This window comes from Vidua macroura, chromosome 1 (genome assembly GCF_024509145.1).
Source record: "Vidua macroura isolate BioBank_ID:100142 chromosome 1, ASM2450914v1, whole genome shotgun sequence".
Classification (NCBI taxonomy): Eukaryota; Metazoa; Chordata; class Aves; order Passeriformes; family Viduidae; genus Vidua; species Vidua macroura.
The window spans coordinates 92,865,929-92,984,530 of record NC_071571.1 but is presented as its reverse complement, the minus strand read 5'-3'; the positions used below and the strand labels follow the sequence as shown (position 1 = coordinate 92,984,530).

At 39.2% G+C, this 118,602-nt stretch overlaps 3 protein-coding genes across 3 annotated transcripts; 2 read left to right on the top strand and 1 right to left on the bottom strand.

The window, feature by feature from the left end:
- The first annotated feature begins 34,086 nt into the window (after window positions 1-34,086).
- Window positions 34,087-54,211, top strand: SLC39A6 (solute carrier family 39 member 6). The gene is made up of 10 exons (XM_054002139.1): window positions 34,087-34,199; window positions 35,477-36,252; window positions 37,416-37,596; window positions 37,867-38,036; window positions 39,309-39,518; window positions 41,139-41,208; window positions 42,467-42,844; window positions 48,034-48,114; window positions 50,563-50,753; window positions 50,860-54,211. The coding sequence occupies exons 2-10, from the start codon at window positions 35,506-35,508 to the stop codon at window positions 51,010-51,012; spliced, it is 2,181 nt and encodes a 726-aa protein (XP_053858114.1). The 5' UTR covers window positions 34,087-34,199; window positions 35,477-35,505; the 3' UTR covers window positions 51,013-54,211.
- Window positions 54,212-54,386: 175 nt separating this feature from the next.
- On the top strand, window positions 54,387-58,282 carry ABITRAM (actin binding transcription modulator). Its single transcript, XM_054002229.1, has 6 exons — window positions 54,387-54,492; window positions 54,568-54,619; window positions 56,891-57,020; window positions 57,717-57,793; window positions 57,865-57,934; window positions 58,003-58,282. Exons 1-6 carry the CDS (start codon window positions 54,429-54,431, stop codon window positions 58,129-58,131), a joined length of 522 nt encoding a protein of 173 aa, XP_053858204.1. The 5' UTR covers window positions 54,387-54,428; the 3' UTR covers window positions 58,132-58,282.
- A 447-nt stretch (window positions 58,283-58,729) lies between these two features.
- On the bottom strand, window positions 58,730-116,051 carry CTNNAL1 (catenin alpha like 1). The gene is made up of 19 exons (XM_054002008.1): window positions 115,903-116,051; window positions 94,639-94,828; window positions 88,424-88,611; window positions 83,510-83,629; window positions 81,240-81,329; window positions 80,761-80,931; window positions 79,517-79,717; window positions 77,605-77,691; window positions 74,427-74,585; window positions 72,873-72,965; window positions 72,409-72,559; window positions 66,340-66,377; window positions 63,085-63,135; window positions 62,830-62,984; window positions 61,991-62,039; window positions 61,140-61,196; window positions 60,902-61,021; window positions 59,658-59,741; window positions 58,730-59,554 (listed from the first exon to the last, which is right to left on the bottom strand). The coding sequence occupies exons 1-19, from the start codon at window positions 116,026-116,028 to the stop codon at window positions 59,393-59,395; spliced, it is 2,292 nt and encodes a 763-aa protein (XP_053857983.1). The 5' UTR covers window positions 116,029-116,051; the 3' UTR covers window positions 58,730-59,392.
- Between the last annotated feature and the right edge of the window lie 2,551 nt (window positions 116,052-118,602).

Below are 118,602 nucleotides of genomic sequence, written 5' to 3'. Positions count from 1 at the left end.
TAAATCATATGCTATCATGAAACTTAATGCCTTCTGAGTTCATGGGAGTTTGATGTTGCCTTGAGACTATGACTGGAAATATAGACATGCCCTATAATCCAACCTTTGCTATCTGCAGAGCATGTTATGTATTTTAAGGTGAAATAAAGAATACATTAAGTTTACCAACAGAGGCTCTGTTGGAAGATTTATAATATGCACTGTGAAAAATCTTCAGAAACCTAAGGGGAAAAGCTTGCAGAAGCCTTTGGTAGGATCACTCAGTTTCCAGCAGAACTGAACCTTAGGTAGGCTATTTCCATTCTTCTATGACAGAAAGGCTCAGTGGTGGCTGACAAGCTTTGTGACTTTGTGAAAAATTCAAGAGCAATCCCTCTGCCAGGACTCTGTGGACATGATGGCAGATGGACAGAGCTGGAACAGAGGTTGCTCAGTAAATCCTCAGCAGCACGGGGAAGGGGGCCAGCAAACAGCAGACCCCTTTAGGATCCAGCTGTGGAGCAAGCCCACCACAACTCCTCAGCAAATCCTCTGGTTGCCCTCCATTTGTGACTTCTCTGTTAATTTCTGCATCTCACCATCCCCAAGTAAGCAGTATATAGCCTAGAACTGCTGCCTTTATTCCGAGGTCTCATAAGGTTCAGATTCAGATTTTAATTACCACACATGGAAAATGTGCTTGCATTTGTTTGCTTATTTTATACTTGACAGTGTTTCATCTCTGCTGGAAGCCTAACTTTTCTATCAGTAGGATAGTTCTGAATCCTCAATGCTGAGTCAGAAATATTGCACTTCTTATATATGAGTCATCATCAATTTTATCAGTTTAGATCAAAAGAAAGCAAACCCATCCAAATTTTGTGGCTTCTATGATGCAAAAAATTATAATAAATCTGGAGTCAGTTTATGCACATACTTTAAGAAAGTTGTGGAGTTTTTTGAAGGTTCTAGGTCATATGAGATTCAACTTTCTTTAGCTGTTTCCATCTTCATATTTTAGAAACTTGTATTTGTGAATAATTTACTTAAATTAACTCTACTCCAGCTGAAATCAGCACAGCCTTTTATCCACTTTTATATGAAATGTCAATTATCTCTGCTTTCAATGGAGGAAACTGTTATAAAACCTTCTGTGGACTGACACAACTTTGTAAGATCATGAAGAATCTCTTCCTTGTCTTATCTGAAACGGTCATTTATTCTGAAAATGTAGATGTGTATCATACTTTTTGTGAACTGACACATAACAACACAAATGTATTTTATATTCAGGGAGACAATTATATTCTCCTAACCACGTGCAAACTGTATATATTTTGCTTACAGACTAAGGCAGCATTCATCTTAAGAAATGAGAATGTAATACAAAATCAATAAAATGTATGTAATGATTATTGATATCTGAGGTTAAATTTTGACTGCAAGAAATTACTTCACAATAACAGTGACGTTTTCACATACTTTTTAAAGACAATAGGGCAAGCAGGCTAGAACTAGTAAATAAAATAATAAAAAATCCACTCATATTTCTATTCTGGATCAGTATCAATACCCGGTGCCAGAAAATCCCATTACATTTAATTATTCTTTAATGGATTTCATTGCAGAGAGAAATTTTATACACATTTCCAGGTTTGGGGTGTTTTTCTTTCTAATTGTCATGACATTCAGAATTTAAATACAGGAAATTTTATTGCATAGATGTACAAGTTGTTACTGACTGCCATTTCAGCTGCCTAAGTAAAGACTAGCTTCTCAGGGCTCAGCTGGCAATTAGTACCAGAATTACACTTAAGTGTACAGCTATGCTGGCAATTTACCTCAACTCTGCAAACCATTTCACATGCTGCTAAGGCATTTCTTTTCCATGTCATTCCTTAGGCATAATCCATATAATTCTTCTGATTGTTTTATTATCTGCAAATTGTTCTAGTTTCTCCTCTCCACCCCAGTCCTGGTAATGGGCAGCAGAGAAGAAGTGGAGCGCTAAGATCAAGTGATCTCGGATATAACCAGTTTACCAGTCATGTGGTGTGTGATAATTTGGCTTGACAGTAAAGAAAGCTGTGTGGACATATGAAGAAAATCTATCCTGGTAACTGCCCAGAGGCACATTCCTACCCTAGAGTAGATGTGATATGCTTTTACAAAGAGACAAACCATCTCTGGTTTGCCATGAGGAAATAATGTGGACCAGGGTCACTGTTATGGAGCAGCTGATGCATGATAATTTCTTATCATTCAGCAAGGTATTCCTGAATCTGTAATCTTCTCTCTCAAGTATGGCAGCTGCCAATTCCCAGAAACATCAGCAAAACTCCCTGCAGCAACTGTCTCAATTCTTATACCTGCACTCCTGCATGGAGTAATGGGGCAGGAAGCTTGAAATAAAGAGAGCAGGCTTGCTGGCACATGGGAGGAAAGTGGGGAGGGTAAAGAAAGTAGAGTTTTGAATGTGTAAAATGGAAGAGGAGGCTATGAAGCTAAGAATATGTGGTAAAGAATAATAAAAGACCCTTGAGGCATGGAAATCATGAAGTGGTAGCATGCAGTTGGAAAACAGGGTTTGGTGGATGCACTGCAGAGTGGTATGGGCTGATGTGGCTTCTGATAGCCAGAGAGCTTGGAAAGGGATACAATAGCTTTGGAGTTGGGATCAGAGCAGATGGTAACAGCAGGGTGTTGTCAGGCATATATGTAGGGGACTAATCAGCTGGAAATAAAAGTAACTCAGAATTCCACACATTCTCTATATACATTTTAGAAAACAGATCTTACATCTGTGGACAAAACTGAAGCAATGCAGACCCATCCTGGTATCTAGAACACTGCCTGGGGAGTCAGGTCTTCCACACACTCTCCCATGCAGTGCAGCTGTGCAACCTTGCTACAAACTCCTCTAGGATGGGACCTTCTTGCTCCCTTTTGTTTCTCACTGGTTAAATTGCACTGAACAATTGCACACGTCCTGGCCAAGGAGAACATTCTAGATATAGGAAAGACAAGTTCCCCACTGTCAGCCAGAGCAGGACACTGGGTTCTGGTCTTCTACCTCTCTTCTGTGGACCATTACATTTTTGGTGTTCCTCCAGATTTTGAATAAGAGAATGGACAACACCCTCTGTTTACAGCCCTCTAAACTAAAAGGTTGTTCTGCACTTTCTTTTTTTGTTGTAGAAAGGGCTTACTCTCTTCACATTAGGCTTAACATATTTGGGGTCAATGAAACCCTAAATCCCTGCAGTCCAGGGCTGGGTAGCTAAAAGCCAAGGCTGGCTTAAGAGACTTCTGTGTTTCCTTCCGTCTAGAAGTGACTCCTGGTCTGGCTCATAGATACCCTAATCACTTCAAGGAGAGAAAATACAGCAGGTGGAAGTGAGGACCTTATATATTATTCTAGGTGCAAGTCAGGTATGTTAGCAAGCAAAGTCTAGTGGGTGGGTCCCTTGAACAGACAGGCCACGTTGAGCCATCATTATGTTGGGTAGCAAGTCCTGAGTCTTCCAGATAAGACTGGCTCTTCTACAGCCCACGTGCCTTTCTGCCTCCCTAAGTGCTGCTGTATGAAAAGTAGCACCAAATAGTTCTGTACTATTTTATTGTATACTGTTCTGTAGAGAACAATAGTAGGACTTTGAAGAAGGGGAACTTTCACAACAAAGATGACATTATTAACATTTTAAAAGAAAAAGATTATACACTTGAGAGAACTAAGTCACCAGTTATACCAGCTTTATTAAAACTCACAGCATGCTGAACTCCCAGATTAAGAAATTAGATCCCTGCTAGTGTTTACACACATTACAATATTTTTAATGAAAATAAGGAATATTTTGTTTCTACATGATTAGAGAGAAAACAGGACAGGATAGTGTGACGAAACTGATGAAACAATTATTACAACACTTCAAGGGACAAATGTAGCCACGCTTTCAACTGCTTCCTTCTTTTAATGATGGCAAATGGGAAATTCTAAAGGTCCCTAAGGAAACAGAATACTTTTTTTTTTTTTAACCTTAACGCATATGCAAATCTACAGTTTGGTGCAGCAGTGTGGATTTCAGTCTGAGGTCTAACACCAAGAGTCTCATTTAAGACAATATTGAATCTAATCTCTCAAAAGGTGCCAGTTAAACGTCACACATATTTGCACATGCTTTCAAGGCTTTCTTACTCACAGCCCTTTGTAAGCACGTTTTTGTCTTTAAGAGTACAGCCAGACCTCATGCATTTCCTGCCCAAGAATAGCCTATATGAACATTTTAAATTGCTGCTACTTGCTTTTCATTCCATGTGACAGTAAATGTAATAACCTTTTCTGGGGACAATGGGAAGGTGCATGTCTTTGCAGTGGTGAGAACTTTCTGACAGTGTTGCTGAGCTCTCATTTTCAACTACTTTTACACAATTCTCATTTTTAAGACTTATGTGCATAATGACATAGCAGTAGAATAAATCTAATGTAGGCAAGCAAGAAAGCTTTCTCTGTGCTCTTAATCATTATACAGTCTCTGCTACATTGACAACTGCAGCATAAAGTTCATTTCTTGAAGGTTATGAACAACTAACCTATTCATACAGATTTTTCTTTGATAAATCTGGTATTTTTTGGGATACATGTTTTAAAACAGGGCCAAGGACCATTCTTTGGCTGCATGAGGACAGATGACACTACGTGCTTCATCTCCCGATGTCTCTTTCTTCTTCCCCTAAACAGAGTGGCTTTGTCTGAACTGCCATTGAAGGATTTGGCACTGCCATTGAAGGATTTGGCACACAATCCTGCATTCCATTTTGAGCCCCTCACTACACCAAGGACTCTGAGGTGTTGTAGCATGTCCAGAGAAGGGCACTGGAGCTGGGGAAGGGTCTGGAGCACAAGACTGATAAGCAGTGGCTGAGGGAGTGTTTAGCTTGGAGAAGAGGAGGCTCAAGGGTGACCTTACGAGTCTCTACAACCACCTGAAAGGAGGCTGTTGGCAGATGGGAGTCAGCCTCTTCTCCAAAGAAACAGCAACAGGACAAGAAGAAATGGCCTCAAGCTGTACCAGGGAAGGTTCTGATTGGATACTAGGAAAAATTTCTTCACTGAAAGGGTGGTCAAGCACTGGAACAGGCTGCCCAGGGAAGTGATGGAGTCACCATCCCTAGAAGTGTTCTAAAGACATGTGGATGTGGCACTTAGGGGCATGGTTTAGTGGTGGACTTGGCAGTGCTAGGTTAACAGTTGGATTCAATCTTACAGGTCCTTTTCAACCTAAATGATTTTGCTATTCTATGGTTATTTCCAATGCTTCATGTTGAATACTTAGCATTTACTTATGCAATGCTATTTCCTTTAATTTTTGATTGACTTTCTCTTGCTTTGAAAGAACTTGAATCAAGTTAGTATTAAATTTCAGTGCTTGTTTCAGTTCATTAGTCATCCCAAAAGGGAGTTGCCTTTCTAGTACTGGTCTCATGATGGTGCTGCAAGGTATTGTTGTTTAGAGTTAAAAACTTCTCACTTCATGTGCATTCCATTCACACTCTAAAAAGGCCAGTAACAAGAATTCAAGCTTGAATTTAGCTATCACACTACACATGTCATCCAATGCCTTAGCCTGGGCTCCAGTGTGTTTTTCAGGAGTTGGGTATTAGTCAAGTAGGAGCTCAAATGATGGCTTCATCTTTGTTTTATGTATGTCCTCTCAAAGATATGTGGAAACACTGAAGAAGAATCCATTCAAACATGTTCAGGGATTGTGACAGTTGCTTTAGTGGTACTTCAGTAGCAGACAAAACCTAGTTGCTTTTTTACTCTTTCGTAACATGGGATTGTGGCAGGGGCTGGGTGTATCCAGATATGTTTCCACAGCACAGGAAATATTGTTGTCATTGAGCTGCTGCAACCACCTCTAAGAGGTCTTTGCAAACAAGCAAAACAAGCATTAATTAGATAAGCCATTAGAGGCTGGAGGGGCATAAGTCATTCCCTCATTTCTATCCTGACTGATCCTAAGCATACTGATGTCATTGAAGGTCTTTTTATTGATATTCAATGAACTTTGGATTAGATCCTGGCTGTAGTTCAGTTATGGCAGACAGTAATGGCATTATGCTTTTGTGATGATGTCATATTATTATGCAATATTGTAAACATAATGTAACAGCAGTGAACACTGTTTGCACTTTCAACCTAAGTAAGAACATATATAGAACAAAAACTGCATCTGGGCCACCCTGCTTTCTCTCACAGCCATAATATTCCCATGCCAGAACAGTAAAACTTTGCAATTCCCTTTAAATACCTGCTGGACCTTTTGACTCCATTACATTTATCAGTAGCAAAGTGTTCATGTTGTCTGCAGTATAGCCTTTGACAATTTAAAATATTGTGCTTTCACATTTTGTATTCTGCTTTTTTACTTTCTCAATGTTCACTAAGTCTTACTTTACAGTATTTAATATATAGAACTTGTCCAATATTCCTCTTTTAAAATTCTTATTATGTACAGATTTCTTGCCTCTCCCACATTGTCTTAATTTTCATCACTTCTGTCAAGCTGGTTAAAAAAAAAAATATGAACCAAGGATTGAGACTGCAGATATGGTGCAGCAATATAACAAGTCACACTTTACATATATTTTCTTAGGTAGATTCAACCCTTCTGCTTATCGTGTAATGCTAAAGGGATTTTGATCTGCTTAACCACTGTGAGGCATGACAATATGTATTGTAGTTCATGGTTATGGCCCAGCTTTCTGCCCCTTATTTAGTAAGGCAGATCATACATTACTGTTGAAAAGGTTGGTATACTATGTCATGTGCCCTAAAACCTTCGTACTCACTCAGACTCACCAACCCCATTGAAGAATGTGCAGGAGATGCTTTTCTTCCACTACCTCAACTACAAAGTCCTAAAATTCTCTTTTCTATGCTGCTGCTCTCAGCAGAACAGAAAAAATAGAGTAGATTGCCCCTTCCTGTTGCCACTGCAGCTGCTTTTAGAGGGAGAAGGCTGTGTAGAGCAGTGCAGGAAAAAGTGGGTAGGAAAGAAGACAGAGAATGCCGTACTGTGAAGGATGTAGGATGAAGTTAATTTGTATCTTAAGCCTCTAACATTATCTTATCTTCTTAGAAAACAATGCAGTCGACTCCACAGGGAGTTCACTACTGCACTGAACTTCACAACTCACTGCTCAGCCCAGTAGTGTGTGGCATACTTGAAGGAAAAGAGGACTACAATTGGCAGATGTAGAAGACAATCCTTCCAGCATCTCAAATGCATCTACACTTTACCTTTCAGGTAAAGGAAACTATAAGGAATCGCTGCCGATGCAACGCGATCATCTCTTGACTGTGGAGGATGCTAGAACAAATTCAAATTAGGAACTGTTCATTTTGCTCACCTTTTCAGCAGTGCATAGGAAAAGAAAGATGTTAAATCTTTAGGCTTTCAGTCAGTGAAGGCACAGTTCAGGGACTGGTCACAAGTTACAGGTTTATGCTCGCTGTTCCTTGATGATACTCAGGCACTGTGTCTGCTGCAGGCAAAGAAAATTGTATTTCTAAAAGCTACCACTGTTAATCTCTCCTCAGAAAAGTTCATTAAAATAACCCTCATTAATCTTTTAATTAACTCCTTTAGCATTTTTCAAAGAGAACATGTATCTTCTGTGGGAATTTATCTCTAGTACATGGTCAGGGTCAGTTGTATAATTCAGTTTTCTTTTGCTTTAAAAAATTATGCTTCTCTTTAGCTTTCTTACTATCTTCGTTATCATATATGCTGACTTGATTTTTTTATGTATAGTTTTAAAGAAAAGAAGTAACAGGTATATAATTCAGATATTTCATTCTACATTGGATTTATTTGTCTTTTGTTTCTCCCTGTAATTTTAATAAGTTTGGGGGTGAAAAATATACTTATCAAATTTCATTAGAAGTATGATATTGTGAAAAGTGTTAGTAGACTTACCTCTGTCAAATGATATAATACAAGTTATTTTTCAGATTATTTCTCAGTTCACAGTGTTTTTACAGAGCTGTGTTCAAAAGACACAATTAGATAAATACATTTCTTCTGGTGAGCTACAAAAACTTGAGATTATTCAACTTTTGCTCAAATTAAATGTAAAATCCTTTTCAGTGACTATTAAGGAATTAGATGGCACTTTCTTCTTACTATCACAGCATCTGCCATTCCTTTCTTCACATAACTGATAGAATTTATGGGGTAAAATCAGCTGTTCTTCAGCAACACTATTTTTCCTGCTTAGAAGAGGAGAATATGGGTATCTTGTAACTGTTACAAATTTTTTTTTCTAGTAATAATGAAGCCAACTGGTACTTAAGTAAAACACATACCCATTACATCAGCAGCCCATTGGCAGATGCTAACAGGCATCTGCACATTAACTTGCAGAGGGATAACTATGTTCAACCAGTATTAATGGATAAGGAGTAATTAACATGAAGGTCAATATAGCATGTGTAATTTTTAGCAATGCCCACTTTTAGCATGTAAGGGAAAAAAGTGGTAAAAAAAAACCCTGGAGCACTGGATAGCTGCCCCAAGAAAGCCATTAAGAAAAAATAAGTAACTCCAGAAGGGAAAACAAAAAGACTGAACCTTAGAAGAGCTCATGGAAAGAAATCAAACTGCTTCACTCAGAGGTAGAAACACCTTGCTTTGCAGTATAGCTCTTCCATGAAGACAGAAATTATAGAGATCTTTTGCATATGATCCCTGGTCAAGAGTCCTAGTGTGGGAAACATTCTGCTTGTCCATGGCCATGGTCAATCTGTTTTAAACTGACAGGTTTATTAGCCTCATAACTAGAGAAACTCATAACAATTAGCCTCATCTCATAACTAGAGAAGACAAGAATGCTCATGTAAAGAGATACTGGATATTTCTGCTTTGGATTGATGAGATTTTTCAAGAAAAATCTACTATAAAAATACTATACGCTCACCTGAAAAGTCACTTGCCAAATCTCAGAATCATAATGGGCTCATTCACTTGGATATTGTGGATTATTTAACTGCTGGTTTGTTCTACGTGGGGTGTATATATATATACATACATATATATATATATATACACATATATATATATATATATATATATATATACAGAGATATGGATATAGACATAGATACAGATATAGATACAAATACATATATAAATATATGTATGTGTGCTATTCATATGGGCAGCACTACAGGTGTAATTAAAGATGTTTCCTACAGAGCAAAAGAGGGAACAAAGATCCATTTGATATATCCTTTGAAATGGAAGGGAGAGGAGATTCTGCCACTGATTACTCCAAATGGTCAGGTTAACGGGCTTACTTATGAGGCAACTTCCCAAACTTCTTATTAATGATGTGTGTGCTAGGAGGGCTTTTTTTTATGAATACTAGGACTAAAATTTTTTCAACTGCCCAGTGTTTAAGCACATATCACAACTGTCATGTGACTTACTAGGAATAGCTGTTGTTACTATACTAATGTGACTGCTTTTCTCAACAAAGCTTGTGAAGCCATGGTTGCATTTGTGACATTGTGACAAGAAGCAAAGAAAGATTTTATTTCACACTAATTCAATTCTACTTAGATATTTACAATACCTGGTCAAGTGAGTGTTCTAGCTAAGATGACAGACATTAAAAAAACCAAAACAAAGTACAAAGGAATAACCATTTGGAAATCCAGTCTTTATTTTTATTTAATAACTTTCTTAGCCCAGGTAAGTATTTGAAGCTCTCAAGGATATAATTTTAGATGGTATCTGGACAACAACTTGAAAACCATAATTTGGTTTTCATTTCATTTGGTCACACACTTTATATGTGAAAGAATAACCATTTTGATTGTTATTAAATGGGAATAGTTTAAAAATTATTGATTAATTTTCAAGTATTTCACAAGACGCCTTACTTTCCTCGGTGTAGATTTATAAATCCTGAGTTTATGACTGAGTCCAATCTACTTGATGAGTTTATATGATCCATTATTACTTATTCAAGTCCTAAAAAATGAAGTGCTCTAGAACAGTGTTCTACATTACAATTTAGAAAATACAAACAACCATATCTCTGAACTTTATTGTTACTGGGCAGAATCTGCTATCAGGATGCTACAATGCATTTATAAATAATGCATGAAATTGCCTCATTTGAACTATTTCCAGACCTTTATGCTGTCAGAGTCCAGCAGTCTCTCACTGAGTTCTTTTGGATATTCCACACAAGGAAGGTTTAATGCTTTAACACAGAGTTTGCTTATTTGATGTATTTGGCATTAAATGCCACTTGGATTTAGAAGCAGGAGGCAACAACATGCAAAATACCCAACTCAAGCATCCTATAGAATTTGCAATACATGGTTAAAACCCCAGACAAAGAGCACACCCATTGCTGGTCCCTGTGAGCTCACTGTCATGAAGCAGAGCTACTCCTTTGAAGAGTTCAGTGGCCTTTGCTGTGAGGTCTCCTGACTTTCCCTTCTAGGTCATGGTAAAGCAGGACTCAGGAAGCTGCAGACTGTTCCTGCCCTGCTGGGCCAAACAGGTACATGGAGGCTTAAAGGCATGAGTTTAGTGTTTTTCTGATTCTTTGACATTTGACTTTACAATCCAATTGTCCTCTTACACCACTATCTCAGTACAATTTTAAATTTACATTGCAGTAATACCCAGAGGAACCAAGTACCTTTGTAACCTCATTGTATTAGGCACTGTCTGAAATCTTATGAATATACATTTCAGGTCTGTAATCTTAGGGAAGAAGTGACTAGGATATAGATTATGTGTAGACCATATTATGCTAAATGTATGCATTTGCTTCCTAGGCACTTTCTTATTTTCCATTTTGCAGAACATTATTCCTCAGCACTGAATTTCAATCCAGTATATGTGCATAAGTTCCATTTTTTGAGTTTCATGGGCTATCAAGATGCATTATTTCTGGAAAATTACCCATGTTTTTCAAAGGAAAAGTTAAAAACTAAGAGTCCTTTCTCATTTTTTTAAGGACCTGGCATTTTAAAGCAATTTATAGTGCAAATTGTATTTTCCAGAAAGATACATTCCTCAATAAACTTCTTGATCTGGGTCAATTCTCCTCATACTCTAATGGGTGGTCAGGACTCTACAATATCAAGAACAAATTTGTAGATCAAAGTCCAGTGGCTCTAACCAGTAGTCAGTCTGCTTCAGCATCACCCAACAGCCTGTTAAGCCAAGTGATGCCTCTGCCTGTGATCTCCAAAGCAGCCTATATTCCTCAACCTATCTTTAATCTAGACTAACTCCCACTTAAACCAACAGAGACTAAACATAACAAGCAAAGGTCCCCCTGCTGCATTTGTCCAAGGGAATAGAAGTTGAATGTCAGAGACATTCAAGCTCCTCTGTCATGCATAGTCTTCTCTAGGGCACCTTTTCACTTGTGCAGCTTCAATGATTGTTTTCAGCATCCTATTTTCTGGTTTGTGATACATCACCCTCATCCACAGGTTTCCTCTCTTGGCCCCCATTTCAATTACTTTCTCACAATTTTTCTTCTCTAACAATAGTTTTGTCTTCTCCCATGTTCCACATCTTTATCCAACAAACCCTTAAATTCAGCACAAAAAAAAAAGCTGAACTCAGCACTCCTTTCCCACTTCCTATTCTCTGTATCTAATGAGAGGGTCACATTTTTGCTTTAGAAATCATATGGGTGAAACTCAGTTGGGCCTAAAACCAACAAATAGAGAAGTTATTGAGTTGCATAGAATTATCAGCTCCAAATAAGACACACCACCAAAGACACATATTATGAAAACATAGTAGGGATAGATTGAGGGCAAAGAGTTAGGAGTTAAACTTTTCTGCCCATTTCACTAAAGCACAGAGCCCAGGGAGAGCTGAGAAGGGAAAGCTGGGAAGCTGTCCCATAGCTATAGCTCTCCTGGGCTGCCTCCAAGACACAGAGAATGTGACCAGCCCTGGTTTACAAACTCCTGGCCTCTAAAAGGTGAAAGGTGACTTCATGATGCCTGCCAGCCCACTGCTGGTCATTTAATCTAACCTCCTGAGCTGAGTCAACTATGCCATATGAAGTATGGGTGGTGGAGATGCACTTTGTATCCCCCCTCTTTGCCCATCTGGAAAGACCCTCTGGTCATTTCTCCAGGCCTCAGAAACTCCCCCTGCACCACCAATCTTTTCCACATGATCTTGAGTGTGTCCCTGCAGTGTTGGAGACCAGCCCCATGAGTAGTCTTGGAGGCCTCCCTGCCCCGGCCGAGTTCCTAAAGGGAATCTGAACGCCAGCTTCCACTCCCTCCTGTTTGGTCTCACCAGCAAACTAGCGGATCAAGCACTCCACTGCCTCCTCCAGATGTTCAATGGCATGAACCCCCCTGGCCATGACTGACCCCTGGGGTACTGCCTGTCCAAGGGCACTATAACCCCTTCCCCACTCTCTTTGGAGATCCATCAGCTGGCCCCATCAGTGTCTTGCAGCAAGGAACACAAGGGTGTCACAAATGGCTGAGGAGAGGGAAGAAGCAATTTTCTCTGCCCTGCTGGCTCCTACCTTGTTCACAGCTGGCTGCTGCCTTTGCCACAAGGCACCTGGATCTGCTGCCTGAGCCTAGGGGCATTCAGGTGTAAAGCTGGTCCTGCACTATGGGCACCAGCCTTCCCTTCTGTGTGACACATCTTGTGTTGACAGCTAGATAGAAGTGCTAAAGGCTCTCAAAATGGAAAGAATCCTGGTAAACATAAGTAATGTAAAATGTAGGGTGAAACCCACACAAGATAAATAAATAAATAAATAAATAAGACATAAATTATTTTAGCTATGAGGCTTTAGGAGAGCACACATCCCACACTCATTAGCCTGAGGGTGCACCTATACCCTGCTAGCCTGAATGAGAAATCCATCACACCAGACTGCATCTACAGAGGTGCTAATTCATGTCTGGATGCCTGGGAAATTTCACTCTTTCTTTCCATGCAAGCACATTAGTCCTAGCTGTTGTTTCCTCTGCCTCCCTGGTACTGGTGGAGTTTACCAATTCAGGGTCTGAACTCAGATATGGGTAAAAAACTGAAGAAACAAAAACAACCAGGCTGACTCAGAAAGGAGAACCTGAACTCTTACCCATCAGGTCAGAAATTGCATGTAACACCTATATAATCTGCCTCACTGAAATGTCTCCAAATCTTATATATTTACATGAAAAAATTGGCTTGGATAAATAGAAATTTCTAATGAAAATAGCTTACGATTGTAAATACAACCCAGCCTTTCTTCACTGATTCCTGATGAGCTTGCAATGTTTTCATCTTAATGTTCCATTAAATTAATGGGTTAGTCCCCACCCCAGCTCCGTTACAGATTAAAGAGCAGTCAGCAGACGGCCACACTCCTACGGCACTAAGCAGGTCACAAAGCCAAAAACAAAGTTGTATGAGATCCAAAAGCAAGGCAGTAACTGTTCCATGAATCCATTAAAGGCATAATACTATTTACCATGAAGATGGCTCCCATAGTCAGGGGCAGCACAGAACTCCAAGTGACCAAACCAGCCCTACCTCTGGCTTATATCATTGCAGAGGCTGCTGCAGATATTGCCACTGAGTTGATCCCCGTAAACGTGTACAGAACAACTCCCCAAAGGAGCTTTTTCAGGGTGTCCTGTAGGAGATGATGTGTCTCTCAACCTGAACCTACTCGTCAGGGGCAAGTTCAAGGGCTCTTTGTATACTGCCTGAATTCACAGTACGGAGCTGTGGTGTAAACAGTAAGCAGCATGCAACACCTGCCTGAAAGAGTTCACATTCTAGCCTTCAAAAATTTAAATAGTGTCCCAAAATTTAAAGCAATTTTGAATAAGATAGGCTTCTGTAAAAAAAAAAAAAAAAATGTAGGACATCACTCCTTTTCAATAACAGACACAAACATATCCCCTACTTGTACTTAAAGTGGTTTCCATGATTTGGTTCAGCAGCTCTTACCCTCATCACAGCATGAGAAGTAGATTGTGCCTACAGCTCTCCTCTGTGTCCTGAAAGAATCATGTTTGAAATGCTTAGTGTAAGGAAATTGAAGTGCAAGTATTTTCTTCTTATTAACATTATTTAAAAGAGTAATTGGTAATGTTAGTGATGGCTTTCCCCTTTAATTAGCAATGTATAATGCAACTTTAACTACAATTTAATTACATTATGAAAGCGGAAGGTATTTTCTGAAAGCTCTTGAACTTTTTTTCTCTTGCTCCTAGGGAATTAATCTCATTAGTATTAATAGTTTATCTGCTTAAAATCCTCATATATTATGAGGACTGAGCTAAAAGTTTAACTATTCTTAAAAATTGTAACGCTTGTAAATTAGACATGTTCTACTAAATCTTAGAGACATTAAAATGGAAAAAGATCTATGGAATTTCAATGTGATTTTGGCTCTGTGGGAGAAACTGGACTTTTATTTATCTTAAGAAATATTGCAGTAATGTTGATGATCAATTTTATCAAACTGAAAATAGCTAGTATACAACTCTCAGGGAAGATTTTGACATTGACAGAGAACACCTCTTTCCTGCTCAGAAAAGAAGGTGTGAAAGCATTCTTATTTACACTTCTCAAGAAAATGAGCTGTTTCTTCTCCCCTTGCCTGCAACAGGAACGTTTCTTCACCTTAGCTCCTTGGTGTTCAGATTTAGGTTGTTACATGTCACATTCTCGAGTAGGGAGGTGTCAAAGAAATGGCTTTTGATCCTTGTCATGAATGATGCAGTTCACCTCTCAATGCAGCTGTTTCACACTATCTGTCATCTTAGGCAGATGCATTTATTTGGTTATACATAGGTCATGGTTCCAGCTAATCTGTGGGCTGGAGATCCACATGTACAGAAAAAAGATAAAGGAAGTCCAACCAAAAATAATGAATTTCTGATGCAGCTATCTCACTTTCAAAAACAGCACAAAAGGTAAGAAATGCGATCCTAAAACTCATTCTGAGCTAACCTGCAGTGGAAACTCAGACATCTGCAGCAGGCTATAACCAGGTCACTAGCAAACCCATTACATCCCCTCAGAGGAGGAATCTTTGAATAAACACCAGAGGCAAAAGATCAGCAACATATTATACAAAGTGGGAAATGAAACTCTAGTGAAAATTTCAGTTTCCTTTAAATGTACAAGATGCAACCAGATGTTTTGAGCATGAGTATATTTTCATTCTGAGTCCAAAGTTTGGGCACAAACATTGAGTTGTAGAAGCAGAGGAACAAACAAATACTGCAACTTTCTCAGACAAAAACTGTAGGGTTATCCCACCTTGGATTCCCTAGCTCAGATTAGTTAATGTTAAGGGGAAACAGGCTAACTGGTGGAAGACACTCTGGGTTTAACTGAGAATGAGAAGCTCCTGACATTTTTTTGAGGAGATTGATTCAAATGAGTGGTTTCCTACCAGAAACCTTTTCTCCTTCTCAAAAGCAAGTTCTATGAAAAAAGCTGAAAGGGCCTCATTCTTTCTTTGTGCATGCAAAGGGAAAAGTACTATTAGAGAGACATTTATCCAAAACAAACTTTCCCTCAATTTCTCTAGATACACTTGAAGAACTATTGCAAAAAATATGAATTTGTATTTAGTGGAATTGTAGACTTTGACGGAAGTTCAAAAAAGGGGAGAGATGTTTTTTCATGCAGGCATGATTCCCTTCAAATTTCTGATCCCACTTCAGAGGAGTTTCTGTCATAAACAATGTTGGAAGCTGCAGCAAGAAATCTGAGTAAACTCTGGTGACACCTTTCCTATTGAACACCTCTGTAAAACTGACTATGAATTAGGTGGGAAATAGCCTACACAGAAGAGAGCAGAGGTCTCCAAAATAAGCATGTAGTGAGCTATGACTTTTGATGTCCTGGTGGATCCTCAGTCAGCTTGTAAGGCAGAAGTTCTTATAAACCTTACCTAAAATAGTGGCAATCACTTTTCCCACATTTCTGGGTGCAGGAATCATCTTTGTTATTTTTAAGCAGAATACTTTAACTTACTGACCCTGGTGAATGTGTAAGTGGGACACTCAGGCAGACTGGCGTAACAGGGAGATTTAAAGCACCGTCAGACAAGCAGCTCTTGTGGAGTAATCAGTTTGGTACCTGCTTTTTGTGAGTACTTCTGAATCATGCCAGTTTATGGATGCCTAGCGAAGGCCCTCAGAAGAACTGACCTTTCTCCCAATAATTTCTTTGAGACCTCAGGGGAGAGCCCTGAAGGTAATTTGCAATTTTCCTGCTGCCAAGAATGTCTTTAGAAATGGTGCAGTACACATCCAGGGAGCCTCAAGGCTATAATGATTTAGAATAACTCAAGGTTTGTGATGCATTTTTGTTTAAAATTTCTTAAGCCAAGACTTTGTCAGCTTTGAATGTTTGTAATTTACAATCTACATCACTATCCAACGAGTAAAAGGATGAAAAATGAAATGTACATGGGATTTATGAACTCTCAGGTAGTACAATAGTTTTCATCAATAAAAAGTGGAAAACCCTTTACTGGATGCATTTTTCATACTGAAGGAAAAAAAAAATCTAAGGATTAAATTTCATGACATACAGAGTTGATATTTTCAATTTTTCTGTGATTTCATTAATACACATTCTCTGTATTACCTTATATATTCTACATTATTTTTCTGTACTTATCATTCCGCCTGTGTCTATACTAATTAAGGCTGTAACTATCCATAAGAGTCTCTAAATAATTAGGGTGTATAGTTAAAGCTTCAGTGAATCCAATGCTACTGAAACCTAGAGCAACCGATCTGCAATTTTATTGCAGCAAAAACTATACAGAATGTATACAAATGAGGTACCTTACCAGATTACCTTCTTATAAGTCATGGGAGCACTAAAATAAAACTTCTCTGTAAACCTAACACTGCTGATTTATACACAGATGTGATGAAAAGATAAAATAAGCCAACTAAAGTATCACCTGAGTATATTTAATACTTACAGATGATACTGCAATCATAAATGAGTAAACATTTTTTTTTTTTTTGTGGTGGCAAAGAATGAAGAACATTCTAGGATAATAAATGCAATATAAGACTATTTTCCTTTTTTAATGTATCAAATATATATTACCTGAGATTCAAAGCATAAGGCATATAAACCCCTATGACATAAAAACAAAAGCAGATACAGCACTGAAAACAATCAAGAGGATTTTATTTTTAACACCAACAGAAAAATTAATCAAATTTCTATTCATTTGTGAACAGCTCATACTCTCAGGCAATCTTCTGGCTTCTATGAACAACATTGTTGAATAAAATTCAGCCAAAAAGGTGCCTGGACAAACCATCAGTGGAAATGGTTAATTCAAGCTAAAAATATAGAGAATGGTTCATATGCGCTCCTGAGCTACAAGAAAGAATTCCTAAATTAATACCAGTTCTTTTTTGACTTTTGTGAATACAACTTCCTGGGGTTTTTATTGCAATGGACCATTTATCACTTGTTTTCCCTGCACTGCTCCAAAACTCTTACTTCTAATTTACTAATAAGGTTACTTGAAGATATCTCTTATTGTCTTTAATCTTTGTGAAATCCCTTCAACAAATTGTCACCCTTCCAGACAAGGGACTCGTAATCATTGTACCTTATTGAAATGAGATAAAACCAAGGCAGATAATATTGATTTTACAGATATTTGAATATAGAGGGAAGAACAGAATCATATTCACAAGATTACTAATGCTTTGTATTTGTATTTAGAAGCCTTATTTTCTGTGAAAGCAGGAAGTCAGAAACTGGAGTCAGATATGTAAACATATTCATAGGCACTGAGAACTATAAAGAATGTGGGTTGTAAGATCTGAGTCACCTCCTCAGACTTTATTCCGCTTGTACAGATTTTGACCACGTAACACCGGAATTAATTATTCTAATTTCTTTTTAATTGCTTCATGTACAATTGCTGTATGATTCTGTCCTGTCTCCACTGTCACTTTACAAACACCTGGTACTTAACATTTCCTCCTTCACAATCCGGATTTAGTCAAAGCAACGTTTTTCTGAATACTTACTGTTTTCTTACCAAAAGCACTAAAAAACTTTAAGCTTGTATTAACTAGAAACAACATTCCTACTTCAGTCGGTGTTGCCCCTCACCATTTACCAGAACATCAGGCAGAGGCACAGTTTCCTCTCCAATTTAACCTTTTGAGAATGTCAGAGAATAACTTACACTTCTCCTTGAGTTACATTTCAGAAATGAGCTTTTGAAAAGAGTTCACTGAAGCAACTAATCCTTGGAAGTTCAAACGTCAATGCTCTAAAGGCCCCCTTGGTCTTCTGCTTTTTTCTTAGTCTCAGTCAAAGCTAAACACAGATGGTCAATCAAATGCCTGCTTAACTTTTACATTAAAGATAAAAATAAAAGATGAAGGATCTTTAGTACTTCAAGCTCTTGAAACAGAACCAAGAGAAAACCTAGGAAAAAGACAACTGGGTTTTTAATTTAGTGAATGATTAAGTTAGTCAAATTGTGATAAATGCTGAATTTCAAGAGACATTTTCAAATAATAAGATCTATTAAAATGTGCAGTATCTTATGTGTAGGAAGAAAAATCTTCACCACTGTAATTAAACTTTGACTAATGTGGAGAATGCAGAAGGATTTTATCGCTTCCTCATATCCCTATGCAAATTAACTTATGAATTTCAAGAATGTTTAAAAATCCAAATACATATAACCTGCAAAATGCATAAATCAAAGGACAAATGACATTAATTCAATTAGAAGTTTATATTAATCTGGCTGAAGTTTATATTTGTCTTAGTTATCAAAACTGCTACAAAATCTGTTGATACACCACTGGTAAAGAGAAATTGCAGAAATTCCAGAAATTAAATTTCTGGAAAATAAACTTAATTATTGTAATATATCTCTTGAGTCTTTAAGAAGATGCAGTGGGTGAAGAACAAGTCTCTAAAAATGTTCAAGGAAATTATGATTCTTTTTTTTGTTCTTTTTTTATATAGTTGTAACCAGCATCTGTTAAGTACAGGAAAGATCATAGAAATTACAACTGGACAAGAATACAAGTAGATCTTCTATGAGAAACAGCACTGAGTTTCTGTAGAAGCATGAACCTGTCACAAGCTGTCTGGAGACCAATACTCTCTCCTGCAAAGTTATGGCCACATGTGTGCAGCAGTACACATTTCACTTCAGCACATCAATGTTTTTGAAACTCTCAGCCCAAAGAAGCAGAGAAGGGCATATCTGGACTTCCAAATGGACCTCGTTGTGTCATTGGTGTCATTCCCATTGAACTCTATCAATTAAGTGTCCCAGCTGCTTGAGCCTTTTGAAAAATAACTCACTGCACCACCTTCCGTCTCTCCGTGTCCAAAAGTAATTGGCAATTTATCCATAATCAATGCTGTAGTCCAGAGTATATGCTTCTAAATGAGAATTACAAACTTTAATTAAATAAAACTGAAAAATATTTGGTGACCTCAAATGTGATATTTCAGAGAAAAAAATAGGTTAAACACATCAGACAATAAAGCACCAGTGTAGAAGAAAAGCTACATATTTTTGGAAATGTCTTTATAAATAATAAACTGAATTGGTAGGAGCAAGAAAGGATTTCTCAAATTATGAGGTTTTGGCCAAGAGTTAAGGATTTTTATAACAGGAAACTGGGGTTAGCTCATTCATTAACTTCTAAAAATTGTGCAGCTTTTGTGACACATTGAATCTGCTTAAGTAAGGATTTAGTCTAGTTTCAACTTGCTTTGGTTTGAAAATCATTAGTTTAGATATAAAAAATGTTCAAATATTCGATACATATCTTTACCAATATAATCTGTGACAAAAGGAGGTTTTTTGTCTGTTCACATTTCACGTGAATTTTTTGGTGATCTTTTGCTGTTCTGTAATGTACTTGCTGCTCCTGGAATTCAAAATGCTTCACAAATTCATCTTATATTTTACATTATCTCAGTCATCGTTTTAGCAGTCCTGTCTCCCAGAACTATGCTTACTACATTCATGGTGTTTATTTCCATACTATGTTACTTCACAGCTCCTGGATTGGTGTCTGATTCACTGGTGAGTGATTCTAACCCTGGTTGCAATCCTGGCTGCTGCACTCACATGAGTTAATCTGCAGAGCTCTCCTGCCAGCCAGCATCAGCTACTCTACAGTTATACTGCATGTTAAATACATTCAGCACAAGAAATGAGCCCCTGCTGCTACGACAGCTCCACAGTTTTCTGACATCTTCCCAATGATTATGAAAAATCAAGTCCTGTAATTCAGAAAATCCACTCCATATTCAAGTTACTGCAAGTTTATTGACCAAAATTGTGTAATGCTATCAGATAGAAATTTTTGGCTGTGGTGCATGCACTGACTGGCGTAACTCAGATTTCTCTAAATGTCAGATTGATTTATAATAGCCTGCTATCTCCCTTAATCTTTTTTTACTGATTTTTTTTTTCATCAGCAGACTAAGCCTCTTGGTATTGGAGGAATAAATATTAGTGCAATATAAACTTGGAGATCTGCAGAGGTTTATGATGTCATTAGTTTAAGATGGGAGATTAAAACACTAGTGTTCTGGAGTCCTACAATGACTAGTTATTACATCCACAAAAAGGTTTCCAAGCCATGCCAGACTGACTTTGTTTTTTCTTCTTTTTTAAAAGGTTATTTATATCTGACCAGTCTGGTTGTAGTGGGCTAAACAACCAAGGATCTCTAAGTAATGCTTTCCTTGAGTAACTTCACAGGTAGCTTGTGCAACTGTCCTAGATGTCTTCTTGCTCAAGCTCATGTATATTCTTTGTGAACCAAGAGATATTTTTATTAATAGGCAGAATCAAAGGTACAGATCAAAGACAAAAAGTCAAGGTACAGAATGAATTAATTACTTGATCAGTTCCTATTCCCTACAGGCTTTCTAAACAGGAAAAGATTCCTTTGGTTCATGATCCATTCAGACTTTGAATGCTGCATAGAATGATGATTTAGGATGGCTTCCTGATATGCACGCAGCGCTCTCAGATGTCAAGGGTTTTGGCAGGAAGCACAAAACTCTAATCTGTACAATATACAGTACATGGGAAAAATTATGACTCCTGACAATTTGAAATTCTGCCAATGCTATAGGAATTTTCATAATGACACTAAAAGATACCTTTCTAACTCAAAGACTCTTTCCTGCCAAGCTCCCAAAATATGCTGCTAATCATGATGGAAGTGGAGCTGTTAAAAGTTATAACCATTTTATTTTATTACAGAAAGCACTAGACAAACTGTGTTAGAGGCTGCTACTTCTTCTATCATAATGCCTATATGGTAATGAAATAATTATGTCAAGCAATTACTTTAAAAAATATTCTTGCAAATTTTGACTATATGGTTCTAAAAAGCCATCTATATTGAAGACTGAAAATGCAGTGCTTACATTTAGTTTGATAAGTTACCAAAGACTTACAAGCTTCTGACAGGCTGGATTTTTTCTTTTTTCTGGGAAAAAAAAGGGGTATCCTCTTTGTAGCCACCATTTAAGTACTAGAATGCTGTGATGAGATCCCTCCAAGCCCTCTTGTCTTTAGAGAGTGACTAACTCCAGTGTTTCCTGAGAGGTCAAGTTCTCCAATCCTTTGGTTGTCTTCCTGGCCCTCCTTCAGACCCTCTCCTCACAGTATTCCAGGCTTAGCCTGGTATATGCTGCATAACAAATTGTGTGAATTTTACAGGTTGGAATGACCCTTATTAATTGAAATCTTTATTGTTGTGACTTCAAACCCTATTTTTAATTACATAAAATTATGGGAAATGCTAAATCAGTGGATTTTAGGTTCAAGTAAAGAGCTTTGGGAAGACAGGCTATGCTTCAAAGGAAACAGTAAACCATGCCATTGGTAGGACGAAAATCCTGCAGTTTATATAAAAATTTACTGAGACAAAATTTCCACTGAATTGAGAGTTGCAGATTTGGATCAACGCACACCATAATCTAAACTACTTTGGGAGCAGAAAAGATAGAAATGAAGAGAATGCTGCTTTGTCCCTTTTGAAGTATGAAGTGTTAAAACCATCAGACTTTCTACAGAGAGATGTCATAAATTACACAGTTTTAATAGTAGCAAAGGGACTGATGTTTTTAGGAGGAAGAGTTATTAGCCATATAGTTTTTCCTGTAACTATAGAGCAGAAGCTTTCAGTCAAAGTAAGTATTGCAAATGTGGTTAAAGACACCACAGATAAACTGCTTCCAGAAGATTTACTTGCAAGAAAAAGAAACCAGAGTTTTAGATATTAACAATGGAGACCCACTAAAGCTTCCACAAGATTACAGTATCCAAAATATTAAAGATTGGAAGTAGCATAATTTTTTCTTTTCTTTGATGCACAGTATGTGTCTTTTTTCCCCACTGTTCAGAAACAAACCTTCTGGTCTAAAGAATTCATTACAGTCTTACCATTTCCAAAGCTTTCAAACCCAGCAACTTTTAAAGCTGCTTTTCTGGTTTTGCTTGCTACTTATCTATTTTCAAGGAAGACGGTAGAGTTGTTTAAACTCTCTTCTTGTCAGTTCCTAATTATAAGCTCTTGCCTTGTTAAAATGTTTGCATACATGTTCTTCAAAAATTATTATTTTTCCACAAAAAAGACCCTAAATTTAAAAATATTGTGTCCAGAGGCTGTAAAATTTAGTTTTTGAAAACAACATTCAAAACATCTGTGGAGAGAAACAAGGAAGAGAGGGAGCTTAAAATACTGTATTCTAAAAATTAAAAGACCTTGCCAGTAATGAAAACTGACAGCAAACTGAATGATATGATGATTTCGCAGCTGCATTCTCAGCTGTCCATAATTAGAGTGAATACTACACATATATAGAACAATAATTATTGAGAATCTGTCCCAACATTGTGCCTCAGCTTCAAATGAACAATATCTATCCTACATGGACTTGTAGGATATGCATTCAGGCACAAAATTATTACCATAGAAAAGTAAAAATTACCATCTTAAATTAAGAGCTGCTTCATGATCAACAATATTATTTACAGTAGGATTTGGAAAGCTAGGGTATTCCACAAATAACATTCTATTAAAAAATGCTATTCGGTTGCCATTATTCTATTAGCAACAGAGTTTTCTTCCTCTTCCACTTGGTAACAATGTTGTGTATTACTTTATTTTAGTAAGTATGAGAAAGACTAATGTCCAGAACCTGCTGTTATGTGAGTTAGGCAACCAAACACATCAGATAACTTAGTGGTCACCATGGAGCAAAAGTTAAGGACACATGTGCCTGTTTACAAAAGACTTGTTCAAAAGACTGTGGGACAAAATTGCGTAGGGCTTGTAGGGCCCAGGAAGACTTCAGAAGGTGCCAGACTTCAGAAGTCAAGTTAATTTCAGATTCTCCACTTACTTATTTTACGTTAAGTAAATGCTCTGATCCATCTCTTTGACTACTCAGCAAACTACAAGTTTTTGACAAGTTCTGGGACTACTACCATCATCCTTCCCTACCCTCAATTTGATTCCTTACTAAGGCACAAGATAAATTTCTGCTGCCAGAAGGCACAAAATCAAACACCAGGGCTTCCATTATTTTGGTACTTGAACAAATTTCCAGTAATAATGACTCAGTGGTTTAACCCCTTGCAGCTCACGTAGGTGACAGGAAGATCTTCCCTAAAGTCAGGAGGAAATTGACAACTTCATTCACACATTTACATCTTCAAACAAATCATCCCAAGCAACATTTATATATATGCACATATGTATCTATGACTGCTTACTTACATATCTGGTTGTTTAAATTGCTTCAGCTCCCAAACCTACTGAGCATAGCTTGTAGAGCCTGAAATGGGCTGTCTACAAAGAAGAGTTTAGTTTTAAACTTGGTGTGACCTTGTAGGCAGATGCAAGCTTGTGTTAAAGGCACAGATGTGACTGCATTACTATCTGGCACCAACCCTGATCTAATAAGCTCTTCAAGAAGTTTGGAGAGACAAGTTCTGACTTAGTGGATTGCTAATGCCGTTCCTGGCTTTTTGACTAGAGCGGCCTTGTGTGCTCTTTACTCACAAAACAGAGAGCTTGTTCCTACCTGCCATCCATGCATCAAAACAACTCAAATAAAGAAACAGAATCACAGAATATCCTTAGCTGGAAAGGACCTACAAGGATCACCAAAGTTTCACCCCTGACAAAGGACAACCCCAAGAATCACACCAACTTTGTATAAGGAGCATAAAATAGGTGTAATAGAAGACTGGAATACGCAGGTCACAAGACAAAGTGATGAAGGAAATATCTGCAGAAAATAATGTAGCAATCATTGCTCTAAATGCAGTATTAGATCTTTCTGTATTTTCCATCTTTCTATCTTTCTGTAGGAGCCTTCTCCACTTCTGACTAGAAAGCTATAGAGTGCAGAGATTTTATCATGAGTCCAGAAATACATGATGAAGTGTGAAATATGGTCCAGAAATATCTGGTGTTCAACTTTAAGTTATTTGAAAAGACTATTTTGAGTTTCCAGGCTCATGTTTGCAAAAAAAACCTGAAAGCAGAGATTGCTGAATCATCTGATATCAGAAGCCAAATTTTATTATTATTTTAATCTTAAAAGAGTGGAGAATTTTAGTCACTCAGGCCTGTTTTCAGCATTAGGCTCACTGTTTTTTAACAATTACGATTAGTCATATTTGTCCTTCTCTTTTCCATGCTCATTTCTGAAATAGTAAAGAGCATTTGAATCAAGTTTTCTTTCTTTCCCCTGGAACTGCAAGCATTAGAAATGTATTTTAAAGACACTAACACTGATATTCATTTCTAAAGACATTAAATTAGCAGTACCTTAGGGTTTTAAAATAAACACCAGAAAACAAAGTTCCATATGGAGTCATGAATTCACAGCAGGTAGATATTATGGTTTTTATACCAAACGCACACATTAAACGTAAATTCTTACATGTCTCCATTCCTCTCTATGATTTAAGCTGTAACTGGTTAGGAGACAGAGCACACAGAATACCTGAAGGCTTTTCTGAGCCACCAAATTTGAGTTGGCAGTGTGAGAAATGAGATCATGAGAAAACACCTTTCTCCTTTTCTCACAAATTACACTCACTTATGCTCCATCCTTTCACCAACTTGTAAAAGTTAGTACAGGGTAATTCTTGGGCATTGGGTCAATGGCTTCAGGTAAGCATCTAAAACACCCCTCAGTGAAAAACCAGACTTAATAGTGCTGCACTAAATTAGCACACATTCCCATTCCATCAGGAATCAGGGACACCCACTGGCTTCAGCAGATGGTATAGGCAACGATTGTCATGTATCTGTGGTGTCCAACTCAAACATCTGATCTCATCTGGTGAATGAACCAGAGTGAATGCACCATCCTTTCTCAGGACACCACTTGGAGGGAATTATTTCCAGAAGGCTCAGAGACTACAACTGGATTGTGTAACTGCTACATCATTTTTTTTTTCTTCCCTGGTAAAAACATTCCAGTGACACTCTGTAAAAAGTAAACTTTTGTCAGCTATGGAGGAGGGTGAAGAGATGTGGTCATTGGGTCAATGATTATACAATACTCATTTTCTGGATGCTCACTTGCTACCTGATTTACAGACAAGCCAAAAACCTCACACAGGATCATTTACCATCAGTGCAAATTTTTCCTTTAAAGAAGTTAGTCAGAAAAGGACTACAAACTTGGTGCCTAGACTATTTTGCAGCATAGGTAAAAATCCTTTTTTTCTGATTGTTACCAATGCAGCAGCTCTGCAGGAGTTCTTAGTGTCGATAATATTGTTGAGCAAACTCAGTGGAAAAACTTAGCACAGAAAAAATTGCAAAGACTTGAACTGAAATTCTTACATGCAGAGGAGGATTTTTTGGTTGTCATTCATGCTCTATTCCCAATTTTGTTTCTCTTTTACTTTTGCACAGACATCTTAAAAGCATAAATGGTAGGAGAATTAGTATCTATTATCAGTACATAGTTTTGTTACTTTTTGAATGCAAAAACATTAACACATTTTAGTAACTTTGTGTGATTGACTCAGATCTGTGAATAGTATCATCCAGTTATACAGTTATAAACTGTATTACTATGGAATTTTGTGAAGAAGCTTGCTCTCAAGCTGAAAGAAGAAAAATAGGCAACTGCCTTACAGAGGAAAGTTCAAAAGTGAGTAGGATGAGAAAGATGAGAAAGCTAAAACCTGGAAATTCTCTTATGTCCCAAACAGAAGAGAGAACTGAACTGCCCACACCTCACAGCAGAATATGAAGTGCAACACCTCAGAGAATCTGGATGACTGAATCCAGACAAGCTGTAATATCTTAAGTAATGCACCAGCACTCACTATGTAAGGCTGAAGAAAAACCATTCAGGGCATTAAAGGACAGGCTGCTGTTTTTTTAAAGATTATTAAGAACTAAACCAGCAAGCACAGCTGAAAGCAAAGGAAAAGGTACAGAATTTGACAGCTATGACATCAAAGGTACTGATGTACCTGAGCATTTAAGGCAAATAGAATTGTATCTGAAAAGTTTAAGTTAGGAGACAGTTTCAGCAACAGCTCTCAGGCCATCGGATCACCTGAAACAAGGCAGAATGGAAAAGTGAGTACAGCACAGCATTTAGCGTGCTGTCAGTGCCCAATAACAGATACACTACTTACTGAGCTGTGGTTTTGTTGTCATTGTCTGGCAGCAAGATCATTTGTTTTAATGACCTTCTGCCATCATGTGAAAGCAATAGCTCTTTTGATTGGGCATGTGGTAAAATTAAAGGCTAATTGGTATTCCACTGACAATATACAGTAGGTGCCTCATTGTGCTGCTGACAAGATCTGATGGATGCTGCTTCAGGTTCAAAGGAAATTAGTTTGACAGGAAAAAAAACTGGCCGTGCCAGGTTTTCAAGTTATCTACTAGTGTTCTATTTCACAAGAGATATTATACCATCCAAATTTAATACACACCAGGCAGAAGAAAACAAAATGACAATAATGCTAAATATTATTGTGGCATTGTCTGTCTGCTGTATGAGGTTACTTTTTATCATAGTTTTGAAACAAACACGCTACGAGGCAGCAACAATTTAACAAGAGTTGAGGACATCAGCGTAACAATTTATCAAAAGAGGCAAGTCTTGAGACCAATAACAGGTCTCCTACCACTAGAAATGTTACAAGTCCTGAAGAGTAGAGCCGGGCTGTTGGATTATTTAGAAGCCCTACAGTTGCAAAGGAGTAGCTTATCTAAAGTGTTGCAAGTGCTACATGCAGTTTTAGAGTTTTTCTGCTTATGTACAATTAGTACAGCACACTTCAGACACTATCAGTTCTGCAGAATGTAAACAAGCAGCTGTGGCAAGTCCCAAGAGCTACCCAACATGCACATTGCTATTTCTTTCCAGAAAGTGCCAGAGAGAAATACAGCAATACTTTTAATGTATAATTATGTGGTAAACAACTTTATCTGTGAGCCAGCCTTTGTGTCAGAACAGGTTTACTTCTTACTTTACCTTAATGGCATTCATCAAAGCTTTAGTGGTCAGAACTCAAGCTAACATTAAAGACAGGCTTTTAAAATGGCATGGGAAAACTGGATCTGGACTGAAGAATATAAATAAGCAGGCTTAGATTCTGAGAGGCTGAGTTCATTAAGTTCAGTGATTTCAAAGGCATTTGGGCTTGAAAACTTTGATTTTAAACTTGGGATTAGGAAGACAGCTTCCCAAATGCATGCCTTCCAATTATCTTCTGTCTTCAGCAGAGAACATAAAATACAGTAAAAATTGCAGCACTCATACATGCTTTTTGAATCCAGCTTTTAACTGCCCTAGCTTTGCAAAGTAACATGAACTCCAAAAATTTATTCCAGCAGTACCTTAAGCAGCTATGGCTTCCATTATTACAATCCATTTTCAAAATACACAAACTAAAGAGGCACCATTTTTCTCTTAGGACAAAGCAAAGCAGGGTACAAATAAAGAAGCAGGCTGCGTCAAAGGGAAGGGTGGCCAGCCATGAATCCAGTCCTGTGTTCAGCCCAAATAGAAGAGCCACAACAGAGGTCATCCTAGTGCAACATCCCTTTTACAGGACACTGCACTCAAAATTGGGAAGAATATGCTGCTACCACGAACATTCTTCACCATTAATTTTCTCATTGCAAGTGAGTGTTGCATGGCTGGCTCAGGTAAGAAAGTGAAGGCAATGGGTATTGAAAAGCCCAGTGCTAACCCAGTGAAGTTGGCAGCCCACCTTTGCTGACTGAGTCAGGGCATTTGAGATTCAAGCTTCTATTTATACAATCAAATGTATAAAAAAGGAACAAATAAATGAGGAAGAGGTTTCTTCTGTGTTGTTTAAATATAACTTTTTCTAACTAAGCAGAAAGTTGCTGATTAAATAATTGCTACCTCTGTATTTTAGATACACACAAAACGTGCACTTTCTATGATGAAGAATCTCTTTGGCAACTTCTAAAAGTAAATAAAAGCTCTAAGAACCAGATGATAAACTGTACTCAGACACTTTGACTATTATATTTCTATGGCACAAAGGAACAGAATCTCCATCCTGGGATATCTTTTAATTATGCAGTAAGTCTCCTGTGAAGATACATAATAACTTATGCTACTGAAAAGCATGCATTGCATGAATAAATGCTGTTACTCTCTTCCTTCAGCATCTTTCAGTCAATAGCACCTACAAGAATGCATACAATTATTGCATATTATCGTACTCTGTATATATAATCTTGCTATATAACAAAGCACATTTTCCTGCAATTCTAAATAAGTTTCTCTGGAGTGTTTATATCTTTGTTCTTCTTTCCAATTTTCTCCATATTCTTTTCTGGTATACTTTGCTGCTGCTTACATTCTTTTCCTGAAAACACAGCCTTTCTACATCTGAGATCTAATGCCTCCACAATACCCAAACAACAACAATTACCCATGAGAGGCCAGGCTGTTGCTGCTCTGGTTCCAACAGCAGTGAGGCTGAGTTGGTTTTTTCAAAGAAAAGGTGGAGATGCACTGTACCCACACAGAGCCAGTCACACAGATGCACAGACCAAAACACAGCCCTCCTGCAATCACCATCAGTACCAGCACCCACATCCTGTTTCCCCATCTGGCTGATTAGGATGAAAGCCTATGAGCAAGGAATGCATAGATGGATATAGTACAGATCCCTCCAGCAGCTGCTCTTAGACACTCCATCTGTCTAGTTACTGCCTGATCTTCTGGTGTCTCCAGTTGCTGGCACCTGGACAAAAAAGCCCCTGAGGCCTGTAGCCACACGGACTGCTGGCTCCCAGACCCCCTGGAGCATGTGCACGCTTGCACACACTGACATACACCCTGTGGCTCCCGCTGGGTTTAGTCAATCCATACCTAGCTCCCGAATCCCCTGGCCTGACACTTGCCTCACATACAAACAGGCTCTCTCACAGCCTCATCCCCTAATTCCAGGGGTCCTTCCAACAGCTGGCTTGGACCTCCAGATTAATGTTCATTAGTAATTAATTACACACATTGATGTACACACCCACACAATATGCACCCACTCCAGTCTTTCCAGTTGCTGTCACTTCAGACACACAGACACCTATGACATACTTACAGCCACCTGTCCAGCTGCTGGCACTCAGGCCTCCACACATTTGTCTTTCCAGCTGCTGGTATAACAGCAAGGGCCCCTGTAACTCCTGGTGTCCTCTCCAGCCACTGGCACTTATCCATCCACACAGAACAGACAGACACCCAAAAATTTACCAATAGAGTTCAGTAACAAGGCTGGAAAAGCAGCAGACCACGTTAAACTACTTACCAGCAACTTTCCAACTGGTCCTTGTTGTCATCTCTTCCCTATCTTCTTGTCTTTGTCCCTTCTCAAATTACCTTCTACCCACCTTCTCTTACCTTCTACCCACCTTTTATAGTAAGCCCTGCACAATCCCAAGAATCTCTGTCCCTGCATCCCATAATGACTTCAATATCCCTCTCAGGGTGATGGGAATGTCTGTAATGATCCAGCCAGCTTCTTCCATTTAGTTGTCTGGTGAATTTCACACTTGGTCTCAAGGCTGATCCTTCTCCTTTGACAGTCCTATATGCAGAGCAGGGCATTTCTGTCATGCTTACCCAGTGACTTGGTCACTGGAGTTTCCCCTCAAGTCACTGCTCCTCTGTGCTCATGGCAATGAGCCTCTGATAATCCCACATACAGCTTATGCCAAGACACTTTTCTGTGTTATATCGTTACATTATCAAGCACAGCTTAACAGTTTACAAATTATTTTCAATACTGATATTCCATGCATCATAAGCATTGAAGAACACAAAAGTATAATCAAAATTACTGAACACAAAAATTGCAGCAGACCCAAACTTCAAAGTTTTTGGTTTATAAGTATCTGTGATCATATGTTCAGATCCCTAGGGAGTTTTTCCACAGATTTCAATAACTAATGGATCAGGCTACAGGCAAAAGATCCTCTGCAGGGGGAAATAGCATGACTTTAATATTTTATTTCTATTCTTTACTATTTCTATTACTTTAGGGCTTATTTTTCAGAAGTTATTTGCAAGCAGGTCATGTCCATAGCATGATTTGTAAGAAAATGTATGATACAAGTCAAAGCCCCACCCTGGCAGTTAGCACTTCCCCAGACATCTGTGCAGCTAAGCACAGCACAAAAGAATCCAATGCTCTTGCTGTGAAACTTCCAGATAATTATTTCTTCAGCCAAAACCTCTCTGTTTCAGAGAGGTCTTCAGAAAAGAATTTGCTGACATGATGATGAGCCACTAAAGAAAGACAGGAGCACAGGAGAAGGTTGTGGAGATTCTGACCTAAGGATATATATAAAAATATTTTTTAATTAAGAAATTACTGTCATGTGTTTATGCTAATTAAAGCAAAACAAAACAAAATAAAACTCCCCTCCAAAGCTCAGCTTATAGGTTGAGAAAATCTGTAGCCGTTTGGGAGACATAACCAGTAACACCAATTTTTTTTTTTTTTTTACAGACAGAATTCTAAGGATTTTGAAAACCACCACAGAACACACACAAAAACAAGGGACGTTGCTACATTAAAAGGTATCTTTAGGACTTAGAATACAATAGCATCAAATATGCAATTGCCAACTTGTTGTCCAGCACAGTACTGAAAAGAGGAACCTATTGGAACACTAACAAGGAATTCCTGATTCAGGGATTTCTTTACAATTGTGAAATGTTGTTAATAGAATAAAAGGATTACTGGAGATTTTAAAGAAAGAGATGGGAGTTTTGTATGAGGTTTCAGCTGTCCAAAAATTTTATGCTAACAACTCTGCAGTTTAAACTAAAACCAAAATTTTTAACTTTCAGCATTTTCATTTATTTTATAAAACATTTAATATCTCTAATGAAAGATATTGATGTTCGCCATAAAAATTTAAAAGGCAAGGAAATAAAAAACTTTCCAAATCTCAAGAAACTTTTAGGGGTAGAAGCTTAGAAGGACCACTTAAGGGTGGTTCCCAGCATCATGCTGAGCCCCACTTCTCTATCATCACCTCCATTAAGTGCATAATGTTGAGCTCACACAAGACAGATGTGCTAAAGCCTTGCTAAGATACTGGAAATGCACAAACAGCCAGCTCCTTACTGATTCCCAACTGGTAAGTCTTGAGGCATTTGCACTGGCACACACTCAGCACAGCAATCAAGACATTTTTGGGCAACACCAATCACATCAGTTAAACATGGTATTATTTCACAAGCTTTTCCACTTCCATCCTCTTCTTCCTCATCCATTTTTCATGCTGAAAAGGCTGTCACCTCCTGAAAACAAAGAAACAAACAAAAAAAAACCCCAAAATCCCAATGAAGATGATAATTTCAATTCCAAACATACCCTTTGTGTAACACAGGCCTGGAGCTACAGGAGCTACAGGCTAAGATGCAGTTTCATGATGGACTAAGACAGCAATCAAGCTGCTTCCTGGTTTGCTCTCCACCAACTCTCTATTTGTCCACAGGCTGAGAGATTTATATACATGCATTAAGCCATCCTCAAGGGTCACCAAGACCTTTGTTTTATGTAATCACAACTACTGCAGAGCCCACGGCTGGATACGTATTCAGACTAAAACACTAAATAATAGAATGGGAAAAAATTATTAAAGTACTTTATTTTTACCATGAGATAAACATACTGAGATCAGTTCAGGTAAAATAGACCTGACCTCAAGTTTTACTACAAATAAGTCTTTTAAGTGAATTGTTTTTACTGTAATGGATTCTTTTTTTGCCTAGTTGATTTGTGTTAAGTACTCAAATTAAATAAAAAATATAAAGAAAAATATAAAAATATACTGAAGACCAGTTCTGGGCGACCTAAGCTCCAATACTTAGGTTTGTAAATGACCTTGAAAAGATGTGAGCAGAAACTCCAGATTTGATGCAATGAAACAGAGACAGTTGAGGCATTCAAGTGGCTAGAAAAAGAGGCTGCATCATGTAGCAGCTGTAATTTCAAAAGATTAAAAAAAGAAAACAATCCACAAACAAACGCCTAACATTAGAATCTCAGACATAAATTTTGTGTTACTGAAATAATACAAAGGCATCTGGTAAATAGTATTCATGCAAAATGAATTAGCAGTAAGCAAAAAAAAGATCCAACCCCACCCACTCCTGCATTTATAGCCTCCCACTCTTCCTCTGGGGGAAAAAAAAAAAGGAGTAGGGTTGAATGACACAGAATTTTTTTCAATACTTCAAAAGTGAGAGCATGGAACAAATCCATAACCTTCTGGTGCGTTGTTCTCTATTTCTGAAGTTGTTCACAACACATACTTCCCTTCTGTCTTTCAGTCAGCTGAACTCAGGAACAAAGAGGTTTAATTCAGTCAGCAAGTGGGAGGTATTAAATGTAAAGAAGAGACATCTGTCACCTCCTGACTGGTGAGCAAGGTGGCACTGTCAGGAGTGCAGGCAGCAGGAGAAAGATGGCTGAGAATGGCTTGGATGTTAAGTTTAAGTCACTGTCATAGCATTCAGAAGTCATCAGTAAAGCCAGATACTAGGGCAGGATTCAGTGCTACCTTCACACTCTAGCAAGCTGAAAAACCTTGGCAACTGATCACACAAGAGAGGCCAAATTCAGAGGCAGTGGGCATGGGTAAGAACAACTGCACCCACTTTACCAGCAATATTAATCACGTGGTGATAGAGAGAAAAACTGCGGAGAAAGAAAAAAGAAGTGTAAGAGACCCTGTGCCTGGGACTCGGAGTGGTGAAGGGCTCATGACCAGTTAAGTGGTACAGCAAAGCAACATTTGAAAAATACGGTATGCTTTTTCAGAAGAAGCAACATGTTTTTAGCAAGTTTCAAGCCTTTCTCCACGGTGATCTCAGTCCTTTCCTACTATCTCTTTGTTCACTCGTGCACAGAGTGATCTTCTGCCAGATCATTAATTATAATGACAGGTTTAACCAAACAGCGCTCACCGCAAAGGCCCTGTGGATGCCGTGGAAACCCGACATCCCTTGCCATTTACCCGCAGCCTTTGCTCACAGCCGGACAGCCCAATTCCGGCCCTGGCTTGCCCACACACGCACTCTTTTTAAGACCGGGAGTCCTTGTACAAAACCCTTTCCAAGCCTTCAAGGAATGCTACCACACCTAGCGCCGTCAACCAACGCTGCCAGCCCTGAATGACTCGTGTTTTCTGGAAGGAAAAGACCTCTCTGACTCTCATCCTTTTAACTCTTCGGGGATTATTCGCACCTCCCGCGAAACCCTAAATCCAGGCGTCAGTGTTTTCTGAAACAGGGAGCCTCGCGGGATCCAGCCTTCCTCCCGGGCCACCTCCTCCTTGCTGCTGGCTCTGCCCCGGGCGCTGGTCGCGGACAGGAGCGGTGGGACATCAGGTTCCGGGGGCAGCTCCGTCGAGGCCGCGGCCGCTCGGGCCCCACGTGAGGCGGCCCCGCCTCCATTGGAGCCGCCGGAGCGGCGCACGGCGGCCGCCGTACCCGGAAAAGGAAAGGGAAGGGAAGCGAAGGGGCGCGGCGCGGCCGGCGCGGGCGGGCAGCGGCGGTGGTGCGGTTCGGCCCGGCCCGGCGCCGGGAGAGGTAACCTCGGGCTTCTTTTCCTCCCCCTCCTCACCCCTCTTCCCGCGGCGGCCTCTCGTGGTGCGGTGTGTGCCGTGCCCGGGCCGCGCTCAGGGCAGCGCGGGCGGCCGGGGCCGCCTCTGCCGGTGCGGGGTCGCAGCGGGGGCTGTGGGCGCTGAGCGGCTCCTGCGGGCCACGGAGTGGGACGGGTTGGGAGGGACCACGGTGGAGCGTCTGGTCCAGCCGCCCTGCTCCAGGAGGGTCATCCCAGAGCACGTGGCACAGGATTGCGTCCACACGGTTCTTGAATTTCTCCAGTGAGGGAGGCTCCACACCCTCTCTGGACAGTCTGTTCCAGTGCTCGGTCACCCGCACAGTTAAGTTCTTCCTCATATTCCGAGGCAGCTCTCTGTGCATCAGTTTCTGCGCGTTGCCTCTTGTCCCATTGCTGGGCACCACCGAGAAGATGCGTCCTCTTGGCACTCCTCTTTCAATTCCTTACCGATAATGACAAGGTCCCCTCGTCTCTTTCCAGCGGCGGTGTGGGGTTTTCCGGGCTGACTAATATTTTTGGAAACGGAGGTTCTCCTCATCGCCCTGGAAAAGGACTGAGGCAGCACAGCCCTGCACGCAGTCTCCATAGCAGTTAATTCGCAGCCCTGCTGGAGTATCTATGGCATGAAACACACAAACGCTCGCACTTGTGAGCATGTGGTCCGCAGCAATGGCCTGCCTGCCTAGTGAAAAGGAGCCGTGCGACACTGATGTTGAAACAAAGGCAGAACGTGACAGCATAAAAAGCCGAATTTTTGTGGAGTGCTGGAAACACTCGCCCAGCTGCTTTGCCAAAACCTCCGGGAAATCCAGTGATGAAGGGTTGGGAATTTCGATTTTTAAGCAGGATCATGTAATTTATATGACTTATTCATTGCTCAGACAGAAATTACAGGGCTTCTTTTAAGCACTAGAAAACCCTAACCTAGAACTTACCTGGTGCACCCTTGAGGGCTCTCATTGTATAGCCCATGTTAGCAGTGACTCAGGAAGAGCTAAACAAAGGCAAGCTGGCACCTGGGGAGGTGTTCATGGCCAGTGACCTCACTGTGGTATTCAGCTTCTTCTGTTGCCTGAGGCAGCACATCTGGGAGAAGTGCTGAATGTGTAAGAAATTTAAATGTCTCTTGCTGCACTGATACTTCGAGCAGGGTTTGGTTTTGTTTGTTGTGGTGGGGTTTTTTTTTGTGTTTTACAGAGTGATTGGTTTTGTGTAAACCATTTACATTTTCCTCTTTTTCCAGATTATTTTCACTGCTGAAAAGGAACTGCAATGGAGAGTACGGTATCAGTTATTTTCCTTGTATCGTTTTCCATTCTGCTGTGTGAAAGTTATCACCATGGGGTGGAGACAGCTACAGTTGTGCATACATCAGAGAGAGCTTTTCCAGAAAAGACAGTGGGTGTTAATATTGACTTGGCAGGACTAATACAGAAGTTGCACCTTCAAGAACTTTTTAATCGTTATGGAGAAAACAACTCTCTGTCAATTGATGGGTTCAGAAAACTGCTACAGAACATAGGTATAGATAAAATGAAGAGGATTAAAATAAGCCACGATCATGACCATGATCATGACCATCACGACCATGACCACGACCATCACTCTCATCATAATCATGTTTCATTGGGTAAAAGCTCTGAGAAGACTTCTTGTCCAAGCCACGAATCTGATGCTAGCAAAGACCACAGGAGCAGCCACGCGAAGGAGCCTCATAAAGCCGAGAGCGTGGAACGGCAGCAGAACTTTGTGCGCAGCAAGAGCGCGGTCCACGAGATCACGGCGTCCGTCATCACCGCTTCCGCAGGCGGCCACGCCGAGCTCCAGAGCGTGCAGCCCGGAGAGGTCAAGACAGTTGTTCGAGTGGGTGCGGCCGGCCCTGGTGCCGTTAATGTCACAGGGGGCCGCAATGCCACCTGGCTTGGTGCCACAAAAGCAAACGAATCTCGTGCTTCTCCGAAGGAGTTGGAGAGAGGGAGCTACCTCTATTCTAAACTGAAAAAACAAAACATTCAAGAGGTGAGGCTGGTTCTGTTGTATTCTCAGGAATCCAGATCGATCAGGAATATTGTCGTGGTTTATTTTCCAGGTGCTTATTGTTTACCTGGGTGCGAGTTTTGTGGGGTAACAATACCTATAGCCAAACACATGCAAACAACTTTCCTTCCACCATATTTTGAGGGAATATGGTGTTGTGTTCACAAACTCAGAAGAAAATTAAGTATAAATGTACACTTGGTTTAATGCATTTATGAAAAACAGCTACAGTTTTAAACTTGCAGATCTGCCTTACATCTGGAATCTGTCTTGTTTTCCTATTAATGGAGTAAAAAAAGTAAAGTAAAAAAATCCAATTGAGGTACTGTGATTCTTATCAAAGCTGTCTCACATTGTGATGGTGTAGAACTGTTCTCCTCTTAACACCTTTCCCTCCCCATCTAACAGCGGGATGTAAACAACTCTGAAAAAGATTGTGGCAAAATGTCACATGTTACTTTAAAACAGTATAAAATTAGCACTGATAAAGAGTAAAATTGTGTTGTAGACATTTTTCTTAAACAGTCAGATCCTTTTCTATTAAAGGCTTTAAAAAGCAAGCAGGATCTTGCAATGTTTGCAGCCATGCCAGGTAACTCCGAGTGGGTGTTGTGTGGCATGTGTTGGTGGGTGCTGAGTTCACAAGTTGTTGCTGTGTTCTGCACTGTTGAAGCAGAAGCACTGCTGTTCTTTAAACCCACTGAGACTTTGTGTAGGTTGTACAGTGAGGAGCTATTTACTCAAGGGAGTGTATGTACAACGTGCTCTCTGTAAGATGATCCACAGCAGTTACTGCTACAAAAAGGCATTTGACCTTGTTAATGCTTCCTCCTGTGGCCTTTAAAACTGACCGAAAAGTGTTAGGCCTTTTCTATTTGTACATCAAAGCATCTGACCCATTTGTGCTGAGAATGAGTAATAATTACATGTCATCTACCCAGACTCCCAAACCAGCTTTCTGAGGCGGGATTAGGGTGGAAGTACACTTTTTACTAAATGGGTTTGTTAACAGTTTTTGAGTTGTGTTGATATAGCTGCTTTCATGTGGTGCCACCGCATTTCAATTAAGATGGGATGTGCAGTCCTTTTAAGATGGATCTGTGTATTTTGTTTCTGGTAAATCTTTAACATGTCTCTTTCCACAGTGCTCCAATGCATCCAAACTGATGCAGTCGCATGGAATAGGCACTCAAGTATTGTTGACTGCTACAGAATTTAGTTATCTCTGTCCAGCTCTTATTAACCAGATCGATGGCAAGTACTGCATAGTCCATGCTACTAGTGAAAAAGCTGAAACTCCTCCAAAAAGTTACTCTCTGCAAATAGGTAGGCTTTTTTTGGTTTTTTTTTGTAACATCAGAGCTTAATGGAAAAATGTTTATGTTGTTTATAAATCCAAGAAACCTATTTCATAGTCGTAAGAAGTGTAGTTTTCTTTTGGTACTGCACCAAGATTAGAGGGAAATCTTTGTGGCATACCTTTTGTTAACATCTGATTAATTGAATGATCAGGTGTGTTTGATAACAGAAATGTTAAGCAAACAAAATCACATACAGCTGTTACTTATTGTTGTTACTATTTTATTTTTTTGCCAGCTTGGATTGGTGGTTTTATATCCATCTCCGTCATCAGCTTTCTTTCCTTGCTGGGTGTTATATTGGTACCACTGATGAATCGAGTGTTTTTCAAATTTCTTCTGAGTTTTCTTGTGGCATTGGCTGTGGGGACCTTGAGTGGAGATGCCTTCTTACACCTCCTTCCACATGTAAGTATTAATTACTGTTTCATTCATTATCTCAAAGCAGAAAGCTTGACAGCTGTATGTATTAGTGCACTATTAGTTCATACCCATTTGATGAGTCATTTCTCAACCCTGTTATGCAGGTTGTTTGATGGAAAGTTTTTCCATTTGGAACATCTGTATTAATAATTTCACAGTCTTTAAAAGTTCAAGAGCTTCATAGCATTATCCCACTCTCTATTTCCTTTTCTTAGTCATATGTGCTGCCAGGTCCTTTTATTGTTCCTTGAATACAAGAATTTTGCATAAATTTTCTTAGTGGTTTATTGCTGTGCTGCCCCTTTTTTTTTTTTTTTCCAGTTTAATGGACTTTAGAGGTAGTGGAAATTGCTCACCAAACACTTTAAATGTGAAATGAATAATCAACTACTTTTTGTTACAAGCCACTAATGTTGATGGCTTACCCGTTGTGAATTTTCTTTTTTTTTACCAGAATCCATAATTTCTGAAGTCCTGGGGAAAATACTACTTGATAGATTTTGGAATCGCTATTATGTAATAGGGACAATGAAATGGGAATATGATTGCTAAATTTCTATCTTTCTTGAAATTCTGAAATAGACATTCTCCCCTCCCAAAAGTAGCTTGTTTCAGCTTTTAAATATAATGGATAAAAGTGACTGCAGATTCTGTGGTTTCCCAGTCCTGCCTATAATCCACCAGGTGATTCTTTTTCCTTTCAGTTAATTTTACATTTGCTGTGTAAGGTTATGTAAATCAAAACATGTGTGAATGAGATGTGCAAAAAGGTTTTTTATTTCTGATCATACCTGTACCCAGTAAGGAGAGGAAAAGTGTCAGACTTTCTTTAAAGAAAGAAATTTCAGCCAACTTCCTTGTAGAAAAAATTGTTTGACATCTATGAGTTTTCTTAGATGGGAAGCTAACTGGTGTGCTGGCTGTGACCACTGCTTAAAATGTGCTTTCCTTGATGGTGTCAGGAGTTTGTGTGGGGGCAGCTGTACACCTTGGATTAAGCAGTGTCCATGCAGCTTCAGTGAGTGGGCCAGTGCCAGGCTTGTTCTCAGTCCTTGCAATGTTTCTTCCTATCAAAAAATTACCAATCAACAGATTCCTTTTTAATTGTTTGAGTCTGTAAGCAAAGCATTTGCCCCATGAAAATTGTCAAGTCTGGACTCCAGACACGAGGACAATGATATGAAGAATACTTTCTATGTTTCTTACATTACGGTTCTTTTGAATATGACGACTTCCTCCTTTTTGTTCTCCCCTTAGTCTCATGGAAACCATCACCATCACCATGAAAAGCCTCTGCTTGATCAAAAAGGCTCTATGTACAAACATCTTGTTTTTCAAAGTACAGAGGAGAGTGCTTACCTGGATTCTACATGGAAAGGACTTACAGCACTTGGAGGCTTGTATTTTATGTTTCTAGTGGAGCATTTGATCACTTTAATAAAACAATTTAAAGACAAGAAGAAAAAGGTAGGGAGACTATTTCTCTGAAGCTCTATTGTATTACATGCTCATTTCTGAAAAAACTTATTAAAAAAAACCTTCCATGAATATCATATATCTTTCAATGTAATAGCAATGGCTGACTGGATTAGTGTCAGAATGTTATTTTTATTAGAAAGACATACACTTCTAAACCTTTTATTAAGGGCTCTTTGCTATTTCCATAACCAGGCAATATAGTACAGGGTTTGACATTGCAGTGAACTGTTTAATAAGAAAATATCCAGTTGCATCTTCAGTTTTAACAGAGTGATTTAAGAACTCACTTCATTACTGACTTCCTTCTGACATCTTGAGGCATTTATAGCTATCTTAACTGGTTTTATTATTAATTCCAATCCTGGATGCAGTAAGTTTGCATTGTACAGTTATTGTACTGCTGTTGAGGAGGGCACTTGCACAGACAGGTAAGGGTTGCCAGTGAGCGCTTACATAAATAAGCATCCAAGTATGCTCTAAGAAGTGACTTTATGGAATAGCATTCCATGAGGAAACACAGGCTGTCAAGCCCCTTGGTGCTTTCCCTTCTGCCCCCTAAAAATGCAGATCTCAGATTGTTATGCTGGTTTTTATGTGTAAGGTAAATAACTGAATTTTGGCAGGTCATTAGTGTTGGTAACTTGCCAGTTACGCATAACAGTTCTTTAAAGACCTGTGTAGCCAGGAATAAAGAATGATATCAAAATTGATTCAGTAAGAAAAATTAAGCAGAAGTTGGTGATACCTTCCACCTCAACCACTCCATGATTCTGTTGTATCTTAAAAAGTCATCTGGTTCCAACCAATCCTAAGCCTTGCTTGAAGAAAGATAGTAAATACTAATTACTTAGTTTAAAAATAGCTAATTGCTGGGCTACCTCAAAGACTGATAATCTCTGCTTAGTTTTCTCATTAAATTGATCATTAAGGCAGTAGTCACAGGGAAGATGCCATGTAAGCTCTTTGATCATGGGAGGTTGTGTTGGTGTGGTTTATACTGAAGCTAAACTAACTGTGAGGTTTCCCTATCTCTAGTTAAATTTGTTTGACAGGAAAGAACATGAAGAGTTTCAAGCAAAGCAGGAATTTTACTTCTCCCAGCCACAAGGAATGGATTTCCTGTTAGACTAATTATGCCTTCCTAGATATTGAGTCACTGATCATAAATTGTTGTGATACAGACTTTAGTGGGCAAGGAGGAGAGATCTTATTTGTTTTTCCTTCTGTACATTACTAAAAAACATTATATTGACATTATGATAGAAAAGAATTAGTGGAATAAATTAGTCACCATTTGATGCGTTTCACTTCTCAGATGAAAACCTTCTGCTTGTTTCTTGTGAAAAAATGTAGGGCGTGTGTGTGTGTGTTGGTTTGTTTGTGGTATTTTTTGTTTTGTTTTTTCTCCCCTCCTATGGAGCCTGACGAACTTTTGTCATCTTACTTTAGTAAGTTTCTAATATTCCTCTTCTACACTCTTTATATGGCTTCCATGTTGTCCTCTTTCTGTGCAGGCTGCATAAATGTTGTGAATATAATGTTGCTCATATGTATATCCTGAAAAATAAGTAAAGTATTCATAACTGCAGTATTTTCTTTTGGAATAAGAAAAAAAATGAAGATGATGGAGAAAGTAAGAAGTTTTCAGCAAATGAAGAAAAGTTGGATACGGATGATCGTAAGTCTCATTAATATCACACAGTTGTTTCTTTGTGACAGCACTGTTTAAAAAACACCTGATTGATGGCAGCTCCTAGATCTGCTTCTTAATGTAGGTTGGATCACTGCCTATTTGAATTATTTTCAAAGCAAAACTTGTCTGTCTGCTGATATTTGGAGCACTAGGTCTATTTGCTGCTTTCCTTTGAAAAGGATCAGTGGGTTAGAAGTAGTGAATCCACAGTTTTGGAACTTTAAGCCTTTTAATTCTGATTTTAGCAGCAAAAGTTGAAGTCATTCTGTGAAAGTTGCAATACAGGTACTTTTTCTACACTTCTCTTTAGACTGCTAGATGTTATATGCATGACTCATTATTTACATTTTTGGGTTTTGTTAGTTTGATTATTTATTTATAAGGCTATTATTACAAAATTTTAGACAATACTTGAAGTTCAACATTCAGAGTGCAAATGACCATGTTATCCCCAAGATCATGCTTTAAGCTAAAACACACCAAGCTAGTTACTTGTTAGCTGTTGTTGCTAAAAGAGATGTTCTGTTTTTCAGAGTAATTTTATAACTAATGAAATACGTGTCTGTGATGTAGGAAAAAAAATCATTCATTTAATTGTAGAGGCAGAATTTATCAAGTTTCAGCAATTAGTTAAAAGAACCAACTGTGGTGTGTTAGCAGTGTTGATATGAGTGTATTTAATGGTCTATATTGATGACTTTGTTTTTTAGTGTTTATTTTCCAGGTGTTTAACTCAAGTGCCTGTATGTGTTTTGAAATATAGCAGTTTCCAAAATTATTGATAACATAATCTTCTTCTGTATCCTTTTTGTTCAGCCCAGAGATTACTAAATGGCACATGCTTTTCAGATACTTGGTTTTTCTGAAGCAATTGAACTAACAGTCTTCATGCTATGAAACTGGGACTTGGAGCTTTTTGCTGTTGTGTTTAAATTGCAGGGAGTCTTAGATGAAAAGATTTTTTGCCTTTTAGGAAGCATTTATGTCCATAATGTAAAGGCTGTTTCAGCAGTAGGGGATGGAAACGGAAAGTTTTCCTTGTTGGGAATTATCTCTGAAATCTGAATAAGTTGTGGAAACATTTAAAAAAAATCTTCTGGTTCAAGAAACTGGATTATATCTGAGATATCAGTCTCAACTTCTGAAATTTTTTACTGCTTCACATAGCCAAACTGTTTATTGTATCTTTGCTTCTTAGGTGATTTTAAAAATGTGTAACATTGTACTCTGGGTTTTGTAACAGGACCTGAGGGCTATCTAGGGACAGACTCTCAAGATCCATCAACCTTCATTTCTCAGCAGCCAACTGTACAAGAGGAAGAAGAAGTGATGATAGCTCATTCTCATCAAGAGGAGGTTGACAATGAATATGTGTCCAGGGGCTGTAGAAACAAATGTCATTCTCACTTGCACGATACTCTAGGACAGACAGATCATCTAAGTCACCATCACCATGACTACCATCACATTCTGCACCACCATCATCACCAGAACCACCATCCCCACAGTCACAGTCAGCGCTACTCACGTGAAGAGCTGAAGGACGCGGGGATAGCAACTCTGGCCTGGATGGTGATCATGGGAGATGGACTACACAATTTTAGTGATGGACTGGCAATTGGTAAGTGCTAACTTGGATGCTGCAGCCTTGGATGTGAAGGCAGTGAAGTCTTCTGGCTGTCTCTTACCTCTGTTAGGGATGTAGCTAATTAGCAGAGGATCTTTGAAGTCTAAACTTTTTTCTGAGAGCATCATCTTAGTAAGTATGAAAAATCTCCAGCTTAACAGCCTGGAGGTAAGTGATATATGAAACAGAAATTGTGTGTTTGCAGCTGTGTTTCTTAAGAAAAATCTATAAACTAGGCTTCATTTTCTGCTTTTGGAGAGTTAAAGCTAACATGTTTCAGAACTAAAGCTAGGCTTGTAAAAAATATTTAAGATTGAGTTTGTATTTCAGTACCTGTAGTGCTCAGGCAATTTTTTAAAATGTTAGGATTTTAGTTTTTAGGACAAGCTTGTATTTTTTGTCACATACAAATTAATTGTATTTTTTTCACTTCCATCAGGCCACTGATACCATTGGCTTCTTTACTTTTTTTTTCTCTTTCATCTTCTCTTGTGATGCAGCAAGGTCAGGTTCTATACTTGGCATATCTGCCTCCCTGCCTGTACTGGGCTCTGGTTACACATCAGTGTTCCTCCAGAGCACTGATGGATAGGGAGATGAGGTTTCAATCGGTTTTAGCCTGAAAATTTTGTTTTCTGAAACAGTGGTCAACTATACTCAAAATTTTGTTCCTAAAGTTGAGCATAATAGTCCATTTTTTAAAAAATTGAACAGGTATAAACAGTTATTTTACTTGTAAACAAAACATTTATCTTCTTGTTTCTGCTTAGTTAGTGCCCCTATTTTCCCCTTAATGCTTGTAGTTGCTCAGTCTTTTTTGATAATGGTTCAGTGAAAATACTTCTTTATCACAGAAATAGTAAATTGAATATTTTGTTTTGGACTTCTGTCTGGGAGGTCAGGTTTGGGAATTCTCTCATGTTTTTCCTAGAACAAGAACTAGATTACAGGTATATTGAATTTAAAAGGTTAAAGTAAGTTACAGAAAGTGAAGTCAAATCAATAATCTTCAGTACTTATGCTAATCTTTCCTGATCTTGACTATTGTATTTAAGACTAATCTTTACAGGTATTGGATTCATTTCCAGGCTGTTTAGCATACTGGAGACAGTTCAGCAGTATCAGTCTTTCTGTAAATTTTATTGTAGGAAAAAATTCGTTCTTGTTTGAAGAGGAAACCCAATAATAACTATTTTCTCACAGCAATATTTGCAGTAGTTCAGATTCAGTCAATTCAAAGTGTAATGTGAAAAGAGACTTTCTGATTTAATCTCATTTTTGATGAAAGCTGAAGCATGTAATGTAAATTTTTGAGCGGATCAGTAGTGAAAATTGTGGTAGAAGGAAGATTTGCATACAAATGACACAGAATCAATTACCTCTTGGCATTAGGGAGATTTGGGAAGGAGCTATGACTTTATAGTTATGAAGGGAAAAGTATGAGAAAGGTTAATAAAGGCTTATTGAGCAAGTGAGAGCAATAGCTTTCAGAAGTCCTGCTGTGTAGCTTGTTCAAACTAATGAAAATATGGGTTTCTTTCAGTTCTGTATGTGCTTAAAAGAATTATTATCAATTTGATGGTGTTGTGAAAATGCCAATGCTGCTTGTGTAGTAGTTAATCTGTATTTTAAAGAAGACGTGAACGATAACTTTAGCCAGCATAACCCTTCATTTAAGTTCATTCACTTCATGTGATTTGGTATTCATAAGTTCCATCAGTTACTTTTTTCCTCAAATCTGTTGTGCTAATTATGTAGGAACAAGATTTAAAAGTGCTTATTTTTTTATTAAGGCGTGGAACTGTTGCATCTGACTCATTTGTGCAAAAGGATCATCTGTGATTTGAACTTTTATGTGTAATTACAACTAAATAAGTAAAATGCAGAACGCTATTTTTATACTAGTCTTGCATAGATATATTTTTTTCTTCAGCTTTTGAGAGAAGTCATGTCTTAAAGGTATATTTTAAGATAAATCAGCATCTTGAGAGGGGATAATGCCAGATATATTAATTTCATCTTGAGTTTGTTAACATTTCAGGACTTTTTAGCAGTTAAAAAATAAAAAGAGATATTCTTGATATTTAAGCTTGTACTTTAACTACATCTTACTTTTTCTCTTTGAACTTTATAAGAATTAAGTTTGCTGTGGTCTCGTCTAAAGCTGTAGTGCTTGGTGTGTCACCTCAGGCCTTACTTTCTCCCTGCTTTCCCCTAAATTTGCTGTTAGTGCCATCTGTTCTATCCAGATCATTAGTGAAGATACTGAAGAAAATGGGTTGCAGTTTTTGTCCTGATGACATCCACCAGGCCCTGTTAGCCCAGGAGTCCAGTGTGCAAGCCCATATTTCCTCTTTGCCCAGATAAGACTGCTATAGGAGATAGTGTCAGAAATCCTACTAAAGTTCAGTTGTATTCACCGTCTATATGATCAATTATTTCCTCAAGCTGGATGCAGCTTTTGGAGAGGGATTTTAAGAGGATATTCCACATGATCTTTTCAGGAGCTGAGATGACACTGACCACTTCTGAGTCCTTCCTTAAAGATGGGAATAATGTTATCCTTTTCCCAGAGTTCCAGTGGGGCCTTCTATAGCCATAGTTTTCCACACATGATTAACAGCAGCTTTTTAGTCACACTACTATCTGTCAGTGCCCTCAGGTGAGTCCCATCCTGGAATGCATCTGAGCATTTCCAGGTTTTTCTGCATTTCTCTGAACTGTTGCTTCTGTGGTTTGCTGTCTCTTTCTTTCTGGAATGGAGCTGGGATCTGGCTTTGTTGACAAAGACTGAGATGAAGGTTGTGCTGATGCTTTGCCTCTTGTTATGTCTACAGCTTATTTCCCTTCCTCATCTATCAACAGATGTGAATTTTTCATAAATGCTTTTTCTCAGCTAACATTCTTGTAGAACTGTTTCTTGTTATCCTTGGAGTCTTGTTAGTTTTAGATCAAGCTGGGCTTTGGTCTTCCTCCCTTCTGTTCCACTGCTTTTAGCTTTGTTCCTATTTCTTGTGTGCTTCCTTTTTGAATCTTAATTTACTAGGACACACTGCTTAGCTGGGCACATCTTCTGCAAGTGTTCCTGTACAAACAGGCTTGTTGGTTTGTGCATCTCTGTGCTCTATGAACTGGCCATCCCTTCTGGGCACATTATCTCTTTTGACTGATTCCCTACACTGCATTTCCTTAAATAAGACAAAATCTGCTTCATTAAAGCCTGGAGTCCTAATTTTGCTTCTTCCTCTTCCAGCCTCCTCCTGTGTCCTGAACTCAGTTACCTCATGCTCACAAGATGATTTTTTGCTGTATTTGCCATCAGTTTTTCCTTGTTTTTGAGCAGAAGGTCAATTTGCAGTGCTAATCCTGACTGGCTTTTGTGTCATCTATAGTAGGAAACAATTAACAGTACAATTAAGGAGCATCCTGGTTTGTGTGCCCAGTACTGTTACCTCCACAGCTGAAGACTCTTTGTGTGAATGGTGATGTCCTGTGTTCATAGGTAGGCTTATCCACCACCTTTCCTTGGTCAGATGATTTGTAACCTTATTCCTAGTGTTACTCTGAATTGACCAAGAGACTGAATAGACACATGGAACCACAATTCACACGTACTTTTATACTGGAGCAAGGACCCCTTTTATGGAGGTAGCCAAAAAAACCCCAAAGTGAATTGTATTCTGTCCCTGTAGGCAGTTGGTATCTATCCATGACAGGCTAGACAAGCTTTGGTGGTGTCTCCACAGCATCATTCAGGCAGTCTCATGGACTTCTCTTGGCAACAGGTCAGGAGATCTGTCTTTGTCCTGCATGGGAGGGAATCTCCTATCACTCAAAAAAAACTCCTTTCTTTTTGTACTTCTAATCTGATGTATTGAACTGCTGGGCAAGGCAGGGCTCACTTATTCTCTCACTGCTGCCAGGGTCATGATGATGTTCTTCACATCAGTAGCTGCAGTGGGGACAGAAGATTCTTCCTGTTGCCAGACTTCACTGTTTTCAAATGTTACTCATCTCAGAGTTCATGTTTCCTGTTCCAGTGCTGCTTTAGTCTTGCTTTCCTCTTTAGTCTGATGGGCTTGGGCTTTTGCCTCTGTAGAACCTCTTCTGAAGACCCTCTCAATCCTGTTTGTTACCACAAAGGTGCCTGCTCACCACGTCCTGCGTCCTCTTGCCTGGATGCTGTAGCACACATCCCAGGCATAACGTGGCTGCTGTTGTCATCGCTTCAGGGAGGGGCGTCAGTCATTTCTTGCACTTGAAGACCTGGATAGCCGTGTCTCCCTCAGGAGTTAGGTCAGCATGTAGCTTCCCCAGGGAAAAGAAGGGATTGTCTCCAGTGGAGTCATTGCCATTGTAGTGCTTCCCCTGGGAGCAGTACTCCTGGGTCCCCTGTGTGCCAGCCACTGTGACATGGCTTTGTGCCTCTTTGACTGCTTGTTGGCAGCATCTTGTTTGCTGGCAGGCTCCTGGTAGCAGCTGAAGAGGAAGCTGGATGTGGCTCTGTACCCTTGGAGAGGCTCTTCATGCAGCTGGGGACCTGACATGCCATGTGTGAGCTGTGGTGCAGCTCTGCAGCGTGCTGTGTCCTCCCGAGCTGCAGCCAAACAAGAAAAATGGCAAGCAACAGGAGGAGCAGAGAAGACAAGAAAGATGAGGACTGTAGGACTAGTTTATGGGGTTTTTGTGGATTTTGTGGATTTGGGGCTTTTTTTCTCCACTTAAAAGCGACCTGCTATGCTATTTACCTTAAAGCAAGCTGCTTAGAAGTCGATCTGTCACTGTTGATTTTGCAGCCTCTCTTATTGTTGTCTTGACTTTCCTTTCTTAAGGAGTGTGACTCTCAGGTGCACTTGAGCTGCTTTGTTCCCTTTGTATCTTAAAAAAAAAAGTATTTTTGGATGGTATTTCCATTTTTTGTATTTGTTGGAATGTATTTGGCTTAGTTCAGAAAGAAGGTAGTGAAATGTGGTTTACTTTAATAGCAAGATTCTGAAGAAGAATTTTGCGACGTAAGAATCGTAAACAACTGTTCAGTTAAAGTTTAAATGCTTCCACAAAAAAAAATTTGAGTGAAATATATGTCCTAATGTAACACAAGCACATACAGCAATGCTTCTGTGCTTGATGTCTGAATATCTAGTAATGTTTTGTTTGATTTTTTTTCCCCTGTCTCTTCATAGGAGCAGCCTTTACTGAAGGGTTATCTAGTGGTTTAAGCACTTCTGTGGCTGTATTTTGCCATGAATTACCTCATGAGCTAGGTAAGACCCCAGCATTTCCATATGCTGCATGTGTATGTGCTTACAGGTGCATGTGGGAGAATAAAATTTGATCAGACAACTTTATCTGTCAGCTTGTCTATTCAAGGATACTTCTGATTTACTTTAAGACTTTAAACATTTCTTAATTTAACCATTTCTTAATTGAATTAATAGTTTTAAAATCCAAATATTTCAGTTACTTTGTTTAAAACTGTCTCTTGCAGTTACAGTTTTTTCTGTCTACTTTAGTTCTAGTTTTTATTCTCCCTATATATAATATAAGTTCTGAATTGCAGGAGAATGCATGACAGAATTTGCTTTTCTCACATCTCTCCTTAATTTTGTTCTCGTGCTTGTGCTGCTAAAAGGAAGGTCACGATTAGTCAAAGTACTTTCCGCATAACATTTGCTGCTTTTTCATTAAGTCGTGCAAAGAACTGCTGTAGCTCTAAATTAAACTTGAAACTACTTGGAAATCTGTCTGGAAATAGTTTGTTGTTCAAGCTCAAGTGATTTAAATTCGTGTGCAGTCCCATGAGAGATTATTGTCGTGTCTTACAATATGAGTTCAGTATTTGGCCCTTTTGAAGGGCAGCTGGTGAGAACACGATGGATGTGCTTAGTTGAACTGGAGACAAAGCTGATCTTTCCAGTTGTCAAATCATTTTGGATGTGCAACTGGTGTTTATTTCTCAGCTGTCATGGTCACAGTCACACTTGGTGTATAGAATAAAGTAAGAAGAGCTTGCTTTCACTTTTTTTAAGGTTTGATTCCCCAGAGGGGAGAACATTCAGTTTCATTTAATTTTAAGGTTTAATTCCCCAGAGGGGAGAACATTCAGTTTCATTTAATGGAGCTTGTAAATCAGTATGTGTAAACATTAAACTCTCTCTATATTAACAGTTTGATATATTTGTACAGTAAAGTTATACAGAAATACATTATTATGGAGAAAACATATCCGATTTTATAGGTTGGGAGGAACTGAGTCTTGTTCATACTAATCATGTAACTTGCATTAATTACATGTACTAAAAGTTGTTAGTTTATCCATCGTATGAACCTGATAATTTTAGATTCAACTGTTCTTTTGGTTTTAGAAATAAGAAAAATCTCTTAAAATTTAAATCATACTTCTTTAATCAGGACAGAAAACCTGATAGGAAATATCTTCATTACCAGAGGACATGAAGCAGCATAGGAAAATCGAAACAAATGGGACTAGTTGAGGTTAGCTGGGAATAAAATTGTATAATTGTTGTTAATGCTAAGCTATGTTTTTAATATACCAGTTCATCTTAATTGCAATAGCTTATAGGAAAAGCTGTTGTAACAAATTACTCAAGTCAACTTTGAAAATCACTTTTGTTTACTTTAACTGGAGATAACTTATAAAGAATCCATTTTATTTTCAAATAATACTCTTATATTACTCTGGTTTAGAAAAAATATGTTCTGAATTACAGAAAATCTGTTTCAGATGTTCAGATACAGAAAATCTGGCTGGTGGTCTATCATTCCTTCAAGTAAAAATAAGACGTTAAGGATCATTTACAGAAATAAATAAAGAAATTATTTTAAATTTATAAAACAGATTAAAAGTACAAAGAGAGGTTACAGGATAATGCATTGAATATGCAATTGAGTGGAAATATTTTACTTGAGGAACACTCAGGCATATCAGGTACTGCAGCATTTTAGTGGTGGTTTAAATTCAAACTGCTTGAGGATATGAAGCTGTTAGAGACCATCCAAAGGAGGGGTACAAAGATGGTGAAGAGCCTTGAGGGGAACCCATTTGAGGAGCAGCTGAGGTCACTTGGTCTGTTCAGCCTGGAGGAGACTGAAGGGAGACCTCATTGCACTCCACAGCTTTCTCATGAGGGGAAGACAAGGGGCAGGCACTGATCTCTTCTGTCCTGTGACAGGACCTGAGGGAATGGCCTGAAGTTGTGTCAGGGGAGGTTTAGGTTGGATATTGGGAAAAGGTTTTTCACCCAGAGGGTGTTTGGGCACTGGAACAGGCTCCCCAGGGAATGGTCACAGCACCAAGGCTAAGCGTTCAAGGAGTGTTTGGACAGTGCTCTCAGGTACATGGTGTGATCTTGGGGCCGTCCTGTGCAGGGCCAGGAGTTGGACTTGACAGTCCTTGTGGGTCCTTTCCAAGTCAGGATGTTCTGTGATTCAGCAAAAAGCTTCTTTCAAAAATGCAGAGTCTTAAAAGGTATAAACTTACAGTGTCTGCTGCTGTGTCATTCATGTGCACCCTTTTAAGTTTCTGTCCCTCAGTGATTTCTGATTTTATGAAGGAAAAAAAATAAGTCAAACAACAGCATAAAAGTAGTTTAGTAATCCTGTAAGTAAGAGAACTGTAAATAAGACAACACTGCAGTACTTACCCAAGAATGAAAACTTCCTTTTTTTTTTTTTTTTTCCCCCTGTTATAGGAGATTTTGCTGTCCTTCTGAAAGCTGGTATGACTGTCAAGCAAGCTGTGCTTTATAACGCTCTGTCAGCTATGTTGGCCTATCTTGGTATGGCGACTGGGATCCTTATTGGCCATTATGCAGACAACGTTTCAATGTGGATATTTGCACTTACTGCTGGCTTGTTCATGTATGTGGCTCTTGTGGATATGGTAAGTGCCTACACCTATTTGAATTTCGTAAAACACAGCTTAAGAATTAATGATTTGAAGCAACTGTTTCTTTTGAAGGTATTTAAGCGCCTTCTTGTTTGTTTAGGTACCTGAAATGCTCCACAATGATGCCAGTGACCATGGATGTAGCCGGTGGGGATACTTCCTGCTACAGAATGCTGGGATTCTCCTGGGTTTTGGGATAATGCTGCTTATCTCAGTATTTGAACATAAGATTGTATTCAGCATAAACTTGTAATCCTGGTTGCCAGGAAGACACCTTTGTGTTAAATTATAAGTGGTAGGGTTTTTTTTTCTATGAATTTCCTTATTGGAAAGGTACATTTGATATAGACTAGATATTTTTGTTGGTGTGCTTTGTTGTTGTGTACTTCCCTCACTTCTTGCCTGATAGGAAGGAACACTGTAAAGTTTGGGGTTTGTTGGGGGTTTGTTTGTTTTTAATTGTGTTTTTTTTACTTGGGATTTAGCATTGCTTATGGTACTTGGAAAGTGGTACTTAGTAAAACATGGCCAAATCTATATTATTTTTATTGTCTGTATTGTTTGAGGGGTTAGCTTGAGTTTTTTACTGAATTTATTTACTGTATGTAATTATATGTAATGTTTTTTACTTCAGTGGTTTGCTGGTTTACAGAGGTAAAACAACAGTGGTTTTTATTTTAGCACAATTAAAATCAGTGAATATAAAGCACAGTGAGCAAAATAAAACCAGAACAAGACATGTAATAGTTAACATGTGTTTATTGGTAAAAACTCATCTCTTCTGCATCCAGCTGCTTTATAAGGAAAGGCAGATTAGTCCGTTCTGTCCTTTGTGGTGGTGCTGGTTCTCTTGTGGATTCCTGTGTCATATTCCAGTTGGTTTCTACTCCAAACAAATTGGTGTAAAACCATGTTCTAAGTGTTTACATCAGATGTTTGATTTGTTTCATCCATTCTGATATGAGTTGCTCTTCACTGGTTTCTTAAATCAGCAACAAAAGTCCAGCTCTTAAATTGCCAAAGCTTTAAGATATGTGAATTCCATCAAAAAGACTTTAAAAGCAGTGCTGTATCCCACTTACACTGCCTGAAGCGACAAAGGTGTATTAAAGCCTGTTTGATATCAAGGGGGAGGAGGGCTACAGGCTGAGATAAACAGTCATTTCCTACAAAAGCTTCCTGAAGTAAAGTGTTGATTTACTTTGGGAAAATGAGCTGAGTGGGAGAGTGGCCTACTTCTAGTTCAGTGTGATTGCACACAAACCTGTGCTGTATTTTTTGCAAGAACTAAAGCTGAGAAATCCAAAATAAGGAAATTTCTTTGGTAGCACATCTAGAGAAGCAAGGTGTTGAAGATAATAAGTGTATACTTAAGTATGTAGTTTAAGCCTATAGTCTTAAGATGTTTAACCACCCTGAATGTCACTGAAGGAAGAAGGTTGAAAAATCCAATAGCAAAATAAATTCTGCATTTGCAGGGAAGGTGAATGTGTCAAAGTTGTTTAAGGATGAATAAATAACAGAATTATGCTATCTTACTAGCTAGCTTTAAAAATCCCAGAAATAAACAATTAGAACCTATTTCTGATCCACTGCTTCAAATCATCAGCTGAATAAAAAGCTTGAACAACAAGAGAAATGTTTGATAATAGTGTGTATGACAGGTTAAGACAGGTTGTTGGTCTGTTATACAATGAAAGCCAGGAACCATTCTATGACCTCAGAAATAGATATTTTCAATTAATTGAGAGGTTTAGGGTCTTTTAGGAGTTGAGAAATGGGTACCACATGAGTTTTTGCAGCCAGTGGACTATTAGCTTTTCCTCCTATGGCCTTTCCTCAGGTTAGCAAGATTGATATTTACTCTTCTGTTCACAGTGATGAAATCCTGTTCTGTGCCTCCTTTGAAGCCAGGGGTTGAGGAAGGTGTACTTCCTTCAGCTCTTCTAATGCATCCCTGTGTCCTAGCAGGCTTTTTAGGGCTTGGGCATAGTGTTTACCTGTGGTGTGGGAAAACTCCATAAACAGTGCACTTCATCCACTTTCTGCACTCCTGGCTGCTACAGAAATTGGGCATCTCTGTAGTCCTGGGGGATTTCAGACTTGGATGAGCTCAGTTTGCTTTGAATTTTTCACTGCTGGTTTCTGTTAGCCTACAGCCATAATAGCTGCCAGTTCAGCTGGATTTCTCTTATCTGGATATGACACAGGAAGTGGGCAGGTAGCCTACTATTGTTCAAGAGATTTTAAGATTAATGACTAAATGATGGAGATAAATCTACAAATTCCAGTGTTTCCAGTGAGTTCTTGGCTGGCTTTTGATGTACTTGACTGACATTAAAATATCCACATACCAAAACCTATTACTAATTCAAGAATTAAAAAAAAAAAAATATTTGCCTTTAGAGCATGTGGGCAGAAATGTCTCTACCCTGTACGCAAGCATATTCCACCCATTCAGTACTCCTTAATCATTGATGGAGAAACATCCATGACGGGCAGCTGTCTGAACTGATAACTAAGAAGGTGACAGACTAAAACTTGCCCTAGTTCTGTATCAGGAGGATGACAAAATGTGGGTTGTTCTTTTTGTTTGTTTTGAGTTGGTTGGTTTGTTTTGTTGTTGTTTCTCTTTGTTGGCCTTACAAAGTAGAATCTGCATCTGTTGCAATGTACTCCTGTTGGAAATACTCGAGGTTTGGCAAACTGGTGGGGCAGAGCCTCTAAGTAGCCCTTTATTTTTATGTGTACATTTTTCTGCAGCAGTTTTTAATGTGCTTGGCTACCCTGGATAATAAATGCAAGTGTCTGTTTTGTGTATCCATTTGTAGCTTAATAATGGTACAGACCTTAATTTTTATGCTGTTACAGCTGCCTTTAGTGCCTGTGCTAGATGCAGGTAAACAGAATAGGCAATCAATGCTGGAATCAATCTTGGTTTGGTTTTTTTTCTGTAACATATTCTTCTAATGGTTTTGGGCCTGTATTTGTACAGAAGAGATGTCATGTTACTTTGGGCAGCAGGAGTCAGAGCAAAGGTGTGGAGGTTCTCCAAGTTCTCCCCTGCCTGGCCTGTGGGGGTCAGGTGCTGGTACGGTTTCTCTGCATCCTTTGTGCCTAAGTGTGAAGCTACGTATGTTGTGGGAATGCAGCTCTTCTATGTTTATATTCACAGCCCAGGCTGTGAATTCAAAGGCTGAAATAGAATTCACAGAGGCTCTCCTGCTTGCCTGAACTGAGACACCAGTGCAGTTAAAATCTCTGTGGAAAAACAGGGTCGCTCTGTTTTCCGCGAGCAGAAAACAAAAAAATGCTTTAATGGAATATGGGTTGTTTTTCTTTGTTTGGTGGGTTTTTTTTAATTTAAAGTACGTTTTCGGTGTGTGTATACATGGTCGCTGTAGCTGTTACTGTATTGCTGTGCGCTAGAGAAAATAAACCACTGAACCAAACCGCAGGCGTCTGAGCGTTTTTCTCAGTGGTGTAGATACGGCAAAATATGCAATAGCCTCGAGAGAAAAGAAAAAAAAACCCAAACCAGGTAGTACGAGCAGGTAGTACTCGGTTTCCTCAGGGTTTCCCGTGCCGAGGCGGGGAGAGGGCCGGGCTGGGGCCGCCCTTCCGCCGTCATCGCGCCGCGCCAGCGGGGCGGGCCGCGCCGGGCCGGGCATGGCTGAGGGGGCGGCGGGGCCGGGCGGCGCCGAGCGGTACTTCACACGCTGGTACAAGCCAGGTACCGCCGGGGGCCGGGCCGGGCCGGGCCGGGGTGGCGGCGGGGCCCTGACTCCTCTTTGTGCCCTTCTTGCAGACGTGAAGGGGCGGCCGTGCGAGGACTTCTGCGTGCTGCAGCACTCCAACAGGCGAGTGGCCGGCGGGAGTCGGGGTCCGCCCCTGCCCGCCGGGCGCCGGCGCTCGGGAGGCCTCGGGCTGCGTTCGGGCAGGGCGCTGCCGCAGCGCCGGCCCTCGCCCTGCGCCCGGAGAGAGCGGCGGTGGCTGCAGCAGCCGGGACATGGAGAGCCTTGGCCTGGGACACAGCACCGGACAAATCGGCCTCCCCATCCTTTAATTACTGCTCCAGTGAGAAACAGGGAGCCTTGGCCTCTTTCCCCCTGACGGCCCCCCACACCCCCTCGTACTGCTCAGCAGTGTCCGTGGTGCTGCCCTCGCTCTCTTGCACCCTCTCCTGCTGAAAGGGCCCCAAACACCGTCCCTAGGGCTGTTCATGGAAAGACTGGACGTGGTGCTCAGTGCCATGCTCTAGTTGACACAGTGGTGTTCGGTCATAGGCTGGACTCAATCTATCTCAGAGGTCTTTTCTAACCTAATTGATTCTGTGATCATCAGTAGCAGAAGAGAAATGTTCCAAAAGGCCTTTCTGTAATGACATTTTGAAGGAGTCTGTTTAACTTTAGAAATGCTTCAGTTTGAACAAACATTCAGCTTTTTCTAGATAAAACTTAATTGCTTTTTCTTGTACATTTGTGCACTAGTGGATGGTGAAGGCAAGATAGGAAAAGTGTGTTTCTTCTGCTTGGATGTAGCTGGATATCCAGTTATTTGGAGTAAATCCACCTGTACCTGATGTGGAGTCTCTTTCCATATCTTACCTCTCTCTGCTGCAGAGAGCAGCAGCTGCTCCATTGGGAGCATTTCTGGGGTGTTCAGTCCCAGAGGGAAGAACAGAACCTAACTACTGTCCACACAAAAACTGTCAGGGCCAGTGGCTCATAGGTTGAGGGAAGGTGAGGCAGTATTTGTGTTCCTGGTGAGTAGTTATGGCCTGCTCTAGTAATTCAGAGTAAAAGGAAGGGTATGCTTGGCACAGGGCAGAACCATCACTTTGCTGCAGCCTTTGGAGTTGGAGCTTCTCTGTGGCTGTTTCTTGCAGTTCTTCCTCATTTCTTTCAAAAGGGAAACCAGTGTACCTTCCAATAACAGGTGTGACAGTAACAGCAAGGAAGGACACCCTTCCATTTGTACTGAATACTAAATATAAGATTACTAATCTCAGGTGTCTGGTATAAACAGCAGTTTAAATTCCACTGATTTGTTCAACTGTCTGTGAAGACTGTTCTGCTATTTTGAATTCTGAAATATCAGGACCCTTGCATTCCACAGCAGCTTAGCCTGATGTTCTGTAAAGTATTTTACCATTGCTATGTATGGGGCTATGGCTCAGTTTGCTGTTTCTAGGCAGTGTGAAGTTGTCTCTTGATTTTTTGTTTTACAAGGTCTCAGCTCCATCAGGTGATAGCTCAAAGATAATTTGTTATCTTCCCCTTAGAAGGAGGCTGGGGTGAAGGGAGGTAGCTTTGCTGCTAAGACACGCTGGTTGCATTCACCAGGATCCAGCTCCCTCTTGTGGGAGCTGTGCAGCCAGAACTCCCCAGGAGTGTGGGGAGATGGATACAGCATCCACAGGGAGAGATCTGGTTCTGTGCCCTGGTTTTCTCTGCAGTCACTCTTCTGTTGATTCTGGTGCTTCCTGTAGGTTTTATACTCTCAAACAGAAGAGCTTCCACTCTCTCCATTTACTGGCAAATTCATGCTTGTGCATTAGACATGGTTCTAGGCCAGGCGGGCCTAGTCTCTTCATCTGGGCTCGTCTCAAACTGTCCAGTGTCATGGTAAGAAATAACCCTCCTTTAGAAAAAAATGAAGTGCAAGCAGCAAGTTAACTAAGGCCCAGGTCACCAAAAGAGTCCTCAGCTGTTCACCACAAAGGGCCTTTAGCTGTTGAGAAACACTGCTGTGTATTACATTTTGTGACAAAAGTATACTGTGCTTTCTTTACTTGTCTTATCCCAAGTACCTACTTCAGCTACTGGCTGAAATGAACCAACCGTGCTCTCATGGGGTACAACAGATAGAACAGCACTGGCTTATTTAAAAGCAGTGGTTTTGTTTCAGTAAGAAGTGTAGGGCTTTTGACAGTCCAGTCTGGTATCTCAAAATGAAGCATTTTCCATGGGAGTGACTATAGGACAGAATGCCATTTTTGTTCACTTTGGTACGGCAGGTGTCAAATAAGATAGACAGAGAATGTTGTGGGACTTTGGGACTTGCTTAGAGCACAAAGCTGTGGCTTACAACTACCGTGGAATAATTGTATACTTTTTTTTTTTTTGCAGAATCTGTGTCATCACCTTGGCAGAAGCCCACCCTCTTCTTCAAAGTGGGAAAACAATTAAAAACATTAATTACCAAATCAGTGCAAACTGTAGCAGACTTCAGAATAAGGTCTCTGGAAAGTCAAAAAGGGTATGGCTTTTTTATTTCCTTAGGTTTGATTTTAATCTCTCACACTGCCTGAGATCTTTCTGTTCTTTCTTGGGCAGAAACCCAGCAGGTTACTTTTGTATTTCATTTAAAACTAGCCCCTCGGCACTTGAAGAATTTAGACTTCCTCAAGAGGTGCCTATTTGCCTGTCCCAGCCACAGTCTTGCAGTGCTCCTACAGCACTGGTGGTTTCCAATGTTGTTCAGACACACTTGAGCTTCTAGTAAATTTTTTTGGTAGTGTACAGAGGGACATAAACATCCCTGAAATAATAAAAACTTATTTCCAAGAAGATGTAAAGGATTTGGAGACTAGATAGTAGATGGGCCAGTTCAGTGTGGAGGGTTTTTGAAGGTGCAGTTTAAGTAAGCAAACACCAAAGTCAAAGGTGCTGTTCCTCTCCTCTCTCCCCTGACTTCAATCTCATAAAATTACAAGTTTGCTAGTCTGCAAGAAACTTAATTATGACTAAATCTGTAAGCTTGTAACAAGCTTTTTTTTGATTTGTGCACATAACTAAGTGGGTGACTTCTCTTCTGTAGGGAAGCACACGTCTGGAACTGAGAATGACCTGTAACTATCACACATCCTTCCTTTTAGATATTGCTGATGGTAATACTTTTACAAGCCCTGTGTAATTAAAACTACAGACATGTTTGTTTATTTTCCAAATGCAGGGAGCTCAGTTTTTAACAGAACTTGCCCCTCTGTGCAGGATATCTTCATCAGATGGAGAGGAATACACCATTTACAGGTAAGGTTTTTCCCATTTTTTTCTTACCTTGCCATACCACACACATCTACAGAATCTGAACACTTTTGCAGTTGCATACGAGGGCGGCTGATTGAAGTAAATGAGAACATCCTCAGCAATCCTGCTCTTCTGCAAGAAAAGGTACGACACTTTCTTGTTCTTTATTTTTCAGCTTTTACTCCACTGCTAACTTCATTCTTGCTTTTTAGCCATCAACTGAGGGGTACATTGCAGTGGTTCTACCCAAATTTGAAGAAAGCAAGAGTATAACTCAGGGACTTCTGACGCAGAAGGAGTACGAGGAAGTTTTGATGAAACGCTGCAGTTCTGCTTCATGAAATCAAATCTATACTTCCCATCTATGTTTGATACTAAATAAGTGAAGTTTATTGTACACTGTGAGTTTTATAGTATGGAAAAGGTCCAGTGCCAGTTTTTAAAAGTGGAACTAAACCCCTTGATTCGTAAAAGAATAAACCAGTTCAAATAGTTTGTGTATTAAAATTTCTGTAAAAACTTGACGTAAAGTTTTTCTTTTTCTCTGAATTCCACCTTAATTCAGGTTTTTAAATAAGCTCAGAATGACATGGTGGAGATTATTTATATTCCACAATCAGCTTTGCTTCTGCTTAATGCAAGCATAGTACATATAGAAAAAATCATAGCATTTAGCTATCATGTCATTTAGCTAAACTAATACAATATGGAGTTTGACACAGATGAATGGAAAATAAAAATGCAACAAACGTCTGTGTACAAAGAGCAGATAAACTTGAAAATACATATTTCACACCAAGTTGTATTTTCATGGTATCCTGAAGTCAAATAATGCCCTTTGTACAGAATTTTGTAATAATCAGTATCTATTTTCTTCAATTTTAAATGGCATAATGTCCACTCTGCATAATACTTCAGTGGTTCTACAGGCAACACGAATTCTGCTCAGTAAGTTTTAATAAAAAAGAAAGCAACAACTGCCATCTACAAATAGGGTAAAAGAAAAAGGGTTTTAGTCAAGACTATTAATCACTTAGAAATATACTTTTTGTGGAGATAAATCCTGTCAAGATTAAAATTCAGGGGTGCATCTATTGAAAGAGGTTTTTTTTTTTCCCTAGGACTACTTCATTGCAGGTATAACTTGTAACTAAGGTAACATTTCAGTGCTTCAGGCCACAGCCTTTCAGACTATATTCCTGATTCTGCTTTATCAATTACATAGACTGAAATAGGCCAGAGATGAGTTTACAGACTTCAACAGTAGTGTAACATATAGCGTATGCAGCACAGGGGTTTTTACATAAAATGTCTACTAGCAGCATCTTTGGGTTGACACATCCATTAAAACATTCAGAAGCATTAATTACAAATTCGGTATCAATAGTGAGCATAGGAAAGGCATTCACACTAGAAAAATACAGAGCATTTAGACTAGCTTGTATTTTAATGGCTAAGTAATGGGACATCTATTAGATGTGACAAAGATCAACAGTTTTATATCAAATAAACCTGGCTTGACTTTCCAGAAATGAAAGCAGTATTGAAACTTCAGCAAGTGTTATTTTCAAATGGGAATTCCTGCATTTCTCAGTGCTATGATTACTTGCTCTCTAAAAATGTCATGTTTGTTACATGATTTTCCAAAGACTTGATGCCAAATGTCTCCACTCTTCTTTCTGGAGTACGTGCATTTGTACCAGTTCGTATTCTGTCTTCTTTCCATGGTGGAGCAGGCTTAAGACAACCATTTCCCGCTTTATTCTGTGCATGTATAGAAGAAAGATTTCTTAAAAACAACCAACCAACCAACCCAAGCAAACAAACCCCAAAACTTTTAAATAGTGCAGATTAAGCTAGTACTCACCTTTCTCAGTAATTTGCAGCAAAGTGGAAGAAGTTGACACAAGAGAGTCATCACATTCCTTGTTTTCAGAATGCATGCATCAACCTAAACAAGACAATTAATAGAGTAATACCTCTTACTCAATACTTGTGTTAGCCAGTTGTTTTTGGCATGAGATGATCTGTTTTGAGCTGGGTTAAGTAATACATTTCCTGTTAAAATATCTCCTAATCAAATGGGTTTGCCTACATTTTTTTAAACTTCTCTGTATAGTACATGCAAAACATGAGCATCCCTTCTGTTAAGCACAACTTGAGCAGACACATCCCAAGAGAATGAACTACTACTAATATTATATTAAAAAGTAACAGAAGTCTCTTGGAAAGGAGCTCTTATGATCTAAGCATGGATCATCACAATTCTTCACGGTTTTCATTTTGTTTTATGTCTTGACAGCATGATTTAGAGAGCTGTGCATTATCTAAGCCTTAGTTCAATGTTACACTAAAAGTTAGCTTACATCTTAACACTCAGCATAGGTCACAAGTCTGAGCCCCTCAGACATTAATTTGAGAACCTGTTACTTCTACGTACTGATACATCACTATATACACAGACTGGAGTTCCCATTTAATTTAGAGGGTGTAAAACAAACCATACAGTGGTAACCCCAAGGTTTGGTTCTGAGTGGCTTGCATGCTTTAGCCAGTTTCACACCTTGCTCTAAAACTGAAACACCTTTTCCACAGCCAATTGGAAACAAACATCCAGCTGCATGGAAATGGTCTTGCTCGCACTGATCACTGCTGGCTCAGGGATACTGATCCCCTCTGATGTTTGCAGATCTACTTCTTGTGTTAACAGTGATGAAACTTTCATGGCAGCTGTCTATGTAGTTAGTTATAGCAAATATGAATATCAGAAAATAGTATCTGCAGTCCAGGGTAGATGCTACCTACTGAGAAGCAATGTGTTTCAGTAGTGGAGTTGGGGGTTTGGAATTTGTTACATATATGTTAAGCATCAGTAACAGTAATTATTACAGTGGTGGAAATACATATTACCTTCATTAAAATTTTGATCCCTGAAGTCCATACTGAGGTACATTTAATTACAGTTCCTGTTTATCTGAATGGAATTCTAGTGGATTATAGTACTACTGCAGCCTGGTTCAATATTTTAACTGGAGCATAGATTAGTAAATTACTTTATTTCAAAACAAGTTAGGTGTTACTTTGAGAAATACATATAATTTTTTACTTTACCTTTGTAAATGTAGCACTTTTACCCTGAGCAGAAGCTTTAGCTGTTGCCTGGAGCTGCTTGCACAGAGAGATGAGTTTTTCAGCCTCCAAAAGAAGCAAAGGCTTGTCATCATCACGTACCTGGTATGTAATCCAGGAAGACAAAAAACTCTGTGTTAAAGACTCCAAAATCAAGTTAAGGGAGAAGACAGCACAAGCAACTTCTAAGCAGTATCACTGATGTCATAAGATACATCACCTGATCAGAAAGAGCATGAAGAGCTGAAGCAAGCTTTGTGCCCTCTGTGGCAAAAATCTGAAAGTAGGAGAAAGCATGTAACAAAATGAATCACAACAGAAAGGCTTTTACCTCCTGGTTTAATCGTGTGCTTTTAAGTAAAAAGGTAGCAGGAAATACTTGTAATAATGGTATATGTCTATAATTCACAAGTCAGCAGTTACAGCAGTGACTTCTGAAATAACAAGCTATACTAAAAACTGCCATCCTCACAAATAAGCAGAGTTTAAAGGTTTTCCCTTTACATATAATGAAACTCCCAACCTCCAATTATTTCTTGTACTGTGACAACTCACAAATGTTTTGTGATGACACCTGCCCTGTTTGTTTATTGTCCTTTCAAAGGTAACCAGCCTCCTGTTACACACAGGTATGCATCCTGGAAATAGCATCCCACATCACTTAATTTGGGCCCTTCTGTTTGCATTGTGCAGATTTTTACATCTTCTTTCTTTCCCATGAAAATCCTGTTGCTCAGACTAGGATTTAGTATCTGTTAACACTACCAGGGACTGAGCTCAGTGACACAACAAATACTACAGATGTGTTGAAGTCCACTGTATTTGCCATAATGCCAGTTTGTTATCCCTTCTCCTAGCTGGAATCTATCAGTGTAATGATCCTGTCTGAAGCTACTACTGGAACACTGGGAAGTTCACTTTCAGAATATGTATCAGGGTTAGGCTGCTCAAAATCTACAGCTGCTAGTCAGTTCATGGTACACTGTACTTATGTATAAGGAATCAGACACTGAACTTCCTGTTTGGCTTCACTCAGAGTGTCTATGTCCTATTTTGTTAAAAATACATTACCTCTGCCTGATGAAATAAATCTTGAGTAGTTTTCAGAAGTCCTTCTCCTCTGTGGGAAATAACAAAAGCAGAAGATATGCCATTTGTAGACTGCAGATTATTTTGCTTGCTATTTAACATAAATTATAGTCTCACCACTGATTATTTAACAGTTCACACCAGTGAACTGTTAGTATCATTCTTTCAGAAGATACTAAGCACAACAATAACTACCTACAGGAACTGCATTTAAAAATATTACACAAACACCTCAGTAGCTACAGCACTGTTGGGGAATTAACAATGGCTCAGTTCTCATAAGCTGAACAGGACTAGAAATCCACATGTCTGGCATACTGAGTATTATTGGACTAGTAGGTAACAGCAAAAAAAATCTCAACTGTGATAAAAAAAAACTCAAGCAAACCTAAATTCTTCAAGTAAGAAAGCTGACATTACACAGGCAAATTTCAGATAAACTCTTTTCAGTACAACGATCAGTAATTCTCATCTATAGTCATATCTCATCTACAGGTATATACTTATGCTTTAATTCCCTTTATTTTCAAAGTATTTATGAACATACTTCTTAAAATATCTTCCATACTCAAAAGACATTTAAATAGATGCTCTCCAACAAAACAGGTGTTTAGCCCTTTAAAAATAAATGGGGGGTTTAAAATCAGAGTTTTTTTAAACAGCTTAAAAATTTACAAAAATTTATAAAGCCTACAGACAGAATCAAGTTCCTTTCTAAATGGGTCCCAATTATTATGCTCTGAAAGTGAAAATTTGTTCTTTCTTTAAACACTGTTAATGCTCTTTTTCCCACCAAAATTTGTCTCGTGCAGTGTAATTACCTGGTAAATAAATACATGGAGTAGGCCATACTTGACATGCCTTGCCCATGTTGCACAATCTCATTCTCTTGATCCTCCCATTTCTCTGTCTCAGAATCCACATCGGATGTTAGCAGATGCAATTCTAATCCAAGTTTTGCAATTTTTGCCTGTTCCTGTAAATGGTAACCATATTTATGGCACTTAAAAACACATTCTTCAGATGAGATAAAAATATGAAAGGAGTTTTTTTTTACTAAAATAATGGCATCTTACCTCAGTATCTAGTTTGACTGGCTTTAATGCTTTCAGATTTGCATTATGCTTCTGTTTCAAACAAAAAATAATATTTTTAAATAAAAGGAATTGGTAATCATTTTACTAGCAAATCTTAAAGAGGTAGCTCTATATTCAGAGAAAGAGTTTGCAAGAGAGTTCCAGAGGTTCAAGCAAACTTCTCAGCAGAAACTGAGAGCCTGTTCTGAACTGTCTGTCCTGAAATAGCAGGTGCAGATGCCCTGAAATTGTAAGGAAAAGACCTCTTCCACAGTTCTCAGGCTCCACTTCCTAATGCAGTACAGTCTCTTCCCTTTACCCTGTAAATCCTCAGTAATACTCAGGTCTAAACAGTCTTAAGCAAGTACTCCTGCACTGATTTTTCTATCACTGATGGTAGTGATGCAACAGGGATGCTGATTTCGCTAATAGCAAGCTGATGTAGGCTACAACCCATACAAATGCTGGTGTGAGGAGGCAGCCCATTATTCTGTGTCACTCTGGAGAAGCAGCTGTAAGCAAATACTGACACTCATCTTTTCATGGGTTTCCTTCTTTTTTTAAGTCATGAACTATCCAAAATATGTCTGGCTGCAAGCCAAATATAAGCTCGCATTAAACAATAATTAGTGGCACTGATGTGAGTGGACTACCTGGTAAGGCAGTGCTTGCCAACTGCATGACACACTTAGGCAGTAATTCATAATATATTTCATAATTATTTGCTGTTCTTGACTTTAATTTCATCTTCTGGTGCTGTCACTGTGCAAAGCCAGCAAGACCACCAGATGTGGGAGGCACAGTCCACATTCAGAAACCACTGGACTGCAGTACGAAGTTGGTGTCATAACTTGGAGAGGTGTGATGCACAGGAGGAAGCTGGATAATCAGTGCCCAACTGAGGGCCTTGTCTGAGATTTAGAAAGACTCTGGAAAAAACCTGCTGCTATTCATTAGTGGGAGTACTTGGGCAAATTGGGTTCAGTAATGCATGCAGGAAAAAAAAAAAAAAACAAACCCAAGAAAGAACACTGTTCATTGTGAACAGCATCAGAAATGAGATTCTGGTCCCATTTCCATTTCTCACTTCAAGAATCTGAGCAAAAGTACTCATACTGAAGTTCCTAGTGCAATTTAGTGCTCAGTTTAACTTTCTGCCATTTCTCTTTTCCTATCCAAAAATGTTTAAATATTCTGAATCTTATGAATGTCTACCCAGATTAGACACTGCAATTCTGCCTATGTATTAGAAATGCTGATCTCATATTGAAACATTTAGCACAAACGACTGAACTTCTAATTGTGATTTGACTATGCTGCATATTAGAAATGCAATTTCAGAAATGGTGTTTTCAAGGCAGTGTCTTAAAAGAAGAAAGGAAGACAAAACCAAACAACATTTGTTTGCAAACACAAACTTTGGTCTAGAAGGTGTGGCAAATATTTAAGCTGTAGAGTAAAGGGTATTCAAGAAAACCAGCACTAGTTGCAACAAGTAAGTTTTTCCATTCACAAATAACTGAAGAAAGCTCAGAATATTTTTGCAGTTTTCTCCACTCTAGTGTTCCCTTGCATTGTTTGAATAGTATAATTTTTAAAAGTCAGACCAGTAGATACGTTATCCTGCTTTTAAAACATGATTCAATACTTTAAACTATAGAGAAAAAATATGTATTGAGTACACACATGAATCATCACTGCTGCTCTGGTCCTCATCTACAGCATGGTCTAGGGTGCCACTCATTACCAGCACACAGCACAGTGGCAATTAAACAGATGTAACAAAATACGTGATCTAATTAGACTGGCAGGAACAGTGTGGCCGCTGTGCAGGGACAGCGTGGGCGTCAGCCAGGCACAGCAGATCTGTGGTGGCAGTAGGGGGAGGAGAGGCTCTGCTGAGAGGAACAGCACTGGGAAGAGAGGCAGTTCCAAAGCTCAGAGCATCAGCCAGGCAAAAAGTCACTCTGTGAAGAAACTCTGGTGTCCTGTGGATGCAATCTACATTTCCTGTCTACTTTCAAACTGTGCATTTGTAACTCCCCACAATGGTAAGTATCTTGCAAAGCTTAAAAAGAAGGCAGCAACCTTTCAAACAATAACAAAGCAGAACTGTTTAAATGCTGACCACAAAAGTTTTATTAGCGTATTTTTAAAAACATATGAATCCATAATTGGGACTCTGACTGCAAACATTTAATCTCTAAATTATGACATCCAGAAGCTATGTGTCTTAGTCAAATGGGTCAGGGACAGAAACCCTATCCAAAGTTTCAATATTTAGTTCCATAACTGTGAAATTCACCCATGCTCATGCAGCCGAACATATTCTATTTAAATCTGCAGATTGGCTTTATAAAACTTTTTTATAAATACTGGATTTATAAAGCTTTTCTCCTTTCATTAAGGGTCAGATGCTGTATTGTGTTTGAAGCTGTAGAATTGCACAACAGAAGACATGGAGACAGAGGACCATTTCAAACTCAAATTCCTCTATAGGTTAAGGAAAGAAAGCAAAGAGAGAAAAAAACAAGCTAGAGCTTACTGTACCTTTTGAGACCATTCTTTCCCTTTTTCCTACCCATGGAAAGATTCAGTTCACAGCAAGTGAATCAAATGACTGATTACATGACACTAACAAGATTTAAGAGGCTTCCTAACACACAGATGCTCTCAGAAACAGTGTAGTATCAATTATAATCAGCTAAAGATATTAAATACCTCACACCTAAGAACTGGGTATTTGGTGTAACTTTTTTCTCTACATTAAACACACTTAAGATCAAAGAAAGAAACAAAAACCCATTATTTAAATAGGCTACAACAGGCTCAAACATGAACCCTTGTTCCAAATAGGTTAACTCAGGCTATGATATTAAGTCTTGGTAGTATGATTTATTTTTTCTTTTAATTTTCAGTATATTGAAGCATATTCCTACTGTTTTAATAGTAACAATGCACTTTTAAAGTATATAGTATGAAAGTAGAGTATGTAGTAAAAATGAATAAAGAGGAATTAAAGTTTACGTACAATCAAAATGATTAAAGCACATAACATAACTAGTTACATTTGTCTTCAGTCTGCTTATTATTCACTTAATAAATTAACAAACTTTGATATTTTACTGTAAACCATCCAGTCAGGATGCATGTTACCAAGATATTGTTATGTCCCCATCAAGTTGTGACAGGGAAAGAAGTCAAACAGAGAACAACAGATGCAAAGTAAACACAACAAACCCAAAAGGAACTTACCCCTGGTCTGGGCAGTGATAGGTAGACACGCTTCTCTCCTATGAAGAACACACAGGTTTATACCAAAATTTATATACAGATTTTAATCAGTGGGGTCAAATGCCTTACTTCATCCTTCCTTAAATTGCAGCACTGTAAAAGCGAATTACTTACCTGTAATTCCTCCTCTCTGAATACTGCAGAAGATCCTCTGTCTCATGCTTTTAGAGACAGGTCAAGAGCTCCGTACTGCTCAGATTTTAGCAACTGGCAATTAAGAAAGCTTCTCTGAACATTTCCCTCAGTAATATTTCTACTCCCTTGCATGTATTTCACAAGGAAGTAAAGCAACTCTCTCACTAGCTACAATGACTCACTAGCCACATGCACTCATCTTGTCACAAAATACAGAACATAAAATTGTAGCTCCATGTATGGCTTTTCTTGACATGGGTTGAATGGCCTGAAATTTGGAGTAGACAGTGCCACTAGTGAGAAATACCTACACAAGTTTTCCTAAGTAATGCAAATAAAACTCTCATGTTGTACTGTACTATACGTATCCCATGTGTGATGTATTTTATGAAGAGGGAAGTTCTACAGCATTTTATACACTTACTGAATTGTTTCTTGTATAGCCAGGAGCCTACAATATTCCAAGTTTGAGAAAACAAACTAAGGAAGAACAAATCCTTTCTGGGTGTTACCTAAAAGTTGATAAAAACACTTTATTTTCAAGAAGAAACACTGCCTGGGCTAACAGCCTAAGATTAGAGTTTCAATTACCAGAAGACATAATAGTCTACGAAGACATGCATTTATTACAATAGATTTAGGAGAGGAAAGTCTGCTAAACCAAATTAAAATAAGTAAAAACCTTAAGAGCTAGTAAGAAATTTTTGGTATTACCAAAACCCCCAGAAACAATCAAAAAAACCCTACCAACTAAAACCCAAGGGCTACTACAATGGATGTCAGTACAGGTTTACATAGAGACGATGCATCGCAGCAAAGGACAACCAACAAATGCCTCTACAATTGCTAATTCCTCCTCTTGTATCAGCTCCCAGAGAAATTCCATTCTGAATCCTCAGAAGACGGTTCTTTTGTGCATTCAGGATTTTTTGAAAGCATGCCCTTTTTCTCCTGACACAACAGGAAGATCCTAATCTCTGTATCTAGGCAACTGACTCCTACAGTTTTATGATGCCAAAAAGTGTCCTTCAACCCTCTTGAAAAATATGAAAAATGGAACCCTCCTTTCTAAGATCACTTTTTCCTTCCCCTATGCAGTTTTGGAAAAGATGAATGAGCTAACAGGGCACAAGCTGTATAACCATTTTTTTTTTTCCAGAATGCAGTGTTATTCGGATATTAATTGCCCAAACATGTATCCAAGCAAGATTTCTCCCTAAAGACCAATACAAATTATGAGAAGTCATTTACAACATCCTATACATCAAAACATCAGGTAAAGGGCATGTAAGACATACCAAGAACAAAAGTGAACTTGCAATTTTAAATGCTGCAGCATAAAAGATCTCCTTGGAGCTATGTAAAAACTTGTTGTGTCTTGTTAAAAAGTTCAAACACAGAAAGCTTTGACATAACAAATGGAATAAAAATGCTCACTGCAATGACACAGTACTTGCACACACAAGGCAAGCATTCAGAATTACAGAAATCAAATGGAAAGTGGTAGCAAACAGAAGTAAGAAAATAAAAATTGCCTTTGCTCTTCTAGTAATTTCCATTATTTGGCTTAGCAAGGTTTCGTTGCTCACCATATTCAAAAATAAGAAAGATCTATTTGTTTCTTGGAACATTTTAAAAGAACCCTAAAGATCACAAAATACGCACACAAAAAACATACTTCACTGGACCCACAGATACCAGACCTTTCAAAGGAGCAGATCAACTCAGGTTAGAGATAATCCTACTTAATCCGAAAATACTTAATTCCATCAGTGTAATCACAGGACTTCTATTTGATTCCATTAACAGAATATACATATATAATTTTTAGGTATGTAATTTCCTTAGTTTGTGTGTCAGATCTTTGCTATTATATCAAGAGGCTTTTTTCAACACATGATGGTCTTCTTTTTATTTTGCTCTGCCTTTGTTTTGCCTAATGTGTTTTCTGAAACATGCGTTTCCTTTTTTCATTCTTTTCACTTAAAATTAATTTTCATTATTTCATTCTATGTCTTCCAATTTTCTGCTTTCTACTAGTTCCAATCCTGATTTTCCCTCCATAATATTCCTATTTCAACTTTTAATTCCCACTTTTTGATGTCACTTCTTCTCTGAGAGCATGGCAGCATGACTGCTTCACTCTTCTTCCTAGAATTTGAGCTTCCTAATTCTGATCTGTATCACCTACACACCACCTACAGCTGTTCAGAAATCTCATGGTCATTCAACTCCTCTCAAATCAAGTGGGCAAAACAAAAGAGGAGGGCAGAGAAGTATGTTATCTTCAGAAACCATTTTCTCACTTCTTACCCCAGTTACAAGGCAGCAAATCAGAAGATTATTTATTTACATTCTTCTCCACCATGTTCAAACCAAAACATTAGAAAAAAAGAGATTGACTGTCATCCAGCAGTCTGGATTGATGAAAGATACTTTTGTCAGGTGGTTCATCTCAAAATGTAAGAGCCTCAGAGTTAAGCATCAAATAGAAATGAACCAAACAATGCCTCTGTGGGCAGAATCAAACTTCCCATGCCTGGCAGGAGGCACCCTCTCGAGGAGCCTGTCACCCTCCTCATGCCAGCCTGGACACACCAACACTGTGGAGAAGGGGCCACCTCACCACTGGATTAAAAAGTGTTTTAGGATTGAGCAAAAGAAGGACAACTCTACCTTGCTGTACAGCTCTGCACAGCACAGGAATATTTCCAAAATACAAGTGAGGGTTACTGGGCTGTGGTGTGCTCACCAACCTCCCCCACCGCATCGTGCCTGGGAATCCTGCTACCCTAGAGAAGCCCTTTTCAATTTGGGCATGTTCTGGTATAATTTCACTAAAATTGAGTAAAATATTGCTTCACTTTCAAGCTGAATCCAGCTCCTCCCATTTGTGTTTGGAACCTCAGCATGAGAAATACCTCATTTTATGTTATGAAAAAAAACACTGGATAAGAAATTATGCAATTGCTCGTGAAAATAAAGAAATGAGTATAAACAATGTCAATTTAGTGTAATCCGAAAAATGCTTCTTTTATTTGATGTGTCCAGCACATTTAGTCACCATTCAATTTTTGCATCTTAAGCTGTATTCTGAACTCTCTAACAAAGCCAAACATTTAAATTGGTAGTACAAAAATACAAGTTTTTAAACTGAGGAGAAAAAAAAATATACCTCTTACTGTAATCCTATCTCTTCTTACATACAGTCACAATTTTACTATGAATAAAGCACTTGATACATTTTAGTCTGTAAAATAAAGACACTTTTACCAACCTCAACATTAAGACAAGTGTCATGAATTACAAGAAGAATAAAGCCTTATCAAATATTATGAAACTCCATTGTGTTTGGAGGCAAAAGGTTTGTGAATGCCACTCCTATAATCTCTTAGCAAGTAAATATGTTTATTTCATTTATTTACTGTATCACCAGTTGTGTTTTCTCGGAGAAGAAAAATGTTGGAAGTGGCAAAGTAACTTCAGAGTATTTTATAGAAGAAAAAAGGTGGGGGTATTTGGGTGAGATTTTTCCCCTCACCTTTTTTTTTTTTTTTTTTAAATGACAAAAGTCACTCTGAAGTCCAACAAGAGAAAATAAACAAACAAAACCAGATTAGCCCACAATAGAGAGGAAAACTTTGTAGAAGACAGGTGGATATCAGAGACCAAATTACTTCTAAGGACATAATTGGTGGGTACTATGAAACAATCTAGATTCAAAGCAAAGTCTCTAACTAGGCTGGGCCATGTGACAAGGAAAATGGAGATTCCTTAAGAGTGTTTTAGCAATACAAGATCTAACGCACCCAAGGCCACAGAGAGAACACAGGCAATGCTCAGTATCTTACCAGTGGTGGTATCAGAATGCTTTATGCTGAAAGAAAGACTGAGGAAATGAGAGACACTAACAAGAACACAGTTGTGTGGTTCTGTCAAACGAGAAGTCTTCACTGCATCACTCACTATGACCTCCAACCTGGCTCAGCAACACCTACCCATTCTCCTTTCCCTCCTTCAAGCAAGGACATTGGTTTGCCCTTGTGAAATGATGCTTTAAAGAAAGTGGAAAATACCACTTATGGAAAATGTGTTATCATCTGCCATCAGCAGCTCCAAAACAAAGTTATTAACTACAGAGGAGGCTGGGCATCTGACATCAAGAACAATTTGTTTGGGGAGCCAAGGATATGTTTTGCTGTGGCTGCATGATTCTCATCCTATTATTTTTAAATACCGTAATATCTATATATATGTATATGTATGCACACACACAGAGATAGATATAAATATATAAAAAGTTTATCATTCAACCTTTCTAGACCATTGTATGAATATGGAAAAAATCATATATTGCATGATCAGCCCTAAAGATTCCAAATTTATTCGAACAAATTAACAACAGCATAATAGCATAATTTAAGTTTCATTTTATAAAATATTCTCTTTAAGGAAAGCGAGTTTGACCTTGGCTCCCAAAACAAACAAACAAAAAATCTTCTGAAAGTTAAAAGACCCATAAACAGGCTCTCTGACTGCTGCACATATTTATGTTGCATTTCAGACCAAGGTGGAAGAACAGCTGGGATAACAATCACGTTTTTCTCAAAAGTCACAAACTGCCAGTAACCTGAAGTATACACAATTATTGTAAACCCCCTCAGAATTTGAACATATGTTTTCTTTTTACAAGTCTTGAGGCTCAGGCATACACTCATTCACCAGCCAGCAACAACAATTTAAGATGTTACACCCCATGATTGGTTGCTACTCTGCTCAAAATGCTGGCAGTAAAGAACTGCTTACACAAAAAATCAAGAACAGAAATTTAAACTACAAAATAAAGTCTGAAAATGAAAAGAGGTCTCAATAGCAAGATGAAGTACGGTATCATTGATAAAGTGTTATCTAACCTGAATAAGGATTTACATTTTCTGTATCTTAGATACAAAAAATTAAGTACCCATATTTAGCTAAATCTAAGGTTTTGAACCTGAGCGATTTTCTTAAAAATACAAGACATTCAGTATTACTATATATTACATTCTATCTGTATGCAATTATACCTTAAAGATTGAAACGAACATGAAGCTATAAGGAGTATGACAGGCTACACTAAAGACATAATCCGAAAGAAAATTACGTGGTATAAAAATGAAAACCAAAATACCTTCCATTTTGAAGGTAAATTACCCTATTCTAAAAGTAGACAGAGATTTTTTTTCCTTAAGATTCCAAGCTTTTCTTCTACATGTTGTACAAATACCAATAAACTTACCAACCAGAGAAAATATCCCAAGATTGTGCAGAGTCGTCAGAAATTCCATCCAGGAGAAAGGACAGCAGTTTAAAAATCAAATAACTACATTCACTACATTATGAAGTGAATACAAGGCAAGCTGACAGTACAGAACATATATGCATATATCTATTTTCCACAAACACAGGACATTAATTAAACACGTCACAATTCAAGTTGTATCTTGACTGTCATGAATTGATGATATGTCCAAGCCAAAAAAGAGGGGTGAGTGAAAGCCCTACACCCCTTGTATTTGGACACTGCTGGCAAAGAGCTGTGTCAAACACTTTTGTGTCCTTTGAACAGTTCCATCTGATTTTGCTAGAACTAATCCCAGTGCAGAAAATTAAGCATAGCTAATCTTACGTAAATCAGGCCTTTAAATATTTGGTTGCTTTTATTTGAAAAAATCTAATAAGCAGCCTGATTTGACATCTATACAAACCCAACATATTTGTGTATTACTACCTAGATCCCACAGGATGTGGAACTGTTTACTGCACTCCACTCTTAAGAAAACACAATTTCCTAAATCACACATAAAATTCTTAGATTTGAAGTTACATTTTTCTATTTCTACACAGACTTCTTACCTCTTCTTCCTTCAAACACATCGTTGATTTCTCTCAACAACAGAGACATGTCACTGAGTTGAGACTCCCAGGCCTCGCAGAACACCTCAAGATTTTCTTTTGCAATCTTGCTAGATGGATGTAATGCCAGGGTTTCTGCAGCAGAAATTATCTGGACGAAGAACAAAGCATTTGCTACTGCAAGTCCTATTACATAGTGTTCTACATGAATTCACAAATGCCTCCCCAGGCAAAACACAAAATTAAACTGTTACTATTACGTCTTTGTAGTGTATTCATCTGACAATTGCAGGCTTGATGATCTTTCTTGTGCATTCTTTTAGCTACCACCCAGCATTAGAGCAAAATTCCTGCTTAGAAATGAATGCTTTGAACAGGTGAACATTAGGTCTCCTAAAAATTCACACAATCAATTTTTATTGATTTATGTGTAGCAGAAGAGGCCAATTAAAAGCTGAACATACCTGTGGGCCAGTGACCTGAAAGGTATCCTCTGCATGTATGCAAGTTATCTCAAGGGGTTCAGTTCCAGAAACATGCCTCAGTAAGCGACACATCTGAATTATTAAAAAGAAAACATGAAAAGAATTGTAAAAAAAGTGCATTTATTAGTAGTGAGAAAAGGTGCACATACAAAAATAAGGTGTACAAACAAACACGAAGTTATTGATTGTCCTTTCAAATATTTACTGGGGACTGCACAGCTGGGTGCTTCTCAGGGAGAATTAACAATAAAAATGGGGCTAAATCCTGACTTGAAAAATGTGGAAAACCACTGAAAGGGAAGTCTTAATAAGTAAAGTAAAACAAAAACAATTTCACATATTTATGACTGAATAAAACTGAAAATAAACACACACATATAGAACATGGAAAAACTGTAGAATAAATAACTTTAGCAAAACAGGCTTACTCAGCAATAAGCAACCATATGGAAAATTTAGGCTTTCATCATGCAATGGACTAAATTATCTTTGAGCAAATCAGCATCAAAATAATTTAGGGAAGTAATACTGTTTCCTTCCTCTTTTTTTTTTTTAGGAAGATTAAGAGTGAACTTTGGGTTGAAAAGGAACATGGAAGTTTTCAGATCAAAAGGAATTTTTAAGACAGAGACAGCACATATGCAACTTATTGCACTGTCCATCATCAGACATGCTGTAAGGTCTCACATGCAAGCACTATTTAACCTTCTGGTTATACCTGAAAAAAAAAAAAAAAAAGTCTCACTAGAGCGCTAAATAGCCACAGATCAAGGAGGAGACATTGAAGTTGAAATTAAAAATTCAAAGCATTGTTCTGCCAGTCCTGGAAGTACAAGGGTGTTGCTTCTGCATATTCATAGTTCTGGGAGGAATCCCCAAGCTCTCTATAGCATGTATAATTTTTTTAGAAATGAGTATTGGATACCATGCAAGTACAGCTGCTGGCATCACCATATTTCAGATCAAAGTGATCTATATTTGTATGCCTCCTGCTGGCATAGGTGCCACTCCTCATCTGTGAGAGAGACAGCAACAAGGTACACGTGGCTGACATCCCCTACACACATTGCTTTTAACAAAGGAGGAAGAATTTCAGTGGCCCTCTTGACTGATCTTCAAAAAATCAAACTCACTGCATTAAGAAACTTAACTGTGTATCTCCAGCATTCTTGTATACCTGGATTCAGCTATTGCTGGATGCCTGCTGCTTGAAAGAAAGGGGTGATAATTTCCTCTTGGACCTAGAAACTTGCTTTTTTTCTTAATATTTTAGGCCAAATGTCTACACAGAGATTGAATATAGATCCATTGGGTACAAATATAAATCCCTTCTACAACATTTGCATGCCACAGTGACATCTCTGGCTCAGACCGTGACAAGAACAATCCAAAATTCTGCAGCATACGAAATAAAGATAAAATAAAATAAAACTACAAAAACGCAGACCAAAGCCTTCCTAATGAACAGACTGATGCAAATTCAACCACTCATTTTCTAAGTGCCCTATACAATGAAAGCAGATGTGAACTCACCTCAACAAGCTGTTCTTTCTGCTCTGATAGCTTGCAAGTATATTCTGCTACAGCTTCAAGATTTCCTTCTACTCCTGTGATTTTTAATGCTTTGAGAACCGTATGATCTGTATGGTATTTTAGAAGATCTGCTGCCAGAGATGTTGCTGCACTGTGGACCTTGAATAACATTAAAAGAAGGAGAGAGAAACCATGGAACCAAAAAAAGAAATCTATCCAGTACCAAGTCAAACAAGCTTAATTTTTCAAGAAGCAAAAAATTTACTGGCATGAAAGCTCATATACAGCTTGCTTATTATCTGGAGTTTTAGTTCTTCAATTACTATTCAAAGAACAAAGATAAAATCCACTGTAAAAAAAAAAAAAACAACAACAACAAAAAGCCAAAAAACACTCCCCACAAACAAGAAAAAACAACTTCACAACCAAATATGTAGAGAACAAAAGAGCAGCTGAGTAACATGAGGCAATGAAGTTATCACACTCCTCCTTTCTGATTATGTTACAGCTGGGGAGAAACCAGGTGCATGAATCTGTTGGTCACCAAGTTCAGCATAAGCAAAGTACAATGGCCATTCCACTTCTTCTAAAGAACACACATTGAACTGTGTAAATCAGACTGAAGCCACACAAAACTGAATTTATAATATATTAGAAATTAGAATTATCAGTGATGCAAAGAAAAGCTTGAATATAATCAGCGTTAGGGAAGTATAAAGCACCTTTTCTACAAGGAGATGGGTCTTGAAGAAGTCTCAATCTCCCTACACTCCCAACAAGCAAGGAGAAACTTCTCATTTAAACACTTCTCTAAATCCAGACACACACTCGGGTCCTCTTGTGAAAGACTCTGGTTGAAAACAGATGTCAGTGACTGCTGCTGCTAGTTCTAGCAACTAGTCACTAGGTTACCTGCACCCTGCAATCAGCCCCATCTTGACAACATTGCTAAAACTAAAATAGCAACCTCTTTAGAAACAGCAGAGTATGCTCATAGGACTATTTTGAGTCTTGTAACACTGCACTCACTTTGCTAGACTAGACTGAGTACAGAACAAACTTGGTGTTCAAGAGAAAGTATTTTTCCAGCTCTCATGAATGCAATGAGCTTGGAACTCACTCCATAGAGAAGAGTGTTTATTGGAATGGTATGTTGGGGTTTTTAATTCACTGGACTCCATTTTTTACACCTGTCCTCTGGCAGTACTTCCTGCGCATCTAGAATTGAATTCTTCTGGATCTGTTTTTTAATTTCACAATAGACAAGACAACTGAATTATTGTCTCAAAACCTGCTGCAATTGTTTTTTAGAGGGGAAAAACAAGCTATGACAACCTGTTATAAACTATTTATATAACATTGCTCACATGGCATTAAAAATCAGCACAAATCACTAATCCCAGAAATGAAGTCAACTCTGAAGAAAGGATATCTGAAAGGCTTGTAATGTTGGAATAGGAACTGGCAATTCTCATTTATATGTAGACTACACAGGGATCACCTTTTCATTAGAGATACTTTTCATTCTGATCCAAAATAGAAATATACTTCCACTTAATGCTGCCTCTGATCATTAGTGGTAAAATCATCTCAAGAAAGGAATGCAACTTCTGTTTCTTCCATAAAAAGACAGAGATGGGTAGAGAACTACTTTAAGAAGGCTGTCTTTTGTTCTCAGCCACTCAGGCTCTTGAAAACATTTAATTAGAGTTACAATATTTGAATTTAACCAGTAGAAATCCTGGTTGCTGACTGCTACATTGCAGCACCACAAGTCAGACTGACAGGACAGCCTTCAGCCATGTACAGAAGTATAACCACCCTGGAATCAATTCAATCACTACACAGAGAACAACAAAAATGACTAAATTTTCTGAACTTACTTCTAAGAACATGAATCCTTTCTTTTACACAACATATTCCAGCCACCTGTGGCTTTATTATCAATGCAATTAAATAGTCACATCCTAATTTGACTGGGAACTCTTCCACCTCATTCAGCACCTGGGAACAGTGTTCCTCAAAAAGGATAATCTCACAGTTAAAGCACTGTGGAGTACTCACTTTCCAAAGTGAATGCCACTTTGGAAAAGCTCTGCTACTTCCATAATGGTGACCAAATTACAAACCAGAACATAATCAAAGTGCAAAAATTATGTATCCTCCACTTTCCAGAGCCCAACACTCTGCCTGACAGCAGAAGTACAACTGAACTGAAACAGACTGAAAGCACTTTCAAATCTTCAGGATGGCTGCAGGAATTATAATCCAGAAGACAAAATTTCTCATTCTGCCTATGGTAAAAAAGGGGAGCATGATTTTTTCAGCAGTTGAGATTTTCCAGTTACAGCAGCTGACAGCTCAGCCTCGGCAAGTTCACCACACTTCTCTAACATCTTTGCACTGCTCTGTATTGAAACTCACTGTTCTTAATCTTCATTTCTCCATCTGTTTAAAAGAACAGCAATTTGAAGCAGTTGAAAAGATAGCTGAATCATGTGCAAATATTTAAGAAGCTGCCAGAAATCAAATTCTGTATTTGCTTCAATTCTGTGGAACAAACAAGGCAGCAATGCTATCCTTACTAGGAAGGGTGAAGACCCTGAGCAGCAAGTGCAGTCCGCCTCATGTACCAAATGAGGCGGCTATTCCATGTGTGTGTGCAAGCTGACCTCAGCATACTTGCACTTAGGAAAAGAATAGTGATTTACTACAGACACATACGTAGCTGCCAACTGCTGAGGAAAACAGCCCTGAGTGTAAGGCACTGTTATAACATATTTATGCTAAGGAAATCAATAGGAAAGGTTAATTACAAATAAAATGCAAATGTAATTTATTAATTTAGGCACACACTAGAAGAAAATGTATTTACAAACAGTGATGCATACATCTCCAAGGGAAGATTGCCTTTACATTTAAAATAATGATTACATACATAGTACTTACTTCCAAACACTTATTTTTTGGGTTAGCAATGAACCTATGAAGCCAAGAGATTTCTAATCAATAAGGTCAAAGATGATGTAGCTAGCTCCATGATGTTATTCTGATTTGGTTACTCTTGTCTACAAGAGTAGTCAAGGCAACAGTCTTCTTGGGTACAGGATCCCATTTTACAACCTCACGTATGAAATTCAAACTTGTATTCACCTTATCTTGCTTAAACTGCACTTACCTCTCTTTTAAGTTCATTCATGCACTGGCACGTTTTTAAAATGGCTACTTCCAAGTCTTCCATGAGATCCTTTGTCTTTTGGTTTTGCTACAAACCAAAGAAACCAACAAGACATTACACAAAAAACCCAGCAAACTCCACCTCCATCATATGTCATTAGCTCAAGAAGCTTTAGAAGACAGCCTTTTCTTTCTAGATGAAATACTCTCACTTGTGCAGCCTGTGTGTATTCTACTAGAAAAATTCTTTTATAGAAACATTTATCACCAAATTAAATCTAAAACAAATTGTGATGCAATCTGATTGACTGCTTGTGTTCAACAGGAATTTATTTCTAAACCTCACTGAGCTTTCTTCAGGAAGAGGGTTTCCTTGACATCTGCCAGAAATTTTCTACCTGACCATCCTAAAGCAAAACAAACGTTAAGGCATTTTTTTTAATATAAACACCCTTTTAAAATAAACCGGTACCTTAAAATGTTATACCAAATGTTTTATATTGAATTATAAAATGGTTCTTCAGAACATTCACCTTGCAATGAAACTGTTGAGCTGAAACCAAATATCCACCTCAGTGAGCTGTTATTATTTTACCTGCCACTGTGTCTTTAGTCACAACTAGGCTGGGTTATTTATTAATGAAAATTCTTAATGCATAAGCACACATGTACACATCCAAGTATTTTCACAGATCATATATATGCATAATCCTGAATTAGGCTCTCATTTCTATCTCTTGAAATGTAGCCTGTAAATTATTTAGAGGTGATTATTTTCCACCAGTAATAGAGCTTAGAAATAACCACGTATCCTGGTTTTGGCTGGGATGGAATTAACTTTCTTTATAAATCTGGCATGCTGCTGCTTTGGATTTGTGATAAAGGCAGTGCTGACAACATGGTGTTAGTTATTGCTGAGCAGTGTTTGCACAGCTGCCTACCAGGGCTAACCACCAACACCAAGCTAAACACAGGTTTAGCTCCTAGTTAAAGGGAGTCTATGCAATTGATATTCTGTATGTGTCTTGTTTGTCATATTCTGTATTATCAGTAAGATTTATATGCCCTTCAAACTACACTACTGCATTAAAAACACCTGACAGCAGTACCTGATTCAAAGAGGAAAAAAGGAACAAAAATGCTCTCTCGTAACAAATACGCTCAGTTAAATAAATATCCTATACCAGGACACATCTGCCTTATTTCAGAGTGTTGGTAAGTCTGTGTGCTATACATATCCCCAGGAGCAAGACTTAAAGCAAGTCAGCGTCAAAACCAGAAGCTGCATTTTCCATCTCTGCTTTTGCTTCCCCTTTTGCATGGATCTTCTATAATTTTCAAGGAACAAGTAGGACAAATGATAGAGGCAGGCTTAACATAATTCTTTCCTAAAAGAATCCTTTAAATAATGTAAAAAAGGACAAACAAAAATAGCCTTATTGTTTCTCTTCTCTCTCCATAATATTAAAACCCAGTCAATTTTTTACAATGTTTCCCTTTCCAGCAGTTCCACGGTTTCTGTTGAAAACAAGAAAGAAAACTGAGGTCACAGCTATGGGATCAAGACAATTGCAATCTCTGAACTACTCCACCAAAAGAATTCACTGTTTAAGACTGTGCAGTGATACTTCTGTTCACTGCCTTGTTTCCACTACATCTTCATTAAAATTAGTCTACTGACATCAGTAGCCTAATTTAGCCATCAAAGAATCAATGAAGCAATACCACTGGGGTAGGGAGAGGACAGAACATATGGAAGCTGCAAAAGCACAGAACAAACTGTGGCTTCCTTGATCAGCTCCCACTGTGAGGAATACACCCAGTTCTCTCTTCGTAGACCAGAAGAAAGACTGCATTCAAAATTTCTTTTCAAAGTAGAGATGAAAAGATTTACTTTGCTAAAAAGCTCTTACAGCTTGCATCCACACTGAAACCAGCTGCTCTAGTTCCATTTTAGCTTGTTTAGACAGCTCCAAAATGTGCTCTCTGTGCTCATGACTGGTATAGGCAGAGTCTGTGAAGTCTTCTGTATGTTCCAGGATAACTTCCAGCATTGTTGAAAGGTTTTCTTTTGAGAGAAAATAAAGATTCTCACGGAGACCTTCAACCTTACTCTGAAAAAGAAGCATGTCATTTCCTTGAGAATTTATGTGATTTAGTTGTGACGCAAATGCAGAAAGTAGATCTACCATTTTACATTTTATTTTTCTCCTTAATGCTTTTTAAAATTACTCCCTTATTTTCAATGTAATCCAACAGTTTGCTTGTGTCCAGACCTGCAGTTTGGGGTTTGGAATGTTTCTTAAGTGTGATAATACAATCAGCAGTTTACTAGCCACTTATCAGGAATAGCAGCAAATACATCATTGTACTCCTTATCAGGAATAACAGAAAATATATCACTGTTCTACTGCTGTCAATAAAAAGTTTCTAAGTTTAGGAAGTTTCAGAAATTAAATATATGTTCCAATTTTGTTTGATCCTTCCACATCCATGTAATCCATTTTGAGTAGTTTTCTAAAAATGGGTATGTAGCAAATTTAATACTTTGGGGCACTCTCAAAAAATTTAAATGGAAATTCAAAGAGGGGAAATAGATAAACAAATAAATTGAATCAAAGTGACATGCTCAAAAGCAGTAAGCCATGGTTGCTCATTAACTGCTCTTAATGGAGTATGAAATTTAGAAAAGCCTTTATGAGGAAAAAAGTTCATTGAGCTACAGGATACAATTTCAATTCAGAACATTTCTTTTGAATGTCAGTTAGCTCTTTTAAATGTTTGTATGAATTTTTTTGCATGCAGTTTTAATAAATTAACACTTAAAAAGCAAGAATTCTCAAACAACAACTATTTTAATTAAGGTCTGATCACATTCTGATACTTCAGTTTATTCAATGTCAATGCATCACCTCAACAAAATATTAGAGTTCTCAATGCATACTGTTTCAGAAGGAGAGGTGTATTTTGGCAATGACAATTAAATTATAGTCACCTCTTGACAGATTCTTTAACATTATGGGACAGTTATTTAAGTCAACACTGCTGAAGAGATGCAGCTCCACCATCTCAAATCTAAAACCACTTTTTTTCCCCCAAAATCCTAGTTAAGAGATATTTTACTGGCTGTAGAAAAAAATATTATTTCCACTCTTACCTTGAATTCTTTGATGCCAGAATATATGCTGATGGGGGCCATTTCATTTTCTCCATTTGGTCTAGAGTCAGTTACAATTTCTATCACCTGTTCCAAAGCTAGTCTCATCCGATGAAAAACTCCATCTTTGTTAATACGAGCAGATTCACAGTCTGGATGCCTCAGACAAGTCTTTTTAAAGAAAGCAGAGTAACTATTATGAAAGAGTACACATGCAGTACATTGAAATGAATGATCCCTGCTGAGGCAAGTCTAAAGAGCGTGTTTAGAATATGGTGAATTCTTTCTGTTGAACTGCTGTTAAGTTGAATTCACACTGCTACTTAGAATATAAAGATTTTCTTTCCTCATTCTTTACACTTATACCCTTCTTTAGCATGAAATCTAAAGTGGGGCTGAAAGAAGAGTGTCAGCTCTCCTGGCAGATGCCATGCTTTGTGATTTAGCCAAGTTGTGTAAGGGTGCACAAACTCACTTACCTTTGAAGCAGTCAGGAGCATCATAGTGCACTTCTCAAGAACAGCCCTAGATGCTGCCATTCTAGCCTTTTTCTTCTCATCCTTCAAATCCTAAATACCAAAATAAAAAAAAAAAAAGGACCCAAATATTACACAGTATCTAAAATATTAACTTGTGAGATTGGAAAAATAACTCTTGCAGGTTGTGCAAGAATGGGTTGTTAGAAAGCTTTCTAATTTCTGACAACTGCTATTTTCAGCCTAACTCATGATCTAGAACTTACTTTTCAGACAGACTTTAATTTATGCATTTATTCTTGGCTCTATTCAATTCAGATTTCAAAGAAAGAAGATCTCCAAGATACAGAGCATGTTATGTAAACTGTTGCTAATTTTGATACCTTTATCATACCTTTGATACCTTTATCATACCTTTAGCATTATTCATAAAACAGAAAAAATGAGGTGAAAAAAATAGATGACAAGAAATATTTTCTGAAATGGAGGGGAAGATAAGGTAGAAACAGAGAACACCTGCTTTTCATTATACTGCAGTGGAGGAAATGTAAACTCACTCTTTTTTCTACTTGAGTGTTATATTTGCTACATACCAGTAATAAAAAAAGTCTTAATAGGCTGAAAAAAACAATTCCTTGGTATTTCTCTGCTCTGAGTACAGAAATTTATCAAGAACTTTTCAGGGAAAGATGGATACACCTGCAAAACTGAACTATACCCCCAGCAAAGTTCATCAAAGCAAAAGAATTTAGACTCCAAACCAGGATGTGGGCAAAGAGGGCAAGACATTAATCCCTCAACGTGCAAGAAGTCTAACAAGGGGAAGAACTTAGAAAGGTACAACTACGATCTTCTTACTGCTCACAAAGACAGCTGAGTGCCGAGTGTCAAACAGGCAACTGAATGGGACCAGCTGAAGCTTTACAGGATGTAATGAATCCTAATATACCCAAAATTAAAAAAAAAACCCAGATAAATCACAGCAGCAGTCTGTTTTGACATTTTCATAATGTCTGTATTTAGCAACTACAGAAAATCTTTAAGATCAAAATCACATTAAAAACCAAACCAACAAAACAACCAAACAAGAAAACAGCTAATTTCTGAAATTCTGACATTACACTCTGATAAAGCTGATGGCACTCAAGAATTTATGGCATACTTAAAAATACTGTGTAGTAGTGCCACATAGCAGTCTACACACTGTAAACTGAGCATATCAAGAAAGTCCTGACACAATTGAAAAAGTGGTAATATAGCACTCTTGCCAAAAGAGTCAAGTAGGCAAGGAGGGGAGAGCAGAAGACCAATTAACACTGAAAATTCAACATAGTTGACAAGTGACTAAGACTTCTTAATAATGTATGTTTCCCTTTCAAAGGAACAACTGCTTCAGGGAAAAAATATTTCAGGAAAAAAAAAAAAGAGAGAGTTCATTTCTAAGCAGGTATTTCCTTTAATTTTAAGTAGCTTTCCCAGTAATAGCTCTTTGACACCAAGCATGAACACATGAACAGTAAAAGGAAACACATGATTTTGGACAATTTGTTTATACAAACTGAATTCTGAATTTTGCTGGATATTAGGGACTCTGTATTTTTATACCAAACCCTGGTTTAGCTCTGAACAGAGGATTGGATTATCAAGGGAAAGCAACTAGAGCTCACAGCAGAAGTCTTAAGCCTCAGCAAACCCTTAAACTTACATGGAAGTAGTGGGGAAAAAAGCTTCCAGTATGAATGAAAGGCTTTGAAAGAGTAGCTGCCTGTGAGAACTAAAACTCATTGCCCTAATATAAGAAGGTTTTGACCTAAACCTAGAAAAATATTTCAGAATAATAATAATAATAAAAAACCAAACTCTTAAGTGCTAATAAAGCAGATGCTTTATTAGAATCCGTTCGGGGTTTTTTAAGATAATGAAGTCCTTTCACTACATGCAAACATCAAATATTCCATCAAATAACAACAGACAAACTCTCTACCACAGTAATGAGCCAGAAAAGATAGAGCCAAAAGACAGTGACTGAAGCCAAAAGACAAAGAAAATAACACACACCCAGGCTTCTGGAAGATCTGCGGGGCAAACAATGCAGCTCAGGCTGAGCTTTAAAATCAAAAGATATGTGGAACACGGAGAGGGTAGGTTCCAGAGACAGGACACCAGCAATTGTTTTGTTTTCTTTTATCACCCCAGAAGAATCCATACCTTCCTGATAATAAGATGAAGATGATACTGTGCAACATCTCTTACAACCTCTTATTAATACTTACATTTTGCCGATCTCCAGTTAAATGGGCAAACTCCACCATTTCATTTCCAAACTGGCTGAATATCTGTACAAACTCCTGAAAACTACTGACTTTTTCCAGTTGCTCCATTGTTGCAAGAACCTGCAAGATAACGGAAAATACTGTAGATTATCAAGATGCCGAACAAAAAACATTATCATTGAACTAGGAGTACTACTATTTACAGACACTCCTAAGGTGTGTAGTTTGAAATGCATATATTTTATTACTATTTAAGCATTAGTAACTCAACAGCCAGAAATCAAATGTAAGTGAATTATCATGCTTCATTCAAAGCGAGTCATTTGTTGTCCACCCTCAAAAAACATTTTCCTTGCTCCTCACAGTATTAAGAATAACAGTATTAATGGATTCAGCTTCCAGATTCAGAAAAAAATGTGGTTTTAAATTTAATATGACAGTAATGAGTGCAAACTGATACCCCTGTGTTGTAACTATCCATTTCAGATGCCTAACTTTCAAAGTCCAAAATTACAGTTGCACAGACGTGTTTCAGTGGCTCTGTATATTAAAAAAAGCAACAGAATTCAACAAAACTGAACAAAAAAGTTAGAAATAAGTGAATACATAGTTTTATACTTTCCATAACAACCTACTCTAACTCTGGAGATTTCTATTAGTTGCATATAATCAAAGAACTAAATATACACAAGTTGTACCAAGTTCTTACTCAAGATACATGAAAGCATGTAAAATCAGCATTTTTTTAAACATTCAGCAAAGACTATCACACAGCTTATAAATTACTGATTACTGAAGGTACCCTGTGAAGTCACTACATTATGGATTATAACAGAAATTAACATCTGCATTTTTCAGGTTAGACATATACTTGCTAATCTCAAAGTGATCTTTCAAATACACTAAATGTCTTCAGAAGGGAAAACACTCAAGGCAGTTCTGTATTGTTTTTCAGACTGGAGATAAAACACCGCATGAAAATTTAACAGACTGCACAGGAAAGGGAGAAACTTCAACTGATTTTTCCTTTTTTATGCCAAAAGTATCTCCCCCCAACTACAAAAACAGTGTACACACCTGATTATGACAAACTCCCCCTTCCCTGCAACCCTGGCAAACTCTCCTAGAAGCACCCATTTGCTTGTGGCAGAGCAACTGCTCGATCTCAGTTGTAACCTAAGTAAAGCAAATGGTACACTAATCTCTGTGACTGCTGTGGAATTCACAGCTTTATCAAGCAATATTAGACTGCAGCAATCTGTATGAGGATATTAGGTTGAGCAACCAGTTCCACAAAGGCTGCAGAAAGAAGTTTTCCTGGTTGGGGTGTTGATGCATGAGAAAGGTTGGAGTATGAAGGACTTGGAAGGAAGATGCATAAAGGCGTGAAAATAGCAGTATGAGAGTGGAAGGAGAGAACCACAGGACTGGGAAAGTGAGGATATAGAAAAGTAAATGTTGCTGAAAGAGGAAAACATACAAGCTAAGGTCCAACTTTCTCTTCTAAGAATAGATAAAAAGAAATATTAATGATGCTCAACTATTCTAGGTTTAATCAAATGTAGTACTTCATCAGTCTGACCTTGGTTGCAAAAAACTGTTACAGTTTTCTGTGGTTTTCTCATGACAAATTTCTCGTCAAATAAAAATTACAGTGAAAGCACATGCATTTATTTCCATTGCATTAAATAATTCTAGACATCCCAGGCAGAGCTGACATTCCAAAAAACTGTATAGACAGGTCTAAATTTATCTAAAGCTTATTCAAGATGCTGATACAATGCAAAATACCTGTGATGTCTCCATAATTTTTCGTTTTAAAGCTTTTTCAACAAGAAACACACAGATAGTAATGAAGACATACATATTTGAATTAAAAGGTTAAAAAAAAAGTTAAAAAAACCCAAGGCTTTAAGCTCTTATTAACATCTAAATTAGCACTAGGTATTGCACAGCTACAGCTGCAGGATGAATGTCTCCTTGCAGACAGCAGTCATAGGCTGACATCACTTCGGGGCACATCCATATTTTGATCCAAAATGAACAATGCAGCAACTCCCCCACTATCTGTCACTTCCCTGCTTATTGTTCTGGCTCTCCTAACCTGAATGGTGACAGTGAGTGGAGCAAAACCTTAAGCTCACTGATGCAGTGACTAAGTCTGATGGACAATGAAACTGATCTTGTAAAGGAAAGAGTTGGTAGGAAAGATGTGGGCAGGTATGGAAGAAAATGTATGCAACCCAAGAACACAAGAACAGCATACATGGTGCAGAGAATGTGGAAGCAGGAACAGGATCACTGGGGATCATCAGCCAGAGGTTGACTCCAGAATAGATCACCATTCTGGAAGATCGCAATCACTTAATTTGTCTGAGGGATTGGATGTCCAACCACTCATCTGTTTTTCTATCCTTTGCCTTTGATTGACTCTTTATTCACATGAGGAAGACTATGACAATGGAAAAAAAAGGTGTTCAGAAATAGGCAGGAAAAAAAATAGGCAATAGAATTCTAACATTGGGCATTCAGCCTCCAAGATAAAAATGGAGCTGAGATCTTCTGGAACAGTGATGCATTTCAAGAAGCCAGAATCTTCTCCAGTTGGCAGTACTAATGATCCTCTTCCTACCTTTCCATCCTCTTTGCCATATTATACTACACTGTCTCAGAGTATTTGTGTGCACTTCTTAAATCCCTGCCCACATTATCCCTCTACCACAAAGTCTTCTACAGCAAGAACCTCTTTGCTATCCATCATAGCAGTGTCTCTACACACTTTTCAGGAGTGTACTTACAATAAAAACTAGGGCATATAAAAATATTAGGCCTATATAAAACACCATTTATTTAATCTAGTCCTGGAGATGCGAGTTGCTCTACTGGTACCACAGAAAAAAGCAGACTTTCCCAGACGTGCACTATGCACAGAAAGGAGAATGCAGTAAAACCCAGGAGATCACAAAGACTAGCTGTGTCCTGGGGTGCATCGGGCACAGCACTGACAGCTGGACAAGGGAGGGGACTGTCCTGCTCTGCTCTGCACTGGGGTAGCCTCACCTCGAGTGCTGGGGAAAGTTTTTGGTACCAAAATATAGGGAAATTAAGCCATTAGAGGGTGTCCAAAGGAGGACTATGAAGATGGTGAAGGGCCTTGAGTGGAACCCGTATGAACAGCTGCTGAGGTCACTTGGTCTGTTCAGCCTGGAAAGGAAGGGACTGAGGGGAGATCTCAATGCAGTTACAACTTCCTTGTGAGGGGAAGAGGAAGGGCAGACACTGATCTCTTCTCTGTGGTGACCAGTGACAGGACTCGAGGGAATGGCTTGAAGTTTTTTCTGGAGAAGTTCAGGTTGGATATCAGGAAAAGGTTCTTCACTCAGAGGGTGGTTGGGTACTGGAACAGACTACTCAGGGAAGTGGTCACAGCACCAAGCCTGATAGAGTTCAAGAAGCATTTGGACAGTGCTCTTGGGCACATGGTGTTATTCATGGGGTGTCCTGTGCAGGGCCAGGAGTTGGACTTGGGTCCCTTCAACTCAGGATGTTTTACAATTCCGTGCCTATGGCAGTCAGAGTCAGATACACTTACTTTGGACTATGAGATCGCTTGAATTGCTTTCAAAATTAAATGCTGCTCCTACGCTTACTATATTCACATTGGTGTGTATATGACAATATTTTCATATAGATTTAAAATTACCAGAAACCTAGCCTGCTCCTGAAAGGATATATCCCTCCTTATCTTTTCATGATACGTGCATTTGCACAGTTGCCCCATATCCTAAACCTGCCACTTTTGGAAAGGTAAATTAATTTGGATTACTGCATGGCTGCAGATGACAGCAGAAAAACAGCAAAAGGTATTAAATGCACCATTCTGGTCTTCAGTGCAAAAAAAGACCAACGCTGCAAGGAACTTCAGCAAACTGATATTGGTAACACTGCTGCCAACTGAATCAACTGCTGGGAGAACAAATGAGCACAAAGACAGCAGATCAGTGCAGCCAAGTCTAAAGCCAGAGAGAAGCAGGTAATTTCACTGGTTTTGAATCCTGGACTGAACTAAGTGTCTTGGATCTAGGTGCTGCAAAATAGAGTCCAGTGGGTCTGGAAAGTAAACTGGGACAAAGGAATAGAATAGAGACAGCATAAGGAGTCAAAAGTGGAAAGAGGGACACTGCTCTGGATTACAAGCTCAAAATTAATGGAAACCCCCAGGCATTATCAGGTTCTCATTTTTCAAACATAGGATTTTTCTATTTTTGTTTTAGCACATTGTGAAGAAGAAAATGGAAGAATATCCTACAGGCAGACAGTGAAGTCTGCACTCCATGGAATAGATTATATTTGAGGTTAAATAGGCCTTCACAGATTCTTTAAACCAACCAAGTAGTTTCATCCTAAGTTTCAAGACCTAAGTTAAACTGCACAGAAATCTTTTAATCTGTAAACCTCACTTCACTGGCACAGACTTTTTTAATGTGCATTCCGCACAGCTTTTTGCCTAGATGCCATAATGCTCTCCTTCTCTTGACCCTGACAGTACAAACATCCTGTCATTAGCAAGTAGAAGATTTATTGACCATTTTAATCAATCTACACACTTTTCACCTCACAGCAAATTTAAAATTAAATAAGCAGTAACACAGCATCTTCTCCAACATAATGAGTGAATAAAGCAATGTGAGTGACATAAAATGCAGAATCACTGAAAATTGTTATTTTAATCCTACTGACTTAAGAGCCATCCCCTTTTGGATACCTGGTAAGTAAACATGTGCAAGACATTCATTTTTATCTCTTTATTTTATAATTCCTCCAGAGATATAGACAATATCACATTTACTATTACCACTCTTTTGCACTGACTACAGGTATCACTTGAACAGAACAGAAATGAAGCTACAATACCTTGTTCCTGGAAGTTATAATTTGCTTAATAACAATTCTGTCTGCTAACACCAGCACCTTTGTGACAGAAGAAAGCAATAACCTTGCAGCTTTTACCACACCCGTTTTGTCTGTAAAGATTGTTATGTGGCTATCAGATTCTGGATGATCCAAGCTTGCCACATCTGTAAGCTGTGCGATTGTTTCACCTAGAAGGAAAAAAACAAATAAAGTGATTTTCCATACTTAGAAGAAAGATACTGGGCTATTAAGCATTCTTAACTTTTACCTTTGAGGGATAAGACAATTTCAGAGCTATCTACAACACTTTTTATTTCACTTTACTTCCTTTGACTGACTGCTGGTGGCACCCTCTCCATATTTAAATGTGGATTACTATTCACTACTACCTTATTCTTCCATCTGTAACATACACTAATTTTCTTACAGTAATTTACAGCTATTTGAGGGGGGGAGTGATGGGCAGCATTAGGGAGTGTGGAGGGAGAAAACATTAATGGGATGTATTTTTCTGATTTTAGTAGCCAAAGTCACACCAGTATCCACACTTGCAGCATCAATCCACTGAAATAGTGGGATGCAGCAAGGAAGAAAGAACTATAAACTCCTCTCCACTTTCCAAATTTCAACTAGCATTCCCATTATTTATAGGTTTCCTATTCCTGTAGAAGTCTCCAGGCATGAATAATAAAGAGATTCCAAACAGTAACTTCACAACTTGGAGGACTGAAGCATTATAGTGAGACTACTGCACTTTACATTCAAAGAAGGGCCACTGTCAGAGACAGGAGAGGAAAAAAAAGGCAAGGAAGCACTGATTTTTGGTTCATCACCTTCTTTTTATTCAACTTGGATTTAGTTAACTAGATAGTTTAAAAGGCTTAATTGACCACTTTTATTTTTTATGCAGGTAAAAACTCTACATCCACTGCAGCTAGTGGATTTCCTTATCTGAGAAAGAAACACAGACCATATCCAATTGAATCTTCTGGAGTACCCTAGATAGTAGTGTCATACAGGAAAGACAGAGCAATCTGTAACCAGAGAAGGGCTGCTGGGAGACTGAGCTCAGGCAAGTTCTGAGACATGATTTTTGTTAGCATGCAAGACAAGATATCAACCTACAACTGACCTATAGATCATCCTTAAAGATAAAATCTAGGAGATTTGATCAAATTCCCTATGACTCATTTGCAAAACCTCAACAAAGGTAATTCACCTAAGCAGGCAAAATACTCCAAAAGCCTGATAAAGTTAGTGCTCCCCTTTGAAGAAGTCCTGGTACTCCAGAAATACCACACACTACAGAACAAGGAAGGCCTGATAGTCCTTCAAACCACAGAGCTCCACATTTCATAGTGCTTCTCTCCCCTGATACTCGTGATCCCTTGGGTTCTTAAGCTGCCAAAATAGTATTGCATTATGGAAAGGAACTTCCAGTACATTTGCTGGGACCAGGCCAGGTCACAAAAGGCATGCTCCAAATAATCAGAGAGTCACCCAAATATACTGTACTATAGTACAGTCTGAGACAGTGAGTTCCACAGCTGAAGGCCCTGGAAATGGATAGAAGCAAGAGGACTTATAGAAGTACAGCTGCAGTTCAAAGAGTGAGGGGCAGCCAGAAGTACTGCCAGTGAAGCTGTAGGACAAGTCTCCAGTCAAGTAAGAAGATCATTTGACAGTTGCATTCTCCACAGTCCAATTCATTTCACTTCACACCAGTCTCTACTTGTTCACCTTTGTCAGCAGATTAACCTATTTCTGTGACATTACATTATCTGTGACAACATAAAATGCTGTAGCATCACACAGAGAACAATTAAAACAGATGCAAAGTTCTTTTGGTAACCAAGAAAAGATGAACACCATTATCCCATTTCTTACGCTATGGGATTCACCTTCTTGAGGATGAATCAAGTCATAGGTGAAGCAGCTAGTTACACAAAGAGTTATCAGAGAACACTGAAACACCTGCAAAATCTGCCTGTCAAAACTCCAGATAGCCATAGAAACTCAAGACTTCTGGTAACAGAAGAAAGGCTTCCTTCTCTGCCTATAGATCTGCAACTATAGGAACAGGAATTAACCCCTGTGACTAAGCTATGAGGAACAAGACCTGTTAGGGTAAAGAGATGGAGCTAGAGAAGCTATACTCAGCTGGGTGTACACCAGTCCATAAAACACATCTGAGCATGTCAAAGAAACAGTTCAGTGTCACCGTAATTCTCCTACTATGACTGAGAGATTATGACAATTGGGTGATATTTCCAAGGATAGAAAGACAACTATCACATCCATGTCAAAGAAGGTTTACAAGAAAAAAAATCAGGTTATTGTGGGCTAGTCAGCCTCACATCAGCATCCAGGATTACCATTAAAATAATCTTGAAAAACATTACCACATTAAGCAGAACAAAGCAATCCAGAAGAGCCATCACAGACCTGCCAAGGTGAATAGTCCCTTATTGACCTGAGTGCCTTCTATGATGAAATGACACTGTTTTTAAAAAAAGAAAGTAACGAATGTTGTGCATCTCAGCTTCAGCATGGCTCCTGCCATGATCTCCCATAGTTTCCTTATAACTTCATCATATGGACTAAGTGAACAAAAAGATGGGTAGAAAATGAACCTGACTGTTGGGCTTGGGGATGTTGATAACAGGTACAAAGTTCACTGGGCAGTCAACTTCCAGTGGTGTACCTCTGGGACTGACAGGAGTCATCAAAACTATTCCCTGGATGATGACTCCGCATGTTCAGCAAGTGTGTGAACAATATCAAAGTGAGTGAGTGTCTGATACTGTGGAGGGCAGGACTGCTAGACAGAGGAAGAGGCTGAAAAAAAATGATCTGACAGAAAATCTGTGAAGTCCAAGGGCAGTAAATACCACATCTGGGCCAGGGTAACCACTCAGCCCTACAGGCTGAGATCAGATGTCAACAGGGAATCTTTGTGGGGAAAGACAAGGGAGGCCAACAAAGAGTTGAACAGGAGTCAGCAATAATGGGCATCTGCATGTGGAAGGCTGCAGAAATGATTCTTTCCTTCCTTCTGGCACTTGTGAGGCAAAATCTGGAGTACCATGTCCACTTCGGGCTCCTCAACACCTCAGCTGACACAGTGGAGTAAGTGACATAAGGGAAGAGCTTGAAGGGGGGAAGTTTTTTCTGCCCCAAGAAGAGATGGTCAGTGGCAGAGTTTTCTGTGCTCTACATTTGTCCCCCTAGGGGGTAAGTATGGAGAGACACAGACAGACTGATCCCAGTAGGTATGGTGATGGAATAAGATATAAGAAAATACTTTCGGCACAGCAGAGGTGGTCAAACACCCTTAAGTAAGGGCAGAAGAAAGAAGTAAGAAATGAGCAGTATACAAGATGTACATTATCTTCATTCTTGGGAGTTAAAATTATGCTTACAACTTCAGTTATTCTGTGATTCCATTTATCAATTTAAATTTCAATTTTTCAGCCTTCTAAATTTAGCCCTCTCTGTACCAAAACCAAAGCAAAAATAGGAGAGAGCTATTTTTTGCTTTTATTTTACTCCATGTCTTCCTTTAGGGCTATGTAGTCAACTGGCAGAGAATACTGGAAAAGCTATGACACTTATTCCTGACATGTGCTTTCTCTTTTAAATTAGCCAGTCTTTCTCATTTTTAGAGAGAAAAAGAAGACAAAAAGAAAATCACAGATGAGCATCTAAAATGTGCTTCTGTAAGTTACATTCCACTACTATACTATCATGGTAAACATTGACACAGTGCAAGAATAATGTTCCCCAAAATCTGCTACATGACCCTCTGCAGTGTTTTAGGATTCTATTTTGAGTCAATCAAATTACAAGGTTTATTATAAGGAAATAGTCACAACAAGTCTGAAACACTTCAAATCACTCATTATACCCTTCTCAAGAAACAGATACAACATCTGTCATCCTTCAAAGACTCTGCAGAATATGCAATTGATTTAAAGACTCCCTACTTTTCTCAGAAATTGAGATGCTTAATGTTCTAAATCCTTTTGTATTCAAATCTTTTACGCCTTGCAAAATCTCCATTCCTAAGACACAATCTAATTTATTGGCTAAAAAGAAGTATGAACAGCTCTACCAGATACCCTGCCCTAAAAACCAAAGGCTTTCTGCTGCCTATGCCCTCAGAACATAGGGTTTATTAATATGGTCAATATTCTTGGCTATAATTGTCCATGTAATTTTTTTGGCTTGCTTGGGATCACCAAAGTTACTAAAAATGGCACCTGAGTTACCATGTTCAAAAACTGAGTTCAGACGACATTTATCCATAAGAATTTATCTGCTCAAAGGACCATGTTACTTTGTCCAACACTTTGTCCACAGAGATACAACTGGCACAAAAACCCCTCCATCAAACAAATAACCAGGAGCAAACGTGTTTGCTTACTGAATTTCCCATGTAAGCCGTAAGTTAGATCTCAAATGCAATGAACAAGTGAGCCATGCCAAAGTAAATGTGAGGCTGACAGAAATGTAAATAGGCCATATCTTCACTCCTCTAGACTGAGGCTATTACTGCATAACAGGAAATAAAACTTTCAATACAAAAGAACTATAGTCTTTTGCTGGGATAAAGTATCACAGACTATTTTTAGGTTCTGAGCTCCTCCTGCATACAGTGATAGGGAGAAAAAAATACTTAACCACAGCCTAACTAGCAAGTCAAGAAACAGAGATTCAGACTGCACTGCTCTTCCAGCCGCTGAGATTATTGATATGAACTTTGGCAGTTTTGGCTTGTCAGCATTTTACTTGGATCTCTGAAGAGAAAACACATGCTTCACATAATAATTGGAATGATTTTAAATTAGGACATTTCTGTTTGCAGCCAAGTTTACTGGAGCGGCTAGGAATTTTCAATCTAAAGTTAATCCAGAATAGTCCTTCAAATCCCAAGAACAATCATTCATCATCAGAGTGTTTCTAGACATTGTGACTCATTGTTGAGAGATTTTCAGAGGATTTCTTACAGCACCATGCCCACTTTCTAAGCTTCTTTTTTCATTTAATCACAAGACATACACCAGTTAGGTCAGCAAAGACAAGTTCTTCAGGACTCTGAGGTAATTTCAAAGATAAAAACCAAACAGCCACCCGAGCCCCCTTTTTAACTTAACAGATCAGTTTCAAGTACAGTAACCCACATCTTGGAGTAGAATATTGCTCCATCCTACAGTAATCAAGATATTAGTGTTGAAGGGTTGTTGAAGGGTCATTTATTTGTCCCCACAACAGAAGCTCAAGACTGTCACCCTGAGACCACAGCAAGCAGAATGTGTATCACACTTGCAGGTTCATCCACCTGCTCAAATTGGAAAAGCTTCGAGTAGAATTTCCCATAATCCAAAAGTATTTGAAAGCAAAAACAAAATGTCACCCCACTAACAACAAAGGGAACATTCTACTAGATGTCATATCAAAGCCTATATTGCATATTTAGAAATATGCATTTACTGAGGGTCACTGAAATATTATGCAAGGAATAGTATTTAGTATCTAGGAAAGCAGTTTTTAGCATGACACTGACATTCTCTTACAGCATCAGAGAACGCAATCCCCTATTCGCCTAAACAGTCTTCTGGGGGAAGGAGAGTGACAGCAGGCAACTCAATTATCCACACTTCACATTCAATTCTTACACACAGCAAGTTTGCAAAAAAACTTGAATCCAGCAAAAAGGCAAGCACAATATGATTTTCATTCTAGTGAGTGGAGTCATCAGATGACTGATGTGAGTCATCTTTCTGAGTCCTGATGAAATATGGGTTGACACTGACCTTCATTCAGACACTGAGATTTGGAATGCAGTGACCTCAGTAGCATAACACTCAAATAACTTTAAATACTCCACTGTTTTAACTTGGCAGCAATAAACTCTGAAGTTGCATTCCCAACACTCTGCTCTTTGTCTGTAGTAACATCATAAAAAAAGAGCAGTCAGGTAATTCCTTGAGGCAAATGATCCTATAAAAATCAAAGCCAACACACAATTCCATTCCCTAGTCGTAAGATGGCAGCCATTTAAGTAAATGACAAAATCAGGTAACAGATCAGGCCTTGAATGAACCAGCAGAGGAAGGTTAAGCAATTAAATAATAAAGTTCTTACATTATGCCTGACACTAAAAATAGTGTGCCAAAAATGGCACAAGTACAATTTCATGAGTAACTACATACCTGCTCTCCTTGCCTCAATGCAAGCAACACTCATTTCCTCCTTCAATTCATGGTTTTCATTGGCTATGGCTTCACCCACAGTAACAAATCTCCCGACTGCCAGGTTAACGGCCTGGCCCACTCGCTGGATTGCTTGCAGAGTCTTGTCTGAACGCTTTGGTTTATCCTTATGATTAATAAGAGTAGTTATCTGCAAACAAGAATAATTATTTATTAGAACATTTCAACTTTAATACTAAATGCAAGTTTTGCATTGAACTCAGTAATAGATCTTTACACTACTTTGCAAATAAAACTTCGTTTTGTGCTGTGTCATGAGGTATCATTTAACTTCTCAGAGAATGAAAAAAAAAATTGAAAAGTAAATTGAAAAATTGAAGTGTAATTAAGGTTGCTCATCTGCTCAGTTTATCTCAAATAAAAAGAGAGAGACTTTTACTTTTATTCCACTCCCAAATGCAGTATTAAAATAAGCTGCCCCGGGTCTCAACAGCCTTTCACAATACACACATAGCCCTTCCCCCATTAAAATATCTACCATACTTATAACTTAAACATCCTCAATTACACATGTTTCCTAGAATTTAGAAAAAGGTTGCTATTTTGATACAAGTAATCAGTAAAACGATTTGTGAGGACTTGCCTATTTTGAGCTCCCCAGTTGGCTTTTCTGCCCACTGCAAAGTGTTATACGTTCCCTCTCGGATCACACGGACTGGTGATCAGCTGCATGCTGGCTGCAGGAGACTGAAGATTTGTCCAAAACACCAAACATGAGGAAACAAAGAGATCCTTTCCCCTCACAGAGGAAAAAGGCAGGATTGCAGGAACAGCTTCTGAACCAAGGCATCAGGTAAACACGAGAACAGTAAGCAACTCACAATTAACTAACTATAAACTTCATTAAAAACCTGAGCTTTACATTTTTTGCTACAATTCTTTTCTAGTGAGACGCAGGAGAGAAATTAAACTCTGTAGTTTGAAACACCCTAAACCAGCATAAAAACCCAACAAAAACAGTCCTGCCTGTCCTTGTCACCTCATATTTGCAGTGAATTTATCTGATGTGGGTAAAACCTCAGTTGTGGAGAAGGTGATGCTTGCTTGTTTCAGTTTTCCCCATAATCAGGTCCCCAGTCTGGTTCACTGCATAGGTTCATGAATATTTTTTGGTGGCAAAAGGTAAACAGTCCAGCCCTGAGGAAAGATGGGCAGAAGCGCTCCTTTCAGCAAGAGTATAGTTTAAAATGCCCACAGAACTCCACTGTAAGCCACATCCCCAGGAGATCAAAGATGTCTGTTTAGAGAATCTCAAAATTACATTAATTACTTAAGTGTCTAACATCTCAGCTATATCAGCTTGATCACAGATGTCTTTGCCATTCCTCAAAAAGACATAAATCATCATTCATTCATTCACCAGTCAAGCCTGGGGTGGGACAGCATACAAGCTGTACCTGTAATGCTCACTACAAATTCAAGGACATAGCAGGAAGCAATGTAGGAAATGTTCTGCTTCATGATTTAATCAATGCCCAAGGTTTACCCTTCAGATATCTGAGCTGTCTTTCTGGAGGAGAAAAAAGAGTGGTGCTGTTTAACACCTTGCTGAGGCTGGTTTTGAATGCCAGGAGCTGGTTTAGACAAGTTTCCAGTACTAAACTCTTTGCAACGGGAAATATCAACACTTCATAGAGCACTTTGCACACACAAGAAAAATAAAAAAGCCAAAAAACTGGAGAGCAGTGCTGCCCTATGGAAGAACTGCTATGAGATGTAAGAATATTTTGCTCTGGTACAAAACATCAGTACAGAAATGCATTGTCTGCCCACTGCCTTCTTATATACACCCTACTTATCCAATTTGTATCTAAGCCATAAGGTGTAAAGCAAGGCCGCTTTCCATAGTTCATACAACAAATCTGTCCCTGTAAGAGACCCCTGGATCACCAAACTTCAACTCCAAAGCCTATGAACCTTGGATGCCTTTCCAGTGAAAAGATCATCTTATGATGAAAACAGAGTCTTAACAGAGAATAAACTGAGGAAACATCTGAACATCTTCAAATTCATTTTAAATGAGGAATGACATTCCTCCAAACACACAATTACCACCACTTCAATGGAAATTCAGACCAACATGAAATTCATGGTATAAACAACTGCACTACACAGCTCTCCTGAATTCTTGCATTGTAGGTACTTCAGGTATACAGAATTAAAAAAAATACCTGTCAGCAGCTTATCTAACAGTGCCAGCTGGTGAATTCTTGAATAGGCATGGCTAGCAAGCCAACTGAGAGCATTAGTCCAAAGGCTGAAGAAAACCAAACTGATAGAAGGACTCAACTTTGTTTTTTCAGCTGTTTTTTAAGTAAAGAGCAACCCAAATAAACAGCAACCCAATAATATTAAATGGATTAATATTACATTCATACAGTTATTGACTTCTCAGAAGTATATATAAAATAACACTGGCCTAAAACAAACTACAAGTTTACATACTGGCTGCAAGTTTACCTCCCACAACATTTTACACCAGTAGAAGTTTAAACATGTTCTGCATAACCCTGAAAAAAAATGCATATGCAAATAACACTGCAGAGTGAAAGGAATCCCACTGTCTCTTACAAATCATCAAGGGCATTTATTTTAATTCCCATGTTATTGCAGAAGTATGCAAATAATAAAAATTATGAAGATATCACAGCTTAAATTCCTTTATTAAAGTCTTACAAAACACTCTCAGGAACACGAGTGCCTTTTACATGTCTATAATTTCTTTTGCACTCTTTTCAGAGGGCATAATAGTTTCTGCAGCAAAAAACAACCCCTCTACTCCCCCTGCCAAGGTTAAGCAAGAATAAGCAGCTGTTCTGACAGGTCTTATCACTAGTGCCATCTTAACCTTATGAAGTTCAACAAGGCTAAACACAAGGTCTTACACTGGGGCTGGGACAATCCCCAGTACCGATGCAGGCTAGGGGATGAATGGATTGGGAACAGCCCAACAGAAAATGACTTGGGGGTACTGGTGCAAGAAAAATTGGATATGAGTCAACAATGTGCTTGTACCCTGGGCTGCATCAAAAGCAGCATGGCCAGTAGGCTGAGGGAGGGGATTTTTCCCCTCTACTTTGCTCTGGTGAGGCCCCACCTGGAGAGGGTTGTACAGATCTGGGCTCCCCAACAGAAGAAGGACATGGACCTGTTGAAGACAGCTCAGAGGATGGCTGTGAAGATGGTCAGAGGGATGGAGCACCCCCTGTCCATGGGTGAAGACAGGCAGAGAGAGCTGGGGTGGTTCAGCATGCAGAAGGCTCCAGAGAGACCTTAGAGCAGCCTTTGGACATATAAAGGTGGCTTAGAAGATTAGGAAAGACTTTTAACCAAGGCCTGTAGTGAAGTAGAGCGGTCGACATTTTTAAACTGAAAGAGGGTAGATTTTGATTTGACTTAGGAATGGAATTTTTTACCATGAAGGTGATGAGGCACTGGAACAATTTCCCTGAGCTCTGGAAGTCCCATCATTTTAAAAGTTCAAGGCCAGGTAGTTTGAACAACCTGGGGTAGTTTGAGCAATCTGGTGTAGTGGAAGGTATCCCTGCCTATGGCAGGAGGGTAGAACTAGATGGTCTTGCAAGGTCCCTTTTAACCCAAACCATTATCTGATTCTATGACCTACTCTAGACACCCACTTGAGTGGCTCGTATATGAAGATTAAACTCAACCTATGGTTATACACAGCAGCAGAGGCTTTGAAAATACCTCCTGGAATAATGAACTCTTAGCTGGGTAATATAATTTCTTCTCAGACTGGCTAACTTAGGGCCAGTATAGTAACTATCTTTAACATTGGAATGGAGGAAAGTTGGTTGTGCTCCATACTTTTTCAGGCAAGTCAAAACGCTGCATGGATTGGCAGTTAAAAACAACCATCGTGTGAGAACCAAAACAGAAGTTGGTCAACAAGTTTGAAACATCACAACAAATGGCTTCATGTAACACCTCTTTTGAGTGTGATCAATGTTATGTAGCAAATACAGCCTATACTGATATCAGATTTGATAAGATGTTTCCTATAAAAAACTAAGTAGCAAACAGCCCTGAAATAGAAGTAGGTAGGTCAAGATAAAAGAAAGATAAAGATATGAAATATTGATCAGTTAAAGAAAAAAGGGTTGGGTTTGGTTCTAGAAACATGAGTTACACATAAACCAAATGTAATAATGTCAAAGGCATGAGGAAAGCTGTTCAGATACAAGATGGACTTCTCATAACCTGCCACCTGCAGAAAACACTGCTCTATGAACAATGAGAAAGATTTTTCAGAATTATGCATTCTCATTCCCTCATAGTGTGTTAAGAGTGACAGGTACATCCTCCATGTCAAGTGAAGTTTTGAAAAAGCAGAGGTAATGGCAACTGCAGTTTAGGATTCTTTTCAAGACTTAATTAAGCTTGTAATTAACAGGGTTAAAAAAAGAACAAGATCTTAACTTAGCAAGGAGAGGAATTTCACTAGTACGTTAAATGACAAACTGAAGGAAACTGACGCTAATAAGCAGTGCAAAGATTATTTAACTATTCCAGCACTCAATAATAATTGTCTCAGAACATAAATATAGCAGGCAGCATTAACAGGCCAATAAGAAAGACTTCTAAAATAAAGAATAAGCAAAGGGTTTGCTCCTTACTTTTAAGCAATGTTTAAAACAAAGCTAAAAAACTGGTCAAGTTAGATGGAGAAAAGGAAAGACCCAGATGAAACTTAACAAGAAATTTTCTCTGCAACAACCAACCAAAGAAACCCTAAGAGCCTATAAAAAACTGAACTAGTAAAACTTGCCACATTTAAGACACTTCAGATTACAATTGCTTTTCCCTTGCAGTCCACCCAGTTGGAACCACACTAAACCTATTCCTGTGTTTTAATTTTTTTTTTTTAATGAAGGAAACACCTGCAAGTCCTAGAACATCTAAGGCCTCCTTCAAGCTTAACACCTCCCAAATATTTAATCTGTTATATTCTGATCATGTATTTCCCAGTCACCAACATCTGTGATGTTTGGACAGGAGTGAGCAGCTGAAAAGATTACCTGCAAGTCTCTTTGAACAAGAGCAATACGTTACATACTGTTTACTTAAGGATTTACTGATCAGGTCCTAGAAAGGAAACAGTCCTTTTGATGGTACTCACCCTCTGTTTAATGTGAGCTCTCACAATATTTCCATGGAATGTTTATCTGAGTTTTGAGACAATCAGTTTAAGGAGTGTCTCAAGAATCTGTCAGCTACATTCTTTTGTCACTTGTTATGAGAAGCCACAGAAAAAATAATGGCCTTTTCTCAAAAATTTTACCAAAACTAAGAGATATAGCCATAATGTATCAAGATGTACTTCATATTTAAGGAAACAAGCTCAGTTGTGGCAATTTTTGAGCAGCTGTTTTCAGATCTTTTTGAGGACCTTCAGATACTGACATTTAAGTCATTATATGCTTCATGCTCAGGAAGCATCATGACAGCACACTTAGCTAAAAATAGTCTAATGTCTATTTATTGTCAGTGTAATTAAGTCTTGCATGACAGAATTAAGTGATACTTAAAAGAGACTAGGTTTCAGGAAGTATTTATAGAGATCTATAAATAAAACCAGAGGAAACAGCTATTTCACAGCCCCTGCTACAAACACAAGAGTTAAACTGGCAAGTCATGTTTGGAAGATATCCTGCCCACCTCTCTCCTTAGGAAAGTACCCACATTGTACACAGGATGATTTGGACTCTCAAGAGTAGTATTTGTTACTGCCTCTTGTGTGGTGGGTTGACCCTGTCTGGATGCCAGGTGCTCACCAAAGCCACTCTATCATTCTCCTCCTCAGCAGGAAAAGGGAGAGAAAATATAATAAAAGGCTTGTGGGCTGAGATAAGGAAGGGAGAGATCACTCACCAGTTACCGTCACAGCCTAAATAGCCTCTACTTGGGAAAATTAAATTAATTTATGACCAACCAAATCAGAGTAGGATTGTGAGAAGCAAAACACATCTTAAAAATACCTTCCCTCTCTCCCTCCCTCCTGGCCTTTATTCCTTATTCTCTATCTCCTTTCCCCCAGCAGCACAAGGAGACAGAGAATGGTGGCTGTGATAAGTTCCTCACATGCTGTTTCTGCTGCTTCCTCCTCAGCAAGAGGTTTCCTTCCCTTGCTCCAACATAAGGTCTCTCCCATAGAAGACAGTCCTCCATGAACTTCTCACACACATCCTTCCCCCATGGGCTGCAGTTCTTCACAAACTGCTCCAGCATGGGTCCCACCCACAGCTCCAGTCTTTCAGGAACAGGTTGCTCCAGCATGAGTGCTCCTTGGGATCACAAGTCCTGTCAGGAAACCTGCTCCAACATCAGCTCACCTCCACGAGGCCAGAGGTCCAGCAAGGAGCCACTCCAGCACAGGCTTCCCACAGGGTCACAGACTCCTTCAGGTATCTACCTGCTCCAGCATGGATCTCTGCATCCCTGTGAACCTGCATGGGCTGCAGGGGGACAACTGCCTCACCATGGTCTGTACCACAGGCTGCAAGGGAATCTCTAGTCCTGCAACTGGAGCACCAACTTTGGAGTCTGCAGAATTGTTTGTCTCATATTATCACTTCTCTCTTCTCTGGCTGCAATTACTTCTGCACAATACCTTTTCCCTGCTCTTAAACACATTATTCCAGAGGTGTTACCACCATCCCTGACTGACTTAGCCTTGGCCAGTGGGTCTATCTTAGAGCCATCTGACACTGGCCCTGCCAGACATGGGGGAAGCTTCTGGCAGCTTCTCACAGAAGCCATCCCTGTAGCCTCCCCAGTACCAAAACCTTGCCACACAAACCCAACACACTCCTAATTCACCCTGGAAAAGTGAAGGCTTTGAGTGACCTCACTGCAGCCTTCCAGTGTATGTGACAAGATCCTACAGGAAAGATGGAGAGGATCTATTACAAGGGCATGTAGTGATGGAGAGGGTCTATTACAAGGACAGCACACGGGGAATGGCTTCAAACTGAAAGAAAATCTGTTTAGATTAGATATTAGGAAAAAAGATCTTTACTCTCAGCATGGTGAGAGGAACAGGTCGCCCAGAGAAGGGGATGCCCTATCCCTGGAAGTGTTCGAGGCCAGGCTAGATGGGACCCTGAACAACCTATCTATTGGAACATGTCCCTGCCTTTGGCAGGGGGGATTGGAACTAGATGACCTTTAAGGTCCCTTCCAACCCAGGCCATTGATTCTTTAATTCTATATTGATAAGCTTTCCTGCTAGAAAAAATTCAAGATGTTATCTCTATACAATGAGGATTAGCTGCCTTACAGTAACAGCTCGTCGTCCATTTTGTGTATTTTCTGCTTTCTACCTTCCATTAACTTTATAATGGTAGAAAATTTCCTTCTTAAAAAAAAAAAAAAGTAATACCAGGAACGAATAGTCTTTGCTAAGAAAATGTAATACCACTACATACTGGGAAAGAAGTTACAAACTCCTACAAGAAGAGTGCTGTAAGGTAAATTTAGTTGCATTCAATACAACACATAGAAATCTTGGTCAAAAAGGCCTATCTCGCACTGCTTGTACTTTCATTTTGTACTTTCATTAGCTCATCTTGAGTTTGGAGAAAGAGAGGAACTTCTAATATTACATTTTAAGTACTGTCTCTCATTAGGTCTTACATACTCCTTGAGCAGGATCAGGTCTTCTGAAGACTCATTTAGCCAGACAGCAGCGCTCGTTGTTCCAACACCCACACCCACTACAGAATACAACCATGCGTCAGACAGAGCAGAGAGGCAGCAGCTGGCATTTGACGTCCTGTCCATAAGGGCTGCAAGCAGAACTGCCACACAGACTTCTCATCACAAGATGAGACTCAGGGATCTTAGGAAGTGAACAAGGACTACCTGCTTACCTGTCCTAGAAAACAGATGTCTGTTAAGATTAGATGCCTGTCCAGGCACTAACGGAAATCTTAAGCTTTTTTGTACAATTTCAAACACTAAAATATTTTTTTAAAGTTCAGCTGGTGTGTGGATTTTTGGAATCAGAAAATTCCTATCTTCATATTTAATTTTGTAGAAAAATTCAACAAATAAACTTTGCAGAAACTCAATTTTAAAAGTTTTCAAAGGTTGCTAAGTACTAATGCTCTAGTTAACTGTAAGAACCCATATTTTTTTAATGCTGAAAACATTATTTCAGACATTTGCCCCTGCTTCATAGACTATTGAACCAGAACAGTTTTTTCTACATGTTATTATGCAAAGGGACAATCAACTCTTCTTGCAGAAGTCACACATCATTCAGGATGCTAAGTCAACACTTTTGAGACAGCCTCCATGAAGTGATGTAATCCAGCTATCCTCTATGAATTTTCCTTGCAGTCCCTCTGAACTGGTGTCTAGAAGAGCAGTACAAATGCACTGCATATCCAAGACTGCTGAGTACTTAGACTTGTGGCATTGTACCTTTACCTGGAGGCTTTTTAAAAGTGTATTCTCATTGGTTTTATATACATCTTTTATAAAAACCTTCAGGGAAGTGAATTAAATAAACTGTAACAACCTGTAGGCTGGTTTACTTATCTGTGGGCAAATGCTAACACGCTTAGCAGAGCCTCAGGCAATCTTTCACATGCAGTGTCTAACAAGCTGGTAAGCCACCTTGGAAAAGGAAGGAGGAAAAATCCATGACCTGCAGGGACAAGTAGGAGTTGCCAAGCACCACAACAACAGCCTTACCAGCTCAGATCACTGGGGTACCTCACCTAATATCTTATATCCCACAGTCCTCTACATGTTTGCCTAGAAAAGATCATGAGAGTTAAACAAGCAAATGCAACACGAGCTATAATGCACTTGTAACCAGATTTCCAGCTGGCTAATTGCAAACTGTACATTAAATTTTAAAACACCACAATACCTAATTGTACACTTCTCACAAGCACAATACCTTCACCAGATAGAAATATTATCTAGAAGAGATGAAAACAGTCCTCTTCACCTCCTTCACATCAACACTTAAAATCTACTCTTTGTAAAGTTCACCAGGAAATAGAAGAGTACACAACTTCAAATTCAAATAGGCACTTCAGAGTATTAGTACCATTGCTACGTACTTGTTAGGCATTCTTGGAATTCTTAAGAGATCAAAAGAAAGGATTCAACTCAGAACAAGACGGTACTATAGCAGTGAATACCCTTTCTTTGTGCTGAATGCATTCCTTTAACACCAAGGAACTTTTAAATTTCAAGTTCCAAACCAAATAGCATTGAGAAAATTATTATCTAAGATGTGATATAGATTAACTTGTTCAAATGCAGTGCAGCAATTTGATGACACCAATTTATTTCCTCCAGTGTGGGTTATTTTTGGGTTTGGGGATTTGCCTGGTAGATTTTCTTTGTTTAGTGTTTTGTTTTTTGGTTTTTTTTTTTCAAAGCAACAAGAACTCTGAACACTTCAGGACTTTTTTTTTCCCCCTATGGGATTAAATTATTTCAATTTTTTTTTAATTGTGAAAAGGAGTATCAGAGAGGAAAAAAAAGGAATGAACGCAGTTCACTATTTTTTGCAGCCTGTCGATTTTTGATATTATGTGGAGGATTGAATTAATGATGTTATTAAAGTACCCTACAGTAGAAGATAAATATGCTTTTTTTTTTTAATGTTCTCGTTTCACAGACTCCTGAAAACCAGGGATCCCCACTTATCTGCAGAGGTGAAGCAGAGAAGTAGACAAAAACCAACCTGCATTGCTGCTATTCTTTTTTTTTTCCACATATGGAAGAGGAGATCAATCACTGGAAAATCCTTAGTGAAGCTTAACCAATGATCAAAGGTACCTTGTTTACTCTTATTCCCACATGGTGTGCAACTCAGAGGACTGCCCCACCGTTCACCCAAAACAGGCGTCTTCAGAATTTCTATAGCAATGAGTGACCATGAAAAAAGATCATTTTCAGACAATTCAAATTTAACCTTTCTTCTCTTTTTAAAGACATGTATGCAAGTTCACCAAAATTTGTACCTTTGAAAAATTTGACATGAGTTGGCAAAGATAGTTTTTCAAACAAGGTCCAACTAAACTTCTTCTGATAATAGAATATGTGCATCAACAAGCACACTGGACATTATAAAATATGCATTCACCATTACAAAATGTGTTCAGAAGTAAAACTGGCTTTCTAACTCAACTGCTGTCTTGAAGTTTGAAATACCTTACTAGAAAAGGTAGGTACAGTCTAGTAGACCAAACAATTGGGTTTCAAGGCATACCAGGCAATACATTTTCCTCCCCTCCTGTTGCCCTTCAGTGTCTTCTTACCCAAACAGCTAGATTTTACAAACAAAGCAATTCCTGCTTTTCATTCCACACATAGAAAGCCTGGGCAGGATTAAGCCTAAGAAAATCCAACTCAGAAGGAAGTTCATTGTTTAAAGTGTACTTTCAGATGCGGTCAAAACAGATGCAGACATGTTTTCAGCACCAGAGAGATGCAAGTCTCAGAAATAACTCTATTTACTAACATAATCAGGTAACCTCAAAACCAGAGACTGGCAAACTGCAATTCTGGCTTTTTCCCCTAACATTCTGTTGTTAATGTACTTAACCTTGTACTGCTTCTGTGAACAATGCCTGAGCCAGCTCTGAGCTGGTTTTTCAAAAAAACCCACCACTGTTGTGGAACTAAAAACTCAGACATGGTAATAAAGGATGTAGCAGGGACAACACACTTATCTCACCTGCAACTGAGAATTCTTTCTATTCAAACTGATTGACTCCTGAAGAAGTAGAAAATGTTCCTTGTTAGTACATAAGCAAGTGGCTTCCCTGCCATGAATGTCAGCTATTCAATCCTTCTTACACTGCATCTTCCCCACAGAAGAGTTCCTGCAGCCTCTTTCAGAGAAGGCTTCCCTAGCAGCATTTTGGCCTCCCACTTCAGCACAGAACAACACCTGGTACTCCATTTTGAAAAGCACAGACTTGCTCTAGGGATTAACTGAGAAGTACAGTATGCTCCGGACAAAGCTATACAAATCCAACTACTATCCACCTACAGGAGTGCAAAACAAAAACTTCATACAGTCCAGGAACTATCAGCTTATTTATGCTAAAGTGCCTGTATGTTCTTTTGATTGCTTCATTGAAGAGCTCCAAGGCAATAAAAACTCATTCAGTTGGAAAGTTTAAGAATATTTAAATGAAACATAGAGATACAATATAGAATCTTTGGTAATTAAAAGGGAATGCTCCATGCACTGGTCTAACTCCTACATGTTAAGTGCTTGCAACATTGGACTATATTACCCTCCTACTTGTAAACATTCTTCATGCCTGTGAATAAACAAACAAACAATCATAACCCTCACATGCTGAAAAGATTATGTTACTAAAGAACAACTTTGCTTTATTATTTGAATAATAGGATTTGTGTGGTTCTAAATGGTTACATTCATTCTATTTAATAAAAACATGTTTCTGTAAGACAAAATAATTTTTTTATTTGTTTATGCACATCAGAAAGAACTTTGGGATTTGCTCATATAAATACTTTTACGATTTGTGCTTAGGAGTTATCTTACCATTTGAGAATTCATTTTAGGCATACAACTAAGAAATAATCCAATTCAGAATCCAAAGTAGAGTAACAATTATAACTTGCCTCTAGAGTCTATATCACCTCTCATTTACCCCATTAGCTTTAAACAAGGCTATTAATGAGATGCAGAATAGCTCAATAAGTGAAAAATAGACTTTAAGGTTCTATCTAGCAAGGGTTATACTTTTCTAATGAATTAAGAAACATAAAATAAATCCATGCAGAAATCCACAGGCTCATATTACCACACAACAGTTTTACTAAACTATAATCGGAGTTGTTTGCAATCATTAATTCATAAATCGTCCTTTGGGGATTTCCCTACCTAATCTGTCTAAAACCATCTGTTAACAATGCTGAATAGCAAAAAAGCTGCTCTAATTCTTCTTGTGCAGGATCATAGAGAGGCAGTTTTGATTTAATGCTCATTCTACTGGAGAACTACAAAAATTTGTTTAATCTGCAGAGAAGTCATTAATCAGATCACAAAAATATGAAGGATATGATACCATTGAAAAAGAGCAATTGATTTTCAGCTACGTCAGTAAGAAGTATCTTCCTTCAGCCACTTGAAATGTTAGTCTGACTCATTTTTCACATCAAAGACTAAGGTATTGAACATTATAAAGCAGTAGCCAAGCTTAACTCAAAGCCAATTTTACTATCCAAAGGTTCACAGGAAAAAAAAGCCTGAAACCACAGCTGTTTCATCATAGTGCCATTGCTCACGTGATAAAATGCTCAAGTGCAATTTTCCTTGTAAAGCAGAATATAATTAGTGATAGTAACATCATTATTTATTAATGCAATAAAATAATTTATCTTTTAAACTTATTCTAAGGTACTCCTGGGCTCCCCAGCATACCTTATAAACCACAACTGTAAACGATAATCTATTTCTCTTTCAATGTTTCACAATGACCTAGCTTCAAAGACTAAAAGCTGTCAATTAAAAACTAGTCTCATTAAAAGGAAACCTGCAACCAGATCAGCCAAGAAATACAGCTGATACCTTGAAATAATCACCTTTTCTACATCCAGATGACAATCTCCTAAGATTAACTCTCATGCATAAATCGAAGTGAAACAATCAGGCTCCTTTAGGGGCACAGAGCACCAAGTGTAGGCTGAGTAACAGCTGAGCTTCTGCCAGAAAAAGAATTTGCACGGAGCGCAAGATGCTTAACACAAACCAGAAGCTCACAAGTTAACCCGCAATACCTATGGAACCGCAGGGAGAAGAGTCACGGAGTTAGTGACTAATTGGAACTATGGAGGTGCAACTCTATACCCAGGCAGCACCATATGCTTCCGGACCCACAGCAGTTACAGCATATGATCCACGGCAGAGTTTCTCTGCTGTACAGGATGTAAACTCTTCTGACTTTAGCAGGAGGTTTGCCTCCCTCCATACAAGTTACAACACAAGCCTTTACACCACAATACGTAATTTTATTACTCAACAGTAGTGCCAAGTTTCAAGCCTAAAGTGAGTACCAAATTAATTCATAAGACAGAAAATTCTGGAAAAGAGGAGAAACAGTTTCTCAAAGCTTTCAAGTTACCAGGATTTTTAATGTACGGAAAAACAAAGACACGGTCCCAAGAAGCAGTTTAAAAGGAGAGCATGCAGATCTTTTTTTTTCCTCAGATGCAATGAGCTAAAGACAAATATGGATCATCCTACTTTTTCCAAAAAAGAATTTTCTCATCCTCCAAAAAGAGCCATAAGGGGCAATGCACAAGCTCTGGCACCAGCCAACAATGTAAGAACCCTTCAGCACCTTAGACATATGAAAGAGACAGACCTAGAGGTACCAAAAAATGCCCAGTGAAACAAGGCAGCAAAGGGATTTGCTGGAACAAATCTGTCAGTGCATCTGCTGTATGGGGAATGCAAGTAAGTCGAAGTGAATCTGAGTTTGGACTGAAGGCTGCAGTTCAGGAAGGGAATGAGACTACACATATTCCTTAAGATTACAAATATTGTCCAGAGAGTATGAGACACTTCTATTTAGACTCTAATTGAGAAAGAGAATGCATTTGATTAACAAGTTCAAAAGTAGGTATGTAATGAGCTTGTACTGCAATACAATACTATGGCTACAGACATTCAAACATTAACTTATATACAAGACTGATGCATGATGCAGAGGAAGAAAAAACAGGGACAATGTGGTGGGTTTTTCCCCCCATTTTTGTAGACTTCCAAGAATAAAGAGCTAGTGATAAATAAATTAGAAGCCTAACCGTGCTTTTAATATAGGACTGTCTGCTTTAAAGCTGTTAGAAAAAGTCAACTGAATTTCAGAAGGTTCCTCTCTTCCAATCTCTCCAACTTGTCAAGGTCCTTCTGAAGGGCTGCACAGCCCTCTGGCATATCAGCCACTCCTCCCAGCTCTGTCTCATCAGTGAACTTGCTGAGGAGGCACCTGCCCCTTCAGCCAGGTCATTGATGAACAATTTAAACAATACTGGGCTCAGTATTGAACTTGGGGGACACCACTTGTGACAGGTCTCCCACTAGACCCTGTACCACTGATTACAAACCCTCTGGGATCTGCCGTTCAGTCAGTTCTCAGACCACCTCACTGCCCACTCACCCAGTCCACACTTCCCGAGTTGGCCTATGAGTATGTTACAAGAAACAGTGTCCAAAGTCTTGCTGAAGTTGAGGTAGAAAAGATCCGCTGCTCTCCCCTCATCCATTCAGGAAGTTGTTTCAACATGGAAGTCAATAAGGTTGGTCGAGCATGATTTACTTTTAGTGAGTCCATGCTGACTACTCCTGAACCCCTTCTTGTCATCCATGTGGATGGAGACTGCTTCCAGAATGAGGCAATCCATCATCTTTCCAAGGATTAAGGTGAGGATGACTGGCCAGTAGTTCCCTGGCTCCTCTTTCTTACCCTTTTTGTAGACTGGAGTGACACTTGATTTCTTCAGTCCCCAGGCACCTCTCCCGATCACGCTGACCTTTCAAAGATGCCTGTGAGCACCCTCGCTGTGGTGCAGTTCTCTCAGCAGTCATGGATACATCCCATTACGGCCCACTGACTTGTGGATGTCAAGTTTGCCTACATGTTCTCTAGCCCAATCTTCCTTGACGAGGCAGAAGTCTTACATTCCTTTACTCTGGTCTCATGAGTTAGAGATTCCTGAGGGCTGGTGTTGTCAGTGAATGCAAAGAAGGCATTCAGTAACTCTGCCTTCTCTGCATCCTCTGTTACCAGGGTCCCGCCTCCATTTAGCAACAGGTTCACATTACCCTTAGTTTTTCTTTTGTTATTGATGTATTTGAAGAAGCCATCTGAGGACTTCCAAGCCAGGAAATCCACAAAAGAAGCTTCCCAGAACCACTGCTAGACTACAGACAAATTCCAAAGGCCAGTTGTCAGTAGCACTGACAATAGCACACTGAATTCCATGTCTACAGTTTTACACTTCTCTTAAATCTCTCTCTTGGACAGTACATGCTTTTTCAGTTCCATGGAGCATAATATCAGTTCCACTAAAGATACAGCAATATACCAGCTATTCCAATCCATTTCTTCAGGAGTTTTAACCCTGATGTACTCTGTTACTTCCTTACCACAGTTTTGCCGTATTCTTTTGACAGAAAATAAGAACAGAGCAGAGCAGCTATTCATAACTGTGCTCAACTGCAAAAGAAAGTGAAGCAATCTCTACTCCAGAATGTGTACCTCCGTGAGGTACTCAGAGAATCTGTGTGGAATCTAAGTGATATGCAGAATATGATATGAAAATGTTAGATAGAATGAACTGGAACAACTTGCCAACATTAGATGTTCACTAAGATTTCAAGGGGCTCAAAGATACAGTGCATTGTATCAACTTACTCATGCAATCTCCTGCTTAAAAACAGGTCAACAGCCGAGTTACAAATGTTGCCCTGACACTTGTACATATCAAATCAATACAAAATTTAAAAAGAAGTAGTGAACACCTAAATGAATATGACATATTGGCAAAGATTTAACAAAACTGTTTTTAAAGGAATTACTGCCTCACAAAACAACCAGATTTCTCTGTAGACATCACCTGAAAAAAAACTAAGAAACAAAATTGACACCACAGTTTTCAAAAGACATCAGACAAGTCTTTGAGAAAAACAGAAGCAGATCTTTTGTATGAATATTGAACTCATCAAGAGACAGAATGATGAAAAGTAAGATGACGGGTATTAGAAAGTGAATGATTACTTACTTTAATAGATTTGTACAGAAACCTGTGCTACAACATGGATATTACTATACATAATCATAAAGAGAGAGGAGAGATAAACAAGTAATAAAATGATGAAGATTTGTTGGTGATCCCAATTTATTTGGGACAGTAAAGATAAGATCTGACTACAGAATTGCAGAAACATCTTGCAGCACTGACCAGGGAACAAAATGTCAGACCAAAAAAATCACTGCAGATCAAAGTGATAAAGATGGGAAAGTACATTCCTAGCCTTCCTTCTGAAAGCTAGGTCTGAACTGACCATTACTCCTCAGCAGCAAGATCTTTTGATTATGAAACAGACATCCATGAAAAAAATCCAACTTCCTTATGATGAAAGCATTTTCCAGTATCATCTCCTCTAGTTCCCTGTTCAAACCATGTCCAGTTAGAGTGTCCATTCTAAACATCTCCAAAATTGCAGACTCTGTAGGAGCTCTGCACACCTCATCCAGTGTTTGGCCACCTTTACATTGATAAAAGCCTTCTCTTATATCTCATTAGACTTTCCAATGTTCCAACTTCTGTCACCATACATGTCTGGGATCAGTCTGTCTCTGTCTTCTCCATACCTGCCATTAGGTGGGTAGCTGTAGACGGCTGTAAACTCTGCCATTGTCCAGATAAAAAAAAAATCACTGCAGATTCAAATGATACAGAGAGGAAAGTACCATCTTAGCTTTCTACAATAAACTAACAGACCATTACACTTCTCTTCTTGAGGTGGAACAAGCCCACTTCCTTCAACCGTCCCTTTATGTCACATACTTCACCATGTCAGTGTTTTCCCTGGAGCACAGAACTCGACACGGTACTGTACCCCATGCTGCCTCACAAGTGCCAAACAAAAAAATAATCACTTCTGCAGTCTGCTTGTTATGTTCATGCTACCAACCTCAGGTGCAGCTGGCCATCACTGCTGACTCCCATTCAACTTGTCCTCCAGGATTCCCACACAAAGTTTTTCTGAGGACAGTTGATCCCAGGCTGCACTGCTGCATGGTGTTACCCTGACTCAGCTGTATGACTTGGACTTCACAGACTTCCTGTCATATCATCTTTCCAGCCTGTCCCTCTGTCTAGCAGCCCGATCATCCACAGTGTCAGACACTCTCCAACTTGCTGTAGGGAAGTTCACATGCCTGTTGAACATGCTGGTCCATGCTCACCCCAACATTCAGATCATTAATAAAGATGTTAAACAGTACCGGCCCCCATATCAGTCCCTGAACATTGACCAAAAAAGAGAAAAAAAAAAAAAAAAGAGAGAAGTTTACAGATCTATACAGACCTCTAGCTTAGTGCACAATGGCTATTCTAAAGTCATACCTTCAGTCTAAAAACTGCATGAGCGAGCTCCTCACATTATTAGGAAAACATCAGCTGTGGGTTCTTCTTTGGGATCTAATATACAACTCCAGAAATTTCTGGAAAAACAGAACACTGGCAAACATTACATAATGTTATATAACATTTACTGAAATGGGAATTATTTTAGCTAGCTTCAGAAAAAGCAAGGAAACAATATGACAGTAAAGAGCAGGTTTGTTTCATTCACCTCAAGGCACTGTTAACTTATGTAGACTCTAAGACTGACAACAGCATTCAGAAGCATTGGTATCATGGGCTTTTTGTAGCTAAAATAAAGAAAAGCTTAAAAGCTTATATTTATTACTATATAGGTCAAGTCAATTGCAAAACCTCTGGCAGGATCTCCTATACCAAGAAAATTGGAAAAATGTGTTCAGTAACATGTGGGCATACAATCATTTTCCAAAGTGCCTATGACAAAATGGGCTTTCTGAAAGTTGAGCAGCTGTAATCACATTGGTCTGCACTCCAGATGCTGGAGGATAGGCCACCTTCAACTGTGAAAAGTGACTTTGTTCTTCAGGGAATACAGAAGTATAGGATGATTTGGGATGCAAGGGAAAGGTCACCTATTTCCATTCCTGCTCTGCCAAGAGCTGGGACATCTTCCACTAGATCAGGTTGCTCAGAGCCCCATCTAATCTAGCCTTGAAGACTTCCAGGGATGGGGCACCCACAGCATCTCTGGAAAACCCACTGCAGTGTCTCACCACCCTCACAGAGAAACATTTCTTCCTAACATCTATCTGAACGTATCTACTTTCAGCTAAAAGCCATTGCCCCTTGCTCTAACACTACACATGTTTGTAAAAAAGTCCCTCTCCAGCTTTCTTGCAGGTCCTCTTTAGGTACTAGAAGGCTCCAACAAGTCTCTCCAGAGCATTCTCTTCTTCGGGCAGACAGATCTCAAAGTTTCCCTCTTTTTCCCAAGTACCTGACTGTGAAGGCTGACAAATACCTATTCTACTGTTTCTCAGGACACTTCCTTAGAACAGATCTAGACAGACAAACTCCTACAGCTGTGAAGGTACCCAACTGCTCCTACACTAGCAAACAGGTACAGAATGGAAGCTACGGAAGCCACTGGTGGAACCTCATCCTGAGAAGTGCTTTTTCCCTGTCTTTGCTTTTCCTCAACTGTTTAAATAACTTGTTATTAAATGAGTCAGCACTGACCACTTCAAACACCCTTCCTGACATGTGTTGCCAAAAACTTCCCATTAAAAAAATGAACCCCAAAATAATTAAACTGGAAATGGGTAGCAGCAGTGAAGGAGATGTCTAGACTTTTAAAGAATGCCATAGTATTTATGCATGGAAAACTGAACTAAAGACACCTATCCCAGTGAAGAAAATATTGCTTATTTTAAAGAAAATTGTGGTGCTTGACCCCAGAAGCCATGTTTTCTGAACTGCATGCCACATGCTTTGCAAAATACTGTACAATGATTCTTTTCACAGTACAGCTATGTAGACAGTGAAAAAGAAGTGTTAGCAAATATGCTTAATACTGTGGCTTAAAATTATCATCTTTGTTATTTGTGGCACTCTTAAAAATGGGCCACATCAAGGTCTCAACGGATCTAGTTTAACTCTGTAAATACTCTAAGTTTTAAAACCAATTTTAATTGGTTTAATGAGTACATGCAGTAACGACTCTGAGGGTCATTTCTCCTGCTGGAAAAATCAGAATCTTACACCACTGCTGACAGCAAATGTACTCTGTTACAACATAGTCTATAAGAAAAAAAAACCTGAGCTGCAAAATGCAATTAAAAAAAAAAAAATCAAACAAAACCAACCCTCACAATTGCTGAGGAAAAACAAGCAGGCAAAAACACATGTTTAAAATATTACAATGATGACGATGTACGGTACAGTACATGAATTTACATAAGAAGCAATGCAGCTTTTTTTTTTTGGTTAAAGAAAAGATTTAGCCCCACATGAGAGACTGAAAGTGAGTTTGTCAGACAAGGCACCTTTTGTTTCCTCCTTGCTTAAAGTAAGTAGTGAAAAGCAGCAGGAACATTCTGACTATTTTTTCAGTAGTATACAAGTATCACATAGCACTTCTCAGATTTTAACCAAAGGGTAAACTGTGAAGTTAACTTCACAGTAGGAACAAAGCCCTTTGCAAGTGCATTTTGTAGAAGCAGAAAAACAAAGTCCTGAGGGTTACTGCATGCACAGCTTATGCAGAATCTACAAGCAAATTCTGACACTAAGAAGTACTCTATAAACACCATTTTGCATAAATTTCTGAACAAAGCCAACGAATGAGTTCTCAACTGAGCAATCCAGATGGAACGGTACGGGCAGAACTGATAAACCACTACAGTAAGTGGGACATTTTACCAGGCAGGTGTAGGGAGCTACTGCTGACACCACCAGCAACTTCAGCCTGAAGCTGAACAGAGCTCAGCGCTTGCGCGTCAAGGAACTTGTCTCAAGTCTGGAGCACCTTAGCAGGAAAACAGTGAGCTCTGGTGTTCACAAATGCTCAGACAGCCAGTATACAGGGAAGTGAAAGCCACTTAGCCCTTCTGGAAGATGTCACAGGCTTTGTGGACAATGAAAAATCATACATGATGCACTTCTCTGCGGGTTTTGTTGCAATGGTAATAAGATCATTGTTGTTAAACAGTACTCCAGAGAAATAAGAACATCTTCACATAAATCTGTTAAAAGTACAAATTTAACATATGCAACTAAATTCAGTTTTTGCAACTGGATGTGTTTCTGACTGCTCTTAAGCTTCCTAAAACAGATCTCCCTATTTTATCTCAGTTGTTTCAGGACTAGAAAATTCATTTAACTTTACTTTGCCTTGGAACAAGTGGTTCAATCCCTTTGAAGGGCTTTGCTGTGCTGACTGTGATTTCTCCAAACAGAAAAGAAAATACACATTACCATGATGAGCACAGAAACACAACTACCCATGAGAAACCCTCCCTGCAGTCCAGACGTACAAATGCAAAACAAGGCTTACCACAGTTTGTTTCCAGATAGATTTTGAGAATATGAACACAATTTGACCTCACCGGGACTAGTTATTTTTGTATAGCTGTTACATATTGTTTAAAGATTTTGCAGATAGGTTTTGACTTGCTAACTTTATTGATCAGTGCTCAAAGCACAAAAATCCTATACAGCAAACACTGTGCTGTTTTCAGACACTCTTTTCAAGAAACAAAATTCTAATGAGTACGTCAAACACCAATTTTATAACTAAATGTCTGAAAAAAAACCCCAACAACAACAAAAGCTACCAACGCCAAAGTGAATGGCATATAATTACTTAGCAGAGCAATGAAAAGCCCGATTTGGGTGGGTTTTAAGGTCATTTAGCACTGTGCGGGACATGCTAAAAGGCTATCAAGACAGTTTGTCCATTATCTAAGCTCTTAAAAACCGGGCACTACCCCGGGGTGCAGCAGAAGCTCCAATCAATGCAACGCTCAGGCCAGACCGCGAAAACACAAAGCTCCGCCAAAGCCCCTGGAAGATGAGCGCTCTCTCCAGCGCCGAGCTGGGAGGAAAGGAGCGCGCTCCCATGCGGGCAGCCAGCAGGCGGGAGGCTCGGGAAGCCGGGAGTGCTCGGGCGGCGGGGCAGTCCCTCCGTCCCCCACCCGCCGCGGCGTCCCGGGGCTCGGACCGTCGGCGGCACCGCAGCGCCCGGCGTTATGCAACGCTCCCCCGCGACCTTGCGGGGAACTTCGGAGTCCTTCTCGGGGACGGACGTGAGAGCAGCATCACCTACACGGCACCGGCTCCGGCAGCCGCCCGCGGCCGGCGGGACCCCGGGACGGGCGGGAGGGGGCGAGGCTCAGAGCAGCCGCCCTCACCGGCGCGGCCGGAGAGAGGGGGCCACGGAGCGCCGCGACCGGAGCGCGCAAACTTCGGCGGCGGCCGAGCTCTGTCCCGGGCGGACAGAGCCTCCCGGAGGTTGTGGGGGGAAGGAGGTGGGAAATCGTTTTCCCTCGGCGGTTTTCCTACCTGCGACACCAGCGGCACCAGCGTCTGCTCCACGGAGCGCGTGCGGATCTCCAGCCCCGCGTCCGCGCCCAGCCCCGACGAGGACGACGACGAGACGCCGCTACTGCTGCACGGGGACGTGGCCATAGCGGGTGAGCCGGGCCGGGACCCCCTCCAGCCGCGCCGCCGCCGCCGCGCTCCCGCACGGGCAGCCCGTGCCCGCCGCTCCCCTCACGCCGCTCCGCCCCCGGGCCGCCGCCCCCGCCCCGCGCCCTCCCCGCCCGCCCGGGCTCCGCTGCCGCGCCGGGCGATGCCGCGCGCGCGCGCCCAGCCCCCCCCACCCCACCTCCCCTCAGCGGCCCCTTCCCCGCCCCTCGGGACGGGACGGATTTAAAGCGGCAGCTCCCGCCCGCTCGCCTGCCGCGCAGCCAGCGCCGGGGGCTGCCGCCCGCCTTTCTCTCGCCACTCCTCTCCCGCGCCCGCCGCCCCCCGCCCCACCCCGCAGACGGCGGAGGAAGGGAACCGGGAGTGGTCCCGCCACCGCCGCTCCCCCCCGGAGTTTCGCGTCCGGTCTCGCTGGGAGCGGGGGAAGGTCGAGGGTCCCTGCCCGAATGGGGGAAGCCGGGGCAGGCGGTGGCTGAGCGGCTCGGGTGGCCCCAAGGAGGCGGCAGTCCGGGCCGGTGACCGGCCTTGGGCTGCAGCGGCACCGGCTGGTCCGGGAAGGGTGGTCTCGGTCGGGAAGTGTGGGGCGCCGGTGTGGGAGCCAGGGGAGCCGCTTTCTTCTTGGGAAGGGCTGCAGTCACGATTCGCCTACTTTTAGCATCCGGGGGGCTGATGAGGTGTCTCAATGTAAACGCCATCAGTGTCTCTCTTAGAAGCCTCACGGCGAAGGGGAAAAAAGGCTTTTTTCTTGCTTTGGGTGATCTGTATTCCATACCTGGTCGCTCTTAGAGAACAGCTATCGTGCTTATCCGGGTTTGCCCAGCCCTGGTGCTAAAGTGAGAGCATCTGTGATTGATATAGCTAAAAGAAGGCAAAAGTAATTCAAAGAAATAAAAGAGGTTTGGTTTGTGTTGTGGGGTTTGTTATGGGCTAAATTCACTTCTCCACTTTTTTTAGGAACTTGTACTTGATAAGTATCCATACGTGGATGCTTACAGGTCCTATTTGGCTTGTATTTGGTACGGCTGATTCTTCTATAGGTTTGTCTGCCTAAGACTGGACCTGGAACGGAGCTCTTCTGGCTGTTATCCAAACCACCAAGGTGCAAAGCAGCTCCAGCCCAGCACTGGGGCCGCTCAGCGCAGTGCTGTGCGGGAGCCAGCAAGCCCTGTGCAGGGTCTGACTGTAACTCACTTCCACCTAACTACTTAGTTTCCTGGTCAGAACTGATGATTTGTGTTTGACTGCTCAGCTCTCACACAACACAACTCTATAGTCGTGTCTGTGGCTCTTATTATGTTTTAGATCAGGGACTTTGTATCATTTTATGTCTTCAAAAAGATTTCTGACCCTTTTTGCACATAGCATCTTTTCCACAATTTTGCAATACAGACATAAGATAAAGGACAATATCTGTTGTCCTTTAGAGTCCTATGGACTTATCCATATTTATTAAAAAAGAAAATTGCCAGAGCTGCAAGCATAACACTAGATAAAGATATGACCCTATTCCTAGCTCTTCAGGAAATTGGTTTCCAACGCGGTCTCATATTTTCTAAAATGACATCTTATATAACATCAAGTGTTTCAGGAGAGAAGTGAAGGCTTAAACCTGCCATGGTACAAAAACATCTGAATGATGGTGTAGACTTGAAATAAATGCTAGTCATGCTTGATCTAAGCATACTTGAGATTTCTTGTTTTGTTTTTCTCCCAAACTTTTCATTTTCTTACAACATCTTTTGTTCTTTTTCAGGTAATATGTTTTTCTTTTATTTCTCAATAGCCATATGCTAAGCTCTGGCAGCAACTGCTTTCTTTTACATTTTGATAGAGTAGTGAGGGCAGATATGGTTGCAGCCTCCCCAAGACTCTACACTGGTACAGGAGAGCTCTGGATCATGAGCAGAAGCATCCACCAAAGTGTCAGTAATACCAGAGAGAAGTGCATTCCTTTTCCCTCTACCGCCTGTTATTCCCACTTATTGACTATTTTATGAATATTGCCATAATGCAAATTAACTGTCATCAGCATCTACAGATACAAATCTATGCACTAGAAGGACATGAACACTTGGATGCACACGTGGTTTATAATTTGACAACTTGTGTCACTTAATTTCAAAGACAGCTGCCTGTTGTCTTCAACACAATAACAGAACAGACATTCCAGGAACGACCTCTTCTGATTCAAAGCAGCGTTAGTAACAGAGGTTAATGATTAATTTAGAAGATTTTTTTTTAAGAAGAAACATTGAGTTTTAAAGAGGCAAAAATAGTTTAAAGATTATTTCTAACACTTAGTGGACAAATTGTGTGAACTTTGCAATGCCTTTCTGCAGACAGAAGTCCTGTTCCCAATCTACCACTTTGTTTTACTGCTTGCATTTTGTTATCACTCGAGAAGCAGTGTTAGTGGGTGGTGCTAGTGACAACACTGTCTAGCTCTCCCCATTCTCCTCCTCAGGCACTTCCAGTTTTAAGCATGGAAACCACTGCTCAGCTTCTGGAATCCTGTGCTAGGCAAACAGAGAGCATGTTGTAATGTTTTTAATCTAA

Excerpts from the sequence above, each read along its gene's own strand:
- SLC39A6 (XM_054002139.1), top strand. The coding sequence starts at position 35,506 with ATGGAGAGTACGGTATCAGTTATTTTCCTTGTATCGTTTTCCATTCTG. Across the intron at positions 38,037-39,308 it reads TCTTACACCTCCTTCCACAT|TCTCATGGAAACCATCACCA; the intron begins GTAAGTATTAAT and ends TTCTCCCCTTAG. Across the intron at positions 42,845-48,033 it reads TAGTGATGGACTGGCAATTG|GAGCAGCCTTTACTGAAGGG; the intron begins GTAAGTGCTAAC and ends GTCTCTTCATAG.
- ABITRAM (XM_054002229.1), top strand. The coding sequence starts at position 54,429 with ATGGCTGAGGGGGCGGCGGGGCCGGGCGGCGCCGAGCGGTACTTCACA. Across the intron at positions 54,620-56,890 it reads GTGCTGCAGCACTCCAACAG|AATCTGTGTCATCACCTTGG; the intron begins GCGAGTGGCCGG and ends TTTTTTTTGCAG. Across the intron at positions 57,794-57,864 it reads GAGGAATACACCATTTACAG|TTGCATACGAGGGCGGCTGA; the intron begins GTAAGGTTTTTC and ends ACACTTTTGCAG.
- CTNNAL1 (XM_054002008.1), bottom strand. The coding sequence starts at position 116,028 with ATGGCCACGTCCCCGTGCAGCAGTAGCGGCGTCTCGTCGTCGTCCTCG. Across the intron at positions 72,560-72,872 it reads TTCAGGTCACTGGCCCACAG|ATAATTTCTGCTGCAGAAAC; the intron begins GTATGTTCAGCT and ends TTCTTCGTCCAG. Across the intron at positions 62,985-63,084 it reads CAGTCAAACTAGATACTGAG|GAACAGGCAAAAATTGCAAA; the intron begins GTAAGATGCCAT and ends TACCATTTACAG.